We start from the raw sequence: 144,179 nt of genomic DNA, 5'->3' as shown, positions 1-144,179 counted from the left end.
GTGAGTTGGAGAACTGACCAGACCATAAGGTAAGTTGCTGTGTGAGCAGATACTGATATCGCCCACTATTGCAGCCACTACATCCAGTTAACTCAATGTCCTGCACTGCCCAATGTCCACAACAAAGGTATGTAAGGTGAGGGCAGGCAAAGTACTGTCCTGACATTATAGGTAGCGGTCAGGCAAAAAGTATTCAGCCACAGAGAAGCTATATATGTATGACGTTACAGCTATTTAACAAATCTGAAACAAATCAGTGCTCTCCCTTCAGCCCCCCTTTTAGGTGTAGACAGCAATGAGTATATGCTGCTGGGCAGGGCTCTGCTACTGTAGTACAATCCACAATATCACCGAGGTACTATCTCAGCAAACTAATTTCCTATTGCAGATTCAACTCGTTTCTATGCCTAAGATTAAGCCAGGTGTTTCATCAAGAATTACATTAGGAAGCGTGCATATCGTGAGAAACAATTGAGTACCACCGCTGATGTGTGGTCACCTGCCGGTGCTAGGAAGGCCGTGCACAGCTGACCATATGGTGGGGTATATAAAGGTGACCCCCTCCTGCCCCAAATGGTCAGTGCGGTGCACCAATGGGAATTGTGGGTGTGCAAGACCACCCCACCCCCAGAGGACACTGCAGTGCAGTGGTCTAGTGCAGAGACCAGCAACCTTTCACTCTGGCTGCTGTGAAACTACAACTTACAGCATGCACACCTATTCGGTTGTTCTCGTAACTCTCATAAAAGTGAAAGGAGGATCCCGGGAGTTGTAGTTTCAGAAAAGCTAGAGTGCCGGAGGTTGCTGATCCCTGGTCTAGTGGATTGACAGCTGGGGGAGGTGCTTTGGTAATATGGGAACCTGAGGTGGCTACAGGGCCCTAGCGGCATTGAAAAAAAAGAGAAGCCAAAGGATAGAAAGTGCAATAGACCACGGTTTCCATAGGTGGGGTGACTAGTCAGTGTGTGACCTCCTACAGAGCTATATCTAATAAAAGGAGGATGGAATCATTGTCATTGCCAAACCACACATGCCCATGATACAGTCATGCTCAAGAGGACACTGAGTAATGGGCTAGTGATGTATCCATGTCAACAAAACCGCACATTATAGCAAGGAAGAGGAAGCACCGCTTACTGTCCCAGGAAAGGAAAGTACGGTAACACTTGCATAATGTCCTCAATGGAACTGTGTCCACATTAGAGCATAGTTAAGAGGTGAACGGACACTGGCAATACATGAATAATACAAAATCTGCACATTTCTTATGTGTAGTTAAATTGATTTTCCCTTCCACAAGATGGGTATAAAAGTGTAAGCTTTGGGGGTTCCAACCCCCCTCTGTCACCACACACCAATCATGAGAAAGGGGGTTGCAGGGTCTCTTCTGTAAATAGAGTGACTGACCACTGCTTCATTCCCCTTTATACACAGTGGACAGAGCTGTGCGGTTCTGCTGCTGGTTTCTGGCCCAGGAAATACTGCTAAACGGCTCATGGTAAGGGGGTGGGTGCAAGGAGTCTGAATCCCACTAGACCATCAGTCCCTCCGTTCCCAAAGGACCATTTAGTGAATAGTTGCATTCCCCTAAAATACTGTAGGAACATCTTTTCTTGGCAGCCTATGTTGTGCAATTGTTTTGTTATTCCTCCTGGAAATGTATGAATAAACTCACCAGGCAAATGGTAACACCTAGTTGTCAATTCCACCACTGAAAGCACCAACTGGTCAGGGTCCGTGTGTCGGGACATGCCCCATCGACAAGGCAAAGTTCTCATTTCATTCGTACATTTCCAGGAGGAAAGACAAAACGCAGAGTTCTCAGACTAGTCATTACTAAAACTGTTACTGGAAAATGAGACTCCACAATCTAAAAGGAAGACCACTAATATGAAGGCCATTTTTTGTCTACCATCTGATATTGGTGCTCTGTTCCATCAGGTGCAGTGTGAGATGCTCTCCCTTAGAGGTAGAATACCTCCATAATACGGGGCTGCACACAACTCATCTACTCCTGAATATCGCCATCTAAAATGCGCTGATTACTTAACAAAGGGTAGATTTAGGCCTTATGCACACAATCGTTGTTGTGTTTTGTTCCGCAAAATGGGGTTCCGTTTCCGTGTGTCTTCCTTTATTTTTGGAGGACCACGAGACATAAAGGAATGTAAAAAAAAAAGGCTGACAGGTTTGCCATGCAAATGATAGGCATAAAGCGGACGTGGATGACAATCTTGTGTGCCTCCGCGTTTTTTAGCGATCCCATTGACTTGAATGGGTCCGCGGACCAATTTCCATGGAAATAATAGGACAGGTTATATTTTTTTGACGGAACTGGAACCACGGACACGGATGGCAAACGGTGCACTATCCGCATTTTCAACGGCTCCATAGAAATGAATAGGTCCGCACCTGAAACGCTAAAATCGGCGGAACTGACGCGGAAGCAAACAACGGTCGTGTGCATGAGACCTTAAACAAAGATCTGCCCAAATGTAAAAAGCCAGCCAAGATGCCAGGAAATGAATGCCACAGCAGCACTTTTATTTATTTTTGAACTCCCAGTGTGTTCTGCTCTAAGGATGTAGGCCTTCTAGTATTGTGCCATGCAATAATAAAAAAAAAAGGCAGTTGTAAAACAGCTTGGAATTTTGCAGTACTGTGTTTGACCATGTACCACACTACTATTAGGTTTATGAGAACCCTAAAGGATTGGCAATTTGCACAGTTTTTTTTTTTCCTGGTTTACAACAAGCATGGGATGGGAATGCTAGGTCAGCGTATACCGTAGCTGTAGGAACATCCTCTATAATAAGTTTCCTGTTTAATTGTCAGACTTTTTTTTTTTTTCTTTTAAATCCTCTTTCCTTACAGAGCAGAGGCCAAGGCATTGGGTGAGAGTATTGCTTCCTGAATCTGGACAGCCGGTCACATTACAATCAGCAGGTGTCTGTTTTCAGCCCTATTCATAGCAGGGGAGTTAATTTTGGAACCAATATGAATTGATTTGATATGAAGCAGTTTATGTAGGCTCACTCCTTAGGGTGCCGCCACATGGTGCTGTGATGCTGTGTTTTTTGCAACAATGTATCTGCTTTTAGGCTGCATATCCTTCTGCAAGGAAAACCCCACAGCCAACTTGAAGTCCTCATTCACACGACTGTGTGCCGGCCTTGCCCGTGCTGCAGACCCCAAATTGCGGTTCACAATGTACAGGCACGACCATGCACCCGCGATCCGTATCAAACGATCTGGACTGCACTACTTTTTTGCGCTGCGGAGGCACGGACAGAAAACCCACGGGAGCACTCAGTGCTTCCAAGGGCTTTCAATTCGTGCCTCCATTCAGCACGGCACCATATCTTCTGGATTGCGGATACAGTGCGGACCGCAATACGGGCACAGCAGGCACACGGTCGTGTGCATGAGCCCATACATTAATGTAAATCAAGTTTGCTATGCTTGATGTGCTTTTTTCCCCCTTTGCTGGAAGAAAACTCTGCATAAACACATATGTTGCAAAAACCACATGCGCTTTTCTTGGGTTGAGGTCTGATCAGAGACCCCCCCCCACTAATCACGAGAATGGGGGCCCTGCAGCGTGAGCATGCACGCTCACGATTCACTCGTTCTCTATCGGACTGCTGGAGTTAGTCCTTCACTGTCGCCAGCAGTCTCAGAGGAATGAGGCGGCAGCCTGCATGCTCAGTCTGGATCATTGTTTCAAAAGGAAACCCCTACTGCAAGTGGTGGGGGTCCTAGTAATCAGACCCCCTCTGACCACATGCTTTCTTATGGATGGAGGGGGATGTGCCTCAATATTGTATCCTAATTGTTTAGAAATGAATGGTAAATGTTCCCATCTGGCAGTAGTTCAGGAGCCTCTGGTGTCTTGGGGGCTCTGCAGGGGTGCACCAGCCACAAATCCTCATCTTCCTTAAACTAGGCTCCAGGCTGAGGCCTCACACTTGCATCTGTATTTTTTATCCAAAACCAGGAGGAACAGATAATTTGTAATGGAAAGCTTTGCAGGACTTCTGTGTTTTTGACCTACTCCAGGTTTTGGCTTTGAAAATGGCAAATTTGCATAAATGAGACCAAAGATCATTTGTATTCAGTGGTTAATTTTTTTTTTTAATAATTGACTGTGAATGAAGATTTTATCATTTAAGTAACTTGCATAAAATCGGTGGCATTTGGAACAGCAAAGGGCCTGTCGGATCCCAAAACCAATTTTAGTTTTGGCCTTGAAAGTGTGATGTACCATCCGTTGTCATGTATACTACCGTAACCATTCACTGGCCTCAGCGGTGATGTGTCTCCAGGCAGCATATGACCACAGAGGCTCATCAGTCATGTGCCTCTTGGGAACTCTGAGGCCAGTGAATGGTTGCAGCAGTACGTGTGACCACGGATGGGGAGTCAACACTTACACTGATGAAAGGAGCTGGAAGTGTGAAGCCCCACCCATGGTCACGTACTGCTGCAGCCATTCAGTTGCTTTAGAGGGGACATGTCCACAAAAGGCACATAAACAATGAGCCTCTGTTGTCACATGCTGCTTGGGGGACGTTACCACCAATCAGTGGGACACATGACCATGGATGAAAAGTCACACTTCCAGTCAGCCAGGGACTGGAAGGAGAAGGGATGATTGCCTCAGAGCTGGAATGGAGCAGTGGTGAATAGATAAATTATTATTATTTTTTCTTTCATTTACACACTTCCATGGCATAACAAAAATTGTTTTGGGGGCTTGACAACCCTTTTCTAATAGTACTTCAACATGAAATCTCATTTTGCGTAAAAATATGGTAGGGTGAAATGCACCATCCATGTTCTGTGAGGTGACGCAAGGGAAGCCGGATTGGACTTTACATTGTGTAACCATCGAGTTTGCCCATCTTTAGCATACATAATGAGAACCATGTGTTCTTACTGAAATGTAGGGTAAAGGTTGTTAGATGGGGCCAAGGGAGGGGGCTACTCGAATTGTTAGCATATTTCCTTTTAATAACCTGAGGTAATTCTACATATTAAATTGGAGGCAATGACTTGTAGGAAGGGACTGGAGCTATTTTACATGTAAGGCTTTGTTTTCGCGTATCAGATCTTGCGTGGTTTTAGTCATTATGCAATGGCCAGATGTTAAAATATAAGTAATGATGTTTATTCTGTTTTCAGGATCTAGGTTTCCTGAAATGTCATTTTATACAAAAAAAAAAAATGCTCCATCTGGAGAGTGCTGTGGTAGAAAAATGCCAGAATGTGATGTAAATTGATAGGCCCTAATATTAAAACCATCTGCCTAAGGCCTCATGCACACGACCGTTGTGTGCACCCGTGGCCATTGTTCCGTTTTCTGTGATTTTCTGCGGACCCATTGACTTTCAATGGATACGTTGAAAACTCGGAAAATGCACCGTTTGTCATCCGCCTCCGTGATCCGTGTATCCTGTCCATCAAAAAAATATGACCTGTCCTATTTTTTTGACGGACAACGGTTCACGGTCCCATTCAAGTCAATGGGTCCGTGAAAAAACACGAATGCACACAAGATTGGCATCCGTGTCCGTAGGCTACTTTCAAACAGACGGATCCGAACATCCGTCTGCATAAAAGCTTTTTCAGAGCTCAGTTTTCACTTTGTGAAAACTCAGATCCGACAGTATATTCTAACACAGAGGCGTTCCCATAGTGATGGGGACGCTTCAAGTTAGAATATACTACGAACTGTGTACATGACTGCCCCGTGCTGCCAGGCAGCACCCGATCTCTTACAGGGGCCTGTGATCCGCACAATTAACCCCTCAGGTGCCGCACCTGAAGGGGTTAATTGTGCTTATCATAGCCCCCTGTCAGACCCCCCTCCCTCCCCAGTTTTAATTTCATTGGTGGACAGTGCGGCCCCCCTCCCTCTATTGTATTAATATAATTGGTGGCCAGTGCGGGCCCCCCCTCCCTCTATTGTATTAATATCATTGGTGGCCAGTGCGGGCCCCCCCCCCTTTATTGTATTATCATTGGTGGCCAGTGTGCGGCCTCCCCTCTCCCTCCCCCCCCCCCCCCCCCCGATCATTGCGGCACCTGAGGGGTTAATTCTGCAGATCACAGCCCCCTGAAAGAGATCGGGTGCTGCCAGGGGGGCAGTCATGTACACAGTTCGTAGTATATTCTAACTTGAAGCGTCCCCATCACCATGGGAACGCTTCTGTGTTAGAATATACTGTCGGATATGAGTTTTCACGATGTAACTCAAATCCGATGGTATATTCTAACATAGAGGCGTTCCCATGGTGATGGGGACGCTTCAAGTTAAAATATACCATCGGATTGGAGAAAACTCTGATCCGATGGTATAATAGGGACTCCTGACTTTACATTGAAAGTCAATGGGGGACGGATCCGTTTGCAATTGCACCATATTGTGTCAACGTCAAACGGATCCGTTCCTATTGACTTGCACTGTAGGTCAGGACGGATCCGTTTGGCTCCGCACGGCCAGGCGGACACCAAAACGACTTTTTCCTTCATGTCCGTGGATCCTCTAAAAATCAAGGAAGACCCACGGAAGGAAAAACGCTGTAAAACGCCCAACGCCCCAAGAAGTACATGAGCTTCTTTGAGGCGTCTTGTCGCGCGTTCCCGTACATAGACTTTTGGGAACGCGCGACAATGGGCGTTCGCTTGTCTCTGTATGCGCGATTGCAAACGCCGGTACAATCACGCATACAGAGCGCTCCATCGCGAACGCTCAGGTGTGAACCCAGTGTAAAGGTGTTTTGTGGCTTTCAGCACCAAGATGTTTGCATCACATAGCTGCTCCAGCAGATTAGGATCTGGGGAATTTGTAGACCAGGTCAGAGTAACTTACCGTATTTTCCTCAAACCATTCCTGCTGCCATCAAGAAGCGCATATGCTTTGCAACAATATTTAGGTAGGAGGTAGATGTTAAAAGGACTGCGCCAGGCCTTTTTTTTTTTTTATCTTATCCATGCTTTTCTCTAACCAGTGGAAGAAAGGTAGTTTAGTTAGTACTTACCTGTCCATCGTTCTGCCAATCATGCCATATTAATTGCGGGCTTTTCCGCCAACCTGATGTCTTTCCTTCTCTTCTTGATTAACTGTACAATAGTAAATGCAGCTGAGAAGGAAGATATCTGGTCTGAACCCAAATGTAAGAGCCTGCAGCCTTTGAGAGTGCAGCAGAAAAGCAGATGGATAAGTACTAACTAAATTCTTTCCTCCACTGGTTAGATAAAAAAAAAAAAAAAAAAACACCCAGAAGTTAGTGTAACAGCACATGAATACTAGGACCTGAGGTTCCCACTAGAATACTGCAGCATCATAAGGTCGCCTCTGGCCTATCTTAAAGTGCAATCTTTCCCAGGTAAGCAAGGCACCTAGCTGTCCACATGAAGTAAAAGAAACATGATAATTACACTTACCGGTAAATTGGATTTTTCATTTAGCCTCCACAATGGCACTAGCAGGAGGTTACCCCACCTCCCAGGGACAGGAAACAACATGGAGACCAACAGTTTAAACCCCCCCTCCCATTTACCTGCTCAAGTTACTATCCTAGGACACAAGTTGATGCAGAACAAGATTTTATCTATATATAGTATATATGAACAAAACATTTCCTCAAAAATAACATTTCCAAATAAATCCATAAAAAAAAACAGGGTGGGAATCGCCCTTTGCTGTTGTGGAGGCTAAATGGAAAGTCCAATTAACGGTAAGTGTAATCTTTTCCATACGCCTACCCAACAGCACTAGCAGGAGGACTAACAGAGGAAACTTAAATTAGGGGGGTACAGCAACAGACAAGACTTTCCGTTCAAAAGAGAAGTCCTTGTTTGATGAGACATTCAATTTTTTGTGTTTGAAGAAGGTAGAAAGACTAGACCAAGTGTCAGCACAAGATATCTGGTCCAGGGATGCCAAAGCTCCTTTAGCCCAAGAAGCTGATACTGCCCTGGTTGAATGGGCTTTGAAATCTGATGGAGGAACCACACCCCTTATATTATATTCATATATAGTCATTTTTATCCAATGGGATATGGTTTAGACACTATATGTCCCTTATTCAGCCCCAAGTATTGGACCAGCAGACAATCTGATCTTCTCATTTCTTTGGTGGCCTTCAGGTAAGACAGCAGATATATGGATGTCCAAGTTGTGGTATTTAGCTTCCCTGTCCGAAGTGGCCTGTGTGCAGAAGGTAGGTAACGATATCTCCTGTTGACAATTAAATTTAGAATAAACTTTTGGAAGAAAGGAAAGGTTCATGTTTTAAGACTATTGTCCTCAAAAATGGTTAGATAAGGAGGTTTGCAGGAGAAGGCTAGGATCTCTCCCACTCTCTTAGCCGTAGTGATTGCTAGAAAGATGTCCGTTTTTAGAAAAAGCAGGCTTTTAGAGATATATTTCTCTGATTTGTTCAAATGAATATTCTATGAGTACAGATAAAACAAGATTTAGTTCCCATGGTGGCATAGTGGAGTGTAAGGATGGATGTATCCTAGTTGCTCAAGTCTAAATTTGCCACTCTAACACCCATAAAGGCACTGAGGGCCGCAATTTGGACTTTGTGTACTAACCCTTAGACCTTTATCCAGACCTTCCTGGAGAAAATCCAGAATTATCTTAACATCTGGAGCCAAGGAGGGATCCCATGAGTCAGCCGAGAATTTAAGAAAAGCCTTCCAAGATCTGTCGTAAATTTTTGACATAATAGGCTTTCTACTTTTTATTATTAAAGTGGGTATAACCGCACCCGATAGACCTTTACCTTTCAGAATGGCCCATTCAGCATCCATACCGTCAGTTTTAGCCGAGGCACGTTCAGCTGCCAGTAGGGATCAACAAAATGACTTCTGATGAAACATCTGAAGTCAATTAGCATAAAAGTTAGTTTGAATACTGTATGGAGCTCTCGCAAACCATTTGGAACCAGATCCGAGTTCGGGAAAAGGTTTTTAACAGTAGAAATTAATTTTTAAAGTTAATACCCAAAGTCTCGCGACACTTCGTGAAGTAATAACTTCGGCTCATCTGAGCCAATACATTCTAATACTGTACGGAGCACTGACTCCGTACAGTATTCAAATGTTTTATGCAAATCGACTTCGGATGTTTTGTCCGAAGTCGATTCGCTCTTCCCTAACTGCCAGTCCGGTCCGTGATGTAGAAGGTCCAGAATCTGAGGAAGGATCCAAAATCTTCCTCCTGATAGTGATGGAAGAAGAGGGAACCATGTCCTCCTTGGCCAGTAATGGGGCTATCAATATTGGATGGCTCTTTTCCTCGGCCACCTTTGTCAGAACTTTTGATAAAGAAAAATGAAGGGAAGGCTTATAACAGACCATGGACTTGAAAAAAGTATCCACTAGGACTGGATTGTCCTGGTAAGCGAGGGAACAAAATTGAGCCACTACTACAGGTCTAGAATAGGGATTCCCCATTTTTTGCAAATCAGAGAGAAGACTGATTTGTTTAAACTCCATTCACCCCTCCCTTAGGCTTTGTCTGCTAGGAGGTTGTCTTCCCCTTTTAAATGAACTGCTGATAATAGAGTTTAGGTGTTTTTCTGCCCAACACAACGCCAAAGCCGCAGTCTGAGCCAGTCTTCTGCTCCTTGTTCCCCCATTTGTTGATATACCGTAGGCCACCATGGCTCTGTTGTCCGAGAGGATTTTCACATTCTGAAAATGGATTTTTGGAAGGAAAGCTTTGAGGGTCAATAGTACTGCTGTGAGCTCTTTTATATTTGAGCATTCTTACTGCAGATCTGGTCCCCAGGTTCTCTGTATCATTTGTTGATCGTAATCGGCTCGCCATCCTACACCGCTTGTGTCTGTTGTAATAACTTGGTTCAATTGTCGCCACTGTACTCCCTGATTTAGATTCTTCTGATTCTGCCACCAAATTAGTAAATTTTTCACGAGGAAAGGCAACTTCACTTTTTTGTCCAGGGAGAACTGATTTTTGTCCCAAGCCTGTAAAAGAAAATTTTGTAGGGTCATTACATGTGCCTGTGGCCATTTTACTTCTGGTATCGCGTAGGTCATTAAACCTAGGATTGTCATTATTTCTCTGATTGATACTTTCTGCTGTTGACAAAATGTAGATATCTTTTTGATCAGGTTTTGTTTTTTCTGTTCTGGACAAAGATCTGACTTCTCTAAGTTTATCATTCAGCCCAAAGATTGGAGCGTTTCTCTGACTATTTGAAGATTGTTCTTGAGGCAATCTTTTGTCTGGGCTGCAATCAAGAAGTCGTCCAGATACGGAATGAAAACGACTCCTTTCTGATATAGAAAACTTGAGACTTCTGCGATTACCTTCATAAAAATTCTTGGTGCTGAGAGGCGTAACGGCAATACTTGAAACTGTAGGTAAAAGAGGCAATAGTCTGTGAACAGAGCTATTCTCAAATATTTTTTCCTATCTGAAGCCTTGTCAAGAATGTTATCTAGAACAGAACTAAACAATTTATCACCTACACAGGGAATCCCACACAACCTGTTTTTAAATGTGGTGTCCCCTAACCAGGACCACAGTCTGGCCAAGAGCTTTACTTTACAAGAGCCAAAGCATCCGCAATAGAATTTGGTGCCTGTTTTAATACTGGAATGGAGGACAAAATATCCTTCCTTGGTGTGCCTGAGAGCAGATGTTCTTCTAGCTTAGACCACTACAGTGACAATGTCCTAACTGTGTATGTTTCCGCGATGCGAGGCCTCAACATGGATATACAGGACTCCCATGAGCTTTTTTTGGATGGATTCACATTTTTTTATCCATAGGATCGCGTAACAGTCCCATATCTTCAAACGGCAGAGATGGTTTTTTTTCGATATTCTGGCCACAGGAGCATCCAGTGGGTCGAATCCCCTTCGTTAAAGGGATACTTTGACCTTTGACACCCCCAGATCTTTTTTTCCACATCTCTCTATGTGCGGAGGTCGGCCAGAATAGCAGCACGTGTTTAGTGTTTGTTTTGGAGTCGTGCTGGATCCGCCTCCCATCAGGTGCGCTGGGTGGGGTCATTAGTTTAAATGGCTCTCAATTCCAGTGCTCTGAGCGGGTTATAGAAATCAGTCTGGCCTAGGAAGCAAGCAAGGAAGGAAGGTTTTCTGTCCCAGCTCTGATAAGTGTGGTTTCTGTTTTTGTTGTTTGCCGTTTTAGTTGTGTTTGTGTCATCTCTCCCTTCCAGGTTCTGTGTGAGCAGGCTGCTCCTATTTCCCCTTTTCACTATCTCAGGGAATTTAGGGTGTATTAGCCCAGGCACGAGGACACAGCATTCCTACCACCAAGGTCTGCCTATGGGCTGAGCAGTGCAGGGAGAGAGGTCAGGGATTAGCTAGGAGGTGACCCTTCCCCTGCTTCTCGCTCAGAGCCTGGTTGTTGGTTTTTCTGTGTGTCTGAGTGCTTGTCCGCCGTGACACTCAGTCTCTTCTATGGAACAAAACAGATGTCCTGAATCATCCCCGAGTCAGATGAAAACTTCCTCATCTAGGTCAAACTATCAGCCCTGGACGTAGATGGTTTCTGGGGTATAGCTTGGCATCAATAGCGGAGCGGACTTCCTCTTTTATAAGAGATCTTAAATTGTCAACTAATGACGGGGATTCCTCTGTCAAAAGTGTATGGATAAAAGTGATGTTTCTTATGAGATGCTGCTAGTTGCTTCTTGCATATGGCACATTTCTTATTCCTTAGTGAAGGTTCCCCACTCTTACTGGCATCTCTGCCCTACAATATAAAAAATATAAAAATCCTCCTTCGAGTACTAAGAACTAAATAGGGAACCTCCACTATGGAAAGCAGTAAGTACACAAACCTCACACATGAATCGGTGCCTCTTTCTGTGTATACATCATGATCACGAAGGAGGCTTACTGGGCTGAGGGCCTTAGGAGAATCTGCAGGGTTGCAAGTTACATCACCATCGGCAGAGAGCGACATTGCTAGGAAAAGCACTGAGGACTGGAGTTTTAAGGACAAAATCCAAGTGGAGCAAACTCCATAGTGCTCCCTATCTCCCTCTGTTTTATGGCAACTTCCGGGTCCACGTGACCAATGGACGCCTGTTGTATCACCCAATCTTGTGCGAATGCTGGCCCTAGGGATTCCTGCTGAAGCCATGATGCCATTCTCCTAGGAACAACTCCCCGGAGTTGTAATGAAGCCCAGGGTCGCCTACATCTGCAGGACTTATGCCTAAGTGCTCAGAAGGACTGCACGTCGTCCCGGGCCTGGATGCGCTGCAGCAGTCCTCCTGACCATCGGCAGGGAGAACAAACTTAAAGACTGCGTGGAAAATTGTGCAGGACTTACTCCTGCAGTGTGTATGTCCACTTCATCCCAAGAGACAGGAAACAACTGGAGCAGGTAAATGGGAGGGGGCTTTTAAACTGTAGTTCTCCACGTTTTTTTTAATGTCCCTTAGAGGTGGAATAACCTCCTTCTAGTGCTGTTGTGGAGGTGTATGGAAAAATGTGATTAATTAGGCCACCTGGCAACCTTCTTTTATTGCTGATCAATCCAGTTATGATACATTTGGTGGTGAACAGTCCAGTCAACAATTTTTGCAACATTAACTCCTTGTGTGAAGTTAGTCAAGATAATTTTCTAAATCTAAGTTTATATGGGCCATTAAGTTTTTTGATGATGCAGGCATCCACTTCTTCATTTTTAAAAAAAGTGACACGGGTTCCATTTTTGCCAAGGTTTTTCAAATTTTTCTTTTTTTGTACAACAGAAAATAATCACCAACAGTACGTACAGTATGGATATTTATTGAGCTGCTCATTTATAAAACATGTTAAAGAACATCCGGCTATAAAACATAAATACAGCATGTACTTCGATTTATTTCCAGTAGATAGTCCATAATAACAAAAGAATTATACAGTTTTAGATTTACCCTTCAATATCATCAAAATTTTCCCACAAAATACAATCCTTCACATGTGCCACTTACAGTGCCAGCTTCCAGACTGCCCATCTGATGGGTACAATGCAGAAAAAAACTGCACGTGGTGAGAGTAATATTTCATTCAGGCTATAAACCAGTTATGTCACAATGGACCTGCTTGATATTTGTGTTATCAGATGGAGATATGGCACCTGTGTTTAAAAAGGGGCTGTCCAGAAAACTTTTTATTTTTTGCAGAAACAGTGCCAGGCTTGCCCATGGGCTGCGTGTGGTATTGCATCTCATTGCCATTTGAGAGAATGGGCTGGGCAGCAATACCTGACACAACTCATGGACATGAACAGTGCCGTTTCTAGGGGCAAATCCCTTTTAACCGTCCATATTCTACATTTAAAGAGGAGATTCACGTGATTCGACTTTTCAAAATCAGTACCTGATGTGATAGGGCATGTTTTTTTTTTTTCTCCGATCTGCGGTCTGCTGTGATTGGACAGCTCACAGCAAGGGAGGAGACGCCCACTGAGAAACGCTGGCGTCTCTTCCTCCCTGTACGATGCTATTGATTAGCATACATGGCGCAGGGCACAGCGGCGAAACGGTGCAGCGGATCTGGAAAAAAAATGTGCCCTATCTCCCCTAGTAAACATCAGCTACAGTGCCAAGTACAGATTTTGAAAAGTCAAATCATGTGAAAGGTCCTCTAACACTTGGACTCGACCACGGGAGGCCCAGGTGATACATACAGAATATGGACAGTGGACGTGGGTTCAATACAGCCAACGTAATGTCGCCAATTCCTTTAAAATCCTGAAAATTCAGTTGGGCCTACCATGCGCCATCTCCCCTGTTATATGCAGAAGAGTCTGACTCTAAAATATACTGTGCACTCTAGATCATTGACCTATGTGTGTGTTTTCTAGTAAATATACAATACTTTAAACCATAAAAATCATTGTTTATAATTGTTCACATTTTGGTCTACTCCTTTTCCTCCTAAAAAGCGTCCAAAATACAAAAAAAAGATCGCCTGCTAGATCAAGGTAGAACCTATATGCCTGCAGAGCCGTTAGCTATAGGGAAGGAAGGCTAAAGAAGACCACATATATCAGCCAAAATGCAGACTCTCCCAACAGGAAATGGTAGGTAAAGAAGGATATGACATGTTGGTTTTCAATCATTAGGATAGGTGATCACTATATAGTCAGGGGTCTGACACCTGGCACCCCAAACTATACAGTGTACAGACTGGAAGCAGAAGGGGACACTCTGTAGTTTCCACAGTACTGCAGTTCAGCTCATATTCACTTTAAAGGGGGTTATCCAGGTCAGGATAATGATGACCTATCTGAATACCCTTGCTGATCATTTGTTTTAGGGAGCCATTGTGCTCACCGGAGCTCTGGCAAATACAGCTGGCTCCCGGCAGCTTTCAAGCATAGTACCGTACATAGTAGAGTGACTGTACTTGTCATTGCTGCTCAGCCCCATACACTTGAATGGGGCTGAGCTGCAACTGGGCCAAGTGATCAAATGTATGGTGATGTCACACAGCCTAGCTAGAGGCCGCGGCACTCACAGAGTGCCAGCCCCTTCTAACAGGTGATAGTTGGGGGTCCCGGGTGTCAGACCCCATGCCTATCTGATAATGATGACCTATCGTGAGGATAGGTCATCAATATAAATGACCTGATAACCCCTTTAACAGCAGCTGAGCTGCAATACCCCAGCATGGCCACTACACAGTGTGTGGAGCTGTCTGCTTCCAGCTCCATATATTCTATAGTTTCTGGTGTTGGCAGCCGCCTGAAACAGCGGATCGTGGGGGTGCAGGACCTCCACTGGCGTGATAGCGATGATCTATCCTGAGGATTAGGCTGGGTTCACATCACAGTTTCGTTTTCCGTTATTTTAGACAGAAAAAAAAGTCCTGCATGATCAGAAGAACTGAAAACTAAACGGTGATGTGAACCCGGCCTAAGTCGCCAATATCTATGTCCTGTAAGACACCTTTAACTGCAGTGAAACCTGAACAACATGACAAGCACGATAAATATCAACTATTTCTGACCGAAAGCCTGAAAATAGTCATCTATGAATCACTGAAGGGAGGGATAAGCACCGTTTAAGCAGGACTACTCCCAAAACCACAGAGTCACCACCTTAAGACTCTGAGTTTCACCACAAGTTCAGGGCTCACAGTTGTCCATCCCTGAACATTGCTACAATAGCTGCTACTGGCATAAAATGGGGAATAAGACCAAATGAAAAACTAAAATACTCAACATTCATGTTTTCCTCTTGCTCAATTCTGTCCTAGAAGGTGGCATCTTAAATACATTAAATTCACTGTGCAAGACTGTGATGTCAAAGATTACGATTACAGCTCTGACTCACTAAAAAGAAGAGAACTGGTGGTTGACGTGTAATTGACTAATGTCTGGCGTTACTCAATGTGCCCGGATCTCCGAAATTACATGGAATTACTATGAAAACATTGAAATGTTAAATTTAAAAAAATACTTAAAGTTCCTATAAATCACTAGGTTTGTTACTCAGGAGAACATATATATAAAAAACAAAACAAATGTATGCTTGCACCCCTCCCACTTCAAAAGAAAATACTGTACTTCTAAATAAAAGTCCTTTACAACGAGGCCTCCATTCTTGGAACTGGTAGGGGTCTGAGCGCCCCCCCCCCCAAACACCCTGTAAAGGGCTTGCTCACCTTCCACTTAGCAATCTGTTGCTTCATTTTGGAGAAAAAGAACTTGTATTCCGTATGCAAATGAGCAGTTACGTGCACTGAGGGCGGGTCTAAGCCGCTTGGTGCACCCTTGCACCTCCTGCTTCCTCTGCCAGCCCCTCCCGCTTCCTCTGCCAGCCCCTCCCTCACTCTTTTGACAGGGCCCAAAATGATGACTATCCAGGAACCTGATGCTGTCAATCAAGAAGGGTGATTGCAAGGGTGCACAGAGTGGCTTGTGCCAGCCCTAGGTGCATTTAAAGGGATTCTCCAGGAATTATATAAAATGGCCGCAAGCAACCTGTCCTAGAATGTGAGCAGGACTGGTTGCCTTCACTTGCAGAGCTGCATAGGAGGGAGAAGGGACTGGGCCATACTACACCCTGGCACTTGGTGAGCGTTCCTGTCAGGCAGTTTAGCCTTGATGGCATATCACAGGCAGTATCACATCATTACCATTTATTGTAAAGCTGCGTGGTGTGTAGTGAGCCCCCTACACCAAGGCAGCTCTGCAAATGGAGGCAACCCATCTTACATTCTAGGACAGGTGGTTTGCGGCCATTTTAGAATATTCTGAGAACCACTTTACATGCTCATTTGCATATGGATTAAAAGTGCCTTTTCTCCAGAATGAAGCAGCGGATCGCCAAGTAAAAGGTGTCATTACATTCAGCTGAGCTAGCCCTACGAGGTATTGTGCCTGGTGTAACAGTGAATTTCCTAGTGACAGACTCCCTTTATGTGCCAAATGTCTAAAAATTGTTTCCAACTTTATCCGTTGCTGGTACAACTTTGTGAGAACCCAAACCTGCTGTGGAAACAAAGGCGATGTCCGATTTCTACATTCCAATCCTATTTCCATCTCGACATCCGCCGTTGGGGGACAGTCGATACACCCCCATACACTTTATTCGGCTGATCCTGCTGAAATCGGCAGGTTTGGCTAACTTTCCCTAATTCTCTAAGACTGCAAGCAAATGGCCATGCCCGATGGGATCAAATCCTGTCCTCGGCTCTACAGTTCCCACATGACGCCATGTTGCACATGTCTAATTCAAGGCTACTAGGACATAGACAGAGAGCTAGACAAAACTGATTAAAAACATCTGTTCTACCTAAATCTAATCAGGTATCCAAAAAATAGCGTATATAGCCACAGGCTATGACAATTCCAACCTGACATTTGTATTGCTGTTCATGGTAACTTAGTAAAATATCTATTTAAGAGGCATAGCAAGTTGGTCAGTCATTGTTCTATATTGTATTAAAAATATATTTGCTCAATGTATGTCACATTATTCTGAACAAAACTAATACAAATCAATAGCTGAAAGTAAGCTCACCATTGTGGTGAATGGGCATCTCATAAAAGTGAAAGGTTTAATCTAGTTATTAAATAAACTATGATTATACTTGGTTCTTTATAAGGGCCCCAGATCCAAATCCCATACAGAGCCATAGAGTAAAAGAATAACATTCTGTCTGCCTGAAGCCACCACAAGGGGGAGCTAACTGCAATCTCTTATGATTGGCTTCAATGTGTAAACAGTAATCTCCCTCTAGTGGTGAATGTAGGATCCCAGTGCATTTTCCACCCTGTCTATGCAGGAGACTTGGAGTTTTGGCCACTCTAGAGACATAGTAATACATGTATTAGCACATAATGTTGGACCTATTAATATAAAATACCAAAATGGCGTTCAAAAGTGAACGTTTAACTAAGTTTTTACGTACTGCACTAGAGTGATTTCAAGGAGCCATCTACTGACACCATCTAAAATACATCTACAATGACTAATGTGGAGTAACCAAGACACTAAACTGTATTACCAAAAACATAAAACTACCAACTAAGTTCACCTTTGAACACCACTTCATTCTATACATATAGAGTAAAATGCATAAAAAGTTAGTAACTCGGCAAATAAATGGATTATATTCATCTTGTACTGATCACGAGTGAGTCCATTGATCCTCTACAGCTGCATTCAAAATTCACATCAGCCGGAATATACTGCTTGATCAGTGTCTGCACAGAGCAAGTTGTAATAATTTGTATTCTGGGAGATATTGGGGGAGATTTACCAGAGCACTGTTACTCTCTGTAAGGGCCCATTCAGACGGCTGCATGAACGGGTCCGCATCCTTTCCGCAATTCCGAATGAGACCCTAGGCAGATTTATGCACACAACTGTATTCCACTTGTTGTCTGCAAATCATAGATCCGCAAAATACGGATGCGTTCTGCATTTTTTCTGCGGACCCACTGATGTGGTTCGCATTTTTCAGACATTCTTTTTGCGGAACAGACATATAGATGCAGAAAGCAGAAGTACGATCCATGTATTTTCCGGATCTGTATGTCTATTCTGCAAAAAAGATAGAACGTGTCCTATACTTGGCCGCAAAATGAGGAGGACCACTGAGCCATTAAAGTCAATGCCCGCCCCCCCCCCCCCCAAAAAAAAAATAATTATATAGAAAGTAAAGTACATACGTTCGTGTGCATGAGGCCTTAAAGTTTTTCCCTCTGTATACCAGGTTCGAAAAGGTTGTGTCTAACCTTGAAGCCAACAAAACCTGCGATCCTCCCCTGTCCCCTGAACATAAAAAAAACAAAAAGAAAAAAAAAAAAAAAAAAAAAAAAAAAACACACCTCACCTGTGCGTGGTCCAGCTGCTTCTCCATTCCTGGCCACTTCCGGTCCCCCTAGGACAGTGATGGCTAACCTCCAGCACTCCCAACATGCTCCATTCATTTCTGTGAAGTTCTAAGAACAGCCAAGCAATTGTGTATGTTAGGAGTTGTAGTTTTACCACATCTGGACTGCCGGAGGTTAGCCATCACAGCCCTAGGACCAGGAAGCTGCTTAGTCCTATGACTTCTGCAGCCAACCACAGGCCTCAGTGATCACAGTTGCTTTAACAGTACATCACAACTGTGACATAGTTTTTAAAGGATAACTGTCAAATTTTCATAAAAAAATCAATTTTAGCATATGTTACTGCTGCAGCAGCATTATGCATAAAGCAATCTTTAGTTTCTTCACTTAGCACTATTTTCCTTGAGTTTTCCCTATAGTTACGGCTGTTTTGAATCCTACATTATGATGGCTCCTCTGCCAGTTCTCTGAGGCTAAAACTGCATTCCCTCAGGTCACATACAAACTTGCTGTAGCCAGCAGCTTCCTGACAGCCAATCAGATTGGATTACTGAGTGACACGCCTCCTCACTCTGAAGCCGAATGCAGGCATGAAGTGTGAGGGACCACCCCCCTGTCTTCCTAGTCGGAGACAGATGAGCCACAGCAACGGTCTTTTAAGGGAGCAGTGGAAAGGGACAGGAGACATTAATGAAAGCTGTTATTATAAGGTAATTACAGATCTTTTGGCAATCATTGACAGACTTACTCAGGTATACATGCCTAGCTCTAATAAACTAGCAAATAAAACCAAAATATGACAGTTACCCTTTAAGCCCCTGTGACTGTCCACAGCGGTCCCGGAAATAAGCCACTTCCTTGTAATGCAGGGTCATTATATGTTCGGGGGACAGGGGAGGATCCCAATGTCGGCTCCAAGGCCAGATGACTCCTTTAATAAATGCCCCCACAGTGCTTATACTAGGCTTGTACAGTGGTCTCCCTTACAAAAATCTAGACAAGCTGGTAATGAGGTGTCTACAATTCTGACGTACTGAAGCAGCAACCAGCAGAATTGTGAATACAGCTCTGGCCTATAATACAAACTCCAACTCTTCAAGATCAGTTCAAGAGAAGTAACAAAAATTACTAAACTTTTTGTACAGATCATAATATATTTTCAGGTTTGGCACACATATACATTTGGGGTGCTTCAGATGATTGCTCCCTCTGGAACTGTAAAACCTTTGCAGTAGAAGCAGGTAAGAGACATTCATTTTATCCAGTGCAGCGTTAAGTAAAATAACATGATACAACTGCTTACAATACGGTTCACATCACGATACATCATCAGCTACATTCAGGTCTCTTGAGAGATCCTCGCCACACATAAGGCTACTTTCACACTGGCGTTTCTGGGTCCGCCTGTGAGATCCATTTCAGGGCTCCCACAAGCGGCCCAAAACGGATCAGTTCAGCCCCAATGCATTCGGAATGGTTAAGGATCCGTTGAGAATGCATCAGTTTTTGCTCCGTTGCGTCTCCATTCCGCTCTAGAGACGGACACCAAAAAGCTGGTGTCCGCCTGGCGATGCGGAGACAAACGGATCTGTCCTGACTTACAATGTAAGTCAGTGGGGACGGATCTGTCTGTTTCCGCCTCCAGAGCGGAATGGAGGTGCAACGGAGTCAAACTGATGCAATGTAAGTCAGGACGGATCCGTTTTGACTTAGACTTTTTTTTTAAAGAATAATGCAAACGGATCCGTTCTGAACGGATACAAGCGTTTGCATTATCAGTGCGGATCCGTCTGTGCAGATACAAGACGGATCCGCACCGAACGCAGTTGTGAAAGTAGCCTAAAATCCAAGGCAGTACAGTATGAAAGGCACATTAGTATATTGAGGCACGTAAACATAAGGCAAGGTTTACAGCTACAGCACCGAACATTGTGCGCGTTTAACTGAAATCCGGTTTGGCGGTAATAGAGGGGTCTTCCCTTGTAGTGCTGCCTGTACAATACATGGATATGTTCTTCCTTCATTAACTCATTGGGTAGAGGAGCAATAAAATTATAAAGTGAGGCTCCGCTAAGATTGGCTGAAATGCTGGAGACGGGAATAAGGGCTCATGCACAAGAAGTATTTTTTCCATGTCCGTTCATTTTTTTTTTTGTGGCCCGTATGCGGAACCATTCACTTCAATGGGGGCCGCAAAAAACCCCAGAAATGTCCGCGTGGCCGTTTCGCAAAGAAAAAAAACTAGAACATCTCCTATTTTTGTCCGCATTCTGGACACGGATATGACTGTTTTATTAAGGCAGTTCTGTTCCGCAAAAGCAGCATGCGCACGGCTGGTATCCATGTTTTGTGCGTCTGCAATATGCGGACCGCAAAACATCCAATGGCCGTGTGCATGAGCTCTAAAGGATATTCACTTTTCTTTTTTTTCTTTTTTTATCTCCAGCCTGAAGTGCTGCCCCACCCTTGGGTCATTACAATATGGAGGGACACTGAGTCAGGAGTCCTCAGAGGATTTGCATTTTTCCGTTAGCACGGATGCCTTTTTTTTATTAAAGGTGTATTTTGGTTATAACAAGAGGTGGGACCTACACCTGACATTAGATATAAGGGACAACCCTGCTATCTGCGGAGCTCCCATTGAAATGAATGACGAGGCGGTGTGCGTTTCCAACCAGCTGCTCTGTCCATTTCAGGGGGGATCCACAGGATACGGGGTTCCCAGTGATCGTTATACCCTATCCTGTGGATGGGGATAACTTGTTATAACTGGAATACCCTATTAAAGAGGTTGTCCCATATATCTAGGATATGCCTCAAATGTCAGATAGGTGCGAGTCTCACCTCTGGGACCCTCTCCTATCTCGAGAACAGATCCCCCAAAGTGAAGGGAGAGGAGCCACACATGCACAGCCGCCCTCCATTCATCGCTATGGGAGTTCTGAAAATGGTCGAGCCATCAGCTATTTTCTGAAGTCTCTTGCGGTGAATGGAGTACATGCCATGTGCGCGCTCTGTGTGCTCTCCTTCACTTCACAGGCCCCACTCTCAAGATAGGACCAGATATGCCACAAATGTTTAGATGGAAACCCCCTTTAAGAAGTTAAAAACGACAGCTCATCAGTTCATAAAATCTCATTCTCATTTACATAGGACCTATAACAGTGATGGCGAACCTATGGCACGGGTGCCAGAGGCGGCACTCAGAGCCCTCTCTGTGGGCACCTGCACTGTGAAAAAAGTCTATGGTGTACCAATGTGCCTTAGACTTTTCCTGCCATTCATCAGCGCAGGGCGCACTATGAACAGCACAGACAGGGCACTGAATGTAGGCAGGCTTTAATAGCTAAATGATAAAGTACATGGAAGATATACTATATTGAACTATAGTATTCAGGTTAAATTGCCGTGTTGGCACTTAACGATAAATAAGTGGGTTTTGGGTTGCAGTTTGGGCACTCGGCCTCTAAAAGGTTCGACATCACTGACCTATAACCTCTCCTGACATGTCCGTTTTAGTAAACATTTCTCTTCCCCATGTAATACCCAAGCCTGGAACATCTCTTCTCATAACTCTACGCTGTTCTGTTCCTCTGTTATCCCTCCAAGAAATGTATGAATAAATTGAAAACTTGAGGTTCCTTGTCCCCACAATTTCCATACTACTAGCAGTGATTGGAAAGTGTTAGGCCTCTTTCACACAACCGTTTTTTTTTCCCATTTACAGGCCGTTTTTGTGCGTTCCGTATATTCATTTCAATGGTTCCAGAAAAAAAATGGAATGTACTCTGTATGCATTCAGTTTCTGTATTTCCGTTGAAAGATAGAACATGTCCTATTATTGCCAGCAAATCACGTTCCGTGGCTCCATTCAAGTCAACGGGTCCGCAAAAAAAAAAAACGGAATACATATGGAAATACGTCCGTATGTCTTCCATTTTTGGGGAACCATCTATTGAAAATGTTATGCCCAGCCCAATTTTTTCTTTGTAATTACTGTATACTGTATATGCCATACGGAAAAACGGAACGGAAAACACAAACAAAAAACGGAACAACGGATCTGTGAAAAACGGACCGCAAAATACTGAAAAAGCCATACGGTCATGTGAAAGAGGCCTTAGGCTTAGTTCACACAAACGTGTGTGATCTGTAGCCGTATTGGGGCCCGCAAATCGCGGGCCGCAATACACGGCCACAGTTCTGTGTGCATTGCGCATCACGGATGCGGACCCATTCACTTCAATGGGTCCGCAAATCCAGAATCGCGGAACGGGACCCCTCGGAAGCACTACGGAGTGCTTCCGTGGGGTTACGTCCCGTACCTCCGTTCCGCAAAAAGATAGGACATGTTCTATCTTTTAGCGGAACGGGCGGATCGCGGAACCATTAAAGTGAATGGGTCCGCGATCCGATGCGGCTGACCTACGGCCGGCGATCGTGCATTGCGGCCCGCTATTTGCGGGCCGCACACGTTCGTGTGAACTCGGCCTTAGACTGTGTAGAGACACACCCCAAACTGGTAACACCCAGTTGTAAATGTATTCATGCATTTATAGGAGTAATAAAAGAGGAACACCACAATGCAGAATTCTAAGAAGATGCTCTAGAAATGCTATTTCATGGAGAATACAACTATTTGCTAAAGTTGACATCTCAGGAGAGCGGAGAGAGGTCAGCCCGCTCTCCTGACATATTACATATGCGAGTATGATGAAAAGCAGCATAAAAACAATAACTATCGCCCAGTGTGAGACTCACTGTTCTGTAGTAGTAATAGTGCTGTGGAGACTGATGTACCCATGGTTAGTCTTAAAGGGGTTTTCCAGAATATTTTAACTGATGATCTACCCTCTGGATCAGTCATCAGTATCTGATCGGTGAGGGTCACGGGGCCCCCGCCAAATCAGCTGTTTGAAAAGGCACCAGAGCTAGCAAGAGCGCCGCTGCCTTCTTGCAGCTTTGTCATGTGACTTCACGTTCATCGGTCACATGGCCTAGGCGCAGCTCAGCCCCACTGAAGTGAATGAGCTGCAATACCAAGCACGGCCGCTATACAATGTACGGAGGGTGAGCTCGGCGAGCAACTGCGATTGACGGTGACTTCCAAACAGCTGATTGGCTAGGGTCCCGGGTGTTGGACCCTCAGCAATCAAATGACTGATGACTGATCCTGAGAATAGGTAATCAGTTAAAATATCTTAGAAGACCCCTTTAAAAGGCATATTCCAGTTTTATCAAATAGATATTATTTTAATAACTTTTTCAGTATACTATCTGCACCAACTGCTCATGATTTTCCGGATCATCTGCTTTATGTTAAAATTCACTGTTATCTTCTAATGGGCGGGGCCTGCGTGTCAGTCACATGACCAGGACAGATCTTTAACTACTGATAGTTTAAGAAGGAAGATTCCTTATGAATGGCAGCAAGCAGAGATGGCACAGAAAGTATACTGGAAAATTGTATAATTTTTCAATATATAATAAAATGACATTTCTTTGCTGAACCAGAATACCCCTTTAAGCCTTGTTTATGCAAGCATCATACAGGTCCACTTTCCATCATCTGACTGTCAAACCTTCCCTCGCTTTAATCTGTTCCCATTCTGGATATAAGATACACAATGAAAAATGAGCCCATATTATGTGCATTTAAACACGGCCTTATCCAGAAACCATTCTGAATTTACATGGCCAGAGCTCCCCCATCTACACAGCCATCACTCACATACCAGAGCTGTAGGATATACGGTAAAGCTTTAGATGTTGGCAGAACCTGTCTATTTCAGTGGGACCGGATCACCATCTAATGTGTATGGGGGCCAGCCGACTCTCCACTGACGGCAGAGTTCAGGGAAGAGGAGGCTCAGGCTGTTGGATTTCAACATGCTTGATCCTTTTGTTTTCAGATAATCTGGCACTGGCTTTCTCTCCTTTCCCTGTTCAGGACACATGCATGCAGTGCCAATCCGAGATTAAACATTTAAGGGGGCATTCACACGACCATATGAGTTTTGCGGTCCGCCAAAAATATGGATGAACTTCGTGTTGCATCTGTTTTTTTTTGGGGGGGGGGGGGGGGGGGGGTTTGCAGATCCATTGCAACAATGCCTATTCTTGTCTGGAAAACAGACAGGAATATGACATCTTCTATCTTTTTTGCTGGACTACACATTTTTGCGGAGCCAAATAAATGCAAAAAATGCGGATCAGGCTTGCATTACTGTGAAATATACAAGTACGTGTTTGTAACATGATTGGATGCAACTTTATCTTTAAAAAGTATAAAAATATTCTTACTAGTGTTGAAAGAAGCGAGCTTCAGATGCTTCATCCGAAGTCGCTTTGTTCAAAACTTCGGAATAATACTGTACGTAGATTCGTCTCCATATAGTATTAGAATGTATGGGCTCTGATGAGCCAAAGTTATTGAATAACTTTAGTAGTTGATTTTTAAAGTGGAAAACCACTTTAAAACTTGAAACCGAATTCAGCTTCGGTTCCGACTAGTACCTGGGAACCGAAGCAGAGTTTGGTTTCAAGTTTTAAAGTGGTTTTCCACTTGAAAAAAAAACAACTACTGAAGTTATTTAACTAAGTCACGCGCAACTTTGAGAATAACTTTCTTCGGCTCATCGGAGCCCATACATTCTAATACTGTACGGAGACGAATCTCCGCACAGTATTATTCCGAAGTTTTGAACGAAGCATCTGAAGTTCGCTTCGTTCAACACTAATTCTTACCATATGACCAGAGATGAATGTAGGGAGCTGCATAGATGAAACGGGCAGTGTAAACTACATAGTCATGTTAGCAGTGTGACAAGGGTTAATAGTGGGATTTAATCCCTTTATACTGGCCCGTGGCTTCTATAATATAACAAATGAGATGTTCTACACGTCGGTTTCATAAATGAGCGCAGATCTTACATGCCACTATTACAGTAGATACACAGCGGTGGTTTAAAAATAGGATTTTCTTGTCACGTAGCTGAAAGCTGCAGAAATACTATATTTATAGCTCTATTATATAGACTCCCATATGAAGTCACCGATTGTAGAAATATTCTACCTTCCATGTCACCTAACAGTGAATATATCTGACGACTGGTGTTAAACAATGCCTTCTCCGGACAAAAAAAAACAAATCCATTTTCAATTATGGCATTCTCAGTCAAGATTCCAAAGGGCCTCTGGAAAATGAGACCCGGATTCTAATTGGCAGCTATGGACAACGGAGTCGCTCTTGAGATTTGCGAGGCCGGGTTAAGAACATAAGTTTGACACCTTCCACATCAATGCCCTCAGAGGTCTACTTACCCTATTCTATTGCCATGTGCAATTAATGATGAACTCATCATGGAAACACATTGTGGATAAAGGTATGGATGGCGTTCTCTCTTAAGGCGTCCATACACCATCAATAGCTGGTGGTCAAACACTCTTTTAGCCTACAGCTATTTTACCAGGCTGAACCTAGTATGCAGGTATTGTCGGTGGTGAGAAGGGAATAAGCCACTGCCAGCCGCCTCTGGTTGTGGCTTATCTCCCTTGTGAACAATAGAATCAGGTGTTAAAATTCAACATGCCTGATTCTTCTTTCCCCAAAATCATCCTTCATGGAAAGTCATCTCACCTCTATAGACGTAAGATGTATGGACACCTTTATTTCCACCAATAGTTAGCCTGTTGAGATGGTTAATAGTATAACGGTCATAGGCATACCTATAGACCAGTAACGTGCAGAAGTTCCTTCTCACGAATGTCGTTTTACAACAGAATCACAATATCCTTGTCCATAAGAGCCTTATATATACAGCTATGACCTAGGCCAAGAAGACCACATAGACCAGCTTTTATGTCTAGTGTCCAGTGATGAGACTATTAAAAAGTTTTACAATGAAAACAGTCTACTCAAATGACAGAAGATCTGGATGAGGACCCTCGTTATCTAAAGTTGGTTTCCTTGGCCAAGAATGGTTGCCTTGGCCTTCTATAAGGTCCTCGTGGCTGGAGCAGGATTTCACCCCTATTTTGTCAGAGTTGTGAGAGGATTCCTTAAGATTTGTGTCAGAGGACTCCTTGTGAATAAGGTCAGGGACAGACAGTGCTTTCTCCGGAAAGACTTCATTTTGGCTCTCTGTAGATTCTGAAACAACAGCTTCAGCTTTTCCATTAGGTAATGTATTTGGAAGGCATGTGGGCATTTGAGGATCGCTGATTTCAGTGACATTTTCAGAAGTGACATCAATGGCTAAATCCAAGCTAACTGCAGGAGAAATAACTTGCTTTTCTGGACTGCTCAATACAGGGTTTGGAGAGATCATCATATCTTGAGTTGTCTTCAAAGCTCGGGAGACTCTCTTTTTTATTACTGGTGGAGGTGGTTCAAGTCTGGGGAAAGTCTCAATAAACTTGGATCTGAAACAGTTGACACAACAATATTCAGTGTGGAAATTCAGCAATGTAAATAAATCTGATTTTAAAACACACACATAAATTACACCATGAATACAACGGTCATTATGCAAACTTAAGTGGGTGTAAGGCATACAAGGGAATCCAGGTGTGAAAAACCACGCTGTCTGATTGGATAATTATTTTATGTAACTCATATCAGACCTCACATACATAATTATATTCAGGTATATACAGTGGAGGAAATAATTATTTGACCCCTCACTGATTTTGTAAGTTTGTCCAATGACAAAGAAATGAAAAGTCTCAGAACAGTATCATTTCAATGGTAGGTTTATTGTAACAGTGGCAGATAGCACATCAAAAGGAAAATCGGAAAAATAACTTTAAATAAAAGATAGCAACTGATTTGCATTTCATTGAGTGAAATAAGTATTTGAACCCCTACCAACCATTAAGAGTTCTGGCTCCCACAGAGTGGTTAGACACTTCTACTCAATTAGTCACCCTCATTAAGGACACCTGTCTTAACTAGTCGCCTGTATAAAAGACACCTGTCCACAGAATCAATCAATCAAGCAGACTCCAAACTCTCCAACATGGGAAAGACCAAAGAGCTGTCCAAGGATGTCAGAGACAAAATTGTAGACCTGCACAAGGCTGGAATGGGCTACAAAACCATTAGCAAGAAGCTGGGAGAGAAGGTGACAACTGTTGGTGCGATTGTTCGAAAATGGAAGGAGCACAAAATGACCATCAATCGACCTCGCTCTGGGGCTCCACGCAAGATCTCATCCTCGTGGGGTGTCAATGGTTCTGAGAAAGGTGAAAAAGCATCCTAGAACTACACGGGAGGAGTTAGTTAATGACCTCAAATTAGCAGGGACCACAGTCACCAAGAAAACCATTGGAAACACATTACACCGCAATGGATTAAAATCCTGCAGGGCTCGCAAGGTCCCCCTGCTCAGGAAGGCACATGTGCAGGCCCGTCTGAAGTTTGCCAATGAACACCTGAATGATTCAGAGAGTGACTGGGAGAAGGTGCTGTGGTCTGATGAGACCAAAATAGAGCTCTTTGGCATTAACTCAACTCGCTGTGTTTGGAGGAAGAAAAATGCTGCCTATGACCCCCAAAACACCGTCCCCACCGTCAAGCATGGGGGTGGAAACATTTTGCTTTGGGGGTGTTTTTCTGCTAAGGGCACAGGACAACTTATTCGCATAAACGGGAAAATGGACGGAGCCATGTATCGTGAAATCCTGAGCGACAACCTCCTTCCCTCTGCCAGGAAACTGAAAATGGGTCGTGGATGGGTGTTCCAGCACGACAATGACCCAAAACATACAGCAAAGGCAACAAAGGAGTGGCTCAAGAAGAAGCACATTAAGGTCATGGAGTGGCCTAGTCAGTCTCCGGACCTTAATCCAATCGAAAACCTATGGAGGGAGCTCAAGCTCAGAGTTGCACAGAGACAGCCTCGAAACCTTAGGGATTTAGAGATGATCTGCAAAGAGGAGTGGACCAACATTCCTCCTAAAATGTGCGCAAACTTGGTCATCAATTACAAGAAACGTTTGACCTCTGTGCTTGCAAACAAGGGTTTTTCCACCAAGTATTAAGTCTTTTTTTGTTAGAGGGTTCAAATACTTATTTCACTCAATGAAATGCAAATCAGTTGCTATCTTTTATTTAAAGTTATTTTTTCGATTTTCCTTTTGATGTGCTATCTGCCACTGTTACAATAAACCTACCATTGAAATGATACTGTTCTGAGACTTTTCATTTCTTTGTCATTGGACAAACTTACAAAATCAGTGAGGGGTCAAATAATTATTTCCTCCACTGTAGTTGGACTCCCAATAATGGTGTAATAGTAAATGCATACTGACTTTGGGACAGTAAGAATGTCAAACACACAGTACAGGTATTCAGAGCACACTTGTAGTGTGGCCTATGGATCTCCATGTGCATCTGTACCCAGGGTGCGTGAGGAAAACCACAGTTCTAGCAGAAGACAATATCAGTACATCAAACATATTTGTAGACTATTTCACTTCACCCCTAAGTTCTCTGCCTAGAGACGAACATAAATTTAAGATTTTGGCTGCCTGCAGCCACCAATAACGGGAGGACTGCTATGAAGCCTTAGATATAGAGATATTTTTTTTTTAGATATGTCAGTGGTTAGCTTAAGAAGTGCCAAGTTTCAGTCTGCAAACTTTTTCCCTTCATTTCCAGCCCCTGATATGCATTTTGCAGCCTATTCCTAGTTTCAGACTTTTCTTATGTGGATATGTTCCTAACAGTAAGGCATCTTGCACACGTGGCCCGGAGATGCAGAATGGAAGCACAGATCGGAGAATTTTTTGCGGTGCGGACGGATCACGGACCCATTCAAGTTGAATGGGTCTCGATCTGTCCTGGCCACCGCACGGACGTTGCCCGTGCATTAGGAACCGCATATTGCGGTCCCCAATGCACAGAACGGATGCACAACGTTCGTGTGCAAGAGGCCTAATACATGCTGAATTTGAGGTCTGTGTGCCCAGACTGCTGCTGTCTTCGCTAGCTCTCATCTATCAGCACAGCTTGATTCTGTACTGCATTCCCCTTCTGCAGCTCATAATGGATCTCATCTCCCCTATGCTGATACTCACGGTGTGTGATTCCTGCCTTCAAAAGTTTGAAGAGGTTGTCCTTTTTTCACTGATACACATTGCGATTCACCCCCTCCCCGTGCAAATTGCCCTTTTTACACTCCTCCCTATGCGCATCTCATACAGTACAGCTTGTATGACCTGCCCTCCCTGAAGCCTTGGATGCTTCCCTTCCTATCCACATTCTTATCTCCTGGGTACAATCTCCTCCGATCCCTTGCACTAGCTCTGACACTGAGAAAAGGAAAGGGGAGTGCCGAGAGAGCTGGCACAGCCAGAAACTGTGTAATGTGGCATTTATTTCAGAAGCAACAGCTCAGTCGGCTATCTGAAGGCGTTGTACAGCATCTACAGCAGCAAAATAGTAGAACTTTTTTTTAAATGAAGACTATTTAGAAAGATGCTGAATTTTGAATTTAGGAAGCATTGTGCCCATAGCCTTTAATAATAAAAGCATGCTCCTAAGCTGCCTCTAGTGGTGAATACCAGGAGACAGCATATATTATTTAATTATGTCTATGCAGGGAATGTGACCTCAGTATCTGAAAAATGGCATTCTGACATCTACAATAATCAGCTAAGAAGGTTGGACTTAAAAAATGGCATGTTGTTAAAAAGTGGAGATTCAGTATAAAGGATAAATGGGGTTCACCGCAATTATTAAAGTGCAATTCCATCCATATACAAATCAATGCAATAATGGACCAGGACTCACATTTCCTCATCTCCAAGACTGAGGGTCCGCTCCTTGTTGGCTAGCACAGATGCTACGTTCTTGTTGACTTCTGTGATACCAATATCCCCTCGGTCAGCTTCTTTTCTTCGTAGAAAATCATTCACTTTGGCTCCAACTGCCTTTCCCAGGTTCTTTAAGTGCTGGGTACTGCCTGCTAAAATGCTGACTCCTGGCAGATCAGAGTTACTCTGAGTAGATTTTGTCAGCTGACTTAATGAAGAGCTTGGCTGTAGCTTTGGCATGGGTGAGGCATTTGAGTTCTGGAACATGCTTTGGTCAACTGTGAACGAAACATAAATGGTAATGGTTACTAAATGTAAGGGAACATAAGTTATCTTAGAACATCAGTGTACAATGCAGAAGACATCAAGTTGACACTGAACACTAGCAGACAGTGCATACAGTGCCTCCTTTGACTGTATCTTAAAGGTGTTATATCACAAATTAAGAATAGAATAATGGCTTCAGTTACTCCAGATATTTTAAGTATAGCGATGCAAAACTCATTGTAATTTTCACTCTTTTTCTCTTTTGTTGCTCACATATATGCAGCACTTGTCCCTTCCCTTTCTGTGGGTGGGCCACAGCTTATCCCATGTGACAATCAAGCACCTACATCTCCCAGGAGTGCATTGCAGTCAGCTCATGTTAACCCCTTCCTAGAAAATATTATCTGACACACGGCTCAGGCAATTTATCTAATAAATAGCATTATGGATTATGGTATCTAATGCCCCCCATTATTTCCTTCTTCACTGTCTACAGATAGGAATGAATGAATGGTGTCTGGTCTGCTTGACCTACTTCAATACAAGATCACTACGCCACTGGGAGAAGGAAGGGAGCAGGGAAGCCACTGAGCACATTAGATCACTAAATGCAAGAGAAGGTGGACCAGAATATTGACCGCAGGAGAATTAGTAAGGGGCGCCATCAGAGAGCAAAATGTTATGTAAAAAACATCTCAGAATGTTATTTTTGCATGTTTATTGCAATAATACTTCATTTGAAATGCCAAATTCACTGCATAATTAGTGGGACAACCCCTTAGATGGGTGGTGTCACGAAACATATCCTACATTTTTCTAACTACCACCTGGATCTGAATACTTTTGTAATTGCTTGTAATTAAAAGATCTAGTATAGCCAGTGAGCTATTCAATGAAATGTATGTGTACAGCACCACCTGCTGTTTGTTCTTTTCCGTTTTTTTGTCCATCTCACTGAGCTGGAGGAACGTGCTGAAATACCAAGTACAGCTGCTATACAATTTACAGTGCTGTGCCTGGTGAGCAGGGGGAAGGCCGCGGTGATCACAAGAGCGCCATTGCCTTCTCAAACAGCTGATCAGCGGAGATCCCGCATGTCGGACCTCCACGATCAGATACCGACGACCTATCCAGAGGATACGTAGGTCATAAGGTCTGAAGTCTTGGAAAACCATTTTAAATTACTATTATTGTCACTAATGGTCATGTCCAAAAGGCACTTTTATATGGGCTGATCATCCTGACCATTGCCAAACATGCCCAGCAATTACCCAACAAATGAGCAAATACGTGCATAAAAAAAATCATGTTTCTGTGCAGCACATCTCCCTGTGTATACGAGTGATAAGCTACCAACATATTCTAACTGCACGGTGAGGAATGATCGTAGTAACGGTCGTTCGTCCCCATACTTTGCTGCTTGTAGCTAATCTACATGCTAGATTATTGATCAGAGCTCGTTACAGCCAGAAAATCAGCCTGTGTAAAAGGACCCTACGTCTATGACCCGTTTTAGGCAAGCTGCGTCTGCCGATCCATTTTTTTTTTCAGCTTCAATTTGCATATCACTTGCACTTATGGGACTATCAAACTACTGGGTCCATAGGAAAAAATAGATTGGGCCGCGGTGCCACCATGAGCACCAGTAGCAGCAAAGGACTTCAGATGCAAAAAGCTGATTATTATTATGGTCTCCACACTGTCCTTTCCTCTTCCCATTGGTCTGTGGTCAATCAAGGCTCCATTTCTATTATCCGATGCTATAACTAGCTGCGTCTCAGCTCTGGACCCTATAGCAGCTACCTTGCCAGTTATACTCCTGTTTCTATGTATGTTATACCAAGTCCTCTCCACATATCCAACACTGGCTGAACGGTCTTTCTCTGGCCAAAACCCCCACATAGCATGATCATGCACTTTAGGCTCATTGTGCGCTGTGTTTGGGGTATACATTAAAAGGTATCCTTTCAGGTCTCTGAGGGCCGTATAAAGTAGCGACAGACATGCAGTTACCGTGCACCAGGGGGCATAGTGAGAAGCTCAGGGGCCCTGGTGCAAGAGGTCAGCTTGGGCCCCCTTCTCTCAGTGCTTTGTGGCCAGGGGCAAGGTAGCACATAGCCTTCGTGCTGCCTGAGGCACAAATTGAAACCCGAATCCCCCCCAAACCCATGCCAAATTCTTTCTTGACCTAACCTTCCCTCCTGCCAGAGGTCATGTAACTTGACCAGCATGCACTTTCTCACAGCCCCATCTACGTCATGTGACATCATCAATCACATGAAGTAGGCGCAGCTCGCTGTGCTCAATGAGCTGAGAGAAGGCCACGGCACTACTGTGAGCACCGGTGCCCTCTCAAACAGCTGATCGGTGGGGGTCCTGGGTGTCAAACCCCCCTAATCAGATTTAAAAAAAATCTCGTAAACCCCCTTTAATGTATACGTTCTTAGAAATGGGTGCACATTACCATGTAGGTGAGAGGTTTCCTTTAAATCTACGGCAATATAGTATACAAAGTTATACTGGGGAGGGGGAATTACCTCTTGACATAGCCTGCCATGATCCATACCTAGCATACAGTGTAATATAATCATACCTTAACGCCTCTAAAGGAGGTTGGAAAAGCATCTGCCAGGCACCTCTAGAGCCATTCCTATCATGGAACTTCCTCCAAGGGTCAATTGACCCAGGGGGCTGGACGTCCTACAAACATATCAGATCAACAAAACCTAAAGGATCGGCCAACATTAATGATTACAGATAGATTAGACAACCACAACAGCAAGGTCACCACACAGTTACAGCCAAGGACAACACAGCGATACTGCAAAAAGTAGAAAATCACAGAAAGCACAGAGTGCCAAGTCACAGAGGGGGTAGCCTTCAGGTTCCACAAATACAACTGGCCATCAAAGGGCAACATGAAAGTCTTACCTTACTCAGAATACCCGGACAGCAAGTTAAGGAGGAAATACAAAAACATTTGAATCCAAAAATATATTTATGAAGCACTACACATGCATGGGGTCTATTGCTATGGCACTGGGCAGATGTGCCACCTCAAAGTATGGGCAAGCAGGGTGCCAGGCATTCCCACAAACAGATAAGAAAAGGATGAACAGATTTGTAACAACGTCTCGTTAGAGGATAACCGGTCACCTGGTCTAGTTACTGGACATTTATTTACTGGATGACAGAAGGAAGTATTCAGTGAATTAAAGGGTGTCTGTCATCAGTTCTGACCCCTCAAAGCTGCTGAAAGCACTATATATGTGATGGGGTTGGGGAAGTATTAGCATACCTTGTGTGAATGTTATACAACGCTGCAAGAAACCAATCACAAGTGCCCAGGAGGTGGACCCTTCATGTTCAGTGACTTGAGCTGAGTGCACGGAACACTTCCCAGCCCTTCCGAGTGATGTCTCTAGCAGTCTAGTGATTGGACACTACAGCTGTCTCTCAGTGCGGGGGGGGGGGGGGGGGGGGGGCACTGCACATGAAGGGATTGCCTCGTAGACACCTGTGATGGTGGGTCCTCAGCTATGGCCATCACACGAGGTATGTCTACACTGCTCTCCCTGACACCTATATAGTGCTATCAGCAGTTTAGAGGGGTCAAAACTGCTGACAGAATCTCTTTAAAAGTCGCTGGAAAATCATACATTTTAGGGCTCATGCACACGAACGTGTGCGCCCCATACTCGTGCTGCGGACCACAAATAGTACTCACTTGAATAGGTCTGCGATCCACAAGATCTAGTCTGTTTTTTGTGGTGCAGAGGCGCGGACCAAAATCCCACAGAAGTGCTCCGTAATGCTTCCACGGGCTTCCACTCTGCACCAATCCGTGTCTTGAGGGCCGCAATACGGGCACGGGCCACAGACGATTGTGTGCATGAGCCCTCATACAAGTTCAAGTGAAAGAGACGTAGACTCTCTTTGGTTAAGGCCTCGTGCACATTTTCCATGGACATATGCTATTCACATTTTCCACAGACAGAACACGTACCTATTGATTGTAATATGCTTGTTTACACATCAGTGGTTTTCCACTGACCAAAAAATCATGTAGACATGCACTACTTTGGTCCGTGATGCTGACCAAACACTCCCATTGAAGCCTATGGGTCTGTGAAAATCCACTGACATAACACGGATGGCATCACATCATTATTTTCAAGGCAGGGATTAGCACTTTTCAAACCCATCGGATAATTCATGGGGGGAGTCTTTAGGCTGCGTATTGTCGGGTAGATTTTTCAGCCAGCGTGAATGCGCTCTCACACGTGTGCCTTAGCGCTAGCTGCACCTGGTTATTATGTCACGTTGCAAGTCTGGCCACAGCCTGGCAATTAGCGGTAAACCACAAGCACTACCTGCGGCTGCTAATGGCCATGTAATAGTACCTTTCAAAAGCAAACTCTGGTAAAATATGGAGTTGCCTACTATAATAATTATCATGTCAGGATCAGATTATTAAGATCTTTTAATGAATAATAACCCGTACTTGACAATGCTTCTTAACGGAAAACGTGGCCAGTGGGAGGAATCCCTGGAACTTCAGAACGATGATCACATCCAGAGAAAGCAGTCGCTGAGTGAAAACAGTTATACTGTACTGCAAGAGCAACACACTTGGGTGGGTACGGGTTTTCACCAAAATGACTCCGCGGGTGTATGGAGACTTATTTTTTAGGCAATGCTCCATTAGAAAAATTTATGTAATTTAGCTCCTGTCAGCCAAAGCAAAGACTCCTCCGAAAGGAACAACCCATCTGCAGACAGCGGCTTCAGAGCTCTTCCTCCTCCACACTACAGCGAGGGTTCTGACTGGATGAGAAGCCTTACATGCAGCCGGCCAGTTCCTATCTCATATAGTGATTGGATATCACTAGGGTATGCCATCCCTTTCCAACCTCTTGACTGTCACCGATCTTGAGAATGCTGCTGATCCTCTTCAGTCTTTCCCTGCACACTGGCACCTCAGCCACACAGCAGTGCAAAAAACGGAAACAGCCCCATTCACTTAAAGGGGTTGTCCGACTTCAGAAAAAGGCATTTATCATGTAGACTACAACTGACTTACTAATGTATTGTTATTATCTGTGTTGCTTCCTTTGCTGGGTTGATTCATTTTTACATCAAATTATACACAGCTCGTTTCCATGGTTACGGCCACCCTGCAGTCCATCAGCGGTGGTCGTGCTTGCACACTAAGAAAAAGCGCCTCTCTAGTGGCCAGGACCATGGGAGCACACATAGGAAAAAGCACCATCCTATAGTGTGCAAGCATGGCCACCACTGGTGGATTGCAAGGTGGTCATAACCATAGAAACATGCAGTGTTTAATGTGATGGAAAAATGAATCCACCCAGCAAAGGAAGCAATAGGGACAAGCACAATACATTAGTAAGTGTCTTTCTCTATATCATAAATGCCATCTGCTGAAGTGACGCAACCCCTTTAAATGTGAGGTTCCCAAGTGCCCTACACAGTGGGGGGTGGGGTCAGTAAGCCAATGTCCTGACCCTGCATTTATCACACTCAGACTCCTTCATAAATGGCCAATAAAGTAATTTAGTAATAAAAAATGTACTGTAGTAAAATGTTAACATCAGCCTTTTTCTCACCATCATGTAAGTAAGTAAGTAACTCAAAAACACTTTCATACACTTAATAATTGTAAGAAATCTATGAAAAAGTTAAAAAAGCTCTATAATGTATTTCCTGGAAATGCAAAGTGTAAACGGACAGTAGGTGTGGACCCATTATTCCAACTAACCAGCTTGCCTTTGGGCTAAACCTAAGGGCACTGTCCTGGTGGTTTCCTGGAATTCACTTGTTAACCCATGTACAGGGATCTGGACTTCGCTGCAGAGAACGAACCAGACTGCTACCTCCTGTCTGCCTGGGAAAGCAGGACAGTGGTGAACATGGGTTGCCAGCCTAACACAGAGAATCATGGAAGTTTGAATGGAAATAGAAGAAACATGTAAAAAAAAAGTGCTCGCCATAAAAGGGTTGTCCGGGAAAAAATTACATTTCATAGATCCCCGCAGCCTGCCTCTGCTATGGATAGATTCATACTTACCTGTTATCCACAGCTCCGTTCCTGTGCACTGGCTCCTGTGTGTCTGTCTTCTGGTCCTCGGTTTGTTTACTTACTCTCTGATCATGACTGGACTCAGCAGTGACGTGTTTACAAGAGACACATCACCACTGAAGCCAGTTATTGGCTGCAGCGGAGCAGATTATCATTCCTGTGCCAGAGACGAATTAAACAAACCGTAGACCAGAAGACCGACACACAGGAGCCAGCGTGCAGGAACAGAGCGGCAGGGAGAAGGTAAGTAAATTCTATCCATGGCAGAGCCAGGCAGCGGGTACCTGTGAAAAGTTATTTATTCCTGATAAACCCCTTTAGTGCAGTCTTTCTGTTCTGCCTAGCAGTTCGGAGATGACTGCAGCAAGCATAACCAATAGTTAACTTCCTGCTCTGGTCTTAAGAGGACTAACTTACTACTGAACATGTGCAGCACAGATTCAGGCATTGTAACTAAGAACCTTGGAACAGCATGAAGCTATCAAGCATAAGGGACAGGGGAGAACGAAGGAGAGGTGAGAACTGATCATCTATCACCACTAGAACACCCTGCTTATAGTATAAGGACAGGAGAGAACACAGGAGCGGTGAGAACTGATCATCTATCACCACTAGGACACCATGCTTATCACTGCTTATAGTATAAGGACAGGAGAGAACACAGGAGTGGTGAGAACTAATTCTCTATTACCACTAGAGCATCCTGCTTATCACTGTTTATAGTATAAGGGACAAGAGAGAACACAGGAGATGTGAGAACTGATTATCTATCACCACTAGAGCTCCCTGCTTATCACCTTTTTTTATAAATAAGAGCCTAAGGCTTCTTTCACAATTGCGGTATAGTTTCAGCAGGCTGTTTGGGCAGAGAACAGCCTGCCAGAGCTCTCTGGATGTTACTGCAATGCCCTCTGGCCCCATTGACTATAATGGGGTGCGGCGGAGATCCGGCCCTTATCTGGCAAATATGCCAGGGTTTGGCCAGACAAAAACAACCGCTATGTGACGGCTGGACAAAAATCACTTACGTCACGACAACTGGTCATGTGACAGAAATGAAGCAGGTCACCTCTGTAATTGGCTGCAGCAGTCGCGTGTCGCCCGTTGACAGATGTTGATCTCAGCAAAGCAGGGGAGGAGGAGCCGGTATGGGAGTGTTAAGACACCGAACCCAGCGGTGGGGACCAGTAAGTATGATCTCCACTGCGAGTTGGCCACTCTGGCAGGACTGTCCGAATACGCCTATATGCCTTTTTCACACAGTCAGTGTTTGGGCCGTGATTTTCATCAGTGATTGTGAGCCAAAACCAGGTGTAGGTCCAAACCAAGAACAGGTGAAGATCTCTCCCTTATACCTAATTTCTGTATAAGTCAAACGGTAAATAGCTGATGAAGTCTCAGCCTCTTGAGTTTCTTAGGACGAAAGATGAGCACAATCGCAGGAAAGAAAACTTACTACAAGGAAGAAATATGACCCAATGCTTGCTCTGCTCCGTTTCTGGTGGGCAGGTACAAGTGTCATAAGGGCTGTTCATCAGGAGACAGAACTGGTCATTGACGATTACCTTTATGAAGATAGTGAAAAATGTATTTCTCATATATCCTAACAGTTCTGTTGTTCATGAGACTGTGGAACGGACAGAGAAAGGGGCTGAATTTAATGTCTACCAATTAGATCCCCTCCAAAAGATATCTCTCTAGTACCATATATGGGTAGCTACCCAGTAAGATCAATGTTCAACCCTTTATAGCCCTTCTGTAGAAATGACTGTTTCAGAGTTTTTGCTTCTCATCAGTACAGAGTAGGGTGAGGTTATTGCATGTAATGGGGCTGTCCCATGATTTGGGATTCACATGTTGAGTATGATTTCATCACATACAATAATATAGGTCGAGTAAGTAAAAGCCATAATTTGATCAGTTGTGGGTAGTAATAACTACGGTACTTTCCACTTGCTCACTGGTAGTGCGTGTTGTGCTTGCAGCTTCCTGTAGGAAGATCATCCGAGAGACCGAAGGAGAAACCTGGGTTAAGATGTGTAAGGGGCTCAGCATTTCTCTCAAAGTTTTACCATGATGAATCATCCATGGATCATTCAACAAGGGAGCGATGGAAACCCGTCATTTATTAGCTCATGGGTGGTAAATAATATTCTTTGTGCATGGACTAACACAGCAGTGTGTGATAGTCAGGCTGAAATCTTGATCTTCAGAAGAAAAGAATGTGCCAATGACCAACAATGGCAGGAAAGGAATTGTTGGCAGTATTACTCGTCTATACAGATCAATTTGTTTTCCCATTTGTCCCACCTAAAAACATTAAAGAATTTCTCCAGGAATGATAATAATTTCAAAGGGCTGCTAGCCACCTGGCCTAGTATGTGTGGAGGACTGATTGTCACCACTTGCAGGGCACTAGACACTGCATTATTCTAGTAATGATGCAACCCTGCCTACGATATGCCATTATGGCTGAGCAGCCTGACAGGAACACTCACCACTATGTAGTAGATGTAAGTGCCACCGCGTAGTATGAAGTGAGGCCCCTCACCCCTCTTAGGCAGCTCTGCAAGTGGTGGCAACCAGTCCTGCTCACATTCTAGGAAAGTCTGCTAGCGGCCATTTGAAATCTATAAATAATATTTTGTTAAACCAATGCATTTTTATTGTTCTCAGAATCTCGTCCATCTAAAAAAACAAAGTTGAGCTCCATGACAAAACATGGACAAGAGCCCACTAAATTCTCCCGCTCTCCAAAAACCCTACAGCCACCTTGTCATTCCAAGCCCCAGCATTAACAACAAGAACACCCAATACCCAGGACACCCTGAGGGTATGCAAGTCACTGGTACCAAATGAGACTGGATACGGCTGCGCTGCTTGCTGACACTGCTTCCTGACTGTCCCATCGTGGTCGACATGTCAGAAAAGGTCGCAGGGAAGGATTCAGCTGTGCCGTCTTTTATCAGAAATTAGAATTATTTTGGGAGATAGACAACAAAGTCAGTGCTCCAGAACCCTGTACCAAGAAGGGAGAGGACAGAGTCCAAGAGACTGGAGGCAAGCGCAAGAGAACAATCACTGCATAGTGACTGTAAATGCATGTGCAGAAAATAGTGAAAGTTTATAGTAAACTTCATACCGCTATACTGTGTCAAGGGCTTTTTCTTTTGCACGTATGTTATGTATACCATACAGCGGTTTTCATGGAGAATCCGCTATTTCTGGAGGGAACTGTGTTACATTTGGTGAATTCTTTCCAAAAGATGCCAATTGGCTACTGTGCCCAACCTGCCCCAAACAGATTAGTGTGAAGCCTTCTATGTTACTCCCTGTTAATGTTTTAGGGAGTAGCATAGAAGGCTTTCTAAGTTAGTTCTTTGGCGTCTCTTACCTTTCCTGTCCGATACCCCTGATGAAGCCAGTTAAACTGGCGAAACATATTGGGGGGCAGTGGTTAGATTTTAGGTGTCAAGCTGATGTTAGTCACTCGATAATCCAGTTAGTGAAGTGAACTGATCCGTTCAAATAGACCCTTACTAAAAGCAGCAGTATAGGGATTATACAGGTTGTGCACACCTCTTATGCCTAGCTGCACCATCAAAGAATACGCATCTAGGCTTGCTATTTTTAATCTTTCACGCACTTTTATCATTACTACTTTTTAATGAATTATATAATAAAAGGATACATTTTATTTCACTCTAATATGTTTAGGGCAAGTTGGGCACAGTAGCCAATTGGCATCTTTTGAAAAGTATCTCTTGTGAGCGGCGCTCTCCCCAAGCAGGGCCTTTTCTTTTACATTTGGTAAATTCGGCACGACATGTACTCCAATTTGCGAAGGAAGTTTGGCACACGTTACTCAGTAAATCATCTCTACAACATTTCTGCAATTCTATTCTAGTGATCGGGAGGATGCTCATCATTTTGTGCCTGTGACTCACTAAAAGGAGGGGAGACAATTTGTAAGAGAAGAAGAAAAAAAATTATGAAAAAGGGATGTAGCGTCATGTTAAAAACACGAAACGAGAAAGGATTACAAGAAGCTGCAGATAAACGTGTTAATGCACAGAGTCAAAATAAAGTACGCTAAAATTATTTTTATTATTAAATTAATTGCCGAAGGCTCTCTGCTGCACGCACGTCATCAGTGGCGTTCAGCATACCTCATGTGAAAACATAAAATGCTCCTGAGTTCTTTGTCAACCGTTATCCCCAGTGTAAGGGGATAATATCTAAACGGTGACAGTGAGCTTGGTGTTTAAAACAGGGCTACATGCATGATACCAACTGCATGTAGTTTATATTTAGTCAGATAATTTCTAAAGCTTTCTGTTGCTCTGTGATGCACCCGGTGTGAGGGGGTGACATACGATGACAACAGTGGCTTTAGTAACTTGCTCCTGATGAACCAACGAACAAGTTGGACAAGAGAAACGCGTCGAGCAAATTATTTCTGTGGAAACAGCTACAGACTGACTTGCTGACTGGAGGAGCCTAGTGGCTTGTTCCTATTTTATCACCGGCTGGGGATTGGACTATCCTAGTAGTGTTGCCTGACATTGTGTGGTGTGCAGTGTCTCTCTCATAGGAGACCTGTCACATCACTCACTGTTTCAATCAGGTACCTATATATGGATGTTACCAGTTTGCCCCAGGCAGGTAGAGGAACACGCTACATACTATTGACTCCTTATATTTTGGAGTTCTAGTGGTAGGGAGGATTGTAGGGATCAGCATCATCAGTCTGAGATATCCCCTCTCACCCTACCAAGCCTAACTTGTTGCAGACAATTTTAATAATTAATTTAATAAAAATAATTTTAGCGTACTTTATTTAGGCAGTAAAAAGATACACATTGAGTTAGTACGTAAACGCTATTGTGAATAATTAGTTAATTCGAATGCACAGAGTCAGAAAAAGATACAGCGAGGGCAAAGAATACAAAAGACAGAGAGAAATGATAGAAATATAAGGTTTATTGTCATTAAACAAAGAGGTAAGTGCACTTAATACAGACACGGAAAGGTCAGCATTTCTCTAAAGAATTACCAACACGAGGATTTACATGTAGATCAGGTCTTTCACACCAGAGGGCAGCAAAGAGTCAAGTACTAAGACCAGGGACGGGAGGGAGGCATCACTGCTTTATCATTACTATCTACATCTGTACAGTATTATATTATACATATAGGAAACAGAAAATCAATGCGACAGGCTTCTCCAAGTGTAAGACTTAGCTGCCAAAATAAACAAATATGTAATAAAATTATAGTAAAAAAATCTTGGTTACTGAGAAAAAATAATAATATTGAATCAGAATTTAAAAAACGGATGGAACCCAAAAAATACTAGGATCTACCGTCCAGAGGGAACCGAACTAGAGCACCAACTTTGGCTCTGCGTTCCGCTCTAGATAAAAAATCTCCAGATCTTTTCCATACATGAGCTACCGTATATGCCAGCAGATGGTTGTGACTGGACAACCACTAATCTAACGTCTCAGGAGTAAACCAAGGTCAAAGTGGTTGGATTTTAACCAGTCTGATCCCTCGTCCCCTTATGTTATATACAACACCAGGTGTCTGGCAGATGCTTTCATCCATACAACGTGAAGGCCTAAGCCGTAAGTCACTGGGTAAGCTGCGCTGGTGAGGAGCGTTACACCTACGACGAGGTTGGACCATAATAAAACATCTAAAGATTTTAGTTTTCAGGACAAACACAGCAAAAGGAAGCGAGAAGATCTGAATAAGCTCCTCTGCTTGGAAAGCTCATATCATGGCATATTGATGTACCTATAGAAGTGCTTCTGGCACCGCACATGTGGTCACCACCATTCTCCACATTATGTTGGGATTGCAATATCACTTGTGCAATTTACTGGACTAAAAGCAGCTCCAAGCAATAGATACAGAGTAAAGGGGTGGTGGTCCCATCAGGTCAACGCTGTGTCCTCAAGTCCTTCTTCAGATAATGAATATATCTCCAGATGCGCTGCTGGAACACTGCCAGGTAAAGCTGCAGGCACACAAAGATTTCTATGTTCCGGCGACGCCGCACCAATGCAGGAATTGAGGGGAAGGGGGGGCCTATAATGAGTGCAGGGGAACATCTTCGGTTACTTTCACATATGCATTTTGCATTCCGGTTTTGAGATCCAGCAGAGGATCTCAAAACCAGAACAAGACGCTTTAGTTCGATTTAATGCATCCGTTCCATTTGGATGCAGTTGTATTAAATAAAAAAAAAAGGAACAAACCGGATTCGGCACTAAAAACATTGTAAGTCAATGGCTGCATGTGCGCTTGGCAGCTGAAGGAATCTGTGTTGGTCCCATGTTCATATGTGCCCGCATTGCTTAGAAAGATGAAGTTTGAATATATGCAAATGAGCTTTGAGGAGCAACGGGGGTGTTGCCATTACTCCTAGAGGCTCAGCTCTCTCTGCAACTGCCGCGCCCTCTGCACTTTGACAGGTACAGGCGTGATGATGTTTTCCCTGTCTGGCCCTGTCAACCAAAGTGCAGAGGGAGCAGAGTCCCTAGGAGTAACAGTAACGCCCCTGTTGCTCCTAGAGGCTCATTTGCATATATTAAAACACAGATGTCTTCAGGTCAGCCTGTGTCATAGGTGCAAAACTGCTGACAGATGTCCTTTAAAAGGGGACATCCAACGATAAAACTACTTAGGGGGGAAACTGGTGTAAAGGAAAACAGGTTTATTTTTATTAGAGTTTCAAAAAAGGTACATCATAACACCAGAAAGTACAACAAGGAAAACTGGCTTAGTTGCCCATAGCAACCAATTAGATTCCACCTTTCATTTTTCACAGCTCCTTTGGAAGATGAAAGCTGGAATCCGATTGGTTGCTATGGGCAACTAAACCAATTCTAATTTACACCAGTTTTGATTAATTTCCCCCTTAGTGTTTTCTTTATTTTACTGTTCTTTATAATAGTTTTTCTAAGGGATTAGAGTTGTAAGGCTTATACATGCCTTTTAGTGGCCCATGGGTGCCAGCAGGACTGGAGCATCTTCCGTCCCAATAGACATCAATAGGGGGACAAACGAGCCTTCTCTTGAGGGCTATAGGAACTGAAGTGAAAGGGAACGAGCTCTCCAAGACCACAGGAGAAGTCTGACCTGTTATAGACTGTATGACAAAGAGCAGCAGCAGTAAAGACTACACAGGTGTATGGAAGAAGCGGATACGCTTTAGGCGCCACTTTGGTAATGAAGAGTCGTTTTAGTACAGGAATACTACATGGTATAGCATCACACGTAAGTTCAGATCCTGCCTGATCATCCTAAACTGTAAACAGCTGGCAGCAAGCGCCTCCTGCTGGGGATGTGAAGAAGTGCACCAGAAACACTACTCCGGAGTACAAAACATGATGTCGTTAACAAAACCAAAAGGAACACCTGAGTTACTACAAGGATCCAGCTAATTTAAAAATAAATGTTACACATAAAACCATTCAAGAAGAAAACATCTAAGGAATTATTGATTTTTCACCGCCAGGAAGAGTCTGCCTTCGGAGGATTCTGCTATTTCTGTCGGACCCTTAGAAATAAATGAGAGCGGTGGCCGGTCATGGGCAGTCCGCTCCCATTCACTTCTATGGGGTGGCCAGAGTGCTCCAGCCACCACTTTCCCTGCTCCGTTCTCGATATAGGTGCGGGTCCCTGCAGTGGGACCTGCACCAATTAGACTATGGGGACATATTCTAGCGATATGCCCCCATTGTGTCAGATGGGAATACCACTTTAAAGAGGACTTCTCATCTCTCCCGACATGTGGTTTAGTAGCTACTTGCATTCTCCATGTAATAACAATTCTGGAGCATCTTCATCTAATTCTATGTTGTTACATTCCTCTAGTACTCCTACTTGCATGAATTGCTAGCCATCTGCGGTAAAGGTCCAAATGCGTGTTACCAGGGGTGAGTCTTTGTAGAGTCTGACACAAGCTAGTCAGTGATGCCAGTGTCAGAATATGCAGGGACACACGCCCAATTGGTAGCCTTCATTGCAACCTGCTAGCAATTCATTAGTTAAATTTTAGCAGGAAGAATTGAGCAGCGGCACAACAAAGTCATAAGAATAGTTATTAGAGTTAAATGGTGAAAAGTAGTTACTAAACCAGAGGTCAGGAGAGGTGAGAGGCCCTCTTTAAAGAGGCTCTCCTAAATTTATTTTTACACCATTACTATGGCATTAAGTATAACCAAGCCTCATCTTCTCCTTCATCTTCATTCCAACCGAGACATTCCTATCAACCAGAACATCTCAAATGACTCTGCTGGTCAGCAGACGAGACAACTTTGTATATCTGACCAGCCCTAAAAGTTACAATCAGATGCCGTATACTGCCTTCTACAGTATCTACTGCTGCACCCATAATGCCATATAAGTGGCCAGAAGATCCTGTCTAGGCAAATGGCCCTGATAACTAGCACATAATGTGGCCACCTGAATGGGAACAAGAACTGGTTTCTAATAGCCATGACTGATCTACCTAACAAATCACACCGATCATACAGGAGGGGAGCAGTCCAAATAAGAGGCAATGTGTGGAAGGCAGGAGCATGAGAAAGAAGGGACTCTAATGCCGGAGAGTAAAAAATGCCTTAAGATACACAGTACAAAAATGCAATTCTTGGTGGCTTTTTGCACTTGCGATGCATTTTTTTTATTTTTTTTTAACAAATCGCAGCAGGTTCTGAATATTGCATTTTTTTGCTCGTTGTCTGACGTTTTCATGCTACACTATTTTTTTTTGCCCTTGCTTGGAAACATGTCAATGTGTGATATTTTTTTTTTTACATTTTTAGTTTTTTTTTCTACATTGCAACCAATCGATGCCAATCGACTCTAAACAAATCAGATTAGACCCAAATCAGATTTTTTGGAGATTCGATTCAGCTGAATTTTAAGAGAGGCAGACAGAGAGAAAAAAATAAAAAATGTAAGAGTCCTGGGAGACCTCACACAGTCCCACACAATTTTTCAGGACAATTTGAGCACTTCTGATTCGGGTAGAATTGAGCCGATTCAGCCAAATCAAACCCAAATCAAATATTGAGCAATTTTTCTTGCTTTTTTTTTTTTTTTTTTACTAAATAATTACGTATAAAGGAGGCCTAAGTGCTACAGGAGGATCTTAAAGGCTCAGGTCCCTCACTTTACATACAGGTGGGTGGGTGGATCTAAGACTTTTCTACATTCATCAAAGAGCCCTTCCCAGGAAATGTCAGCTATGACTTAGTCTTACTATTATAACCTGCTTGTAGAACTTTGTGACTATACAACGCCCTTTGTCTTTACCATCTTGTAACCCACCCACCAAGCTACTGTGCAATCTGACTCCCATTCATCAGAGAGAGGGCCTATACCAAGTCTAAGGGAATCCTGATAGCCCTTATGATGCCTCTGCGTGATCAAGGAGCTGCTGTGAAACATGGCGTCTACCACCTGATATTTTCATAAAAGCCTGGTGTGACTGTTCAGAAGGTTGAGATGAACCCACTAAATTCTCTAATAGGGTCTTACGTTGAACAAGTCTACCCTTTACGGATACCAAAGATTAGTCTAAAGACCCAATAGCCTACAGTACAAACTAGAATATCATTGGAGGGTACAAATAAACCCAACTTTTTGTCTTTTTAGGAGACACACAGTACATAAATGTAGAGAACAGTGCAAATATCACAGGAAACAAATACAGCAGACTGCCCCGATTTCACAAAACACAAAACTGAACCAGTCTACGGACTTGCCCCCATCTTCACACAGCAATCTCGTCATCCAGGCTGTCCCCCAGCATGTCTCTGTGCAAAACATGAGCCAACCTCCCACCCTCATCCTGCCAGGACTCCCTCTCTTCGCTCTCATCAGTGTTGGATTCATATTCAGATGCTATTCCAGATTCTCTGAACCTATAGAGCTCGAGGCTGCCAAGAAGTTCGCCGGCTCCTTCCCCCTGGCCTGGAACAAAGCGGTAACACTGCACCTTCATCAAGCAGTCTGTCCTACCTAACGGGCTGCCCAGCTGGAAGGAAGGGTCGGGTTCAGTCAGAGGGGGTAGATCTTCCGGTTTCGGTGTTGAAGGATCGCAAAGCACTGGAAGGACATTGGAACGGAAGGTGATTTCAAGGAGGCTGTCCTGAGATCCCACTGCAAAGATGAATGAATTAGATTTTTAGATTTCAGCAAGAAATTCATCAATCTCCCATGACATTTATGCAACCCACACAAAGAGCAACAAAAATATAGGATAGTTAAGGAAGAACTGCCATGAGGTCCTCTCAGTTAACCCTTTTAAAAGGGTTGTCTCACTTTAGCAAATGGCATTCATTTACCATGTAGAGAAAGTTAATACAAGGCCCTTACTAATGTATTGTCCATATTGCCTCCTTTGCTGGCTGGATTAATTTTTCCATCACATTATACACCGCTTGTTTCCGGGGGTTATGGCCTCTGCTGCAGCGCAAATATGAGGTGGTCAAGTAGAGAGCTGCTGGGCATGTGTGCTTATGCGCGTTCCCACGGTCCCAGCCACCAGAGAGGCCAGCGTTTTTTCCTATAATGTGCAAACATAGCCACCGCTGCTGGATTGTAGGGTGGTCGTAACCCCGACAAATGCGCAGTGTATGCGATGGAAAACATTTTCAGCATAAATAACACAATAACGTTATTCTCTGGGTCAGTACGATTACAGCGATACCAAAATACATATAGTTTTCTTTTACGTTTTACTACTTTTGCGCAATAAAAACCCATTTTTTGGTGGCGACTAAGCAAAAAGCAGCAATTCTGGCATTTTTTGTTTGTTTTTATGGCGGTCATTGTACTGGATAACTGACGTGATATTTTAATAATGTGGGTTTATTATGGATGCTGTGATACCAAACGTGGGGGAGATGTTTCCCATTGAAAAACATTTTTTTCAATGGAAAAAACTTTCATTGGACTTCATTGTTGAATGGCTTTTATTTTTAACTAAACTATTTAATAGGGGACTATAATAGGCGATCTTTTGATCATTGAATACAATACACTTTTCCTATAGTGCATCGTATTTTAAGGTCAGCGCTATACTGAGATTGACCAGCAGCCTACTGGGGAACACTCCTAGCAGGCTTGTGGCCTACACTAGGCCCAGGCCTAGAAATACGCACCCCGCAATCTCACTTGCAGGGTGCTGATAGGAGAAAGAGGGAGTGCGCTCCCTTTGTAACCGCTTACATGCGGTGGGCGACATTGCCCGCAGAATATAAGGGGTTAAACAGCCCGGATCGGCGCTCCTGCCCGTCTGGGCTGTTAGAGCAGAAGCACGGCTCTCATGTGAGAGCCGAGCTCATGCTCTCCGCTGCACGGGAGATCCAGCCTAAGGCTCCTTAGTGACCACCGTAAAAAGGCGTTTTGGTGGTCACTAAGGAGTAAAAGGGAACCTGTCATCAGATTTGGCTGACCTGTAAGGCCGCCTTTCACACGAGCGAGTATTCTGCTCAGGTGCTATGTGTGATGCGAACGCATTGCGCCCGCACGGAATCTGGACCCATTCATTTCAAATGGGGTTATGTACATGTGCACTGGTTTTCACGCATAACTTGTGCATTGCGTTAAAAATCGCAGCATGTTCAATATACTGCGATTTTCACGCAATGCTGGCCCCATAGAAGTGAATGGTTGCTGAGAGATATTGTTTGCAAACATTCAGTTTTTTTATCATGCGCGTGCAAAACGCATTAAAATCGCATTGCACCCGTGCAATAAAAAAAACAAACAACTGAACGCGATCGCAAACAAAACTGAATGGACTTGCTTGCTAAATTGCGCAGTTTTCACTGAACACATCCGCAATGCATCCGGTCCTAATCCGGACAACCTCGTCGGCAAGCAAGGGGCCTTACATGTGTGCTTGGCAGATGAAGGCACCTGTGTTGGTCCCATGTTCATATGTGTCCGCATTGTTTAGAGAAATGAGGCTTTAATATATGCAAATGAGCCTCTAGGAGCAACGGGGGCGTTGCCGTTACACCTAGAGGCTTTGCTCTTTGCAACTGATGCATCCTCTGCATTTTGATTGACAGGACCAGGCATTGTGATGTTTTCACTGCCTGGCCCTGTCAATCAAAGTGGAGAGGAAGCTCCTTGCATATATTAAAACTTTATTTTTTCTCAGCAACGTGTGCACATATGAACATGGGACCAACACAGATGCCGTCAGCTGCCAAGTGCACATGTAACAGGTCAGTCAGTGTCATAGGTATAAAGCCGCTGACAGATGTGCTTTAACTTTCTCTACATGATGAATTCCGTTTGCAGAAGTGAGACCACACCTTTAAGAACTAAAGGCTATGGACTGGACATTGAACATAAACAAAAGTCAACGGGCCAGATTTATCACGACTCTGACAGCTCACTCCACTTTCACATATGGCTAAAGTCAGTTTTAGCCAAGTCAGATTTATGATCGGCCCTTTAAGACTGTAATAAATGTGGTTTGACGGTAGCAGTTTATCCGTCAGTAAGCAGCTTTACAAAAGTCGCACATCTTTACGAAAAAGTTGCACGTTTTTATGAAAAAGTCGCATGTTCTATTAAAAAGTCTCATAAGATAAGCATGGTCCTTACTGGAGTAAAATTGCAACTTTTTTGCGACTTTTTAAATAGTCCCAATAGTAAATCTGTCTAGAGATTCATTTACAAAAGAAAAAACGCCCACTTTCAGAAAACTGGCGAGCATAGTGCAGAGCAGAAAAAAAGTCGCAAATTTGTGCGCAGTTTTAGCGTTTGTGCATTTTTTGGGGACTTTTTCACTCCATTATTCTGACCTGAGCTAATGATAAATCTGGCCCAATGTGTCTAAGATCGCCCTGAGCCATTTCTAAAAATTCTCATTGGCCTTAGGGACTATTCCTTCCCCGATAGTATCCTGCTCGTCAGAGGAGGGTAGAGCTGTATTTTCATTAGGAGAAGTCACATAAGAGGTGGCAAAGCCCCAGGGAGATTTCCAATCTTTGTGCTGCCCTTGCAATCCTAATGGCAAAATGCAAGCTGTTGTTTATGCGGTCTGAGCGAACACAGTCTGCAGCAAACAGCAGATAACTAATCACTAGTATCTGGATAGCAATCATAATGCATTGTGGATTGGAAGATTACCATATCCCCCTCTCCGGCAGCTTCAAGGAACCATTCTGACAATTACATGATGGAACATTTCATTATGTAATTACTGATCTGTTACAACAGGACGACTGCAGGCTATATGCCCTTGTAGGAGCCACCTTTGGGACCATCCTTCGATATGCCCGATAAAGGAGCTGCTAATAAACAATCGTCCTTGCTATGGAGGACTAGTATTAAATGGTTGGCCATTGAGCTATACATACAGTACAGACCAAAAGTTTGGACACACCTTCTCCTTCAAAGAGTTTTCTTTATTTTCATGACTATGAAAATTGTAGATTCACACTGAAGGCATCAAAACTATGAATTAACACATGTGGAATTATATACATAACAAAAAAGTGTGAAACAACTGAAAATATGTCATATTCTAGGTTCTTCAAAGTAGCCACCTTTTGCTTTGATTACTGCTTTGCACACTCTTGGCATTCTCTTGATGAGCTTCAAGAGGTAGTCACCTGAAATGGTCTTCCAACAGTCTTGAAGGAGTTCCCAGAGATGCTTAGCACTTGTTGGCCCTTTTGCCTTCACTCTGCGGTCCAGCTCACCCCAAACCATCTCGATTGGGTTCAGGTCCGGTGACTGTGGAGGCCAGGTCATCTGGTGCAACACCCCATCACTCTCCTTCATGGTCAAATAGCCCTTACACAGCCTGGAGGTGTGTTTGGGGTCATTGTCCTGTTGAAAAATAAATGATGGTCCAACTAAACGCAAACCGGATGGAATAGCATGCCGCTGCAAGATGCTGTGGTAGCCATGCTGGTTCAGTATGCCTTCAATTTTGAATAAATCCCCAACAGTGTCACCAGCAAAGCACCCCCACATCATCACACCTCCTCCTCCATGTTTCACGGTGGGAACCAGGCATGTAGAGTCCATCCGTTCACCTTTTCTGCATCCCACAAAGACACGGTGGTTGGAACCAAAGATCTAAAATTTGGACTCATCAGACCAAAGCACAGATTTCCACTGGTCCAATTCCTTGTGTTCTTTAGCCCAAACAAGTCTATTCTGCTTGTTGCCTGTCCTTAGCAGTGGTTTCCTAGCAGATATTCTACCATTAAGGCCTGATTCACACAGTCTCCTCTTAACAGTTGTTCTAGAGATGTGTCTGCTGCTAGAACTCTGTGTGGCATTGACCTGGTCTCTAATCTGAGCTGCTGTTAACCTGCGGTTTCTGAGGCTGGTGACTCGGATGAACTTATCCTCCGCAGCAGAGGTGACTCTTGGTCTGCCTTTCCTGGGGCGGTCCGCATGTGAGCCAGTTTCTTTGTAGTGCTTGATGGTTTTTGTGACTGCACTTGGGGACACTTTCAAAGTTTTCCCAATTTTTTTGGACTGACTGACCTTCATTTCTTAAAGTAATGATGGCCACTAGTTTTTCTTTACTTAGCTGCTTTTTTCTTGCCATAATACAAATTCTAACAGTCTATTCAGTAGGACTATCAGCTGTGTATCCACCTGACTTCTCCACAACGCAACTGATGGTCCCAACCCCATTTATAGGGCAAGAAATCCCACTTATTAAACCTGACAGGGCACACCTGTGAAGTGAAATCCATTTCAGGTGACTACCTCTTGAAGCTCATCAAGAGAATGCCAAGAGTGTGCAAAGCAGTAATCAAAGCAAAAGGTGGCTACTTTGAAGAACCTAGAATATGACATATTTTCAGTTGTTACACACTTTTTTATTATGTATATAATTCCACATGTGTTAATTCATAGTTTTGATGCCTTCAGTGTGAATCTACAATTTTCATAGTCATGAAAATAAAGAAAACTCTTTGAATGAGAAGGTGTCTTTTGGTCAGTACTGTTTGTCTATGTGTAATATCATTTCTCCTACAGAAACATATAGTAAAAGAGCAACTTCACACGACAAAATCCTTGTGGGGCCATTCAATATACTGGCTGAAGATGATACTATTTAAATGCATAAATCTGACCCTATTAACTACATGAATAAATTCCTAGTACTGCTGCTGCTGACACCAGATCTGAGAATTATATCCCCGTCCCCCGCTGAGCACCCACCCTGGAACACACTGAAAGGATTCCTTCTGGAGTCCTCTCCATTATGTGCCCGCACTCAGCCGTCCTTTCACTGCGTTCCATGACCGGCTAGCAGGCACAGAGAAGTAGACGTAAATCGTAATTCCAAAAATGCAGCAAAAGCACAGCAGTGTTTCATAATTACGGAAAACCACGTCATTAGCCACATCATTGCCACAATGGATGATCCAAGTCTAAAAGTTCAAATACTGAGTCAGTTTGACAAGCATCAGCTCTGATCGTCTTGAGCAGTCCATATATCACATTATTCTGAATGGCCGCCAAGTAATGAATAGTGGCCACTGCAGAGGAAATGTGTTGTTGATGTCGGGAGCTGGTCAGCTGATAACCCAAGCAGATTAACCCCTTCAAATAAGGACTTCACTTTAGTAACCCTTCTGTAGACCACACACATTTAAAGGTTATGTACACCTTCAGGGGCATTTTTTATGGTTGCATTTTGCTAATTTTGGACTAAAGAATCAGTTTGTCAATTGGTCTTTATTAAAAATGTTCAGCAGTTTCTGAGTTACAGGTGTTAAAAATCAGTCTGTCTGCAAGTGCTCACTTTCTGTTTTCTTTGAATCTTATCAGATACAACCCATTGTGTAGCTCTTATGTCCTGACCTCATCAACCCTTATTTAATTAAGCTATAATGAGTGTTTATGAGGTCAGGAGATCAGAGATAAGAGCTACTCATGGGCCATCAGATGATGAGATTAACAGAAAACAGAAGGGAACAGAAGGGAACAGCTTGCAGACAGACTGATTTTTAACCCTTGTAGCTCAGAAACGGCGCAACATTTTTAATAATATTTTTTTTTTGTCCAAAATATTATTGTAAAATACAATCCTAAAAAAATAAAATTGTCCTGAAGGTGTCCATATCATTTAAAGTCTCTGCCATTATAAACTGAAATAACCACACCTGCCCATCTTCAGATGAACTTACTGGAATTTTTTCCGGACAACTTGTACTCCAGTTCTTGCACTTGTTTCACGAGCAGAGAGATGTGCTGCAGCAGGTCCTTGTTCTGCAACAACAGCTGGTGGACTCTGGCCTGGGACTCCAGCCTGGCAGCAGCTTCTGCAGACAACTGGTCTTTCAACAAATGAACCTGTAACATACAGAACATTCTCCAGTAGGTAAAGCACGTAAAACAGTGGAAGAACTACGGATGTATTTCTTTTCTCGTACCTGAGCCACAGCAACTTGCGTCTGCTGCTGTTGTTGCTGCAGTTGGTGCTGGAGCATCTGGATTTGGTGGTGAACAGAGAGCGGCGTTCCAGGAGGCAGCCGACTGTCTGATGGGAGTAACATCTTGGGAGAGGCCATAACTTTATCCTAATCAAGAATGAGAGACAATATTAATAAAAATTACTAACCACAAAGACAAGAAAACAGAGAAGGAAGTAGTCAATGAACTACCCCTCTGTATCTTCTAAGCATCCGAGCCCTAGGTTTTAACTTCTTTCTTATTGCAGCGGTTTGTGTCCAGACCATCCTCCGTTTGTCGAGCTGGGGTTTCACACCAAAGGTGTGAAACTAGTGATACTTCACTTTTACAGTACATGTAATGTATAATCCCAATATGGGAGGCCAAAGAAATATAATTATGGCCACGTTGGGATGATTGAAAAGGTGACAGTTAAAGTTTTTGTCCATCATGAGATAACTTTTTATTCTTCAAAAAATGAATCATATCTGCTATGTTAAAAAGAAAAACTTCTAGAGTTATGACATTTCCTTACATAGTATGGCACCACCTGGTGTTCAAAGTGTGTAGCAATGTGCACGCCCATCTACTGAGCAGAGTCCTGGTGGTCGCAAATGCTCAGTCACTCGCCCCATAAGCAGGTCTCTTCGTGGGGATAGTCTGTTCATTGCAGGGCAGTGAATAGGAACGGCTTTCTGCCCTGTGTTCACTGCATAGGAGCTAATAAAATGCCTCTTACCTGCAGAAAACATATTAGCTGCTGTACAGTGAACAGAGGATCATTATGCACATACCTGGCTGTGGGGAGAGTAGCTGAGCATGCGAGACCACCAGCATTCAGATACCTGGCTGTGGGCAGAGAAGCTGAGCATGTGAGACCCCCAGCATTCAGATACCTGGCTGTGGGCAGAGAAGCTGAGCATGTGAGACCTCCAGCATTTAGATACCTGGCTGTGGGGAGAGTAGCTGAGCATGTGAGACCCCTAGCATTCAGATACCTGGCTGTGGGGAGAGTATCTGAGCATGTGAGACCCCCAGCATTCAGATACCTGGCTGTGGGGAGAGTAGCTGAGCATATGAGACCCCCAGCATTCAGATACCTGGCTGTGGGGAGAGTAGCTGAGCATGTGAGACCCCCAGCATTCAGATACCTGGCTGTGGGCAGAGAAGCTGAGCATGTGAGACCCCCAGCATTCAGATACCTGGCTGTGGGGAGAGCAGTTGAGCATGTGAGACCCCCAGCATTCAGATACCTGGCTGTGGGGAGAGTAGCTGAGCATGTGAGACCCCCAGCATTCAGATACCTGGCTGTGGGGAGAGTAGCTGAGCATGTGAGACCCCCAGCATTCAGATAACTGGCTGTGGGGAGAGTAGCTGAGCATGTGAGACCCCCAGCATTCAGATACCTGGCTGTGGGCAGAGAAGCTGAGCATGTGAGACCTCCAGCATTAAGATACCTGGCTGTGGGGAGAGTAGCTGAGCATTTGAGACCCCCAGCATTCAGATACCTGGCTGTGGGGAGAGTAGCTGAGCATTTGAGACCCCCAGCATTCAGATACCTGGCTGTGGGGAGAGTAGCTGAGCATGTGAGACCCCCAGCATTCAGATACCTGGCTGTGGGGAGAGTAGCTCAGCATATGAGACCACCAGCATTCAGATAACTGGCTGTGGGGAGGGTAGCTGAGCATGTGAGACCACCAGCATTCAAATACCTGGCTGTGGGGAGAGTAGCTGAGCATGTGAGACCACCAACATTCAGATACCTGGCTGTGGGGAGAGTAGCTGAGCATGTGAGACCACCAGCATTCAGCTCAGTAGATGGATGTGCACTTAACACTTTTTAAAGCCAGATGGCGCCATATTATGTCATAACTTCACAGGACTTTTTTTTTTTTTGCAGCATGAAAATGGCAAATGTACTTAATTTTTTATGATATTTAAAATGAATATGACATTCAATGGTGAAATAAACTCTTTAATATGACATTGAAGTGATGCAAGAACTACCACAGTGGAAGGATTACGGAGAAAACGGTATCCTTTATTGAAGTCTTGTGAAAACAACGCATTTGGAGCACTGGTTACTATATGCACATGTTTCTATGTCTAAGAAAGAGTGATATAGATTGGCCTTCGGGTAAAGCAACCCAACTCCAGATCTGAAGATCTAGAATGTATAATTTAGTATAACAATTCCAACAGGCTTAAAAGGGTCTTCTGACATTTTAATACTGATGACCTATCCTCAGAATAGGTCATCAGTATCTGATTGGTGGGGGTCGGACACCTGAGACCCCCACCGATCAGCTGTATTGAGAAGGCACTATTGCTCCAGTGAGCACCACTGCCTTCTCGCTGCTTACCAAGCACAGCGCTGTACCATGTATAGCGGATGTGCTTGGTATTGCACTCAGCCCCTAGGCCACGTGACCGATGAATCTGTCGTCACTAGCCTAGGAAAAACAACGAGAAGGATGCGGCTCTCACAGGAACGCTGCTGCCTTCTCAAACAGCTGATCGGGGGTGTCGGCCCCCCACTGATGATCTGTCCTGAGGATAGGTCATCAGTATAAAAATGTCGGAAAACCCCTTTAATGTGCACGTACAATGCTTTACGACCCTTAATGGGAAGGCTTTTTATTATATGAAAGTTTTTCTATTACACTCTATGTCTTTTAGATATTTTTCTTTGTTTACCCCTCGTTTTTTTTTTCTAATTTGTTTTGCATATGTTAGGTAACAGAAATTGTTTTTCACAGTTGTGTTTGTGTGTACTGTATACTTTATGTAGATTGAATATATTGGTATACGTGACTGGGTGTACTGAGCATGTCTGACAGCCGGTGTCAGAAATTGCAGAAAGGGCTAGAAAGAAGGGGACGGAGCATGGACCCGGTGGCCAAATGTTACCCATGATGTAATTCTGTGCATTCTCTACTCTAAGCCTGGCACCTTTATGAGGAACACTGTATAGTTGTGTTTGATCCATCTTACAGGGGTTATCAATGAAATAATTTTATGACCTATCCTAGGATAGGTCATCATTATAACATGAAAAAGGGGGTCAGTCAGCACATCCCAATGCGCAGGTGCAAGCTGCCATGGCTAGAAACACAAAGAAAAAAAACACACAATGCAACAGCACTCTGCACACCAAATAAAGTACAATAATGCCATAGTAATAGAAAATATTCTGGTGCTAATACTACACTTATTTTGTAAATTTGAGATTCTTGGCAAATACATTTTGTACAAAATTATTTGGGCCCATCTGCCACACGTCACGGCGATCTCTGTAAGACGGGAACCTAACACTAAATGCTACCTGTTATGTGCCATAACGACCACCATAAAATTCAGGGAGTGCAGGTTCCACATGCATGCTGGGTCCACTCTGCTTTTTATCATTTTTGGTGCCAAAACGGCCTCCATTAAATTAATTTCATTAAGGAAAAAGTAGAAGTATTAGCACCAGAATGTTTTCTATAATTATGGCATTATTGTACTTTATTTTGTTTGCAGAGTGCTGTTGCATTGTGTTTTTTTTTTTTCTTAGGCCCCTTTCACACGGGCGAGTTTTCCGCACGGGTGCAATGCGTGAGGTGAACGCATTGCGCTCGCACTGAATCCGAACCCATTCATTTCTATGGGGCTGTGCACATGAGCGGTGACTTTCATGCATCACTTGTGCGTTGAGTGAAAATCGCAGCATGCTCTATATTGTGTGTTTTTCACATAACGCAGGCTCCATAGAAGTGAATGGGGCTGCGTAAAAATCGCAAGCATCCGCAAGCAAGTGCGGATGAGGTGCGATTTTCACGCATGGTTGCTAGGATGAAAGTCTATTCACTGTAATATTTTCCCTTATAACATGCTTATAAGGGAAAATAATAGCATTCTTTAATACAGAATGCTTAGTAAAAGGTCAATTGAGGGTTAAAAAATAAAAAAATAATTAACTCACCTCCTCTAATTGATCGCGTAGCTACCGATCTCCTGTTCTTTCTTTAGGACCTGTGGTGACGTCACTGTGCTCATCACATGGTCAATCACCATGGTGATGAGCACAGTGACGTCACCACAGGTCCTTTGACGGGTCCTGAAGAAAGAACAGGAGTCCGGCAGCTACGCGATCAATTGGAGGAGGGGAGTTCATTTTTATTTTATTTTTAACCCTCAATTGACCTTTTACTAATCATTCTGTATTAAGAATGCTATTATTTTCCCTTATAACCATGTTATAAGGGAAAATAATAAAATTTACAGAAAGCTGAACCCAAACCCGAACTTCTGTGAAGAAGTCCGGGTTCGGGTACCAAACATGCCGATTTTTCTCATGCGCGTGCAAAACGCATTAAAACGCTTTGCACTCGTGGGGAAAAATTGTGCATGTTCCCGCAACACACACGCATCTTTTCCCGCAACACCAGTGTGAAACCAGCCTTAGTGTTTCTAGCCATGGCAGCACGCACCTGCGCATTGGGATGTGCTGATTGACCCCCTTTTTCTTGCAGTTTGTACTGGAGCTATGGCTGACTCCATTTAGTCTTGCACCCCCAACCGGCCTGTCTGCTCTATAGGCTGATTTTAATTAGTGTAAGTATAAAGCTGTAGCCTGCTCTCCCTGCACTCACTGGAAGCCTTTTGGCAGCAGAAGTATAGAGCGGACCCTCATTGCATTCATTTGAAACCGTCTGGCACTAGGAGAGGTATAGAGTGGGCTCAGCATGCACATTTGTACCTGCACTCCCTGAATTTTATGGTGGCTGTTATGGCACATAACAGGTAGCATTTAGTGTTAGGTTCCATTCTTATATAGAGATCGCCTTGACGTGTGGCAGATGGGCCCAAATAATTTTGTACAAAATGTATTTGCCAAGAATCTCAAATTTACAAAATAAGTGTAGTATTAGCACCAGAATATTTTCTATTACTATGGCATTATTGTACTTTGGTTAGTTTGCAGAGTGCTGTTGCATTGTGATTTTTATCATTATCACATGGGCAGGGGTCCGAGTCTTGACACCACCGTCGATCAGTTGTATTACGGTTCCCCCAGCCAGCGCTGCCTCAGTGTGGTGGCAGCATCCGGCTGCTGGGGAAACCATATCAGCTGCACAGCCCTTTCAGAGATCAGAGTCCCGGGCCAATGACGACGCGCATTGGGGCTCCAGAGCGTCAAGCTCACTCAGATGACAGCTCCACTTGGCATGCAGAGATGCTGGCATGAAGCTGTTGCAGGCGCTCTATCTTAGGCCGTCTCCTGTAGGTACAGGTGCCGATGAATTTCTTGTTCTCTAGCTCCCCCTGCTTGTGAATTTCTAGATTAGTTTGACTACGCTTTGACTTCTGGCGATTTGGTATTGTATTGATCTCCTGGTTCTTGACTTTTTGGTGTGTTGGTTTCTGGTTTCTGACCCTTTTTTCTGTACGACTAATCTCTGCCTGTTTTTTGTTTCCTGTTTGTGTGTTGTCCACGCACATATTTCAGTGTTGGGACTGCCGCCCAATTGTGGTGTCACTGCCTACAGTCTCCGTGCACGCAAGTAAAGATAGTGGGTCTGGGAAGTTTAGGGCTGCACTATACCGGTTTATACATGATGGTAATTGCCATATCCTGACAAGCTGTTTCAGGAAGCTGCTGAGCTCACCGAAGCTCTGGTGAGCACGGTGGCCTTCCAGACGCTTACCAAGCACAGCTCCAAACATTGTATAAGCGGCAGTGCTTGGTATTGTAACTCAGCCCCATTCAAGCTGCAACCAAGGTCATGTGACTGATGTACAGTCAAATGGCGTAGGAAGAGGCAGGGGCACACGTGAAGTGCCCAGCCTCTTCTAACAGCTGATCAGCGGGAGACCTGAGGATAGGTCATCAATATTATTTCCCGGACAATACCTTAATGCATTTTACAGGAACAATCCAGATAAGGCCGAATGCACACGGCCGTGTTCCGTGGCCGAGAGCGATCCGTGGTATGCCGGGCTGGATTCCTGTTCAGAGCAGGAGCGCACTGCGTCATTGGTTGCTATGACGCCGTGCGCTTCATGCCGCCGCTGCACTACAGTAATACACTCGTATAGTGTATTACTGTAGTGCAGCGGCGAAATGAAGCGCACGGCGTCATAGCAACCATTGACGCCGTGTGCTCCTGCTCTGAACAGGAATCCAGCCCGGCATACCACGGATCGCTCTTAGCCGCGGAACACGGCCGTGTGCATTCGGCCTAAACCTGTACAACTCTAATTCTCTCTTTGGTGCTCTCTGAACCCCTGAGATTTGCACTGCTCCCATCAGGCCCATCACTAGGCATAACACAAAGCATCAGTTTTATTCAGATTTCTTCTTTAAAGCAGTATTCCTACATGAGACACTTATGACATATCTACAGCTCCTCCATCACAGCTAATGTGAGTAGCACAATCTGACAAAAAAGTTGTGCACCCATGCTATAGAGCAACATGAGACACTGTGTGGGCGCCCTAATAAGCGAGGGACTGAGCGATGATAAGCTCTGTACAGTGCTACAGTATACAAGCATCAGCGAATACTGATAAATCTGCAAGAGATGAGAGGTAAGTAAAGTAAAGACCTTATAAACCCCAATATTAACTATCAGGGATCTCACACTTACCTTCTTTTCATCAGGATAGTCATTCTCCTTTTTAACAGCATCCAAATCTGTAACTCCACGGTTGAACTTAGGACGCTGGTCTCCAGGCAGAGGACTGTCCAAAGCATCAATATCGGTCTCATCGGCATTATGGTCCACACTGGCGACAACATGCGTTACTGGGGAACACATAAGGAAAAGCACCAGTCAACATGAGCATGGATAACATACATGGAGATAAGTGATGGCCACCATCTCCTGAGCTACAATGACATGACCTATCACAGTAAGCAGGTCACCAGTATCAGCGGGATCTCAAATGTACCTGGCACACCAGAGTCATCTGTGCTCTTCTCACTCTCATCATCCTCTCGTCCATCCCCTCCTTGTTCTGTGTGCTGCAAACTCAGCTTGTGGCAAACTTCAAATGCTTGGCCTACAGTCCGCACGACTTGCATGGCTTGGCTCTAGAAAAGTGTGAAAATTCATTATAACAAAGTCAATCGATATGCAGTGAAAGCATGGAGCCACCTTAAAGGGTTATTACTGTAATTTCAAGTTATTCCCTATCCACACGATAGTTATCCCCTATCAGATCAGGGAGGGTCCTACTGCTGGGACTTCCAACTTAAAATCACCAGAATATCCCTTTAAGCATCAAACCTCTGGAGGAATCTATACCTTGTGAGGACAGTTTCTGTCAACTCGAAGGAGCAGGTGGTGGATTTATTCATGGGCTTTGCCACATAAGAAAACATGAGCATCAAATACTCGTTTATTAGATATATACCTAGATGGAACCAGGGCAGCTGCCATTCAGTAAGGACTACTGTGGAAAGTAGAGGCACCCATTAACCAGACCCAGGAGGGCAGACGAATTCTGAAATCAAGTGACCCTATCAATGGAAGGGCCGGGTTATAGAGGAAAGTCACAATATATGTATTGTAGGATATGTGGCAAAAATGTCCGTCCTTGTGTCAGGTTCCCTTTAAATGTATTCTGCATCCCAAATTATGATTCAGTTTTATTAAATAACAGTTATAGTTAACATATTTCTGCTAAATAATGCATAGAGAATGAATAATCCACCACCGCCATTTAGTTAGTAGCACATAATGGTTCTATTCACAGTAGTAACATAATGGCTTTTGAAGGGGTTCTCCGGGAATTAAGAAAATGAAAATACTTAAATATTACTTTATTATAAATATATTCTCAACTTACCTTTCATTATTTAGAATGGCTCGTTTTGTCTGGGGAGCAATCATCAGGGGAAACAAAATGGCCGCCGTCCTATTAGTTCACCCAAAACTTGTCCTGATCACACATGAGGACAAGTTACTTTACAACACTGAGGTAAAGAGTTGCCTCATCCTCCTCTCTGCTCTACCTGTCAGGGGTTATGATCCTGAATACAGATGATAAGAACTTTAGCTGAATCCCAGGGGAATTGAGTTCATGAGGCTGTGGTAATGGAGACTGTAAACAAGTGCTGCTGCTCATTAGCCACATCCCCACCTCCTCTCATGTCTCCTCATCATCTCCATTCCCACAGAGACTCACCTGTATTCAGGATCATGATTCCTGACAAGCAGAGCAGAGAGGAGGATGAGGCAACACTATGGCTCATTGTGGTGAAGTAACTTGTCCTCCTGTGTGATTAGGACAGGTTCTGTGTGTACTAATAGGACGGCAGCCATTTTATTTCTCCTAATGATTGCTCCCCTGACAAAACAAGCCATTCTAAGTAATAAAAGGTATTTGTGAATATATTTATTATGAAATAATATTTAAGTATTTTCATTTTTTTAAATCCTGGACAACCCCTTTAACTTCAGACCACAAAATGTTATAAAATGATTCAAATATGGTAAAACACATAAAGGAATTCTCCTGGATTAAGAAATATCAGTGATTTGATGTAGCGCTAAAAGTTTACATACACTAGCATATCCACAGTATGTCCACCATTTAGTTTTTTTCCCTTCAGAAACCATTGGTGGCCAGCAAGGCCCTCCTCGGGAGTGGACTGGGAACTTAAAGTGGCCCTGGCCAAGTCCTAAAACTGGCTCCATGTTGTAGGCAGATGCAAATTAACAAAAGGTTAGCAGTACAAGTAGGCGGGGACAACAGATGTAGGCAGGGCAAGTAATTCCATAGTGCAGCATAAAATACCACACCAGCAGAACCAAATACAAAGACTTGTGAGCTGGTGCATTGTGGTGAAGCAGCACCACACCTGCTAGCAACTTCCCAACGCGTTTTTCTTTGATTGCCTCATGTCATGCCTTAATTGTTGAAGCATAGGTGTACCCAGGAATTGTTGTCTTGTGTGGAATGAATTCCAGTAATGAAATGCCTTCTGTATCCCCAAAAAAACATTGCCATGATCTTTCCAGCTGACTGCTGCACACAAAATTTATTTAGAGTTGATGACCCCTTTTGCTTCCATTACATGGACTCTTGCTTGGTCTCAGGATCATGGTGGTGGACCTATGTTTCATCACCCCTAATAAGTCGAGAATAAAAGTCTCCTGCATTTTCTCTAAGCATGTCTAAAATCACTAAATTGCTGGAGACAAGATTTTTGTTCAGGTGTCAACATTTGTGGAACCCACCAAGAACTGACCTTTGAAATTATCAAAACATCAATAATGACACTAGAAACCGTGCCAACTGAAATGACTAATTCGTAAGCTATAACACTGAATTGGACCCGACAATCTTCCTAAATCATGGCCTCCACTTTACGGCAAGTTTCCTTTGAAAATGCTTTGACAGGTCGCCCTGAAATGGGGTCATCTTCAACTGATTTCCTACCCCATTTTAACTACTTGGCCCAAAACTTTACTTGGTAGTAGGAAGGTGCATAATCACGATATATGGCAATCATCCTTTCATGGATTTCTTTAGGCTTCTTTCTTCCTTTGTAAAGAATTTAATCACAGAACGAAGCTCCAAATCCCTCACTTTCTTTGTAGACCCGCACTGTACTGCACTTGCCATCCTGTCACTTCCAGTGCTTTCATCAGACTAAACTGCTACGTGTACGTTGCCTGTCCAGACATGTCTCAACCAGAGAAGCTCAGCTCTCTAACACTGAGAACATGCTGGGGCAGATAACTTATTGAACACCCCTCGTGTGTGTATATATAATATATTATATTATTTTTTTTTTAACTAGGATGAACTAGCAGTGACTGCAAATATGTGACCCATGCACAGAACAATGTGAAAAACAAACTTAAGTGAACACTGAGATTTATTTCAGCTGCGACCCAGGAGACTTTAGATATTAAATTCTCCATGGAAACAGGCAGTCATAAAACTGGGGACCTCAATGTTCTCCTTTTAATAACGGAGGATCTCCTGGATACTGAACTGTAAACATCAGGAAGCGGGAGCGGAAAGGCCATGAGTGAGCAGTTGGCATCTTTAAAGAAAGAAAGAGGTGAGGAGAACAGCTGGAGACCACTGATTTGTATTCCAGTCGCCAGGGGAAGCAGAAAGTATTGCAGGTCATTAAAGGCATGAAAGACTTTGTAGCTGATGGACAGCTGAGGGTTGTAGTAGCAGTACGGGACCCACAGACAGGAGATGTAATGTACACATTTACCTGCATTTTATATGAAGTAGGAGTAAGGTTTCCTTGGAGGGAGGAATTCATCAAGCTCTTGACTCCAGATTTCTGGCTTGAAATTAGGGCTTTGTGACTTTTTAAGCTTGTCGGTGCCAAACTTGGGCAAAAATTTTGCATTTTTACACCACTCACAACAAAAAAGTGGGTGGGCAAGTGAGTGGTTAGTTGAGAAGATTTAAACAAAACAGTTCAATATTGATAGCCTATCTACAAGTGAATGGGCCTGGGCTGCAATACCAAGAACAGCTAGAATCCAATATACAGCGCTGTGTTTGATAAGATATAAGGAGACCACAGCACTAACTGGAGCGCCACAGCTGATTGTCCGGCGTGATGGGAGTCGGACCCCCACCAATCAGATATTGATCTATCCTGAGGACAGGTCATCAGTACTGTAACTCCCAGAAAAATCCTTTAAACCAGATTTATCACCTGAATAAAATCATGTCAATCTTACTCTAAGTAAAGGGGATGTGTAGAAAGTGGAATAACATCTCAAGGCAGAAGTTGCACCACATTTATCAGACATCTGATATGACGCAGACTCGTGAAAAACCAACTTTAGGAATTCCGCTCATGATAAATCTCCTGTGTATATAATTGGAAATGCCTAGAAATAATGGCGCATTTACAACCTAAAAGCATTACTGCCACAACTAAGTAATGCTACAAAAACTGCATATGGGAACAGGGAGGAATTGCAAGTGCGTGGCAATTTAGCTCAATAAAAACCAGTGACCCCTTAAAAAAACAATGCTGATGTAAATTAATGTAAAACCCATCTCCCACATAACCTCCCACCTGCCAATATACATGGCCGAATAGCACACACAGCAGTTACATCAGCATTATCCCAAGCACAAAACCTGGAGCCAGACACGCGGAAGGGAGACACATAATACAACAGATGACAAAAAAATATATAGTAACATGGTATTTGCCTCTCAAGGTTTTATATGAATATATCATCATTACGTGTTTGCTTTGGTGGATTTTATAAGTTGCATTGTAAACTTAAGCAGAACAACTAATGTGTACCAGACAGTCCAGGAATCTCTTGAGACCGGTATTCCAAGAATCAACCGATAGGACCGCTGAACAGAAGATCCCTGAACTTGAACCCAAGATTTATCAAGGATCTTATGCATTTTCTAAATCTCTGTATGCGGATGCATACATGGCACAAGAAAAAGGTAATACCACAGCGCTCAACATAATGTGTCTTAAAGGTAGAGAATAACTTTATTGATGCATTCAATATGAATGGGGTCCAGCTGAAGTAATCGGGCAATATCAAGTGATGTGTATATAATACAGAACGTCTCGGACAGAAGAGATCTTCCTCAGCCATAGAGTCTGAGCAATGAAGAGCAAGGAGACTAGGCATCTGGACTGCAGACACAAGTCCAGGGTAATGTCTATACACATTTCCAACCAACGAGACATGCCATTGTGTAGCCTGTATACACCAAAATGCCTCAAACACAACCACGGAACCAACAGGACAACATGGTCCGATAGGCACTTCTTCCAGGCACTGTATAAGAGGCCAATAGGGTAGGTCACTTGCGCAATATGACATTTTTTGTCTACAGAAAATATTAGGCTCGAGGCAAGAATTCTGCAGAAAGCAAGGATAATACCTGCAGGCTGCAGATGAAATATTTCTCAAATCTTTGGATATAACTTGAAATATGCATCATGCTACAAAGTTTCTACTCTCATCTGATCCTGGCTATAAAACCATTTAAAAATAAAAAAAAAACAACTAAAAGCTATATTCTCTGCATGTACATTTCCAAATAGATGGAAACATGAGCGTAAAGGTGGGGGTCCAGGTGCTGAGACCCTGACCGATCACTAAAATGAAGGGGCAGAGGTGTCCTAAGCAATGCGCTTCTTCAGGTTTAATATTGTAAGCTCTGCTCGACTGTCCTCTTAGGGATGAGGGTGGGGTGGACGGACGGATCCATAGAAAGTACATGGGGTTCTGTACCCCACTCGCTCAGTTCCCAGAGGGCAGCCAAGCAGAAAGGTGAAGGGGCAGATCACTCCATAGACCACTTCTGCCCCCTTAGTTTTAGCAATCGGTTGGAATCTCAGCAACTGAACCTTCACCAATGAAACCTTCTGACATCTCACTATGACAAGTCAAAAGTTTTATAAAAGTTGTTACCCTATAAAGAATATATTAAAACTAAGAACAAAACCACACCCTCTTCTCCAACCATTTTATACAGAAAAGGTCTCATGCACACGAACGTTGTTTTGGTCCGCATCCGAGCTGCCGTTTTTGCGGCTTGGATGCGGACCTATTCACTTCAATGGGGCCGCAAAAGATGCGGACAGCACTCCGTGTGCTGTCCGCATCCATTGCTCCATTCCATGGTCCGCAGAAATAATATAACCTGTCCTATTCTTGTCAGTTTTGCGGACAATAGGCAGTTATATTAATGGCTGACCGTGCTGTTCCACAAATTGCGGAATGCACACGGACGCCATCCGTGTTTTGCGGATACGTAATTTGCGGACCACAAAAGACACAACGGTCGTATGCACGAGGCCAAAGTCAAATTTAAAAAAAGCAAATACAACAAAACACCACTAAATCAATTGATCAGCTGTTAAAGGGAACCTTTCACTAACTTGTAGTGGGGGCCAAACTGACAGAAGGTAGGGTCAACACAAGTAGGCGGTGACAGCAATACTATATTGTGGCACCTTATACCACCCCAGCAGAGCCTAATACCACAGTGCATCACAATATACTGCCCCAGCAGCACAAAGCACCTCCCCAAAAACTGCCCCTTTTTGGTGGCCAGCTGCCACGTTCTGTCCTCCTACTCCAGTTGCCTTAGGAAGGCAATTCAGGAGTCAGATTATTATTTACAACGGCTGGTGGCCATGAGGAGGGCTAAGGCAGTCCCCTCGTCATTGGACCACTGGGACGTTTCCATGTAGGGTCTATGGCCAGTCTGCCTCTGCTTTTACTAGGTTTGGAGCCACTAAACCAATGTGCAGATGGTTTAGAGGTTTGCCTATAGACAGGTTTGCAGTGCTGGACAATAACAGGCTGGAGGTTTTTGTGGTAAGTTCCCTTTAAAAATTCTATTCAGCCTTTCTTTTCATATTTTGTATTTGTTTGCAGCGTCTGGGTAAGTGATGTGACAACCACTATACAGGAGCTGTCATTACAGTTTTCACACCCAGTTTTCATGGTGTCCTAACAGCAGATTTGCTATGCTACGATAAATCCTCTATTTCACTGCATACCTAGTTAGATAACCAGTGTGAGAGATGAAATGTTGGCCATGTAGATCGTCACCTAGTTTTCCCTGTGATGGATATCAGCAAAAAAATGGCTAAACAGAAGTCTAGCAGCACCAGCAGCGTATGGCCAAGCTAAAGGGGCTTTCTGGGACCTAACATAAAATGCCAGCTGATGGATACCTGCAAAACAATCCACTTTGTGATTTACTTACTTTCAGAAAATGTACCAATTGCCCAATTGTAGCAGGTCATGTGATGCTGCCCGCAGACGATTTTTAGCTTCCAGTGACAACCTGCTCATTCCCTCCAGCCTGATCAATGCACGGCGCGCCATTACCAATATCACGTACATGGGGAAGCCGATCAGCTCAGACACACACCGAGCATGTGCGGGTCAAACACACTGGGGCAGATTTACGAATACTGTCTAAAAATAAGACTGTAAAATTGACAGTCTAAGTTTACACCGCGTGCACTACAGAAAAAAAATTAAAAAAACTGGAAAACTTACTGTGATTGAGCCGAGATTGGAAAGCATAAACTGCTAGTGGTGCCTGGTCAATGATCACACAACTAAGGAGGTGCACCCTTTATTCTGGGTTCTGCAGCAGGGTATATGTTGAAGAGAACGTTGTGTAGCGTGGGCATTCTTAACTCATTTAAAAAAAGAAACCGAACTGATTCCACAATGTCATGGACATATTGAAGGCTGGTCAATGTTCCCTCCATGAATACCAGATGTGAATGGCCATGGAAGCTAATGTTGCCCCATATTAGGACACCAGGTGTTGGTCCTGTGTGTCTCCGCACTACACATGATGGCAGTAGGCGCTCTCCAGCCCTCCTGTGAACTATGATGAAGTCATCAATGGCAAATAATAATGTTCAGTGATAAAAGCAAGTTCTGCTTTTGTACTAATGATGGTCTCATCATAGTTTGCAGGAGGGCAGGAGAGCGCCTACTGCTATCATGCATGGTGCAGAGACACACAGAACCAACACCAGGTGTCCTGATGTGGGGTGCCACTAGCTACTATGGACGTTCCCGTCTGGTATTCATGGAAGGAACATTGACCAGCCTTCAGTATGTCCAGGATATTGTAGAACCGGTACTTCTGCTTTTTACTCCATTACGAGACATGATGCTCAATTAGATAACACCTGGCCACACATTCTGTTACAGAATGTCCTCCTCAGGATATCCAGCAGTTTCCCTACCAGCTCCATTCACCAACGAGAATGTCTGAGACTGGATGTATGACAACATGTGTGGCTGTACACCAGACTACCATGGCATTATATACAGTTCTTCCAGTAAAATTTCAAATAAAACAAGGGATGACCGTCTTCCTTTAGACTTACCTTTTTCTTGGACTTGAATACGTTGCAACGAAAGATATTACTAGACCCATCTCTAGCAATGTAACTGAAGATCTTGAGGTCTTGGGAGTCATGAGAAACATAGAATATTCTGCACAGGAGAAAGAAATGGATAAAGGGGGTCAGAGAGGCAATGCATTTCTGACCTTCCTGACCAGGCCTAATTTTGCAAATCTGACATGTGTCACTTTATGTGGTAATAACTTTAGAACACTTTTACTTATCCAAGTCATTCTGAGATTGTTTTCTTGTGACACATTGTCCTTCATGTTAATGGTAGATTTGAGTCAATATGATAAACTTTTGGATTTTTATATAAATAAAGGTAAATGATTATTATTTTTTTAAATCACTGTTTTCTAAATTTGAATTTCTCTGCTTTTAAGACAGATAGTGACGCCTCAAACTATTTATTAATTAACATTCCCCATATTAACAATCCGTCCAGTCGTGTTGACCTTATCGCCATCTCCCCATCCCCTAAGGTGTTGTAGTTGGGCCGCCCAAAAATATATCCATGGATCCAGTACTGCGAGTCTCCCCTGCGTTTTCAGCCTATGCAGCGTTGTGAGTTTTATTCGCGGGATTCCCCTCTTCCAGATGAGATCCCTGAAGATCGCATTTATTTTATAGAAAAATTGGAGTGGTTTCCAAATCGGGGCATTATGCAATACATAGAGAAGCGGGCGCTTGAGAATCATTTTTAATAGATTTTTTTGCGGTCGACTAAAGTGAGGGGCAATCGGGTCCAGGCCTGTACCTTGCGTCTGAATTTACCGTATTTTTCGCCGTATAAGACGCACCGGCGTATAAGACGCACCTAGGTTTTTGGGGAGGAAAATAAGAAAAAAAATATTTTTAACCAAAAGGTGTGCTGTGGGTTTGGAACTAGGTGGTCTGTGGATGGCACTATTACTGGGGATCTGTGGATGACGGACACTGTTATGGGGGGATCTGTGGATGACGGACACTGTTACGGGGGGATCTGTGGATGACGGACACTGTTATGGGGGGGATCTGTGGATGACTGACACTGTTATGGGGGATCTGTAGATGACGGACACTTATGAGGGGGGATCTGTGGATGACGGACACTGTTATGGGGGGAACTGTGGATGACGGACACTGTTATGAGGGAACTGTGGATGACGGACACTGTTAGGGGGGAACTGTGGATGACAGACACTGTTATGAGGGAACTGTGGATGACAGACACTGTTATGGGGGGATCTGTGGCTGGCACTGTTACAGGGGGGGGATCTGTGGATGGCACTGTTATACATGTGTCATCCACAGACCCTCCCAGCCCATAACTGTGCCATCCACAGATCCCCCGCCGCTCCAGTATACTAATATAATATGTCTTATTCAGTTAATAGTTATTAAATATGCCTCTTTATTCCTAAAAGTACCTTAAATCCTAAGCGCTTAAGTACAATGCCGGCAGGCCGGGCGGCCGGCGCGGCGCGTCACTCACTGACGTCACTTGCCTGCGCCGCCTGCTTCATTCATAAAGTAGGCGGCGCAGGCACGTGACATCAGGGAGTTACGCTGCCGCCCGCCCGGCCTGCATTGTACGGATGCGCTTAGGATTTAAGGTACCATTAGGCATAAAGGGGCATATTTAGTAACCATTAATTGAATATGACATTTTATTAGTACACCGGAGCGGCGGGGCGGGCCTTTAGTACAGTGACTGCACCGCCCCGCCGCTATTGCCGGCCCCAGCTCCTCCTCCCAGTCCCTCCCCGAGTCCCCGCTCGCTTTGCATCGCATCCAGCGATGTAAAACTGACTGCATTCGCCGTATAAGACGCAGGGGCATTTCTCCCCCATTTTGGGGGAAGAAAAAGTGCGTCTTATACGGCGAAAAATACGGTATCCAGCAAAGGGACAAGATTCAATTCAGCAAAGTCCTGGGTCTTGGCAGACACCTGAATTTGCAGGTATTTAAAAGATGTGACTACCTGCAGCCCTGCAGTGGGGTTAACGTCACTGTTTGTACTATTAGACAATGGCATCAATACCGACTTTGTCCAGTTAATGACCAAGCCAGGCGGCTCACCAAAGTGGTTTATTAATCGACATGGCCTCTGGAAGAGAAGAAGCCCATTCATCCAAAAACAGTTGTAGATCATCTGCGTATAAGGCAACCTTTTCAGATAAGGACCCATATTGGAAGCCTCTTACTGCTACTGCTGTTCTAAGCGCTGCCACCAGAGGTTCCACCGCAAATGGTAGCAGCGACAGAAGGCAGGCCCTGTCTAGTCCCCCTGTGCAAGGGAAAGGAGTCTGAGAGTCTTCCATTCACCCGTATTCAGGCCGTGGGACAGGCATAGAATAGTCGGATCCATTTAAAAAAAAAACAGGTCCAAAACCCATCTTTCCCATCACTGTCCACAGGTATCGCCATTCCACGCTATTGAATGCTTTGGCTGCATCAAGGGATGCAACTGCCCCCATATGTCTACTTTATGTTGGCATCATTTTGGTAATGTAATTTTATTTTTTTAGGAAGTTAGAATGTTAAGAATTTTAGCAGCAATTTTGGGAATTTTTAGGAACATTTCCAAAGTCAACTTTTTTAAGGACCAGTTCAGTTCTGAAGTCACTTTGTGGGGCTTACATAATAGAACCAACCCATAAATAACCCCATTTTACAAACAAAACCCCTCAAACTATTCAAAACTGGTTTTAGAAATAGTTAACCCTTTAGGTATTCCATAGGAATGAAAGCAAAATAGAGGTGACATTTTAAAATGTAACTTTTTTTTGCAGATTTTCCATTTTAATAAAAATTTGCCTGGAACACAGCAAGGGTCAACAACAAAACAAACCTTAATATTTGTTACACCGATTCTGCAGTTTGCAGACACACCCCAAATGTGGTCGTATACTGCTGTTTGGGCACAGAAGTCAAGGAGCGCCACATGGTTTTTGGAGGGCAGATTTTGCTGGAATGGTCTTTGGGCACCATGTTGCATTTGAAGAGACCCTGAGGTTCGCCCACAGTCAAACCCCCCCCCCAAAAAATGACCACATTTTGTAAACTACACCACCCAAGGAATTTTTAAGGGGCGTAGCAAGTACTTCACTCAACAGGTGTTCCATATAATTTTTAATACTTGGGTGTGAAAATGAAAAATTAAATTTTTTTATTTTACAAGAAAATGGTGCTTTAGGCCCAAACTTTCTTTTTCACAAATCCCCCACAATTTGCTACCCACTTTCTCCTGAATACAGTAACACCCCAGCTGTGGTCGTAAACTATTATTTGGGGATATGCCAGGGCTCAGAAGGGAGGGAGCAGCACCCGGAGGGCTTATTTTGTGTAGGACAAGCTGTAGTTTTTATTGGCACCATTCTGGGGTACATTTGGTTCTCTGGTTGCTTTTTATCTGATTTTGGGGAGGTAAAGTCACAAAAAAAAAAAAAAACTGTGTAATTTTTCTATTCTTTTTCTAGACCGTTTACTTGATGTGGTAGATCATGTGATATTTGTATATGTCATTACGGACACAACAATACCAAATATGTCTAGTGTTTATTTTTACATTTTACACAATAAAAACATTTTTAGAAAAAAAAAATCATGTTTTTGTGTTGGCATTTTCTTAGAGCCATATTTTTTTCATTTTTAGTGGCTATAGTCTCGTGTGAGGGCTTGTTTTTTGTGGGACGAGGTGACATTATTATTGCTACCATTTTGGGGTACATGCGAATTTTTGATTGATTGATATTATGTTTTTTGTGAGGTGAAGTGACAAAAAAAAAAAGCTGCTGTTTTGGCATAATTGTTATTTGGGTTTTTTACACCGTTCACTTGATGGCGTAGATCAAGTGATATTTTTGTAGAGCCAATTGTTACGGATGTGGCTATACCAAATTTTTTTTTTTTTTTTTACATTTTACACAATAAGAGCATTTTTAGAAAAAAATATGTTTTTGTGTTGCAATTTTCTTAGAGCCGTATTTTTTTTAATTTTTCTGGCTATGGCGTTGTGTGGGGGCTCCTTTTTTGCACGATGAGGTGATGTTTTTATTGCTACCATTTTGGGGTACACACGACTTTTTGATTGATTAACATTATGTTTTTTGGGAGGTGAGCTAACTAAAAAATCTGTTTTGGAGTAATGTTTATTTTTATTTACAGTGTTCACCTGATGGGGTAGATCATATAATATTATTATAGAGCTGGTCGCAACAACAACGCGGATGCCGCGATTCCAAATATGTCTCTTATTTTTTTCTTCTATTCGTAAAAATTTTTAAATAACGGATTTGGGGGGACATTTTTTTTTTCCAATGTGAAACTTATTTTTTATTTTTCTAAACACAATTTTTTTTATTTTTCACTTTGTGTCTCCCATAAGGTCATACAAGACCTTTGGGGCACATTTAACTTCATTTTAAATTTTTTTTTACTATTGATTTCTCCTGTAACTGGGGCTGACATAGTAGCCCTAGTTACAGTGGAAATACAACCCCGAGAGAGGCTGCATAGCAGAATACAGCGCTGTACAGCCTCAGTGCAGGGCTGATCAAGGTCTGTGGAAGACCCGACAGCTACTGCACTCCCGCACTGCCCCGGCGGTCACATGACCACCGGGCTGGGACATAAAGTGGAATAGCGCTTCCTGATCTGTATACACAGTGCTCGGCAGCTGAAAGATTAGCGTGCAGCTGCCATCTCTGAAAGGACGTTCCAGAACATCCATTCAGAGATAAACTGACCACCCAAGGACGTTTATAGTCTATGGGCGGTCGGGAAGCGGTTAAACAAGGTTAGGGGTAGAGATCAGAGGAAGCCATTACAAACATAATATATTTATACTGGATGGTGTGTTGCCTTAGAGGTTTTTTGAGACTTTCCTATTGGTGATTATTTATTCTCAGGATAGGTCATCAATATCATATAAGTGGGGATTCAGCTTGAGGGGGCTGTGGAACTTAGGTGAGCCCTTCTGGGTCTTCTACGGGCCTGTGATGTCACGTTCATGGGTCACTTACGGGGGAATTTATCATCATTTGGAGAATATTTGAAGTCAGTTTTGCTTCAGTCTGGGTTGGAGTACTTTGGGCCACATTTATCAAATGGTGCAGGTTGTTCGATAAATTTGGCTTGTCCTTAAACCTAACACTTCTGTCTAGAGAAGCTACTCCAATTTTCCTACTCCACCCTCCTCCTGGAGTGAGATTGCGACTTATTTGTGACTTGTAAAAAAAAGTCTCAATGATAAATCTGGCGATAAACTCATTAACATAGCTCACCACGCCCACTTTTCCACCCATATTAAAGCCTCGTGCACACGTCCGTGAAACACGGACCGTGTGATACCAGTGTATTACTGTACTGCGGCGGCAGTAGGAAGCGCACGGCGTCATAGCAAACAATAACGCCGTGCGCTCCTGGACTCAGAAGAAATCCAGGCCCGGTATCACACGGTCCGTGTTCCACGGACGTGTGCATGAGGCTTTACAAAACTGGAGTGAGTGAGTACACATGCAAAAAGTTGCAAAATTTTGTGCGAGTGTAAAAATTCGCAAATTTTTGTGCAATCATATATATTATGCGCAAGCGAGTGAAAAAAAGTCGCAAAAGCCCTATTTTGCAACTTTTTGATGCCAGGTATGAAGGTATGATAAGTCAGGGCCAGATTTATCATTAGCTCAAGTCAAAATAATGGAGTGAAAAAGTCGCTAAAACTGTGTAAATATTTGCGACTTTTATTGGCTCTGCGCTATGCTTGCCAGTTTTCTGAAAGTGGGCGTGTTTTCTTATGTAAATTAATCTCTGGACAGATTTACTATTGCGACAATTTAAAAAGTTGCTAAAAATTGCGCAATTTCACTCCAGTGAGGACCATACTTATCTTATGCGACTTTTTAATAAGACGTGCGACTTTTTGGTAAAGATGTGCAACTTTTTAAAGCCGCTTACTGAAGGATAAACTTCTATCGTCAAACCACATTTATCACAGTATTAAAGGACCATTAATAAAAGTGGAGTAAGATGTAAGTGTAATGATAAATCTGTCCCATAGTCTTTCTGTGGTGAATGGAACTGAGCTGCAATATCAAGCACAGCCTCTATGCAATGTACGGCACTGTGCTTGGTATAATATGAAGTGCCCATCCAAGCACCACAGCCTTTTCAGCTGATTGGCAGGGGTGCTGGAAGTCAGACCTCCACCAATCTGATATTGATGAACAATTATGAGGATAAGTCCTGGAAGACCCTCTAATGTGCACCTGTTGATTCAGCGTAATTTTCTGAATAAGGCTACTTTCACACTTGCGTTTGGAGCGGATCCGTCTGGTGTCTGCACAGACGGATCCGCACCTATAATGCAAACGCTTAGATCCGTTCAGAACTGATCCGTTTGCATTACCATAACCAAAAATGTATTTATTTTTTTGTTCATGATAGTGCAAACGGATCCGTTTTGAATTTACATTGCAAGTCAATGGGGGACGGATCCGTTTGAAAATTGAGCCATACTGTGTCAACTTCAAACGGATCCGTCCCCATTGACTTACATTGTAAGTCTGGACGGATCCGTTTGCCTCTGCACGGCCAGGTGGACACCCGAACGCTGCAAGCAGCGTTTGGGTGTCCGCCTGCTGAGCGGAACGGAGGTCAAACGGTGCCAGACTGAGGCATTCTGAGCGGATCCGCATCCACTCAGAATGCATTAGGGCTGGACGGATCCGTTCGGGGCCGCTTGCGAGAGCCTTCAAACGGAACTCACAAGCGGAGCCCCGAACGCAAGTGTGAAAGTAGCCTAAGCTGGCATGCGTTTCGTGAACAAGGAGGATACAAGTCGTATAATAGCTATATACTGTATAGTGTTATTCCTCATGTACTATTTTTAGGCTCCATCTCCAATTGCCTGTTCTCTGAAACTGCTCCCTCCTACTCTCTGGGCTGCAACTATAACCTGATCTCTCAGTGTAGGACTCTTGTGTATGGATTTTATCAGTGACTTCAGTGTGAGTGATCAGTGCAGGAGGAAAAAGAAAGGAGTCTGATGAGTGGATGCATAAGGATTCCTCTGTTATAATATATATTACAAAGTTTCTCATGTTCATTTGTACTACTGATTTATGGAAAAAAGCAAACTATACTTTTTAAGACTTGCACATTCAAGCTGTATGATGTGCACAAAGAACATGTGCACAGTCTGCAGATCTACAGCGGCCTGTACGGCATTGTCCCCATGGGCTAAAACAAGTCCACAGCAATGGCTAGCCATTTTAGGAGCCTGCCGTGCCTCTGCTTCCATAAGTAAAAAGGAAAGCAAAAGTCAATAACACCCCCTCCTGGATAAAAGACGGCTAGGTACAACTCCTCCCTGAAATGCAATAAAGCAGTATGCTAACACAAATCACTTCCACGATACAGTAGTAATCCCTTTTTTTTTTTTTATCAGAGGACCATTCCCCTTCCCATGAAGAAAGCAGAACAGAATTCCTCAGCTGGACGACCTAGGATCTCTTGTAGTTAATGGATGCACCTAATGGAGTCCTGGTACAAGTCACATAAATTACTCTCATTGGCTAAACCCATCTGGCACCAATTACTAATCACATGTTTTTTCCTGAGCCAAAGCAGGATTCAATTCACGTATGTGTTGCAGGCACCAACCTGTAGATAGGATCTTGCATGACCAACATCTTGCTTTGATCCCAGTCCCACTCCTTCTTCTGTAAGAAGACATGGTTAGTCAGTAATGCTGATACACAACACATGGCCACCTAGTTCAGCCTCGGGTCACTTACACCCACAACCTCCGTACACTGTTTTTTATGGGTAAACTCACCACATACATCTGATTAAGGCAGTGATGCTCAACCTGCGGCCCTCCAGCTGTTGCAAAACTACAACTCCCAGCATGCCTAGACAGCCTACAGCTATTAGGGCATTCTGGGAGTTGTACTTTTGCAACAGCTGGAGGGCCACAGGTTGAGCCTCCCTGAATTAAGGCCTCATGCACACGACCATGTGTTCTGCAGTCCACATACCGAAGCTACACAAAACATGGATGTGCATGCCGCCATTTTCTTTTTTCCCCTTCTATAGTAATGTCCTATCCTTGTCCGCAAAACGGAAAAGTATAAGACTGCAGCGTGGACATATGGATGCGGACATCACACGGTGTGCTTATATTGCATGAATGTATGCACGCAAGTCACTAGCAAACCCCTAATAAGACAGGCTCATTAAAGAGGCTTTATACCATTTTCTTACTGATGCTCTCATCCTCTGGATATATCATCAGCATCTGATCAGTCGGGGTCTGACACCGGGCCCACGCCGATTAGAGAAGGCAGTAGCGCTGCAGCTTTCTCGCTGCGGGCACACCCGATCAGATGATCTATCCAAAGGACAGATCATCAGTAACAAAAAGGTATAGAACCGCTTTAAACATCACATCTACGGTCTCTGTTAAACGATGCATCTGATACAGGCCATAAAGTGCCATCCATCACCCATAGGGTTCTATTGTAGAAAATGTGTGCATTTAACACATATTATTCTACTGCTAATGCATATCTTTGTATTGTATGGGGCCTTTCAGAACGGATCCGTTTGTATTATCTTTAACATAGCCAAAACTGATCCGTCATGAACACCACTGAAAGTCAATGGAGGACGGATCAGTTTTCTATTGTGCCAGATCCGTCCCTGTTGACTTACATTGTGTGTCGGAACAGATCCGTTTGGCTCAGTTTTGTCAAGCGGACAGCAAAACCCGTTTAATAGCGGTTCCCTCACTTCAGCATTTTGCTGCAGCCATTATGGTAGCGAGACTGTTCTGATAATGAGCCGGGCTGCAGGGAACGTCTAAGGCCGCGTTCACATCTGTGTTTTGAACTCCGGCAGTATGTTCTGGCGGTGGAACAGGCTACCAAAATTCACTGTATCAGGCATTACTGGATACCATTGAGCATCGCTGGATCCCTATTTACTATAATGGGATCCGCCTGCTTTCGGCCGGACAAAAAATGCTGCGTGGAGTATTTTTTGTCCATTCGAAAGCCAGCATGTATGCCGAATACAGGGCCCAGAATGGAGTGCCAGCGTCAACAATGCAGATGTGAACCCGGCCTAAGTAATGCCATCTGGCAACTGTCTGCGATTGTAATCCACACTATAAATAATAGGTCCATGTGTCAGAATATTACATTGGTCTAATATTAAGACTGTGATCCGTATTCTTACACAGTGTAAAGTGCGACACTATTAGTAAATCTGCCCCATTATGCTCAGCCACCGGTCCATGTTCTAGCTGTGTAATTTGTTTTATCTCAGCTCGGTTACATCCGTCATGTTGCACCCTTTCATTATGGGCAGCTATGTCATGAGATCCCCGGTCTGACTACCAGTCAGGATGTCAGTCTCCCCTGCGTGGCCCACTTCCTGTGTACTACAGGATTAGATCAGCATCTATCAAATTCTTCCTGACAGACCACTGCTCTCTCCACCCATTTCCACCTTCCTTGATCCTCTGTATGTCTCCCTGTGTACAGAATGCTGCTTACTGAATGAAGCAGGGGTGCAGTGATAGCTGTATGTACCACAAAATGGCACCACTGAAAACCACAACTTGGTGCGCTAAAAACAAGCCCTCACTTGGATCCGTTGGTCTGCGCTTCCAGGTCTGTCCCTCCGCACAGCCAAAGATAGCACATGTCCTATCTTCAACCACATTTTGCGGATCGCTGATCCCTTAAAGTCAATGGGTCTGTACTGTGGTTTGCAAAACGGACACAGCCCTTTGAATACATCCTTATACTGCAAGGTGAATGCCCTGTTTTATTTTATTTTTTTAACGGTCACCCCCCACCCCCCAAACAAAAATATCAATAAAAGTTATACAATGCATTAGAGGCACCCTAAAATGTTACTATTTAGTCCCACAAAATATGCCTGTCAACAGAAAAGTAAAAAAAAAAAGTTATGACCTTGAAATGCACAGCTGAGAAAGGAGAACATAAAAAGCATAAAGGCAAAAAGGCAAAGAACCTCCTTGCTTCCATAACTCAAGAAGACTGTAATGAACATACAGAAAACATGTCTGTCACCTTCTTTTTCTTCTTTAGAACCACTTTCACCCCATCTACAGACACCAATAGGTTGACTTTCTTCTTCTTGATGTTCTTTGCTTTGAATTCATACTGCAGAAGAAAGATATAGATATAAAATTTAACTACCAGGGACGGAAGGCATCAGGAAGAGACACAAGATTTCTCTTTCACATTCATGGAGCTGGTGGAGGCTAGAGACACAATATAAATGCAGTCAAGAGCCCGAAACTCAAGTAAAAGTACAGTAGTCCTATGATGGAGGTCATACAGCAGCATCTGCCACCCACAGTGTACCATTGTAATGTACCGGCCATACAATTTTTACTGAATGCAGTTGAACGGAATAGCGTAGTCTACTGAGTACCGGTCAGATAGATGCCACAAGGACGTTCTTCAGACCTCTGTCAACCTAATTTAAAGGGGTTCTGCAGTTCTTTTAAACTGATCATCTATCCTCTGGGTAGATAATCAGCATCTGATTGGCGGGTTTCTGACCCGGGACCCCCACTGATTACTTTGAGAAAGCAGCGGCGCTGGCAGTAGCGCCACAGCCTTCTCACGGTTTACCGCAGGCCCAGTGACATCACGACTAGCATCAATTGCCTGGGCGGGGCTAAGCTCCATTCAAGTGAACAGAGCTTAGCCCCGCCCAGGCCAGTGATACTAGTCGTGACGTCACTGGGCCTGCGGTAAACAGCGAAAAGGCTGCGGCACTACTGCCAGCACCGCTGCCTTCTCAAACAGCTGATCGGTGAGGGTCCCTTGTGTCAGACCCCCGCCGATCAGATGCTGATGATCTATCCAGAGGTTAGATCATCAGTTTAAAAGAACTGCAGAACCCCTTTAATCCTATAGGCACGTTTAGTCTGTATGTCGGCTTTCCCGGCGAACAGACTAAACATACATAGCAAATGTGATGCAAACCTAGCCTTAGGTATGCAAATGAGCTCTATTTCCAAAATGAAAATAAAGGTGAGCCTCCAATGTCACTAGATTTAAGGCAGTTATCCTATAAATCCATTTTCAACAGGCCTTGAGACAGTTTAGTATTATAGCTAAACCAGTACCTAATCTGCAGAGAGTTGTTTTGGGGTAATTGCTCCTCATCAGTGCACAGCAGAGAGAACTGGCTTAACTAACACCTATTAGATTCTATTTGTAAGGAGAAATAGTACACCCTGGATCCTGACAAAAGTCTCCCATCCAGCTACGCCAGTTGTCTCTGTTCTGCACTGATGAGGGACAATCATTCCAAAACAACTGTCTGCAGATGAGATACTGGTTTAGCTATAATCTTAATTTATGTCTTAAAGGGATTCTGTCACCAGGTTTCACCCCTGTCAGCTAAACATATGCTGATGTTCAGGGCCTCATCAGGATTCCTAATGTGGGCTTCTAAATGTGACCCGTAGCCTTATTTTGCTAAAAAAACTGGTTTTACTAACCTGTCACTCAAAGAAATAAGGTGCCCAAGGGGATGTCAAGGGATGCAAGGTGCCGGCTGCACCCACCACAGTTTGTGCCCAGCGCCGCCTTTCCAGACATCTGCACCGCCTCCCGCTCTCCCTCCCTCCCCCTGCTGTAAGATCTTGCGCGTGCGCACAGGGCTCTGCCTGATGCGCCCGTGCAGACTTCTCGATTTGGCTTCTTAAAGCGAAGTGCGCATGCGTCGGCACTTCGCTCAACCCAGGTATGACCTGCACTCTGGCGACAGGCTCTCAGAGCCCTGTGCGCACATGCGAGATCTTACAGCAGGAGGAGGGGGGAGGGAGGGAGAGCGAGAGGCGGCACAGAGGATTATGAGGGCGGTGCAGAAGTCTGGAAAGGCGGCGCTGGGCACGAACGGAGGTGGGTGCAGCCGGCACCTTGCATCTCTTGACATCCCCTTGGGCACCTTATTTCTTTGAGTGACAGGTTAGTAAAAGCAGTTTTTTTTAGCAAAATAAGGCTACGGATCACATTTAGAAGCCCACATTAGGAATCCTGATGAGGCCCTGAACATCAGCATATGTTTAGCTGACAGGGGTGAAACCTGGTGACAGAATCCCTTTAAGGCTTGTTTAAATGGTTGAACATTGACTTACAGGAGAGCTACCTTACATCCGGTGGCATTAGAGGACCAGCTTTCTTTTCTTTCTGGAAAGAGAGACAATTTGCATACCTTTTTCCCAGAGGAGTTTTGCATGACCTGTAAGACAACATCTACTAGGTGCATAGTTCTCCTGCCAGATCCTAACCTTAGAGACACAGAGTACTGTGCACGTGAGCCATCTTTATTTGCAACAGTGGGGGTCCTAGAGGTTTGATCCCCACCACTCCTTTTATCATTTTTATGCATGACAGGTTATAAAAGTAAAAAACAAAAAGGGCTCCCATGGATAAACCCTGTAACAACTACATAAAATATATATATTTTTTATTCAGCGTTCATTCTTTTAGGGAAATTGAATTTTTCTTCACCTCCTACGGCAAGTGCCATCATTATTACAGATGTAACTCTTGGGCCCCTGCGGTTCTACTAAACCAAACTCAGATCTACTACAGAACATGGAATCAAATTTTAAAGAGTATAATGCAATAAGGAAAGGAACAAGGAAGGAAATCAAACTCGGCACTGATTACCCTGAGCTTCCACTAGAGGAAGCGTGATATCGGACGGAGCTTGCCATGACTCATTATTCAGAACCGCAGCATCTCCTTTAGGATACAGATCGGGAACAAGTCCAGCTTCCTATATCGTAATTAATGGCTGTATAATTCAGATATTTATAAACCCAGGACAATTCCCTCTATTAATATCCAGCTACAGAAAAAAAAAAAAAGAGAATCATTTTCTCTAAAATCAGGTTCGTTTACTGGAATCTTAGTGGGACATTTATCAAATCTGATAGGTCAGTTTTGTGGCTTGAAAGACGCAAGTGATGTCGATTGCAACGCTTTCTGCGACGTTTGGTTTTCCTTGTCACTTTTCACAGAGGTCTATGTAAGGCTAGGTCTACACGACGACATTTGTTGCGCGACATTTTGTTGCACCAATGTCGCGCGACAATTTTTATAATGGCAGTCTATGGTGTCGCACTGCAACATGCGACATGCTGCGACTGCGACGCGACAGTCGCAGAAAATCCATTCGAGATGGATTTTTCTGCGACTGTCGCGTCGCAGTCGCAACATGTCGCATGTTGCAGTGCGACACTGCAGACTGCCATTATAAAAATTGTTGCGCGACATTAGTGCAACTTTTTGTCGCGCGACAACTGTTGCACCCTATCTGTCGCGCAACTTTTTGTCGCGCGACAAATGTCGTCGTGTAGACCTAGCCTAAAAGGGCTAAAAGTGAAATTAGATTACGGCTCATTTATTATGTGCGACTTTTGCAAATGTTGCCACCTATGCCAGGTCCACTTTTGCATATATACATGTAAACCACAATACAAGCACACCAAATATATTATTTGTGCCATTTCATAAATTTGGTGCAGGCACACAAAAGCAAAGACAGACTAAAAACTGACACAAAAACTATCGCAAATGATAAATGACCCCCTTAGTGTGCAGGGATACACCCCTAACTGGTAACACCCCTCTGGACCTTTACTGCAAACTGATATTAATTTATTCATAACTTCTAGTAGGCATAACAAAGGAATGGTACATCAGGGATTCATGATGCTCCAGAACTGTTATACCATGGGGATGCAAATAAGCCAGACAAGTCAGGACAGACCCTTTAAAAAAAGTACTTCTCATTATACATGTTAGCAATGTGTGACCATAAGTCCTGGAAGCCCCTTTTAAACATCCAAACCTAACACAGAATTCCTTACCCTAAGAGGACCTGTCTCCTCTCCAGACCTAGCTATTTAGAAACTATTGAAACCAGATTTCTGAATCACCTCTGCATTGTACCATTCACCTGTTATTCCTCCTAGAAGTTTATAAATTAACTGACAACTGGGTTTCAACATTCTCCTTTTCACCGGGGTGTACCCATACACAGTCTGATAGCGCCACCACTGACTGAATACTATCAGACTGTGTAAGAACCCGCAAATAGGCTCAGGATTTGATAGATTATGGAGAATACAATAATTTATTAAAACTGACATGTCTGGAGACGTGATAGGTCCACTCAAATTCTAATAGTGCAATTCGACAAGTTCTGTGCCAAAAAAATCTCCAAAAAGAGTTCGAACATGTAGAAGTCCTAACTGGACCTTCACGTCTAACAGGAGGATGCCCCTTTAAAGAACATCTGTACCGACCCGTTACATGTGCACTTGGCAGCTGAAGGCGTCTATGTCAGTCCCATGATCATATGTGACCGCATTGCTGAGAAAAATAATGTTTTAATACATGAAAACGAGCCTCTAGGAGCAATGGGGGCGTATCCATTACTCCCAGAAGCTCTGCTCTCTCTGCAGCTGCTCCGCCCTCTGCACTTTGTTTGACAGGGCCAGGCAATGAAAACGCCATCACGCCTGTACCTGTCAATCAAAGTGGAGAGGGAGCGGGAGTCGCAGAGAGAGCAAAGCCAGTAGGTGTAACGGCAACGCCCCCGTTGCTCCTCATTTGCATATATGAATACAGGGCCAAGTGCACATGTAACAGGTCAGCCAGTGTCATAGGTACAGATGCCCTCTAAATCCTCAGAAGATTAGTAGAAGAAATAGCTGTATCCATTATAATATGGTGAGAAGTGTGAAATTCAGCAACCATAAAATCCTATCTGTCCGTGTCAACCGGCCCTTCCGCAGAGGATAAGTTGCTGACAAACTTGGAGATTGAACAGGGGCTCTTATCACACAGTTTCCGTAAAACCGAGGACCCCGGCTCCATCTCCCGTACATCAGATAATAAATCCGTGCTGTGAAGAGGTCCTTGTGAGCGAATACAGATCAGACTCTTCTCATGCGTGATGCAGCGGCCTGCGTGGAGTAATTACCGATAATAACTAGGTTGGCGGAGGCAGCTGGAGCCATACAGTATGGTAACGGTAATAGGATGTCTGGCTGTCAGGGGACGGTAGAAAATGAAATGGCGTTTTATTGTGGCAGCTGGGAGGCTATTTCCAGCTCAGCATATAATAATGCGTCTGAAAGAGCGATAGAGATTCACACGTCAGATCTGATGTGCATCAAGATGAAGTGCAACAGACCCCGGCACATATAGAAGCTTGCAGTGCTGTGAAAAAGTATCCACCACCTGCCCAATTTCTTCTATTGCTGTACATTTGTCACACTTCAATATTCCGGATCCTGCCCGCGCTCCAATCTGCCCGCTAAGAGCTTCCAGCGGAGCGGGCACAGACAGGAACTCTGCATATTCTATTGCTGTTCCTGCCAGTGCCCGCTCCTCTAAAACCTGACCCAGTAAATGGGATGTGGTATGCCAGGCTCCATCAGAGCAGTGCTGGCATAGGCAGGAGCAGCAATGTGTTATGCCAGGCTGTATCAGAGCGGAGCTGGCACAGGCAGGAGCAGCAATATGTTATGCCAGGCTCTATCAGAGCAGAGCTGGCACAGGCAGGAGCAGCAATGTGTTATGCCAGGCTGTATCAGAGCAGAGCAGCAATGTGTTATGCCAGGCTCTATCAGAGCAGAGCTGGCACAGGCAGGAGCAGCAATGTGTTATGCCAGGCTCTATCAGAGCAGAGCTGGCAATGGCAGGAGCAGCGATATGTTATGCCAGGCTGTATCAGAGTGGAGCTGGCACAGGCAGGAGCAGCAATGTGTGCTCCTGCCTGAATGCCATGCAAACACAAAAGGGGGGGCTCCTGTGCGTAATAATATCATATCCGTCACAGGATCTCAATATCGGAAAAAAAAATGTTTCCGTTTAGTCCTTATGCATTCTCAATGGAAAGAGTTCAGGATGTCTTCCGTTCCGGCAGCGTTCCGTTTCGTGACTGGACACAAAACCGCTGCAATCTGCGGTTTTGTGTCCAGTCATTGCAACTTAAAAAAAAAACGGATCCAGCACTGAAAATAATCATGTAAGTCAATGGTGACAGATTTATTTTTTTAGGAGCCTAAAAAACCTGGATCCGTCACCCATTGACTTTCAATGTATTTAGTGAAGGATACGTTTTTTCCCATTTTGATTTCACACAACCACATCCTAAAGGAACAGATGCATCCGGATGTGCAAAATCGAAATTGGTCCGTTTAATTCTGGTATTGAGATCCTCTGCCGGATCTCAATACCAGAATTAACAACGCAATTGTGAAAGTAGCCTAAGAGCGGGCAGTCAGCGCTCGCCATTGAGAAGGCAGGGTATTAGGGCTTGCTGGGAGTGGTAGTTCTGCAACAGCTGCAGGGCCGCAGGTTGTGATATGCAGTATATGTATATGGTCAGTTTTAGGCCTATATAGGAGGGAGGCAGTGAGGGCAGCAGAAGAGAGCCAACTGCATATACTGAGAAGACGGACATTCCTTAAAGAGGTTGTCCACTTTCTTTATATTGATAACCTATCACCTGGATAGGTCATCAATATCAGATCGGCGGGGGTCAGACTCCCAGCACCCCCACCAATCAGCTGTTTGAAGAGACCGCAGCGCTTATACGAGCGCTGCCTTCTCTTCACGGTTTTCCTGCTCGCTGTCCAAATTACTTTAATGGGACGGCTCTTTCGTATACACTTGCATAGGAAGAAGCCATCCCATAGACGTGAATGGGAAGGCTTCTTGTAGTTACACCTGCTCACCAATGCAGTTGTGATGGTGATCAGGTAAGCAATGAAGAGAAGGCAGCGCTGGCATGGAACGCAGCCTTCTCTTCAAACAGCTGATTGGCGGGGGTCCTGGGAGTCGGATAATGCTCATTTACAGAGCGCTGCTTCCAAACTATTTTTCTCACAGAAATATACAAATTCACTAAAAGTATATTACAAAAACATTCCCTATCACTGTCCCTACACATTAGAAAAAAGAAAAATAAGGGCTCATTCAGACGGTCGCAAGTGTTTTGCAGTCTTCAAACAATCACCAGGGGGGTGAACGGAACTACGGATGCAGACACAGTGTGCTGTCCACATCTTTGCGGCCCATTTGAAATGAAAGGGTCCGCACCCGTTCTGCAAAATTGCAAAACGGATGCTGACCTGTCTGAATGAGCCCTAATTCTATGAAAAAGAAAAAGGATGTATGAGCAGTGAAGAACATAAAGTGAAGAACACGAAGATTAAAAATGACACAAAAGCAAAGGAAGCCTTTCACTCTGCTGCTATAGAGGGCACTCTGCTTGTTTCTATGGAAACCGCCATATATATCATACGTATTGAAGCTGATCTGTATACCCCTCCCTGTAGATAATGAGGACAGGCCTGTTAAGACTGTACACCAGAAACCTCATAATACGTGCAGGCGCTCCGTGCGGCACCCTGTAATATCGTATAGAGGGATTTAGAATGGATTAGAGCAATAAAATGGCACTGAAGCGGCGTAAATATCTGCATCGTAGGCAGTGCATATGGCGGATTAAACACCGCTGTACAGCAAGGCAACAATAGGCAGTCTGATTCCAGGCCCTGCCATGTGGCATTACAGGTCTATTGCCATTTATTAGTCCTTCGAGAATACGGCAATTTTCCATTTTGGCGTTTTCCACTCCCTGCCTTCCTGGAGCAATTTTTGTTTTTTTTCTTCGCATACCCGTAGAGCTTTTTTATTTTTTAGGACAAATTGCACTTTCTAATGCGCACAGTTCCGGAGTTCTGCACTCTCCGATGCTGTGGTCAGATTTGCAACAGCAGGCACCTGGCAGCTACGGCGCATGTACTCCTCCGGAGTGGGCGCCATGTTTAAAGTGACTACTTTGACACGGCCAGGCAGTGTAAACATGATCACGCCAACGAGGCCCTGTCACCCTGTCAATCACAGTGCAGAGGGCGCGGCAGTTGCAGAGAGAGCTGAGCCTCTAGGTGTAATGGTAACGCCCCTGTTGCTCCTACAGGCTCATTTGCATATATTAAAACATAATTTTTCTCAGCAACTTGAACACATATGAACATGGGACCAACACAGATGCCTTCAGCTGCCAAGCGCACATGTAATAGGTACAAATCTGCTGACAGAGGTGCTTTAAACTAGCTTGCCACCATCTCCTTTCCATGAGCCTCAGATTACCGTAATCCCCTAATCTCTAAACTTGTAGGGTTTGTGAAGAAGGGATCCTTAGAACAGGTTCTCCACACCCACTGAAATACATTTTGAAGGTCAAGGTGGGCTCTGTCCCAACAATCCAGTGGTCTCACAGCAGACACACGGGCTGCCTCTATGATATGCGCACTTTTGTACTGCGGACACATGCGTACAGTACAAAGCCTTCTATTTGTGCATGAAGTACCTCCCCCATAGGCACACTGCGCAGGCCACGTAGCAATAGTCCTAAAGTACTGCACTAAGTCTACTAATGCACAATACGTATGACCACTGCTTGTGCCCAACAGTCTCCGATATTACGTCTGAATATTATTTATATGAAGTGTCTCTATGGAAATTCACAATCACAGTTTTGTCCCCACCAAAAACAGAGATAAGTCAGTGTCTGTAACTTAGCCCAAACACATTAGGCAAATCCAACACACCTGAAGACAGATGTTGGATTTCGTCAGGCTTACTCCTTTTTTTTGTGGCAGAAAATAAGACTAGTCTCACACTAGCGGTAAGGAGATCCGGCAGGCTGTTACAGCAGGGAACACTCTGCCAGAGCGGTCTGTATCTGGCATTGCCGGAAGAGCCTGCCGGATCTCTTTACCACTAGTGTGAGACTAGCCTCATCTCCCGGCAAGTGTAAAACAAACAAGTGTAAGGATCTGTGCATCCTTGACAAATGGCGTATTATAATGGCTGGACAATGGAAGGAGGGGGCCTTCAGGTAGCATCCGGCAATGCCAGATCGGGAGAGCTCCGGCAGAATGTTCCCTGTCGGAACAGCCTGCCAGGTCCCTTTACCCCTAGTATGAAACTAGTCTTATTTTCTGCCACAAAAAAAAGGAGTAAGCCTGACGAAATCCAACATCTGTCTTCAGGTGTGTTGGATTGGGGACGCTAATACTATTGGATGAAATATTTGCTATGGAAGCTGTTGTAGGGTCCTGCCAGTATCTGGGGTGTATTGAGTGTATTACATACTCCCCTGTGGATGTTAAGAGATATATATAATCTTACTTTTACAGTGGACCAATACGCTATAGTGGAGAAGCTCACACCAAAATGAAGCAGGCGAACCCTACTGAGCATTGGGCTCAGAAGCAACTAAAAGCACATGGCCTGCTACAAGATGGCTATAGAGTGGCAACCAGACGGTCTCCCACTCTGGCATCTTCATTGTCTCCTTCATTGTTTGCTTCCACTTCACAGAGAACCCGAAGCCAGTGCCTGGCTAAAGTATACTGGGTTCTCACGGTGCGGCCGCCATCCCTGCAGGACCAGCGGTTATGTTCTGCCCACCAAAATGTTCCAGGATTCTGAACATACTCTACATTTCCCCATTAGGTCTTATATCAATTGCAATACTACTGGGGTCATTTATGTCATCAGATGTACACAGTGCGATTTACTTTATGTGGGGAGTACCATAAGAAAATTGAAAAACAGAATCCTGGAACATTTGAACTATGTTAGGGCTCTTTCACATTTGCGTTGTCCGGATCCGTCGTGTACTCCATTTGCCGGATCTGTAACACCGCAAGTGAACTGAAAGCATTTGAAGACGGATCCGGCCTAAAAATGCGTTCAGTGTTACTATGGCAGCCAGGACGCTATTAAAGTCCTGGTTGCCATAGTAGTAGTGGGGAGCAGTATACTTACCGCCCGTGCGGCTCCTGGGGCGCTCCAGAATGACGTCAGAGCGCCCCATGCGCATGGATCACGTCATCCATGCGCGTGGGGCACCCTGACGTCACTCTAAAGCGCCCCGGGAGCCGCACGGACGGTAAGTATACTGCTCCCCCGCTCCCCACTACACTTTACCATGGCAAACAGGACTTTAGCGTCCTGGCAGCTATGGTAACCATTCAGAAAAAGCTAAACGTCGGATCCGGTAATGCGCCGAAACGACGTTTAGCTTAAGGCCGGATCCGGATTAATGCCTTTCAATGGGCTATTATTCTGGATCCGTCGATGCGGCAAGTGTTCAGGATTTTTGACTGGAGCAAAAAGCGCAGCATGCTGCGGTAGTTTCTCCGGCCAAAAAACGTTCCGGTCCTGAACTGAAGACATCCTGAACGGATTTCTCTCCATTCAGAATGCATGGGGATAATCCTGATCAGGATTTTTCCGGCATAGAGCCCCGACGACGGAACTCTATGCCGGAAAAGAACAACGCAAGTGTGAAAGAGCCCTTACCAATGCTTCGTATGTCAATATTTAGAATGCAGCCAGGCACTACATTTCAGTACATGATAGGAGCTTGCAAACTTTTTCTGCTTTTGGAATAGAGCGAGTTTTGCCCTCCATTCGAGGGGGCAATTTCCAAAAGCGTCTGGGAAGCCTTCTGGATTCTTCGATTAAAAACGAGGCATCCGGATGGCCTGAATCTGAAGAAAGAACTTATGTATTTATATTAGGATGGAGTCCATTCCTGAAGTCTTTAGATGTTTATTCTACTCAGAGGAGCAATCATTAAGACAGATCCGCCATATTTGGCTGTATTTTTTGTTTTGCTTTTAACATTGGAAATCACTGTTCAGACCATGCGGTTTTCCAGGAACATATTCTTTCCGTTTTTATTGGGGGAAGTTGGTTTTTGTGCTATTGTCATTCCTGATTTAGACTTAAGACCTTGAACAGTATGTATTTTAAGTGCACGAATTTGGTTTTATTCACATTTTATTGTTCATTAATATACACCAATGTTTGGTTCAGCTTTTCTTTTCCCATTGGCTTTTTTTGATTGGGGTTTGCCACAATTTACTACCTTCGATCACCACCTGGAGATGATTGAAGGTACTCTACAAGTACTGCCATTTGGAATCTCTGACCAGTCATGATTAAGAACACGTTTGTTTGAAATGTGTAGACGATCATTTGGAACACTGAGGTGATGCTGTCACTGTATGGATCTGTGCTATTTTGAATAAAGGAACCCACAACGTTGTTAACTTCGATGCTGGATTCATCTTTTTATTTCTCAGGAGCAACTACCCTGGACCCCTTATTCCCCAGATTTGAACCTAACTGAAGCATCTGTGGGACCACCTCGATCGTCGTATTCACTCTAGGGATTATTTTTTTGCCTTTGCCGTTTGGTTTTCAAGTCGGCTCAGTAGCGTTTTTATCTTTATTGGACACTACGGCAACAGCGATTTATTTGGTGTCTGATGCTATACCGACGCTGAGTACTAGCCGATATTGTGTGTCTGTAGCTACTTGTTATGTTGGGAGCACCTGTGCTGATATCTTGTTTCTAGAATGATCTTTCTAGATAAATAGATGCAATTAACCATCTTCCACTTTATAGATGTTTCCATGCGGTTGCGGCGACGGCGAGTTATTTGTCTGAATGCCGTTGCCCCAATTTGTGCTGTTCCTGCTTTCTAAATTTATTTCACTGTCATCAATCTCTTTCTGCCAATATTATCCCTGTTTACCTATTGTTCTTTAGTAGGTGGGCTTTATCTGTGCGTTCCTGTGAGACTACGGGTTACTGAGTAAACTCCTCCCCGCCTTGGTCCTGATTAGACGCATGTTCCTTCCCCCCGCCTTCAGGGGTGTGTCCGATTCCCCTGTTTAAAGAGAACCTGTCACCGGGATTTTGTGTATAGAGCTGAGGACATGGACTGCTAGATGGCCGCTAGCACATCCGCAATACCCAGTCCCCATAGCTCTGTGTGCTTTTATTAGGTAAAAAAAACCGATTTGATACATATGCAAATTACCCTGAGATGAGTCCTGTACGTGAGATGAGTCAGGGACAGGACTCATCTCAGGTTAATTTGCATATGTATCAAATCGGGTTTTATACACAATAAAAGCACACAGAGCTATGGGGACTGGGTATAGCGGATGTGCTAGCGGTCATCTAGCAACCCATGTCCTCAGCTCTATACACAAAATCCTGGTGACAGGTTCCCTTTAAATCGGCGGTGAGCGCGGTCGCCACAGTGCTGGATAGCCTGTCACACTACACCAGTGTGGCAGCGTCTGTTTACCATAATCCCATCACTAGCTCTTTACTTTAGCTCCTGATTTATTTCTTGATGAAACGAGTCAAGTCTTTCCAGACGTGTTATATGGGAGTTTGGGGAGGATAGGTGGAGTTGTGTGCAGTTTTGAGAGTTGTTCTGGGGAGGGTCTTTAGTACTCAGTGACCATTTGCCTGGACAATTGGATATATGGTCAGTTCCTGATAGCTGGTTATATTCCATGAAATGTGAAATACTGGCCACCAATTCTCTCATACTTATACAGCTTTTCATACCACCTACCCAGTTCTTTTTTGGATAGCCGCACTAATATCCTGATCGGAGTTGACAAATTGTCAGTCCTATAAGATCATTAGACAACATATATGTCTGTTTAGTGGTGCGGCTTTCCTTTTTACCGTTAGTAATGAATTGCATGACCCCTTCCCCGGTTTTAATTAAATATGAATAAAGTATATTTATTTTAGTGCCTCACCCTTATCTGAGATACCAATGCCAGTAGAAATACTTGGAGAATGCTGACTGCTAAAAAATTTTGAAGCTTTGTCAATAGCAAATCAATTCACCCAATGCATTCCTACGGACTCGTGAATTGGTTTGTGAAGGGACAAGAAAATGAAAAGCTCCATAAGGTGTCCACAGTGAGTCTTAACAACCCACATCTTCAGACAGAAGCCTGAAGGAAACATCTTGGGAAAAAATGGAGACTACACAAGTAGAATGCTCCCGCTACACAAGGAATGATAACTGTCCAGTATCTCCTGAAGAATGAGAGAGACAATAACATAACACAAGATGCATCTCTAGGACAAGTACCACCCATCTACAGGACAAAACAGTCAACATTTTAGCTATTGTTCCAACATAAGCTAGTATCATGTACCACAAAAGAAAGAAAAAGTCCCATCTGCACAAGCCGTTATTATCTGCCCTACATACAGAGTAATCGGCCATAACCAGTTATGAGGAGGGACATATTAAGGCAGCAAGTGAACAGTCAGTTCCTGAGGCTGATGTGTTAGAAACAGGAAAAACAAGACAGTGCAAGGATCTTTGACAAGGGCCGTATTATAACGGCTGGACAATGGAACGAGGTGGCCTGCTCTGACAAAGTTTGGTGCATGTGCATTATTTATATGAGGAAGAGATGGCACCAGGGTGCAATATGAAGAGAATGGAAGCCAGCAGAGAAGTGTGGGGTTCTCAGTAATGTTCTGCTGAGAAATCTTCTGGCATTCATGTCAATCACATATCAACAGTAACAGGTCAAAGACTTCAAGGTGTTGACTTGGTAAGACCCCCACCAATCTCACAGTTAGGGGATAACTGATAAGATAGGTGATAACTTTTACCTACCGGAGTCCCCCTTTAACATGTAGAACAGTATAATTATAGCTTTAGGGATACTTTGATACAGGGGTGTGCGATATATTCTATATTTCGGGGGGAAGGGGGGTTAAACTTTTTATTTAATAACTATTAGCTTCTTAGGGGCTAGAACCCTTGTCCTATTCACCCTAATAGAGCTCTACACAGCAGCAGGGAGCTGACTATGGCAGCCGGGGCTTGAATAGCATCCTGGCTGCCATAGTAACCGATCGGACCCCCGCAATTACACTGCTGGGGCTCCGATCAGAAGCTGCCACCCTGGGGCCACTGCCACCAATGATTTAATCGTGTGGAGGGGCCGCAATTAATATAATACTTAGAAGAGGGGGGAGTAGAAGGGAGGGGCTGTGGCCACTGCGCCACCAATGAATATAGTTAATATGCCTGACTACAAACGTAGCCTGTATGTGCCGGCCATATCCCATACCTGGCCTTTATTACTGTGCACTGTGATCCGCCGCAATTAACCCCTCAGGACTCGAGGGGTGAATTGCGGCGGATCGCGGCGCGCAGTAATAGAGGCCAGGTATGGGATATGGTGGCACATGCAGGCTACGTTTGTATTCAGGCATATTAACTATATTCATTGGTGGCGCAGTGGCCACAGTCCCTCCCCTCCTCTCTGTTCTCATTAGTTGCGGAGTGGCCACAGTCCCTCCTCCTCCTACTCTGTTCTCATTGGTGGTCAGCGACAGCCGCACACAGTAGGGAGAGAGGGACTCCCTCCTTCTCCACTGTGTCGGCTCAGGAGAACATGGTGCGTGCCGAGAGCGGTGCATGCCATGTTCTACGCGATATGGCGTTGGCCAAATTTATATCGTTTAGATCACACACCCCTACTTTGATGTCATTTTTGAGTAGGGGGTACTTTGCTGAAGAACGTTGACAAACAGCACCCTGGACCACCAGGGATACTTATAATAATCCCCTTCTATGCCCTAGCCCCCCAGGGTGCCTGGTATACATTAAAGGGTTATCCCACTTTGCATTTTCATACCTGCTGCCAGCATGCCGTTCACTTCCTGGATTCTGGCTGGGGGTGGGCTTCATCTTGATTGAAGTCTTCTCCCGGCCGGGCCATGCGCTGGACTGAACGCGCACGCTGCTGCGCATGCGCCATGGTGACTTATTCCTGGCCAGTATAGTACAGAGCCAGCATGCGCGTTCGCGGCTCTGTACTATTCTGGCCAGGAAGAAGTCACCATCGCGCATGCGCAGCGGCTTGCGCGCTCAGGACAGCGAGTGGCCCGGCCGGGAGAAAAGAAGGAGTCTTCTGCGCAAGTGTGGCCACTGGGATTCCGGAGAAGAGCGGTGGCCGTAACCAGGGGAGACCGAATGACAACAATGAGGTAAGTGGGGATAAATTCTCTCTTAAACTGTGGGAATGGGTTAATCAAATATATTTACAAAAATTATCACTGTCAAATCATTAACAGATTTAACAGTGATGATTATGATGGGATAACCCCTTTAATAGACAGTAACCTCATTTACTGCTCTAAAACACAAGGGCTGTAGCCTTAAACCCCTCGTCTTCCCTGGACTTCAGGGGTGGAAAGATAAAAATACAGCCCCCCGCCCCCCAAAAGAAAAAAGGTCAAATTCTAATCTTTAGAAATTGGGCTGGGAGTAAACCTTGGGCTGAAACCTGCTTTAGACTCAATTTCTAAAAGTTCTATATCCCGATGTAGATGAGCTAATGCTACGATCCTGGTCTTGTTTTAAAGCTTAAAGTCTTCCGGCAGTGCAAGGGGAAACAAAAGACCGTTCTTTGTAAATGTGCCCCATTATGTCCTTTTCTCAAAGGCTACCTGTACATGTTGCGGATTAGGCACGGTTTATCCATGTGCATTTTCATGCATAAAAAACTCAGCATAATACATTACCAGCAAAGAGACAGATTTGACGAATCTCATGTACACTTTGCTTTTAAATTTAATGTGGAAATTGATTTGCCATGTGGATTTTCAAATCCACAACATGTCAATTGTTTGTGCTATTCTGCACCTTATGTAGAGTGGTTTTCCCCATAGACTTAAAGGAAACCTGTCACCATGATTTTGCGCATAGAGCTGGGGACATGGGCTGCTAGATGGCCGCTAGCACATCTGCAAGTACCCAGGTCCCATAACTCTCTGCGCTTTTATTGTGTTAAAAAACAGTTTTGATTGATATGCAAATGACCTGATACTGAGTCCTGTATCCGGAGATGAGTCAAGCGGAAAGGAGCCCTGCACCGCCCCGCGTCCTCCGAATCTCCTCCTTGCTGGCTGACGTCACAGAGCTGGAGCGCCGAAATCTCGCGATGCGCGAGCTAGCGCATGCGCAGTGTCGGCATCATGTTCATTCCCTGTACTGGCATCAGCACAGGGAACGAACTACGCATGCGCTAGCTCGCGCATCGCGAGATTTCGGCGCTCCAGCTCTGTGACATCAGCCAGCAAGGAGGAGATTCGGCTGAATCATTCATTCCGGATCCGGCCTTGCGGCAAGTCTTCAGTTTTTTTGGCCGGAGCAAAAAGCGCAGCATGCTGCGGTATTTTCTCCGGCCAAAAAACGTTCCGTTCTGAAGACATCCTGAACGGATTTCACTCCATTCAGAATGCATTAGGATAATCCTGATCAGGATTCTTCCGGCATAGAGCCCTGACGACGGAACTCTATGCCGGATCCGGACAACGCAAGTGTGAAAGAGCCCTAAGAAAAATAATCAAAACGTGCACAAGATTTGTCTCATCTCATACACTTTACAGGGACTGTATTACGCTGTGGTTTTTTTCGCGTTAAATCCACGAGGGAAAAAAAAAAAACGCAAGTAATCGGCACTATGTGCAGGCACCCTGAGGGTGTCTCCACACTAAGCAAATTTTGTTGAAGAAAATTTCTGCGACTAAAAATCTGTTCCATTCACCTGAACGGGGCTTGAAGAAATTTGTGTGCTTCCCGCCAAAAGAACTCCAACAAAATCTGCTGTGTGTGAAGGCAGCTTTAGAGGGTTAAAGGGGTTTTCCATGTGGGTGTCTAATATTGATGACCTATTCTCAGGATAAACACCTAGAAACGCCCTATAAATATCCTAGCTACCGTAATTATGACTAGTTGGTGCCATGCAGTTCTTTACAGCTATTCTGTACTTCCGATATTAGAGGGAGCAGCACCCACGTCCCATCAGCCCCTCTCACTGGTTACAAAGGCTCGTAGAGAAGATTGACTGTAGCAAAGTCCTTACATACCAATTATTTCATTTAGACAAGTACAGTGGCTTCAGCTCTTACATTAACAAAATGAGCGCCTGATCTTGTAGGGCTTGAGAACAAAAAAAAAATGAAATGAAAATGAAATGAAATGACATTTATAAGATGCCAAGGACTTTCATTCATTCCCTGGGTTCTGATACTGGATCAATCAGCATCATTTTCTATTCTCCTGGCAAGTAGCCGTCCGCCAACCCTGTAACACAAGACGTCTCTAACAAGCAGGCGCATTATCTGGAGGAGCTCTATCTATCCAGCTTTAATAAAAAGTTCCTCTCCCAGTGACCTGCTCCCCCTTCGTGGACCCTGGTCAGTGAATTCCATGTCTTGCCCTCCCACACTAAGAAATTCCTTAGATTCCTTTATAATGCTGAAGACTGGCACAAGTCTTTAACCTCCCACCTCGCCTTCTAACCTCCCTTTTCTGTCCTCTTCCTCGCCTTCCTACAACAACTTCAGTTTCCAGATACAAAGCCTCACCAAGTTCTTGAAAATGCCAACAAACTAAGCAAAGGACAATTAATTAGAATGAGCACAGAGACCACACGCTGGAAGCAGACGCACACAGCTCTATTTATTGTGAATACAAAGCCAGTTTTACAAGTTTGACTTGGAAACATCTATTTATTTCGTCCAATTCCTTTTTTTTATTTTTTAAAGGGTACACACTCGCTTCGGCACCTTGAGCTCCCAAAAGTTCCCACACACATTAGATGTGCGTGCGCCAGAATTTCAGACAGAATTCTTGCACATTGATTATTAAATCTACCCCAATGTGTCTTGTGATAGGTCAGGGGCTATCTAAGGTCTATTGGCAACTTAAAGGGGTTTTCCAGGTGTTTTATACTGAAAATCCATCCTCAGGATATGTGAAAAAAAATAGCAGGGCCGCAGTGTGGCGCAACAACACCTCGCCAGGGCACTCATGTGAAGAATAAACAAATCTTACTCTTTATTGAGTATTCTTTTTTTGCCCCCAAAAAAATACGCGTTTCGGGGGTCTGGGGCACCCTTTATCAGGTTGAAATAGCTCAATAAACAATCAGTGTTGTACAGCAAGTATTTAAATCCTAAAAAAAAAAACACCAAAAAGAGCAGACCTGGACCGGCCTGTGGGAGTGGGGCTGTCTCCTAATTAGCATATAATTAAAAACACATTTACATTTGTAAAACCATTACCATGAGTCCGAGTGAATAGTGGCTGTAGGGACAAGTGGAATTTTTATTTGTTTGTTTTGTAGACATTAAATGGATGCATTCAGCATTGTATTCACGCGTGGTCACAGAACATGCGATCAGGTGTGCTAGTTTTTTGGTGCCCGGCAGTGATTAGTGAATGGCCGGGCACCAGTGGCCCGGCTGAGCAGATCTTCCGGTCACGTGGTCGCAAGGAGTGTGGCCAAGTGACCGGGTTACCGGGAAACAGTGTATGCTAGAAAATTTCTATGGTGAGTGGCTACACGTCCCGAGTCATGTGTCGGCAGGAGGCGTGGTCATCACGTGACCCGGTTGCTGAGGAGCAGAGGACGCTGAAGGGTCCTTTAGTACTTAGCTGCACGTCCGGGTCACGCGCCGGCCGGAGGCGCGGCTGTGCTGCCATGACGATAGGACGCTAACTGGAGAGGTGATGCTGATGTATATATGTGCTAGATTATAAGGACATATCATTACGAAAAGGCATATTGGCGACAAAAAAATACTCAATAAAGAGGAAGATGTGTTTATTCTTCACATGAGTGCCCTGGCGAGGTGTAGTTGCGCCACACTGAAGTCCCCCTATTTTTCACATAGCAAATTTCTTTGGAGAAGACTGGGCCTCATCTCCTGAAGCTTCTGGACGCGACGGCTGCATACCTGACTGCTGGACACGTAATTTCGACAAACGTACAGTAGAGTTGTGCCAATTTATAGCACAACTTTAGAAGGTGAGCCTCCAACTTTTACTCTCTCTAATTGTTCCACCAATTTGGAACATACTACTCTATGGTGTGCGCTCTCTTTTTGCTTTCCTAGCAAAATATATGCCCATCCTCAGGATAGGCCATCAGTATGTGATCAGTAGTGGTCCCAATCCCAGCACCCCCTCTTGCACACAAACGTATTTTTTTTTCCGTGTACATTACGTTTTCTTTTTGCGGACCGTATGTGGAACCATTCACTTCAATGGGTCCGCAAAACTCTGTGTGCATTCCGTTTCCGTATGTCCGTTCCGCCAAAAAAAATAGAACATGCCCTATTATTGTCCGCATTACACACACGGATAGTACTGTTCGATTAGGGGCCAGCAGTTCCGTTCCGCAAAATACGGAACGCACACGGATGTCATCCATATTTTTTGGGGATCCGTTTTCTGCGGACCGCAAAATACATATGGTTGTGTGCAAGAGGCTTGAGGCTCTATGGTAAGTGACGCAGCATTCTCACAGCGTACCAAGCACAGCGCTGTCCATTGTATAGTGGCTGTGCTTGGTATTGCAGTTCAGCCCCTTTCACTTGAATGGGAATGATCTGTGCCTAGGCCATGTGACTGTGTGCTCCAGCACAGGTCACCATTCAAGTCACTGATTGGCCAAAAGTAGAGGCATGCACATGGACAAGACATCAAACTACCGATCCAGCGGGGACTGAAGCTTCAGCTCTGGAAACAGGAGGCCCCAACTAGTTGAGCAGAGTTTTCACACTCGCGTTTGGTGCGGATCCGTCATGTATCTGCTCAGACGGATCCATTCAGATAATACAACCGCATGTTGTTCAGAACAGATCAGTTTGTATTATCTTTAACATAGCCAAAACGGATCAGTTTTCTATTGTGCCAGATTGCGTCATAGAAAACGGATCCGTCCCCATTGACTTACATTGTGTGTCAGAACTGATCCGTTTGGCTCAGTTTCGTCAGACGGACACCGCCTACAAAGCGGAATAGAGACTGAACTGATGCATTCTGAGCGGATCCTTTTCCATTCAGAATGCATTAGGGCAAAACTGATCAGTTTTGGACCGCTTGTAAGAGCCCTGAACGGATCTCACAAACGGAAAGCCAAAACACCAGTGTGAAAGTAGCCTTAGTCCATGCCAGGCCACCCCTAAATTATTTTACGTACTGCTCACTCAGACACACCGGGCCAATTTCACAGGAAGCCAAATAAAGAACTGTATGTATGTAATAGAGGCCTGCTGCACCGCTCCAACATCCAGATTAGTTCATACTCCGTACGGCCATAGCAATAAATACAGCAGCAAAGCTTTCAGTGCACACAGACTGGTTCTCCACCACCTCTGGATAGATCATCAGCTTCTGATCGGCGGGGGTCTGACACCCGGGACCCCCGCCGATCAGCTGTTTCAGAAGGCAGTGGCACTCCAGTAGTGCCGCAGCCTTCTCACTGTTTACCGCCGGCCCACTGACGTCACGACTAGTATCAACTAGCGTGGGCGGGGCTAATCTCTGTTCACTTGAACGGAGCTTAGCCGAACCCACGCTAGTTGATACTAGTCGTGACGTCAGTGGGCCGGCGGTAAACAGTGAGAAGGCTGCGGTGCTGCTGGAGCGCCGCTGCCTTCTCAAACAGTGTTTGCGTGGGTTTCCTCCGGAGTACTCTGGTTTCCTCCCACACTCCAAGACATACTGATAGGGACCTTAGATTGTGAGCCCCATTGGGGACAGTGTGATGCTAAGGTCTGTAAAGGGCTGCGGAATATAGTAGTGCTATACAAGCGAGTATAACAAATAAATACCAGGTAAGGTAACCATATTACAATATTAGCATTTTATCTAGTTTTATGTTATTACAGATTTGTCTTAATTTTATATTCTGGACCACCCCTTTAAGATACAACACAGGGCGCACATACAGGACATCTATGATGGACTTTTCTGGCAGTAAATGGTCGCCATTCGTATACATAAAATTCTCTGTATAATTGTATCATAGCTACTAGATAACACTCATAGACCTTTTATATGTATTTGCTTATCACACCAAACGCATAAATATAAAATTTAAAAAAAAGAAGGAAAATGCCAAAGCAAACACAGCATCTGTGAACGTCCGCCACAAAGCCCCAAGTCTACACGAGGATTAATAAATAAATGGAACACCTAAATGACAGTAAAGCCATGCTGAAAAACCAGTTACCCAGCATTCCCTGAGCTTTGAATAGTAAACGTAGTCAGGTATACTGTGATATAGCAGCAAAGCGACAATCTGCCACGTTCACATTGGGGGTTGTTCTAGCCGTAGTTTTGGGACAAAAAAAAAAAAAACAAATAAAGAAATCAAAGAGCAGGATTCGCTGTATGATAACCTACAGCACCAGACAAACCCAATTCACTGTAATGGGGTCTGTCTGGTTTCCGTTTGGGAACCAAACATTTTAGTAGACAAGCCAGTTAACCAGGCTGCCCTATGTTGTCCCGCTCTTATAACAAAATTAGCGATGGAGGAGGACCTTAAAGGATAACTGTCACATTTAGACCCTTATTTCAATTCTCATATATGTAGTTACTAATAACATGATATTCCAGAATCAGTTACTATTAGACTGACTTACCCCATATTTAATAAGATTCAGCCCTTAGCAACCAGTCTGCATAAAACTGCAATTTCACTATTCAGTTAAGATGGCCGCCACTGCCCTCACCCTGAGGCTAATCCCGCCAACCCTTACTACCCACAATGCATTGCGCTCCTCACATGCACTAGCCAGTAACAATAGCCCCCCAAAAGTGTCAGTAACCACAGCCCTCCCCATAAAGGGTTAATCTCCTGCAGCACAAAGGGGTCCTCTTACCACATGTTGCTTTCATTTATACACTGAGCAGATGGCAGATCTCCCTTCCCTGCTCTGCGCTGCACTGCTTCAACTCTGCATTCTCCAGCTCTGCTGAGTGAGGGAGCGTCTGCCAAGCGCAGGGACAGGGAGAAGTGCACACAGCCCAGGCACCGTTATCAGCTGCTGGGGAGGACCTGGCTTTAATCATTTACCTACAGTCCCTGGCTCTCAGTAATGTGACCCTGCACACTGCGTGCTCAGTCCTTCAACAGATAGACGGACCCTGCCTAGCAACCTCATTTTAAGCAGAGGTAAAAGTAGGCAGTACAGGGAACAAAACTGTGGAATTAAGGGGTAATTGAATACACAGTGAAAAGTTGAAATAAGGCCACCAAGGAGATATTAATCACCACAATCCAATACTCCCAAAATAAAAATACGAGTTATCTTTTAACAATCTCCAACACAGATGTGAGCAAAAGCTAAAGCTCACACGTTAATATTCTCAAATTGGCACATATCAGCCAAAGTAAAAGTCCTCCAAATGGAAGAGCAACCCACCTGTAGACAATGAGAAACCCCCCCCCCCCGAGCTGCAAGTCATCCAGCCACCCAGGACCCTGTCCTGTACTAGCAAGAGGCAAGAACCTCGAAACCTCTCTACACATGGGTGGCTCCTCAGAGGAGGCTCCGATTTGACACAAGCTAATTTAAATATGATGGAGCTCTGCATGTAAATAGGTCTACATATACGCTGTGTCTCTTCAGTGAGAACCTGTACCATCTGGTGTATGTCAAAGGCATCTCATACAGCCAACCAGTACCCTGCTCTATACCAACAAACCCAAAACAGCTGTCTACAGAAGGTTCTCTCTGCTCTTTTGGAGGAATCTCTGGTTTGACTGACATAAGCTGATTGTAGTACCCCTGGGTTAAGTAAATATACTGTAAGTCAACAGTCCACATCTATTCAAGGGGTTGTCCGGCCGGCCCTTCTCATTCATCATGGTCTGAATGTAAGCCAGCAAGGAAGCTGTCTGGCACTTCCAGCACTGCTTCTAAATGTAAAAGTTATGGAGAGGCCCGCGCCTCTTCATAACGTCAGAGGAACCACCGCCAGCTATGGGGCTTTATTAAGACAGGCGTCTAAAAGGTCGATCTTAATAAATGAACCTGTTACTTTTCAAAAACGCTCCAGCGCTACAAATTCCAGATTCAAGTGATAGGGACCAGTTCTTGGTCATGAGACCGCTGGCCCAATGGAGACTGCCTGGAGCCGACAGAGGGCACTTTAAAAAGTACCTTTTTTTAAAAAATTTTGGAAGGGGGGGGGGGGTTCCATTATTTTTTGAACACGGTTGCCTATTTTTTTTACGTTTTTTTTATTAAGCCAGATAACTCCTCTAGGTTGTTAAAACATTTAACCCAGATTGCCTACAGGTCTGGATGACTGCCCTAAATACAGGAGGCAGAGCATACAGGTTACACTATGCATAGGCATATGGAAGAATTCACTGTAACCAGGAGGACCACTTATCTCCGTCCCATCGGGATGTATCTATTTGATGTGCAATGAAAAGCATGCAGATGAGACAAGTAGAGCGAGACCCCCCCCCCCAGCAAAAGTAAAGCTCCATTGCAGAATGATGGAGGATTAGCATCCAGTACGATCTGTAATCTCCTTGCTCCTCACACATTTCCATTCCATTCATCCTCTATTGTCTGGTTTAAAATGTAGAACATCTAGGAGATTTGAAGCTGCACCGCCATACAAAAAGCTCTCCGGATTATTAAAAAACCCAGAGATGGGATAAGAAGCTTGCAAAGTCTGCAACATATCGCCAGGAGCAGGGTATCTCCTGTTACGGTACTTACTGCCCCCAGATTGTAGTGGAAACTGCTAGGGAATATTTTTCCCTACGATGAGCCTGCAGTGGACTTTCTCAAAGACGTAGAGTAGCATATTAATTCCCAAAAGCATGCAATGCAACATTTGAAAATGGGAAAGAGAGGTGCACCCCCCCCCCCCCCTCCACACCCTGACCAATGCCACAGATGCCCCCTGCTCCACGCTGTGGTTACTTTCTACACTAGGCAGGTCTTCTCTCCCTCGTAAGTAAAGGTCAGGAGGAGCCATCACAGATTTGCTTCCCTGATTTTTATTTATTTCAATTCAGCCTATTAGGCCTTATGCCCACACAACTGTATCGGCAAATCACGGATCCGCAAAATACAAATATTGTCCGTGTGCTGTCTGCATTTTTTTTGGCAGACCCATTTACTTCAAAGGGTCTGTGGTCCATGTTTTACAGACTAGAATGGGACGTGTTCTAGAATTAGCGGTACGGATACACACATGTGGACGGCACCTGGATGTCATCCGTTGGTGCTGTCCTCATCTATACGTCCATTCCACAAATGATAGAACATGTCCTGTTCTATTCTGCAAAATACAGTGCACTGACTCATCAAAGTCAATAGGTCTACAAAAAAGAGGAAGGCACACAGACGGTATTCGTATTTTGCGTATTTTTGTCTGGTAAAAAGACAGGATTCTGAACGGAAACTGAACGGATCCCATCATAGTCGGCAGAGTCTGTTCAGCTTCTTCCCTGTGGGGTGACAGGAGGAGGGGGGAGCAGGTTCACTAGTGGGGTGACAGGAGGAGAGGGAAGCAGGGTCGCTAGTGGGGTGACAGGAGGAGAGGGGGGAGCAGGGTCGCTAGTGGGGTGACAGGAGGAGGGGGGGAGCAGGGTCACTAGTGGGGTGACAGGAGGAGGGGGGGAGCAGGGTCACTAGTGGGGTGACAGAAGGGGGGGCAGGGTCACTAGTGGGGTGACAGGAGAAGGGGGAGCAGAGAACTGGGAGACTGGATGGAACCGTGATTGGGGCAGGAGGGAATCACTTACTTGAAGACTGACAGGCCGGGCTTTTCAATGCCACAACATTGCAGGGGGGCATGGGGGAAGGGTTCAGCCAAAATCAGGCCGCAATGGGGACAAGCCTCCCTGGAGACTCGTCCCCGCCGCAGCCTGCTATTGGCTAACACCCTAATTTAACTTAATTTTGCTAACTTTGTGATGGAAGACCATAAGAATTAAAGGAGTTATCCGGCCTTGGAGCCAACAACCCATATGGTCCTGACGTGGGCCACTAAACAAAAAAACACCACTAACATGTCAGCAGCCCCAAATTTGCTTTGTTCCTGGCCACTTCCAGTCCCTGCAGGACCAGGAAGCAGCTTTGTCCAGTCACTGCTGTGGCCAATCCCAGATGTGATGTATTGTCGAAGCCGATATGACAGCTGAGGCCTGTGACTGGCTGCAGCAGCCACAGGACCAAGTCGGTTCCTGGTTTTGCAGGGATCGGAAAGCTGCTGGGAATGGAGCATCAGTGGGACCGCACGCAAATGAGTAGTGTTTTTTTTTTAACCAGGATTTTTATACTGATGACCTATCCTTAGGACAGGTCACCAATATCTGATCAGTGAGGGTCTGACATTCGGGACCCCCGCCTATCAGCTGTTTGAGAAGGCACCAGCGCCTCCTGTGAGCGCTGCAGGCTTCTCCATGCTTACAAAGCACAGCCTTATTCACTTCTGTGGGGCAGAGCGCAATACCAAGGATAGCCGCTATACAGCGTATGGTGATGTGCTTGGCAAGCATGGAGAAGGCCGCAGCTCTCACAAAAGCGCTGGTGCCTTCTCAAACAGCTGATTGATGGGGGTCCTAGATGTCGGACCCCCATCGATCAGACACTGATATCCTGAGGTCATAAAAAATAAATAAATAAAAAAAAACAGTTTTACTGCCCTCACATAGGGCGGCATTAACCCAGAGACAGATTGCTTAATTTTTTATATACTGAGGACAACCAGTCAACATACCCGTATTCGCCTCATGGCCGCCACAATCTCCACTCTGCTGTTAGGACGCGGCACATCCAAACTCCCGATGTACTGCAAAACAAAGACACAACTTCAGTTTCTATGTGTACGTGGTAAAATAGACTGCATGTAATGTGAACATGCGTGTTTGACCGATGGACATAGACACACTCATTCCCATTGTTCCTCGCAGTGGCGTGTTTACAGAGGACTTGGCTCATACAGCAGAAGTACAAGAAATATTAGTCACAAAGAAAGAAAAATGAACAAAGAGCCTGGCTACGCTATATTAGAAGAAGGTAAGAAAAGCCATCACGAGGTCATTAAAGGGGTGATGCTATGACTAATGTGAAAAATGAAAATCAAACATCATAAAGTACATGACAACCTCTTCTAACACTAGAACCGGCCCTGTGCCTCACATGGATTCAGAGATCTCTCCATTCATTGCTCCAATTGTTCTGCTAGATTTATTACAGGCTGGCAGCTTAGGGGTGTGCCCTTTCTCAGGGGGGGGGGGGGTGTCCTTTCTGCCGTAGCTCTTTCCCTACAACTGCCACAGCTTCTAACAGAACATTGAAGATTTAAACTGAGCATGTGTCTCTGCATGACCTTACTTCTACAGAATCATACTGACCGCATTATGTCATGCAGAGACACACAGCATTATAAATCAGTATAATGCCGTGTGCTCCTGAGAAATGAGCAGTGTCCGTGTCCATAAAGGGGAAATCGTGCTCACACATGGAGTGTAACTTTCACACAGGACACGCTCGCCTTAAGCATATTACATCATGGGCGTTCAATAACACAGAATGACTAGCTACCTTTATGTACTGACCCATCATTTGTATCGAAGTAAAGATATACTGGTCAATTCCTTTAACTTTAAAGGGGTTTTTCAGAAGTCTCATATTAAAGAGGACCTGTCACCACTCATGCCCGTTTTAATATTTTCTTGCACTTCCCATGTAAAAACTATTCTGGAACATCTATTCTTATGTCTGTATGTTGTGCCATTCCTTTATTATTTCTACTAGAAGTTATGAATGAATTGCTAGCAGAGCCCCCTCAGATCCCCCCCCCCTTCCCCCGAAATAAAGGGAACAGAAGGTCAGGCATGCACGCTGCTGCTCCATTCCCCTTTACGTGAGTTACAGAGACAGGCGAGTACAGCACCCAACCTGCCTCTCTGTTCATGTCCAGGGGCTCCGAGGGGTGTAGGGTACCCATTCTCTTCATCGGTTAGGGTCCCAGCGGTAGGAACCCTACCGATCAAATAGTTACCCCTTATCCTGTGAATAGGAGATCACTTTTGACAACCAGTACACCCCATTAATTCCATTCAGATAAGCGGGTATGAGTTGCAGGTGAGACATGTGACCTATAGATGTGATGTCACAGGCCGAGGAAGAGGCCAAGCGGCTGCCCAAGCGCCATGGCACTTTTTACAATGGGTCGTCAGGGGAGCCGACAGTTGGACCACAACTAATCAAATATTGATCTAATATTTAAAGGTGTTGTGCATCTTTGGGGGGTTTAGGAAACCCCCTTCTTGGTCTGACCTGCAGAGAGAAGCATACTTACCTGCTTCCCGACTCCTCCTTTCCCGGGACTCAGCTGCTACAATGTGCTACCAGGATGTAAACTTCTGTTTTGACGCCGCTGCAGCCAATCGCTAGCTGCAGCAGTGACTTGATCCCCTTGCTTCATGTCCAATGGTCACATAGCGCAAAGGGGAGTAGGTCACTGCAGAGCAACCGAGAAGGAGTGGCGAGCCAGAGCTGGGAAACCTTCAGTCTGCCCATGGAGGAGGGGGGGGGGGGTGAACCCCCTTCCTCCAGCAAAGGGTGCACAACCCCTTTAATTCCCAGAAATAATAGAGTTGAGCAATAATACAAAACACAAGGTAAATTGTGGGCGCAGCCACAGTTGTAGAATCCTGAACAATCCCTTTAAGAGCCAAATTAAAGCACAAACTTTCACATAAACAATATTCTAACATGCCAAGAAAGTGCCAGTAGCAGATTTCCAGGCCACTAGGCTGCCCAAAAAGATGTATGGCCTGCCTGACAGATGAGATAAGAAAGGAGACAAGGAGCAGTTAAATGGAGGTCACACGACACAGGTTACTGGGCAGTGTAGGATTCCCAAAACTCCACCTTGATCACAAGATCTGTAATTGTTCTAAAGATATTTTATCCAGATGAAGAAACCCATCATTCACGTATGAACCAGACCATGAAAAGTTCAGAAGTAAAGTCTCCTGCTGCCACGATAAAATGAGGGGGGGAAAAAAGACGCCTTCGGAGCCAGCAACATCTTATAAGAAATAGCACAGCCTCGGGCCCCGCTGTGTACTAAACACCAGATACAGATGGCACCAACCAAAGCCGGATATTACCAGCAAGGCCACGATATTACCTCAACCAAAGGTATGCGGCCAGGAGAAAACACGTCTGCCCTGAAAGTTTGAGGAACGCTCAAAATTAACTCTAACCGACTGAAATACTTCACTACTTAAGTGTTGTCAGGTTTAGGGCCTGTTCACATCTGCATTGTTCATCTCCATTGTCTGCTCTGTCAGATGAGCAGAATAATGGACATGACGGCATTGTCAGATCCATTACATAACGGCCACCAATGGGGCCTGTCGAGATATAGCAACATGCTGCACGGTGCATTCATGATCTTGTGGATGGGGCTGAGATTAAATCATCGACAAAACCTGTGTAGGAAATTTCAAACCCACCTTGACGGTCAAATATTACAGAAGGACCTAGATAAGCTGGCCGCATGGGCAAGAATATGACGGAGGAAGGTTTATGTTGATAAATGTAAAGTAATGCACCTGGGCCACCGAAATATAATGGCTGAATACACATTAAATGGAATAAAACTGGGGACAAAGGACCAAGAAAAGGACTTTGATAGTCTGGTTACAAGTAAGCTAGGCAGCAGCTGCAAAAGCAAATACCGTACAATTTTAGGGTGTATGAAAAGAGATACCAATGTCATATTATCCTTTTACAAATATCTAGTAAGCATGCTATACAGGACATAAAAGAGCTAGAGGGGGTTCAGGGAAGACTAGGTTTTTAGAAGGTCTATCAGTATGTCTTTTGTATTTGGGAGAAAACCCCAGTACCTGGAGGAACCCCTCACAAACATGGGGAGAACATACAAGCTCCATGCAGACGGTGGCCTTAGCGGGATTTGAACCTAGGACCCCAGCGCTTTAAGGCACCCAGCACTGCATCACATATGTGGTCAGTACAAAGAACCGGCATATGATTTATTAATTCCAAGGACTTTACAGAGGACCTGAAGACATTCATGAGGAGAAAAGGTGATCTTCTCCAGATACCAGCTTAGGCTCCTTTCACACTAGCGTTCGCTGGTCCGCTCGTGAGCTCCGTTTGAAGGAGCTCACGAGCGGACCCGAACGCCTCCGTCCAGCCCTGATGCAGTCTGAATGGAGCGGATCCGCTCAGACTGCATCAGTCTGGCGGTGTTCAGCCTCCGCTCCGCTCGCCTCCGCACGGCCAGGCGGACAGCTGAACGCTGCTTGCAGCGTTCGGGTGTCCGCCTGGCCGTGCGGAGGCGAGCGGATCCGTTCAGACTTACAATGTAAGTCAATGGGAACGGATCCGCTTGAAGATGTCACCCTGTGGCTCAATCTTCAGGCGGATTCGTCCCCCATTGACTTTACATTGAAAGTCTGAACGGATCCGCTCAGGCTGCTTTCACACTTAGATTTTTTTCTAAGTTATTAATGCAGACGGATCCGTACTGAAAGGAGCCTCCGTCTGCATTAATATGATCGGATCCGTTCAGAACGGATCCGATCAAACGCTAGTGTGAAAGTAGCCTTAGCCTGTAGTATTTATTTGAAGAAAAGTTCTGCCACCTTGGAGCAACCTTGAAACCTTAGAACAATTTAAGGAATTTGAATTTCCAGACACCCTGAATGTTATTACTCAAATCGTCCCAGGGCTTTAGGAGATTTCCAATAATGTGGTATTAGGGAATTGCTATTTATGCAGTTCACAAGTATAACCAGAGGTCGCAGTAACGCCTGCACAGCGTCATAGATGCTTGTTCAGGCTATTTTACTCCCTGGAAAAAGTCTAAGGCGTACTAATACGCCGTAGACTTTTCACCCACATTCATCGGCGCAGTGAGCGCTGTGAACGGCACGGGCAGTGCGGCGATGCTGTCTGTTCCTGAAATTACCAATAGCAAAGCTCCTTACAGCGAGGAGCTTTGTTATTGGTTGGTATAGGCGCACACCGGAGCGATACAGGCCCTGCAGCAGGGGAAGCCGGCGGGAACTGGAAGGAGGAGGGGCCGGCTCCCGGGGTGGCTGTTGTAAGGAGAGCGGGGCGCGCTGCTGGAGGACCTTGGGAAACATGACAGGGCCACTGGAAAGGTAAGGAGCTGCGGACTCATGTGACTGGTCTCCGGTGACCCTGCTCCCCCCTCCTCCTGTCACCCCACTAGTGACCCTGCTCCCTCCTCCTCCTGTCACCCCACTAGTGACCCTGCTCCCCCCCTCTCTCTATCACCCCACTAGTAACCCTGCTCCCCCCCTCCTGTCACCCCACTAGTGACCCTGCTCCCACCCCTCCTCCTATCACCCCACTAGTGACCCTGCTCCCACCCCTCCTCCTATCACCCCACTAGTGACCCTGCTCCCACCCCTCCTCCTATCACCCCACTAGTAACCCTGCTCCCCCCCCTCCTGTCACCCCACTAGTGACCCTGCTCCCCCCTCTCTCTATCACCCCACTAGTAACCCTGCTCCCCCCCTCCTGTCACCCCACTAGTGACCCTGCTCCCCCCCTCCTCCTATCACCCAACTAGTGACCCTGCTCCCACCCCTCCTCCTATCACCCCACTAGTGACCCTGCTCCCACCCCTCCTCCTATCACCCCACTAGTGACCCTGCTCCCACCCCTCCTCCTATCACCCCACTAGCGACCCTGCTCCCACCCCTCCTCCTATCACCCCACTAGCGACCCTGCTCCCACCCCTCCTCCTATCACCCCACTAGCGACCCTGCTCCCACCCCTCCTCCTATCACCCCACTAGCGACCCTGCTCCCACCCCTCCTCCTATCACCCCACTAGTGACCCTGCTCCCACCCCTCCTCCTATCACCCCACTAGTGACCCTGCTCCCACCCCTCCTCCTATCACCCCACTAGTGACCCTGCTCCCACCCCTCCTCCTATCACCCCACTAGTGACCCTGCTCCCACCCCTCCTCCTATCACCCCACTAGTGACCCTGCTCCCACCCCTCCTCCTATCACCCCACTAGTGACCCTGCTCCCACCCCTCCTCCTATCACCCCACTAGTGACCCTGCTCCCCACTCCTCCTATTACCCCACTAGTGACCCTGCTCCCACCCTCCTCCTATCACCCCACTAGTGACCCTGCTCCCACCCTCCTCCTATCACCCCACTAGTGACCCTGCTCCCACCCCTCCTCCTATCACCCCACAGGGAAGAAGCTGAACAGACTCCACCAACTATGATGGGATCCGTTCAGTTTTCATTCAGGATCCTGTCTTTTTACCGGACACAAAAGTGCTGTATATAAGGCTTTTTTGTCTGCTCTTTCGACAGAATCTGCAACAGAGGCAAGTGTAGGCCTACGTATTATGTATTTGAATTACCGCAACTTTCGTACTCCTCCTCGGGTAAAAATACTCCTCAAAAATGGTCAGAGGAGCATTTTTACTCTTCTGCAAAAAACGTAGTGCGAGCTCTGAGTATAACTCAAAGGGGTGATCTCATGAGTAATGTAAAAAATTAAACTCAGACATACAGTAGATGTCAATCTCTTTCTAACAAACGTAAAACCAGTCCTGTACGTCACATGGATCCAGAGACATCTCCATTTATTTCTGCAACTGCTCTGCTAGATTGATTTCAAGCTGGCAGCTGAGGGGGCATGCACTTTGCCAAGGGGAGTGTCCTTTCTGCTGCAGTTGAAGGATGGAACTGAGTGTATATGTCAACCTCAGTAAGCTGGACAGAGAATGTAGAAAAAAAAAAAATATAACTGCAGGTGGCGCTATACAGATACATTTCAGTGATTAACAGCTATACTAAATTTCAGTGATTAAAGGGGTTGTCCGGGTTCAGAGCTGAACCCGGACATACCCTTATTTTCACCCCGGCAGCCCTCCTGAGCCTGGCATCGGAGCATCTCATGCTCCGATGCGCTCCTGTGCCCTGCGCTAGATCGCGCAGGGCACAGGCTCTTGTGTTTACAATAACACACTGCCGGGCGGTAACTTCCGCCCAGCAGTGTGTTCGGTGACGTCACCGGCTCTGAGGGGAGGGCTTTAGCTCTGCCCTAGCCGTTTTACTGGCTAGGGCAGAGCCAAATCCCGCCCATCAGTGCCGGTGACGTCACCGGGGTTCCTGTCAGCCCCATAGAGAGCCCCGGTACGTCACCGGAACTCAGAAAAATGCCTTTGCCCTGCGCGATTTAGCGCAGGGCAAAGGAGAGCATCGGAGCATGAACTGCTCCGATGCTCATGTCAGGGGGGCTGCCGGGGGGGAAATGGAGGGCTGTCCAGGTTCAGCTCTGAACCTGGACAACCCCTTTAACGGCTATACTAAATGCTTAATTACGTGCAATTACAAAAAGTATTCAGATCCAGGTTCTGGTTTGAAAGGTGTAGAATATTTTCTTTTGTAAGACAACCCTCTTTAAAGCGACCCTCGGGTTCCACTAATTCTCAGGCCCCTCTTCTGCCATCCATGATGGTTGCACCGCTTCTGAGACTTCCTGGTGCTTCCTGCTGCCCTTGGATTGGCTAGCACATAAACAGTCCCCTATAGCCCCAGAACCATTTAGGTACACTGAGGGTGTCTGGAAATTAAAGGGGTTGTCCCACGAAAAATATTCTACGTTTTCAAACCAGCACCTGGCTGGATCTTAATACTTTTGTAATTGGATGTAATTAAAAATGTATTATAGCTACTGAGCTATTCACTGAAATCTATCCGTATAGCGCCACCTGCTGTTTGCTCTTCATCTAATTTCTCTGTCCTGCCCACTGAGATGGAAGCACATGCTGGGTGCCAGCCTTAAACTGCCACTAACTGCAGCAAACAGGAAACGCCCTCTGAGAAAGGGCACACCCCCCAGTTTGAAATAAATTCAACAGGACAATTAGAGCAATCATTCTTTACATTCATTATGGGATAACCCCTTTAAAATTCCCTGTGCTCACGCTCCAGAGCTCAGACACCCATAGCAGCAGGCTATCCAACCAGCGAGCCTTCCTGAAACATTGCCCATTATTAACATCCATGAAAAGGCTGGGAAATATTAATCCCACCGGCGTGACTCCACACTGACCCGGCCGTTTACGTCTGTGTTTAGACCCAAAATGGTCATACTGCTTTTGAAATGCACCAGGTGGCGGGCGTAATAACTGTTATTTACCAGATGAATGGACTTTTCTTACCCAGGGCTCGTTACACAAGTACAAAAATGTCTTATTACCGTCATCGGACAAATGCTATTCACGTTCAACTGGGTCCAAGGTCCGAACTAATACGACAAGATAAGACGCTATTCATAGGACAGACATAATAGAGTATGACACATAGGAACTCCGTTCTGGAGCCAGATGACGTGTTCACTATCACTACAGCGAGGACTTCTCATCTTCAAAGCCTCGTGTAAAAGGCTAGAAGAAAGGTGAAAGAACCATGGGAACGACAGCAAACCAAGCGCAACGCGTCAGGCAGGAAATTAACCCCACAAACAACTGCCCTGCAAAATCTGCATGATCGCCTCCAGCATCTACCCTTCTACCGGTTTAAAGAGACAGGCACCTTCAACTTGAAAGAGATGAAATAGTGAGGCCTGCGCCCACTGAAGACTAGATTCGCCCATGTAAAAGGTGACCCACATCAGCCAATGAACGACACCTCAATCATCGTTTCTGGGCAGCAGATACAGTGTGAACAGTGATCTGCTACCCAGGAACAATGAATTTGTATAATGAGCGACAGCAGCCATTTACTGTCCTCGCACAGAGGAGGCGATCGCTGCATGGAAACGCAGTTCTTCACCTCCACTTACGAGCAGGAAAAGGTCAGCTTCCTTCCCGATAATTGTCTGCTCATCATAAGTGCGCCTTAAAGAGGACCTGTCACCTCTCCTGACAGTTTTAGTGAATACTTGCATTTCCCATGTAATAAGGATTCTGGAGCATCTATTCTTATGTGTTATGCTGTTCCTTTATTATTCTTGCTAGAATGAATGGTCAGCAGCCTGCAGTAAAGGTACAGATGGGTGCTACCAGTCAGCGGTGTGTCCCTGTACAGTCTAGCACAAGCAGCGCTGATTGGATAGTGTCAGACACACCCGCTACTGGTAACACCCAGCAGTACCTTTACTGCGGACTGCTGGCAATATATTTGTAAACTTCTAGCAGGAATAATACAGGAATGGCACAACATAGTCATAAGAATAGATGCTCCAGAATTGTAATTACACGGTGGATGCAAGTATTTACTAAAACCGACACGCTGGGAGAGGTGACAGGTCCTCTTTAAGGCCACATTAATACAACAGCGTGATGGCTGTGTCTGCTTTGCGGACCACAAACCACGGATCCGCAAAACACAGGCACCAGCTGTGTGCACCCCACATCACAGTCCTTTCACACGTCCGTGTGTGTTTTGCGGATCCACGGATCCTTCATTCAGCAGGACCTGCGCTGACGTCACCGCGCTCACCACGTGGTGAGCGCGATTACGTCACCAAAGGTTTTTTTTGCAGGTCCTGAAGGAAGAAGCAAGAAGACGATGACAGCTGCGCAAACTATTGGAACAGGTAAGTAATTTATTTATTTTTTTACACCTCAATCTACATTTTAGTAAGCATTCTGTAGTAAGAATGCTATTATTTTCTTTTATAACCATGTTATAAAGGGAAAATAATAAAGATCCGGTCCCCATCCAGATAGTCTCCCAGCAACCAGGTGTGAAAATCGCACCGCATCCGCACTTGCTTGCGATTTTCACGCAGCCCTATTGCGCTGCGTGAAAAACGTACAATATAGAGCTTGCTGTGATTTTCACGCAATGCACAAGTGATGCGTGAAAATCACTGTTCATGTGCACAGCCCCATTGGAGTGAATGGGTCCGGATTCAGTGCGGGTGCAATGCGTTCACCCCACGCATTGCACCCGCACAGAATTCTCGCCCGTATGAAAGGGGCCTTAGGCTACCTGTACACCTTGTGGATTTGTATGCAGAAAATCCACAACAAAAAACTGTATAAAAAACGCACATAAATCCTACTACTTATCATGGTTTGGCCTCTTGTACACAAATGTTTCGTTGTGCGGATTCCGTTTGCGGTCCGTATGCAGAAACATTCATTTCAATGGGTCTGCAAAAACAACGGAAGGTACTCCGTATGCATTCCGTTTAAAGATAGAACATGTCCTATTATTGCCCGCAAATCACGTTCCGTAACCCCATTCAAGTCAATGGTTCCACAAAAAAATGGAATGCATCCGTATCAGTTCCGTTTTTGCGGAACCATCTATTGAAAATTTCATGCCCAGCCCAATTTTATTTTTTTTATGTACTTACAATTTAAACATTATTGTATGCTTCCGTTTCCGATCCGCAAAAAATGGATCACAAACGGAAACCAAACGGAAACACTACTGAAACAAAAAAGGAAAAACTGATCCGTTTAAAACGAACCGCAAAACCATACGGTCGTGTGCAAGAGGCTTTTTGGTGTAGCTTCTACGCGTTTTTTTTGTTACAGATTTTCCGTTTATGTTAATAACTCCATTGAAATCTATGGGAAAACCACTCTACGTAACGTGCAGAATCGCACAAACTTTTGAAATGCTGCAGATTTTACAATCCACGCAGCGGGTGAATTTCTATATGTAAAAAGAAAACAAAACAGTGTACATGAGATTTGGTAAATCTCATTCACTTCGCTGGTACAGCATTATGCTGCCGTTTTTCCACACCGTATGCAGTTGTCCTTATGGTAGTGCACACAGCAGTGCAGTTTATGCAGATTTTCGGAGCGGCTTTTACTGCACTTTCGCAACAAAATCTGAATGTATTACTTGCAGATTTTGACAAGAATTTGACATAAAAATCCTTGCCAAAAATCTGCATGTCATATGCACCACGGGCATGGTACCTTAGGTCACTTTTATGTGGTCAGTATTTAGCATCAGTATTTGTAAGCCAAAACCAGGCTTGGATCCAACATAGGCTACTTTCACACTAGCGGCAGGACGTCCTGTCGCTATTTCGCCGTGCTGCCGCTCCGGCGCAGCATGGCAGTGCACAGCGAGAGGCTGCCGGACTAAAAGTACTGTATGTACGACTTTTTAGTCCGGCGGCCTCTCGCCGCGCACTGCCGTGCTGCGCTGGAGCTCCGCCCCCGTCCCCATTATAGTCAATGGTAACAGAGCGGCAGTCCAACGGCACTGCGAAATAGCGGCAGGACGGATCCGACAGGGTGAACAGCCTGTCAGATCCGTCCTGCCACTAGTGTGAAAGTACCAATACTCTCTATAGTCGTCACTCCTGGCTTTGGCTTACAAATACTGCTGAAAAATCCTGACCGTTTGAAAATGGCCTTAGGCCTCTTGCACACGACCATATGCCCTCCGAGATATATGGTCCGTGAGCGGGCCATATGTCCCGGAGCGGCATTGATGCGTGCACGGGAGCACACAGCATCATATATTACAATGATGCTGTGAACATCAGGCCGCCCGTGGGGCTATTGTCCCGCACTCATATTACATCCACAGCATCATTGTAATATATGATGCTGTGCGCTCCCGTGCACACAATCAATGCCGCTCCACGACATATGGCCCGCTCACGGACCGTATATCTCGGAGGGCATACGGTCGTGTGCAAGAGGTCTAAGGCTGGGTTCACACTTGAGCGTTGCGCAAACGCGCGTTTTACGCGCGTTTTTGACGCGCATTTTTATGCGCGTTTTTGTAATAGTAAACGCGCGTTTGACGCGCGTTTGTGTGATTCACTACAGTGTCCTATGGCCACAAACGCCCCAAAAGTCGCTCATGTACTTTTTGGAGCGTCGGGCGTTTTACAGCGCGATCTTACGCGCTGTAAAACACCCAAGTGTGAACCATTCCCATAGGGAATCATTGGTTTCTCCTTGTTGAGCGTTTTACAGCGCGTAGGAACGCGCTGTAAAACGCTCAGGTGTGAACCCAGCCTTAGGGCAAGTTCAGATGGGTCATATTTGCTGTTTGTTGCCTCTGGATTAAAAAATTAATTAAAAATAAAAAAATAATTTCTTCCAGATTTTACTATGGTTCCAAAATCTGCGATGATTTTCCCTACTTAAAGGGGTTCTCAGAGACCAGGAACCCTTTTAATACCGCCAGGCAGGGTGCACCGATTTAGGAAAAAAAAATTAAAAAAGACAGCTGTCATCAGCACTCTGGCTCCAGGGCCAAGCTCCCTCTGCTTCTGGTCCTCACTGGACCGGAAATGTGATGGACAACCAATGGCCTCAGAGGTGGCATTGGTCACGTGCTTTGCCTGCACACTTCTGAGACCACCGACTGGCCGGCAGCAGTGACATGCATGTAGGAGAAGGGAGCTCAGAGGTGGAAACGGGCTGCTGATGGCGAGTATTTATTTTTTGTCTTTAAATCCCGACATTAGGGCTGGGCAATTAATCAAATTAAGTTGATTAATTTGCTCTTTTAGGGTACTTTCACACTAGCGGTTTTCTTTTCCGGTGTTGAGTTCCGTTACAGGAGCTTAATACGGGGAAAAAAAAAACTGAGCAGTTTTAGGCCTCATGCACACGACCGTTGTTCTGGTCCACATCCGAGCCGCAGTTTTTGCGGCTCGGGTGCGGACCCATTCACTTCCATGGGACCACAAAAGATGCAGACAGCACTCCGTGTGCTGTCCGCATCCGTTGCTCCGTTCCGTGGCCCCACAAAAAAAAAAAGATAACATGTCCTATTCTTGCGGACAAAAATAGGCATTTCTACAATGTTTTGCGGATCCACAATTTGCAAAAAACGGAACGGTCGTGTGCATGAGGCCTTATCCTAATGCATTCTGAATGGAGAGCATTCCGTTCAGTATGCATCAGTTTTCTCTCCGGACAAAATTCCTGAACACTTGCCGGAATGCTGGATCCGGCATTAATTTCTATTGAAATGTATTAGTGCCGAGTCCGGTATTAAGTGTACCGGCAAAACGGATCTGGTTTCCCGGTCTGCGCATGCGCAGACCTTTAAAAATGCAAAAAAATAAATACTGAATCCGTTTTTCCGGATGACACTGGAGAGATGGATCCGGTATTTCAATGCATTTGTCAGACGGATTTGCATCCAGACCCGTCTGACAAATGCCACCCGTTTGCGTCCTGATTGCCGGATCCGGCAGGCAGTTCCGGCGACGGAACTGCCTGCCAGAATCCAGTCTGCCTCAAGTGTGAAAGTACCCTTAGTGCCTGGTGATGTTCAAATAATGGACCATAATTGCTGGTTCCAGATGGATTGGACTTTTCCCTAATGTGGGGTATGTAGTGCTGCTTACTTTAATGTTTACATGTTCAAATAATGAAATATTAAAAAGCATTTGGTAAATTATTTCAACTTCTGGAGCGCTGTATCAGCACAGCCTGCATGCTCTCTTCTATCCTGTACCCTCAGGACAGCTCAATATCTGATTAGTGGAGGTCTGACTCCTAGCACCCCTGCCGATCGGCTGTTTGAAGCGGCTACAGCCTCCTCACAGCATACCAAGCCCAGCGCCTCACACTGAATAGTGGCTGTGCTTGGTATTGCTGGCCAGGTCCAATCACTAGGCCACGTGACCAATAAACATGACGTTACCAGCCTAGGAAAAGGTTGCAATGTTCACCGGGGCACCATGGGCTCTTCAAACAGCTGTTCATCGGGGGTCCTAGGAGTCCAGACTATCTAATATTAAACTGCTGGAAACCCCCTTTAAGTTGATGGTGTATGTTCTCCTGACCGAAGGCTTCTGACTGGTCAATTCCTAAAATATCCTTGTGCTAATAAGACAACTTAAATACTGAGGGGGTCATTTATCAAACTGGCGTGAAGTAGAACTGGCTTAGTTGCCCATAGCAACCAATCAGATTCCACCTTTCATTTTTGACAGCCCCTTTGGAAAATGAAAGGTGGAATCTGATTGGTTGCTATGGGCAACTAAGCCAGTTCTACTTTACACCAGATTGATATAAATGATCCCCAGAGATTTCAGCCATTTAGCGAGTTTCTGATTATTCAGCTCATCACCGCTCGGGCTTCTTCATGAATTGTAAATGCAGAGTGGATACGAATGCACATAAATCTGTGAGGAATTACATGAGACCTCAGCTCGGCCTGTGACAGACGCCCAGCCATTTTATCCAAACATTCTTGTCCGCAAAACGGACAATAGGACACGTTCAATTTTTTATTTTTTTTGCGGGGCCACGGAACGGAGCAATAGTGAAGTGAATGGGTTCGCATCCGAGTGCAGACCCAAACAACGTTTGTGTGTATGAGCCCTAAGAAAAAGAAAATAACGTAAGCATCAATCTGTCAAATGAAGGACAAGAAGGGCGCGTAACTGAGCACATCGACCATAACTCTCTGATGCCCTGGTCTGTCCCTTATTGTGAGCTGTCAGCTTTCTGTCTTGATGCCCAGCATCCCATATTTTTGAGGGAATCTGCGATGGAAGCCCTTAACACAGCTCTGACGGAGGTGTGAACATGGACTAACAGAAAAAATACAGATAAGTGGCTCCAAACTGGAGCTTTACTCAAAGAGTTATTGAAGAATCTGCTGCTGCTCGTAGAGAAGTCCTGTGTATCTACGATGCCGCTTATCTCCATTCCCACATCAAACATCATAAAGAAGTAAAACACTTCTGTCAGAGCTGCCAGTGAAATGGTTAATGCTGCGCAGACCCTGCCCATGCTCTCACCTTACATGTGTAAGTGCCTTCCTTGTTTACATAGGTATGCCTGCAGCATTTCCACAGGGGCTGATGGACTGGTGAAGGTGGCATGACAGATCTCAGATGCCAGTTCTCCTACATGGCTTCACAGTTATACAAGTAATCGCCCATATACAGAAGAGTGCGGCTCCCCGGTAGTCCTCACATCCAGGTCTGCACACTGTAATAAGCCCCAATATAATGAGGTCACCAGCACTGGCGAGGTGCCAGGAGAACTTGGCATCAGCGTCCAGTATTGATCAGGGCACAGCCGGACTGTAATAGCCACCAGGATCATTTGCAGACATTTCTTCCATCGCAACAGACCGGCCCAGATTCAATAATGTGTCTGCAGCTAAAATACAGCCAAAAAGTGACACAAAATGGGGCTATTTTGGCACAACTTGGGTATCTACAGTTTCCTGACTTGCCCAAAGAAGAGGTGTGGGTCAGTGGGAGCGGTATTGCTGGAAAGGGGTGCGGTCTAAGATGCGCCATAAAGGTGCCACAAATCTGAGGTAAAATTTTGTCTCAAACTAAGCGAGCCAATAGTTGGTATAGAGTCAGAGTCCCCGCACCACATTTACCATCCACCCTGAGCCCCTGTGATAAACCTGGTGCAGATCCAGACAGCCTATCCAGGGGAGGGCCGGCCATAGGCCCTAAAGGGGGACTTCCCGGTGGGCTGATGCCCAGGGGGCCGCCTGAGCCCTTCTCATGGCTGCCAGCCGTGGTAAATACTGATCTGACGCTCTCGTCCTGAATTCAACTGTATTGCCACCCTGAGGGAACCATAGTGGAAGGACTGAATGTGACAGCTGGCGCTGGTCACCACAGATGTGCAGCTTCTGGGCGGTATTTTGTGATACCCTGTGGTATTAGTACTGCAATATGGTATTGATGGCCCCACCTTCTGTCAATTGGGACTCGACTACAAAATGGGGCCACTTTTAGCTTTAATGAAGTTCCCAGTCCGCCCCAGAGCCTGTCAAAGCTTACGCCATCTAAAAGATTAATAAATCTGCGCCAATGTGACTGACAATATGGAGACACCATGAACACGACCCAAGTACGGTCATTTGTGCAGCTTGTCTGTAACTTGCTGTCGTGCGACTACTTTCGTGTTTGTGATTTGGCGGTGAGGCCGGGGATATGTGGCAACATATGTAATCCTGGTCTACAGTGGCAACTGCCACAGAAACACTGCAAAATATCCAGCATTGTTGCTCCCCGCTGGGATTTGTCTACCTGTCTGCAGAGGTAACATGCCTGTATACTCCATGTGACCGCTGCAGCCAATCACTGCCCTCTAGGATATAAAGGTATGAGACTGGTGAGACAAGTGACTGGAAGCAGTGGTGGTGTGTACCGGCATATCACTAATCCCCGGGGGTGAGGACCGCTGCAGCCAATCACTGCCCTCTAGGATATAAGATATGAGACTGGTGAGACCAGTGACTGGAAGCAGTGGTGGTGTGTACCGGCACATCACCAATCCCAGGGGTGAGGACCGATGCAGCCAATCACTGCCCTCTAGGATATAAGATATGAGACTGGTGAGACCAGTGACTGGAAGCAGTGGTGGTGTGTACCGGCATATCACTAATCCCCGGGGGTGAGGACCGCTGCAGCCAATCACTGCCCTCTAGGATATAAGATATGAGACTGGTGAGACAAGTGACTGGAAGCAGTAGTGGTGTGTACCGGCACATCACCAATCCCCGGGGGTGAGGACCGCTGCAGCCAATCACTGCCCTCTAGGATATAAAGGTATGAGACTGGTGAGACAAGTGACTGGAAGCAGTGGTGGTGTGTACCGGCACATCACCAATCCCCGGGGGTGAGGACCGCTGCAGCCAATCACTGCCCTCTAGGATATAAGATATGAGACTGGTGAGACCAGTGACTGGAAGCAGTGGTGGTGTGTACCGGCACATCACCAATCCCCGGGGTTTAGGACCGATGCAGCCAATCACTGCCCTCTAGGATATAAGATATGAGACTGGTGAGACAAGTGACTGGAAGCAGTGGTGGTGTGTACCGGCATATAACTAATCCCCGGGGGTGAGGACCGCTGCAGCCAATCACTGCCCTCTAGGATATAAGATATGAGACTGGTGAGACCAGTGACTGGAAGCAGTGGTGGTGTGTACCGGCACATCACCAATCCCGGGGGTTTAGGACCGATGCAGCCAATCACTGCCCTCTAGGATATAAGATATGAGACTGGTGAGACAAGTGACTGGAAGCAGTAGTGGTGTGTACCGGCACATCACCAATCCCGGGGGTGAGGACCGATGCAGCCAATCACTGCCCTCTAGGATATAAAATATGAGACTGGTGAGACAAGTGACTGGAAGCAGTAGTGGTGTGTACCGGCACATCACCAATCCCGGGGGTGAGGACCGATGCAGCCAATCACTGCCCTCTAGGATATAAGGTATGAGACTGGTGAGACAAGTGACTGGAAGCAGTGGTGGTGTGTACCGGCACATCACCAATCCCGGGGGTGAGGACCGATGCAGCCAATCACTGCCCTCTAGGATATAAGATATGAGACTGGTGAGACCAGTGACTGGAAGCAGTGGTGGTGTGTACCGGCATATCACTAATCCCCGGGGGTGAGGACCGCTGCAGCCAATCACTGCCCTCTAGGATATAAGATATGAGACTGGTGAGACAAGTGACTGGAAGCAGTGGTGGTGTGTACCGGCACATCACCAATCCCCGGGGGTGAGGACCGCTGCAGCCAATCACTGCCCTCTAGGATATAAAGGTATGAGACTGGTGAGACAAGTGACTGGAAGCAGTGGTGGTGTGTACCGGCACATCACCAATCCCCGGGGGTGAGGACCGCTGCAGCCAATCACTGCCCTCTAGGATATAAGATATGAGACTGGTGAGACCAGTGACTGGAAGCAGTGGTGGTGTGTACCGGCACATCACCAATCCCCGGGGTTTAGGACCGATGCAGCCAATCACTGCCCTCTAGGATATAAGATATTAAACTGGTGAGACAAGTGACTGGAAGCAGTGGTGGTGTGTACCGGCATATCACTAATCCCCGGGGGTGAGGACCGCTGCAGCCAATCACTGCCCTCTAGGATATAAGATATGAGACTGGTGAGACCAGTGACTGGAAGCAGTGGTGGTGTGTACCGGCACATCACCAATCCCCGGGGTTTAGGACCGATGCAGCCAATCACTGCCCTCTAGGATATAAGATATGAGACTGGTGAGACCAGTGACTGGAAGCAGTGGTGGTGTGTACCGGCATATCACTAATCCCCGGGGGTGAGGACCGCTGCAGCCAATCACTGCCCTCTAGGATATAAGATATGAGACTGGTGAGACCAGTGACTGGAAGCAGTGGTGGTGTGTACCGGCACATTACCAATCCCGGGGGTTTAGGACCGATGCAGCCAATCACTGCCCTCTAGGATATAAGATATGAGACTGGTGAGACAAGTGACTGGAAGCAGTAGTGGTGTGTACCGGCACATCACCAATCCCGGGGGTGAGGACCGATGCAGCCAATCACTGCCCTCTAGGATATAAAATATGAGACTGGTGAGACAAGTGACTGGAAGCAGTAGTGGTGTGTACCGGCACATCACCAATCCCGGGGGTGAGGACCGATGCAGCCAATCACTGCCCTCTAGGATATAAGGTATGAGACTGGTGAGACAAGTGACTGGAAGCAGTGGTGGTGTGTACCGGCACATCACCAATCCCGGGGGTGAGGACCGATGCAGCCAATCACTGCCCTCTAGGATATAAGATATGAGACTGGTGAGACCAGTGACTGGAAGCAGTGGTGGTGTGTACCGGCATATCACTAATCCCCGGGGGTGAGGACCGCTGCAGCCAATCACTGCCCTCTAGGATATAAGATATGAGACTGGTGAGACAAGTGACTGGAAGCAGTGGTGGTGTGTACCGGCACATCACCAATCCCCGGGGGTGAGGACCGCTGCAGCCAATCACTGCCCTCTAGGATATAAAGGTATGAGACTGGTGAGACAAGTGACTGGAAGCAGTGGTGGTGTGTACCGGCACATCACCAATCCCCGGGGGTGAGGACCGCTGCAGCCAATCACTGCCCTCTAGGATATAAGATATGAGACTGGTGAGACAAGTGACTGGAAGCAGTGGTGGTGTGTACCGGCACATCACCAATCCCCGGGGTTTAGGACCGATGCAGCCAATCACTGCCCTCTAGGATATAAGATATGAGACTGGTGAGACAAGTGACTGGAAGCAGTGGTGGTGTGTACCGGCATATCACTAATCCCCGGGGGTGAGGACCGCTGCAGCCAATCACTGCCCTCTAGGATATAAGATATGAGACTGGTGAGACCAGTGACTGGAAGCAGTGGTGGTGTGTACCGGCACATCACCAATCCCGGGGGTTTAGGACCGATGCAGCCAATCACTGCCCTCTAGGATATAAGATATGAGACTGGTGAGACAAGTGACTGGAAGCAGTAGTGGTGTGTACCGGCACATCACCAATCCCGGGGGTGAGGACCGATGCAGCCAATCACTGCCCTCTAGGATATAAAATATGAGACTGGTGAGACAAGTGACTGGAAGCAGTAGTGGTGTGTACCGGCACATCACCAATCCCGGGGGTGAGGACCGATGCAGCCAATCACTGCCCTCTAGGATATAAGGTATGAGACTGGTGAGACAAGTGACTGGAAGCAGTAGTGGTGTGTACCGGCACATCACCAATCCCGGGGGTGAGGACCGATGCAGCCAATCACTGCCCTCTAGGATATAAGGTATGAGACTGGTGAGACCAGTGACTGGAAGCAGTACACATCACCAATCTCGGGGGTGAGGACCGATGCAGCCGCAAGATTCGCCAGCTATACAGGCACCCGAAAGTGAGTGTCTAGCCAAAAGAGAAGAAGAAAAGCAGCTCCCAGACACTTAGGACACCAGCTCATCCCCCTGGGAACAAAAAGGAAAAACCCCAACATGTACTATCCATGTAACCCCTGAGAACTGCTATTGGGGGACAGTCAGACAACCCCCAAACATATTAGATTATTGGCAAATTTAATATATTCAGGGGTCACATATCAATACTTCATAGCGAGTATGGACAGTGCATACGTTTTCTGAAAACCCTCAATTACAAGCCGCCCTCTGACAACCGCCCTTCCCATATTATGTAGTCGATACATACAGTATGACCCATGATGCTATAACAGGCCCGTTACTATTAGGCTACTTTCACACTTGCGGCAGAGTGATCCTGCAAGCAGTTCCGTCGCCGGCGATCTGCATGCAAACGGACAGCATTTGTAGACGGATCCGTCTTACAAATGCACTGCAATAATGGATCCGTCTCTGAGGAGGTCATCCGGAGAAACGGATCCGTTATATATTTTTTTCACATTTTTACTGGTCTGCGCAAGGACGGATCCGGCATTGCGGTATTTTTAATGCCGGCACCAATACATTTCATAGTAAATTAATGCCGGATCCGCCAACTGATCCGGAATTTTGGACGGAGATAATACCTTATTTCCTCCGTCCAAAACACTGTTCAGTGACTGAACTGAAGACATCCTGAACGGATTTCTCTCCATTCAGAATGCACGGGGATGAAACCGATCAGTTCTTTTCCGGTATAGAGCCCCTAGGACGGAACTCAGTGCCGGAAAAGAAAAACGCTAGTGTGAAAGATCCCTTAGGGGCTCATTCACACCAGGGTTTCTCAGTAAAGCGTTAACATCAGACTAGGGAGCTGTTCAGACAGCAGACAGTTCATGTCTATGCAGCATTTCCCATGTAATATATGTTATCCATACGACAATGACGGAATAAACAGCAGGGATAGCTTCCGCCTTTTCACGTATTTCCGCAGACTGGTGTGAATACGGCGTTAGAGGGGTCTCAGCTGTCCGTAAGGTGGGCTGGCGGTCTGAGGGTCTCACACTGCAGCCGGATGAGACCTACCTGTTGACTTGCTGCTATTCTACTCTATAGATCCGTGTGACAGATTCTGGCACAGTCAATACGCGCCAAAGGTGCCCAGTACTATGGCGAATGACCCTCACCCATCCACATCCATAGATTTCCCTTTACATGTGGTTGCCAGTGACAACGCCACCATGAACCTGTTAGCAGTGTGTGCCCACCCTAGCAGCAGAGGGGCTCCACACAGTGTGACCTTCATTCACACCCCACCAGCCTGTGCCCACCACCCACAGAATCTGAAGCAGCTCTCACCTTGGCCTCGAAGCAGATGCCATGCTGGAATGCCTCCTCGTTGTGCAGCGGGATCCGCAGGTCGTGCCCATCGTCCACCAGATTGTACCTGCTTTTGGTTGGCATTTTGTCGAGCCCGAGATTTGCTGGCACGATCCCATGCAGGGCACAGGCAGTTAGCAGCAGCGATCCCAGGGCTGGAGACGGGGAGGATCCCAGGGAAGAGGAAGAGCTCCTCTATGGCTAGGAGGACGTTTTCCCACCGGTGGATGGCGGTGCAGGAACTTCCCACCGTGGGCTGGGACGGGAGAGATAACAGGCAAACATTCCGTTTTCCCCGCCCTGACTCCGCCACTAGAGGGCGTGGTGATCCGGGTTCCTGCTCGGATCCTCCACCAGAGGGCGTGGTGAGCCGGTTTCCCCCACTAGAGAGCCCTCCTACTAGTACAATGACATTAGTAAGCCGGTCACAATGAATGAGCATTGACAGGCGGGCTGCCTGCTGGTGTGTAACTGGTTAATGATTACTGGAACTTCCCCCATAGACTGAGAACTTTCCATTCAGCCTCCCTGCTGCTCTTGCATGCTTTGGAATGCTGTACAATGGCTGGTGCATGCCTGTGACTCTGTAAGGATGCACAAGTCTCACAGACTGGGGCTCATTCACACGTCAATAGGCAAATGCATTTAAATGCTTTTATTCGCACGCCCCGAGGGCTTAATATGCGCACGAGCAATATTAAACTCACTCGGATTCTGTCACTGGAAAACTCCGTTTGCTTCAGTGTTTGTTTGAGATTGTTAAGTTCTTGGTGTTTTTTTCCACACGGATGTCATCGGGTTCCATGCCTGTGAGAAAAAACCTGAAGAAATACCTCATGCACACAACCAGTGGCATACACCCAATCCATGGGGCCTCGGTGCGAAACGTATCTATGGGGCCCGCTCCCCTTGCCCCCCTCCTTCAAACCTGCCTGCACCCCCCCCCCCCCCCGAATACCTCCCCTACCAGTCGTGTAACTATAGTGTTATGGGCCACAGTGCAAACATTTTTACAAAGAACCGGCAGATTTTCTTACTAAGGGCTCTTTCCGTGCGGCTAATCCGGTGCGTGACTGAGTGCCAAGCCCCATTCTGGACAGCAGAGACACGGAGCAGTAACATGATTGACTGTGATCTTTTTACTACAAAATCACGGTGACAACTTTATCTGACTGTGATTTTGTAGTAAAAAGATCACAGAGAGGCACAGAGAATTATCAATCGTGTTACTGCTCCGTGTCTCTGCTGTCCGAAACGGGGCTTGGCTGTCTTTCACGCAGTGGATTACCCGCACGGGATCCGCTCGTGTGAAAGAGCCTTAAGCCCAATGCATGGCTACACTCACCTAGTCCTAATAAAATCTGGTCCTACCTCATCCAGGGTGTCACTGGCGTCGGCGTGATGTCCGCTGGATCCAGAACAAGGTCCCTGTGGTGAGAAAAAATAATAATCACATAAGGAAGGGATGGTGACTGCCCCCCCCCCTGTGAAATCACCAGCAGGGGGCGCTGTGCTGGCCTGTAAAACTGAGCCATGCCAATGTATAGCAGTGTAATCTAGGACATTTCCCCTAAGTGCAACCAGACAGTACTAATGCCCAGTTTGTGGCCCCTCACAGTAGTTATGCCCAGATATGTGCCTCCCTCACAGTAGTAATGCCAGATTATGTGTCCCCTCACAGTAGTAATGCCCAGTTATGTGTCCCCTCACAGTAGTAATGCCAAATATGTGCCCTCTCACAGTAGTAATGCCCAGATTATGTGTCCCCTCACAGTAGTAATGCCCAGTTATGTGCCCCCTCGCAGTAGTAATGCCAAATATGTGCACCCTCACAATAGTAATGCCCAGATTATGTGTCCCCTCACAGTAGTAATGCCAGATTATGTGCCCCCTCACAGTAGTAATGCCAGATTATGTGCCCCCTCAAAGTAGATATGCCCAGATATGTGCCCCCTCAGAGTGGTATGTCAGATTGTGTCCCCTCACAGTAGTAATGCCAGATTATGTGCCCCTTCACAGTATTTATGCCCGGTTATGTGCCTCCTCAAAGTAGATATGCCCAGATATGTGCCCCCTCAATTATGTGTCCCCTGACTGTAGTAACGCCATATTATGTGCCCCTCACAGTAGTAATGCCAGATTATGTTTCCCTCACAGTAGTTATGGCAGATTATGTGCCCCTTCACAGTATTTATGCCCAGTTATGTGCCCCCTCAAAGTAGATATGCCCAGATATGTGCCCCCTCAGAGTGGTTATGCCAGATTATGTGCCCCTCACATTAGATATGCCTACATATGTGCCCCTCACAGTGGTTATGCCAGATTATGTGCCCCCTCACAGTAGTTATGCCTTCATATGTACCCCCTCATAGTTATGTCTTCATATGTGCCCCCCTCACAGTAGTTATGGCAGATTAGGTGCCCCCTCAAATTAGTTATGGCAGATTAGGTGCCCCTCAGTAGAGATGCCCACTTTTGTGCCCCCTCACTCTAGTTGTGCCCATCAAACACCCCCCTCCTGCCCCCAGTCTGCAGCGTTAGAAAAAAAAACTAACAACATACTTACCTTCTTCCCTGATGACAGGAGGCAGATTCCCAGGCTTTCAGCTCTCCTTCCACAGCCAGCAGAGAAATGTGGGGCCAGCAGGGGGAGCTCCTGAGCTCTGAAGATCAGTGAAGCAGGGAGCAGAGAGGTTTCTCTGCTTCACTATGGAAACGGAACTGCCTGGCCGTGTGTGTGTGTGAGTGAGGCATGGAGCACTCTGATGGGGCCCGAAATTGCCACTGTACTTCATGCTGGGCCGCATCAGAGCGCTTCATTACATGTGAGTACAGCTGGGCCCCTGCCAGCGGCCTGGGGGGGGGTCCACAGGCGGCCGGGCCCCCTGGAGTGCCGGGCCTGGTCGCAACTGCGACCCCTGTATGTACACCAGTGCCCACAACCATTTATTTGTATGGGACCAAACACACATGCCTATTTTCTGCGGATCTGTATGGTCATTCTGCAAACTAGGGCTCACGTGTGCCGGCCATGTCCGTGCTGCAGACCGCAAATTGTGGTCCGCAATGCATGGGCACCAGCTGTGTGCGGACGCGGACCCATTCACTTGAATGGGGTCCGCAATCCGCATCCGACGGTCCACACCGCAAAAAAGTAGTGCATACACTACTTTTTTGTGGTGTGGAGGCACGGACAGAAAACCCACAGGAGCACTCCGTAGGCTTCCGATCCAAGCTACCATTCTGCACTGTATCTTCCAGATTGCAGACCCATTCAAGTAAATAAGTCCGCATCCGTGATACGGTGCCCACACGGCTGGTGCTGCAATATGGTCACAGGCAGCACACGGTCATGTGCATGATCCATTATAGAACATGTCCTATTCTGGTCTGTATTTCACATGGGAGTAGCTATTTCTGTTGATGGAAGTGAAAAAAATGTGGAGTGCACATGGAAGGTATCTGTATTTTACACTTTCTGCTTCTGTTCAGACTCCTCCTCCGTTCCCACGACCGCCATCAGTAATAGGATGTATGGCCAGGAAACACCTTTACACACCCAGCAATCTGCTAGTGCGCAAGCTTAATTCCCACATTGCAACGTTACTGGCGATGCAGTCGCTGCTGTACCATTTAGTAGAGTATGCTGCCTTTAGATAGCTGGTGGTGCGCGCTCAGCCTTGCTGGAAGATACCTAACTCGCATTATTTTTCCAAAAAGCCACCCCTGCCTTGTACTCTCACGTGGCAAGGAATAAGGTCTCCGCCTTGGAATTCTCACTTTGCGGCAAAGTAGACACCAGGAGCAACTGTTACTGGCAGAGACAGAACATGTCTTTCATGGCCTACTGGGTCAGTGGTCTCCGTGGCAGCAGCAAAGCAGTGCCGCAGCAACAAGGTAAAGTACTATTGACACCTACACATTTGTGTTGGTCTGATTCCCACACCAGCTGCTTATCCTCCTCTTCCACTTCCTCCTCCATGGAAATCCTCTTGTCCTAAACAGCAGCAGGGTAGAGCATCACCCACATTTTCACTCCTATTATATGTGTAAAGTGAAGCATTGCCATGCCATTTTAGAGCTGATCATCAGCCTAGGCAAGAGTACCCACACAGCCGATCATTTGCTAAAGTGCTTCAAGCAACAAATATCCCTCCGGCTGTCTCCCCGCTGACTCCAACTGGACAAGGTGGTCAGCAACAATACAGAAGCACTGTGGCTATGCTACATTTGGGGGAAATAATATATAGTGCACATGATAGATTTAGCCATGCAATGGTTCTAGAAAAACTACACTGGCTTGTGGAAGTTGCCGGTAATGTCCAGGAGACTGTCTCCGTGTTTCATCCATTCTCATCTGGCAAGGAACTCCTTCCTGGACTTGCAGCGACAGAACGGTCTGTCATTGCACTGCTTGACCCGCAGAGTTTCAACTTGCTGGAATTCTGCCTTGCATATGATAGAGTGTCTGTATGACCCGAGTAATGGGATGAATGATTTCATCATGCACCAGAATACCTCAGCGGGGAGCATGTGTTTTTTCAAGGTCAAGCAGTGGAAGCTCATCAGAGACGCCATTTGAAGAGGCCATCAGGTTTGTCAGTATGGACAACTGCAGTTTTAACAATGTCATCCTCTGATATTTAACTTACAACAAACACTCATACTGATGCAACAAAGGACAGTAAAAGAAGAACAGCTTATGCATCTTCCACATGGAGAAAGTCTCATGGAGGAGAAAGTGAAGGAGCTACCACTGGAGGAGGAGCAGCAGCAGCAAGTGGAGTTGCTTGTGCAGAAGCACAAAGCTGATGATGACTCTTGCCATGATGATAAGTCATCTCAATGGGGGGCCAGAGCCAGGAAAGAACTGGGTCCTTGAGCACACCGGGGAGAATGGAAAGCTGCATGTGTATCTTTCACATAAAGCAATCTTATGATTATTGGATAGCTATGGTTTTAGACCCTCACTATCAAAGCAAAATGGGAGAATGTTTTCCTGTTGCCAAAAGGGAGGACAAATTAGTTTATTACCAGATTACACTGTGTATGCAGCTTGGGGCAGCTTTCGCAGAGCAGCCGCCTGCCGCCGGAGTGTCTGAAAGGGAGGCCCCTCTCCGCCCTCACCAAGTCATCTATCTCTGCTACCACAAGCAGCAGAAGCCGCAGCACCCAGTTTATAAACCTGATGAAGCTGTTTTTCCATGTTCCATGCCAGGTTGATGTAAATCAGCAAACTGAGACATACTTCCTAAGGAACCACGTTTGGTCCTACCTGGACTCTGGCTTTTCTCCAGCGTATTACATCTTCTCTGACTCAATGTTTTTTTGGGCAGGCAGATTGGAATGGTGGCCAAAACTGCCCCAGTTTGTTCTCTCTGTACTGTTTTGTGCAGCCTCCAATGTCATTTCAGAGAAGGTTTTCAGCGTGGCACATGGTGTTGCCACACCGAAACGGACAAACTTGTCATCTGCCAGTGTAAAAAACATAATTTCTGTCAAAATGAACGAGGTATGGATCTGTGTGGATTTTCACACACACCTCTGGCTGAGGACGATGAATAGATCTGCCATTGCTGACAGCGCCCCATCATGCCACTGCTGCTGTCTGCCAGCCTACCATCATGTTTCTTACTGTATGGCTGCTGCTGCTTCTGACACCACCATGGCAGCTACTCATGCGTCGCAAAGAGGGGGCCAGAAAGGGCCACGGCCCCCCTACATCATGCTGTGCCCCGCCATGTGTTCCAACTGAGCAGGACACAGGGAGATGAGCGCTTCCATTGTGCTCATCTCCATAGTCATCTGTATCGCCGTCCTTAGCGGTACAGATGCCTGTGCTAGTGCGGCGGGGCAGGGGAAGGGAGAGGCGTGTCCCTTGCCCTTCCTCTGATAGGCTGCAGGCACTAGGGGTACTATGGGGTCATCTACGGGGGGCACTAAGAAGGGGTATTTTATACTTGCAAATTATGGGGGACACTATATATGGGGCATTTTATACTGGTTCATTATGGGGGGCACTAGGAAGAAGGGGGAGAGGAGAACTTTGGGGGCATTTACTGGGGGCACTATATAGGGGTATTTTATACTGGCACATTATGGGGGCACTATGGGGACATTAGCTCAACTGGGGGCATTACAAGGGGGTATTTTTTGCACTGTCACATTATAAGGAGAATTATTTCTACTGGGGGGGCATTATGGTGGGCTTTATTACTCCCCCATGGTATGACCCCCTAGTAGCATCACCAGCCTCTCCTTGCTCTGCTATCCCTCTGGCCCTTCTCCAAATCCTAATTATGAAATCTTTTTCATTAGGATAAAACACATAAGCTCCACCGAGCCCCCCAGCCAAATGTTAAAGTGGCGTCCGAGATCCCCAAGGGCCAAGCCAAGTAACTGTAAGTTTTCAGGTGAAATATGTTATATATTATACACATATAGGATACACTGTGCCACACAATATACAGTATATGTCTACACTGTGTAGTCTGTTCTATATAAGCACCATTGTTTTGTGGAGGCAGACAGAAAATAATCTGGAAGTGCCCCTCCCAAGACCAGGCTCTGGATCCGCCACTGGTCTGGACCGCTCACAGGAGTGTACATTTCTTCTAAACTGTAATCCTTATCTTCTGACCTGCAGAAATCAGCTCTCGCTCGGTAACAACTAACTAGCAGTGCCTGTATGCTGTAGCCTGGCCCTGTTACCAAAGTTAGCCGAGTGGTGTAAGGTTAAGGTACTAGTAGAGATGAGCCACTGAATCCTGATTTAAAGTTAAAGTTACTGCAGGATATGGATTACAGTTTAGAAATGTCAAATGTACACTCCTGTGAGCGGCAGGGAGGGGGATCTATGGATGACACTGTTATAGGGAGGGGGATCTGTAGATGACACTGTTATGGAAGGGGATCTGTGGATGACACTGTTATAGGGAGGGGGATCTGTGGATGACACTGTTATAGGGAGGGGGATCTGTGGATGACACTGTTATGGAGGGGGATCTGTGGATGGCACTGTTATGGAGGGGGATCTGTGGATGACACTGTCATGGGGTGGATCTGTGGATGACACATATAGCATAAGATGCTATATACGGTATGTGTCATCCACAGATCTCCCTCCATAACAGTGTAATCCACAGATCTCCCTCCCTATAACAGTGTCATCCACAGGCAACTAGGACATGTTGAAATTTGAGTGATTTTATTTTTTTTTTAAACCACAGACAGCAGGACATCCTTGTTGCGGTTTTAAGTATTGGGTAAAGTATCGCAGCATTTCTAAGCATACTTGTGTAAATGTATCGTTGTTATAGCTGCCCCCCCCCCCCCTATAAATTTGCATAATATCATGTTGGCTCTTTCATTCTATACACTACTCCCAAAAAGTCAGGGATATTTGGCTTGTGGGTGAAATTTCAGGATGAAACTAAAATGCAGGTGAACTTAATGTGACCTTCTCTAAACTTTTTAATGTTTCAGTACTTTTCGCTGTTCATCAGCCACTGTTGTCACCAGATGAGCCCTTGGTGGTGGTGGTATTACAGTGTGGGCAGGTGTGTCTAGTCAATACAGAACTGCCCTACACTTTGTGAATGGTACAGGGACAAGCCCATACTACTTGAATAAAATCAAGAATCCAGTCATTGTTCCTCTGCATGAACAACACAGGCCTAATTTCATCTTCATGGACGACAATGTGTCAGCTCACCGAGGTCACATGATTAGGGAACAGCTGTAGGAGACTGTGGTATCTAAAAATGGACTGGCCTGCACTTTCTCCAGACCTGAATCCCATTGAAAACGTATAGGATCAGCTGAGTCGCCGTGTAGAGGCTCGTAACTCTGTACCCCAAAACCTCAATGACTTGAGGGCCGCCCTTCAAGAAGAGTGGGATGCCTCAGCAGACAATAAGATGACTTGTGAACGGCATGAGATGTCATTGTCAAGCTGTAATTGATGCTCAAGGCCACATGACAAGTTACTGAGACAGTGACATGTTTATGGGGTATACCCACCACTGTTGTTGGCTTTTGTTTCATTAAATTGTTTGAGATGAGGAAATCACCATTGCATGCTTCTACTTAAATGCCCTACTTTCATGATATAATATCTGTGTAGCATAAACTTTTTGTGGTTTCCATAAATTTCACCCAAAAGCCAACTATCCCTAACTTTTTGTGAGTAGTCTATGTTGATACAGGCGTGGGTACATAGGTAACTAAATGTAATATAATGGGAACAATATTCATTTTTTCTATTGCGCATGTCCCATTTATACAGTGGTTGGTGCTCGCCTTATACTTACCTTAGGATTTCTGCCATAATCTGGACATGCTTCGGCAACGGCGCACGCATGTTGGAGGACGTCATATGCATGTGAGATTGCGACCACGCTTGTGCAACAACACACCTCTGAGGATGTATTACGTGTCACCTTGGTGCATGCACGGTGCACTATTGGGTCGCCGGTTAGACTAAAGCAGAACTATTTAAGTTCAGTAGGGCGGAGGACCTCCTGGCCACAGTCTCTATCACTGGCTGGCACCTATCCTCGTGTGATTGGACACAGCAAGAGTTTTCACCAATCACAGCCAGCCTCGCACACAGCCTGTCTGGGAATTCCCCTAGCAGGAGCTTCTAGAATCATTATTCACCAGAGACATGAGCTAAAGCGACATTCACTCCACTGAGAGCTGTGTTTTTATGGAAGCGGAGAGGCCAAAATAGGTATTTAAAACAGTTATATAATGTTCCTATTGTTAATATAGTGATTAGAACTGTATACTGAACCAGTTATATGTTTGTTTACTTACAGCACCAAATTGCTAGCTACAATTGCAAACAACAAAGTTCACAATCCAAATTCAAATTCCATATTGCAATCTAAATTGCATACAACCATACCAGATCATACTCAACCAATCTGCAAATACAAACCGGATTCCCAAAAAGTTGGGACATTATACAAATCGTGAATAAAAACTGAATGCAATGATGTGGAGGTGCCAACTTCTAATATTTTATTCAGAATAGAACATAAATCACGGAACAAAAGTTTAAACTGAGAAAATGTACCATTTTAAGGGAAAAATATGTTGAATCAGAATTTCATGGTGTCAACAAATCCCCAAAAAGTTGGGACAAGGCCATTTTCACCACTGTGTGGCATCTCCCCTTCTTCTTACAACACTCAACAGATGTCTGGGGACCGAGGAGACCAGTTTCTCAAGTTTAGAAATAGGAATGCTCTCCCATTCTTGTCTAATACAGGCCTCTAACTGTACAATTGTCTTGGGCCTTCTTTGTTGCACCATCCTCTTTATGATGCGCCAAATGTTCTCTATAGGTGAAAGATCTGGACTGCAGACTGGCCATTTCAGTACCCGGATCCTTCACCTACGCAGCCATGATGTTGTGATTGATGCAGAATGTGGTCTGGCATTATCCTGTTGAAAAATGCAGGGTCTTCCCTGAAAGAGATGACGTCTGGATGGGAGCATATGTTGTTCTAGAACCTGAATATATTTTTCTGCATTGATGGTGCCTTTCCAGACATGCAAGCTGCCCATGCTACACGCACTCATGCAACCCCATACCATCAGAGATGCAGGCTTCTGAACTGAGCGTTGATAACAACTTGGGTTGTCCTTGTCCTCTTTGGTCCGGATGACATGGCATCCCAGATTTCCAAAAAGAACTTCGAATCGTGACTCGTCTGACCACAGAACAGTCTTCCATTTTGCCACACCCCTGGCCCAGTGAAAACGCCTGATCTTGTGGATCTTGTATGGTTTTACGGCCTTGACCCTTACGCACAGAGATTGTTCCAGATTCTCAGAATCTTCGGATGATGTTATGCACAGTTGATGATGATAGATGCAAAGTCTTTGCAATTTTTCGCTGGGTAACACCTTTCTGATATTGATCAACTATATTTCTGGGCAACATTGTGGGAATTGGTGATCCTCTACCCATCTTGGCTTCTGAGAGACACTGCCACTCTGAGAAGCTCTTTTTATACCCAATCATGTTGCCAATTGACCTAATTAGTGTTAATTGGTCTTCTAGCTCTTCGTTATGCTCAAATTTACTTTTTCCAGCCTCTTATTGCAACTTTTTGGGGATTTGTTGACACCGTGAAAATTTGAATCAACGTATTTTTCCTTTAAAATGATACATTTACTCGGATTAAACGTTTGATCTGTCATCTACGTTCTATTACAAATAAAATATTGACATTTGCCATCTCCACATCATTGCATTCAGTTTTTATTCACAATTTGTTTAGTGTCCCAACTTTTTTGGAATCCGGTTTGTAGTTACTGCTAACTGCATACTGCAAATTGCGACCAAATTCAGCAAGTGAACAATTAGACTTCAGTTATACCTCTCAGAGGGATCATAAAGTGCTTAAATATCTTAAAGTGAGAGAACAGATACTCAAGAGAGAAATATATTCACCATTTTATATTGAATGAAAAGATTGAACAGTTGAACCACCATCTTATGCATACCACCATTTTGTGATATCTTTTCAACAAGTGTTTTGTACATGGACTATCTGCTGCGGAGGCAGCAGTGTTATATATGAAGAAAAGTTGAAGTTAATAAAGAAGTTATTTTGAAGCATTTGGTGTGCTCTTTAAACCTACTGTTTCCATAGAACGGAGCTAGAGGAATTACAGAGTAATAGACAGTCTGGTTAGACTAAAAGTTAGAGATATCAAAATTCTTATAATGCCACAGCGCAAAAGGCACTTCATAGTGCTGCGCCTGCCACCCCCCATTTTCATTTATAGTTTATCTACAAGCAGATTTGGATCATTGTGTGCTATATTTGGGTTTTCTGGACTATATATAGATTGGGCCATTTCTAAGGACCTACTATCTAGAATCATGGACACCAACCTCAAGGTGACTTAGAAGAATGACCCACTGCGAGAAGCAACAAACCAGGAATGCTGGTGATTCACCTGATCGGGAGTGACTGCTAATGCAGTCTATATATTGCTATGTTGTTAAATTATTCACATGAGGGGCCCACTCCCTTATTCATTTATTCTTTGGCTCTCTACCGATTATCATTTTGCATTTATCAGATTTCATTTATTTCTAGTGGGCATTTTAATTTATACTATGAAAAGGTATATTTTAGAGTAGGGCGGGTCCAATTATTTTTCCATATCCCTACTAACATGCGTCTTTGGACTTCAGTGAATTCATTGTGATAAAGAGCTCAAAATGAAGGGGGGAGAGAAAGATCGAAAATTTGTGAAAAAACAAAAACGAAAATATACGAGTCCTAGGAGACTCCTAGGAGACCTCAGAATGTCATAGACTAATTTTCAGGTCAATTGGAACATCTTTGTTTATGCTGAATTAATTCAGACATGAATCATATTTTTTGAAAGATTTGCCAAATCAGACACAAAATAAGTTTCAAGAAGTTTGCTCTTCTCTCATATAAATTGTACAGTTTCCCATACATCTTTCTCCTTTATGAATTGTGCAAAGGCAGCCTGGAGCAAGGCAGAGGGTATAATTGCCTATAATTCTTAGTCTACTACCAGTGATGTGCTGTTGACCCTGTTGCCATGTTTCAGTAATGCTATGACAGATCCCTAGTGTCATTACAGTTCAATAATATCTGCAGCTGCCAACAACTACGGAGTCACGTGTCTCCTGAGGCTCTAGTAGGGGAATACTGTCTTTCCTAGATGATCACATTGTACTATCAGCTTCTTTGTGCTAAATCTGTAGGTGGTTATACACAGTCAAATAACATTCTTATGACCACCAGCTAATATCCAGTAATCACCATGTGTAGCACAGACAGAAGCTAGACGGACTGGGAGTGACTCAATAAGCTCCCGGTAAGCACATGTATCTGGAGCTATGCTGACTACAGTGCATGCTGGAGTGTGCATGGAGAGCGAATATGACGATCGAGGTGGTCCCACAGGTGCTCAGTTGGGTTCAAGTCTAGGAAATTAGAGGGCCAGAGTAGTATTTGGAAATGTTGGTCATGCTCTTCCAACTAATGTCGGCCAATTCTAGCCGTGTGACGTTGCATTGTCTTGCTGGAATATCCCATCCACCCCACAGAAGACAATCAGCAGAAGGTGGGCCAGTCTTTGGTAGTGTTCACGCCAGTGCTGAGGTATGGAGTTGTACCTATGGTCACAGACAATACATGTCATTCACAGCCCACTGGGTAAATGTTGTTCCAGCCCAGGCACACCAGCTACTTGGCCAGGTGATGACAATGCCGCCTCCTCATTGGAATCATGGGATCTCTGTGCCAGTATCCTCCTCTGCCTCTTCCTTCTCCACATTGTCCTCGCCCTCCCCTCTGGACACATCCATCATATCACCTAGGCATTGTCAAGCAGTTCTGCACCTCATCAGCCTGGGCGAATAGAGCCACACCGGGGATGAACTGCTCTGATTCATCAATAAAGAAATGGAATACTGTTTCCTCGCCAACTGGAGATAGGTTACTATGCATGCAGTAACCATGGTTACTGATAACCGGAAGAAAATTTTGTCTGCGCTGAGTGAGGGAGGGCTGACCCATGTGCCTTGCGTGGCACATGTCTTTAATGTCGCTGTCACCTGGGTCTTCAAGTCTTTTTTATTGGACTGCAAGAGCTGATAAAAATGTCCAGCAAACTGTGCATGCACTTCAGGCACTCTTACTATGCAACACACGCACTTCTTGAGTTGCAAAGGCAAAATGCTGTTTCTCAACAACGTCTGGGTGACGTTTCCACCCATTGGAACTCTACTCTCCATATGTTAGACAGCTTATATGAGCAGAGGAAGGCTGTCAATGATTTCTTAATGCAGCAGATGGACAGGTCTACTCCCCGGTGTAACTTCCATGTTAGCCAGTGGTGGCTCATTAGTGAGACGTGCTGTCTGCTCAGGCTGTTTGAGGAGGCCACTTTATTTGTCTGTCGGCAGAACCACGGGATGAATGATATCATTCCACTCCTTCACATCCTGAAGGGGATGCTGAGAAATCTGATTAGCGAGGGGACAGAATACGTGGCGCCTGCATCTCATGGTCACCATAGCCCTGAGGAGGATGAACTGGCAGAGAAGGGGGACATAAATGCCCAGGAATTTCATACACAACTTGGTGGTTTATCTACCCAAATGACAGGCAGAGCAGGAGGAGCATGAGGAGCTAGAGGGCGACGATGAAGATAACGCAGATGACCCTGCCAGACCATGGCATTATGCAGAGGAGATGGAGGCAGGGAGGCCCTCTGAGTCCCTTGCGCAAATGGCCAGATGCATACTTTCTTGTTTGCATAGTGACACCCGCATTGTCAGGATTCGGCAGAGGGATGACTACTGGCTATTCACAGTGTTAGACCCTCGCTACCGGTCAAAAATTTGGGCATTTTTAGACCTTCTGAAAGGAATGCAAAAATGGACTATACATGCTGTGTAGTCAGGACCGTCTTTAATATTGATTGGACCCTGGGCAAAAATTTACTTGGGCCCCCTGGATCCTGCCTTCCCACACCTTAGCATGCAATCACGCCCTTCACCACAACACACACACAAAAAATCCACACACCTGGTAGAGTACAGTGATATAAATACTTCCAGTTCTGAAGACTCCAGCGGCTCAGGATCAGTGCTCTGGGCAGCTGGGCTCAGGCTGGAAGTGGGCACCGCTCTGCAGGAAGGAGACCAGGGCTCAGCTCACCCTAGTGTTACAGTGCACCCTGGCACCCCACAGTATGCAGTATAGCACCCTATAGTATATAGCAACCCACAGTATACAGTATAGCACCCCACACTATACAGTATCCCACAGTATATATAATATTCAACTGGATTGACACAGCCTTGTGTAGAAACAAGGGTGTACCTCCTTAATATATTAATCAACAGAAGAGAACTGGTACCATAAAATACCCAATAAAATAAATCTTTATTTTGACATAAAAACATAGACAAAAATACATATACATAGAGACCACACAGGGTACCTTCAGAGAACAGTCCACAATAAATGCTATACTCTCAGATGGCAAATTGTTTGGTATTTTACATTTATCGTGTGAGATACTGCATATAATAAATATCTGAGTCAGCATACAATATATAAGCTTTCTCTAATCATAAATGCAGTTATCTCTCACCCTAAATGTATATAGCATCACTATGAGCGGGGTATCGGTAATATCTATATTCAGAGGCTGGTGCCATATATAATTCATAGCATATTGCATAAAATCTATTATCTAAGCACCAAAACTAGTCTAAACTCCTCTCTTACCCCAATATCCAGTGTCTCGGCCTGTCTCTGTCAAGCGATCCTCGACGCACGTTTCGCTATTGCTTCATCAGTATATAGTAGAGCAGTATAGCAGCCCACAGTATACAGCACCCCACAGTATACAACACCTCACAGTATACAGTAGAGCAGTATAGCACCTCACCGTATACAGCACCCCAAACTATACACGATACAGCCCCCCCACACTATACAGCCCCCCACACTATACAGTACAGCAGTATAGCACTCCACACTCTATACCACCCACAGTATACAGGCCCCCCACAGTATACAGTCCCCCCACAGTATACAGTCCCACACAGTATACAGTCCTCCCACAGTATACAGGCCCCCCACAGTATACAGTCCCACACAGTATACAGGCCCCCCACAGTATACAGGCCCCCTACAGTATACAGTATACAGGCCCCACAGTATACAGGCCCCCACAGTATATAGTTCCCCAACAGTATACAGGCCCCCACACAGTATACAGACCCCCACACAGTATACAGCCCCCCACACATTATACAGGCCCCCACATAGTATACAGGCCCCCCACACTATACAGGCCCCCCCCAGTATACAGGCCCCCCCACGTTATACAGGCCCCCCACAGTATACAGGCCCCCCACGGTATACAGTCCCACACAGTATACAGTCCCCCCACAGTATACAGCCCCCACAGTATACAGGCCCCCACACAGTATACAGCACCCCACTATACAGTAGTTTACAGTATATTAGCATACCAGCCCCTGTCACCTTTTTCTGATGTAATCTTCACACAAAGAAGCTCCACAGTTAACTTCTGCAACACTCCTGCTAGGACCTGTGATGACCTCATAGCCATGTGACCAGTAATATTGCTAGGTTACTGGTCACATGGTGATGATGTCATCTAAGGTCCCAGATCACATTCACAGCTCTAACAGTACTGGACTCAGTGCCAGCAGGTATGGCATGGCAGCACCCCCTGTATAGCTGACAGCCTGACACCTGGGGCAGTGGCTAGCAGGGCTCAAGAGGCAGGAGCAACTGGACCCGGGGCAGCTGCCCCTTTTGCCCCTTGGTAAAGACGGCCCTGTGTGTAGTTGGTTCAACGTTGTCTATGAGTGCTATCTGCCATCCTCCAGAAGGTCTGACTAGGGGGACCCTCTGCGCTCACACTCCACTGCCATGATTGGTGGGGGGACAGGTGCAGGAGCAGCACCAGCCCCATAAGCAGCAAGTTAAGTCTGGAGTCTGTGATAAGCAGTTTTTTCCAGCCGCCTTCTGAAGAAACTACTCAGCAGCAGTGGGACATGCAGCAGAACCCCAACCAAAAGGTGGCGGCATACTTGGACTGCACCCTGTCACCCATAATTAGGGATGAGTGAACTGACTTCGGATTAAACATCCGAAGTCGATTCGCATAAAACTTTGTTAAAACACTGTACGGACAAAGCGCTCTGTACAGTATTAGAATGTATTGGCTCCAATGAGCCGAAGTTATTACTTCGTGAAATATCGCTAGACTTTGGGTAATAACTTCAGAAATTAATTTCTACTGTTAAAAACCTTTTACCAAACTAGGTTTTGGTTCATACTGATAGAAAATACTGACCATGTGAAAGAAGCCATTAAAGTCCTGCATGTAGGACTTTTTTCCATCTTAAAAAAAAGGATTTCAGACGGAAATGGTCAAAATGGATGCAAATTGAGCATAAGGCCTCTTTAACGTGGTCGGTATGTGGTTAGTATTTTGCATCAACATTTGTTCAGTATTTTTAAGCCAAAACCAATATTTCCATTATATGTTATTTCTTTAGGTTCCACTCTGGCTTTTGGCATACTTATCAAATACTGATGCAAAATACTGACCAAATACAGACCATGAAAAAGAGGCATTACAGATGCTCAAAATACAGGATCATTTTTTATTTTATTTTTTTCATTTTTCTGTTATTCTGATGTATCAGAAGAACGGAAATATAAACAGTGATGTTTATACAGCCTTACTGCCACTGGTGCTGCTCAACTACTAACTCTGTCATGGGGCCACTATTGTCACTGTCAGTGCTGCTGCCCCCCCATCCCCACTCTATTATGGGGCCCCTTTTGTCACTGTTACTGCCACTGCTGCTGCCCCTCGCATCCCCACTCTGTTATGGGGCCACTATTGTCACTGTCAGTGCTGCTGCCCCCACATCCCCACTCTGTTATGGGGCCCCTTTTGTCACTGTTACTGCCACTGCTGCTGCCCCTCGCATCCCCACTCTGTTATGGGGCCACTATTGTTACTGTTACTGCCACTGCTGCTGCCACCCTCCCAACTCTGTCATGGGGCCACTACTTGAATCTTTGTGCAGAGCGATAAATTACACCTGCCTGTAATACTGATGGCACACTAACTACAGTCTACAGTTCAGCGGTCTCCCCCACTCTCCCTCCACTCCCTACAATAGCCAGTTTTAATGTGTCAGCAGCAGTTGCTGTTTGACGCCTTGCTATTTAGTATAGCTGTAATAGATGATCCGTTACGGCTCTTACTGGGAGTAGCCAAAGTGCTGGGTGGGTGACTACTCCCCACGTTCCAGGCCGGGTTTTAAGAGGCCTATAAAAAACTAGCCAGCAGTGTCAGGTGGTGATGATCTCTCTCTGACATTGGAGCTCTGGCAATCTCTGTGGAATCTGAGCCTTGTGCCAGGCTGAAGGCCTGAATCCGGGAGGACTGCTCTGTCCTGTGCTATGCCGACGAGGTGTGGATTAATACCCAGGATAAAAGGTGACTGTTTTTGCTGTATGAACTATCTAGGAGTGAACGAACACCAAAACTGTAAATGGACTGTCGTACTGTTTTGTTGCCACAAGTGTGACTAAAACACTGACGTTTTTTAGTTACAAACTGGTCTTTGCCTCTATACTGCGTCCACTTGTCCTGTCTACCTGAGCTCTGGGTCTGTGCAGCTCATCCAGAGTTACCATGGACTCTGTTTGCCTGGGCTGTCAGTTTAGGTGGACAGCCATATCTTGGAAAGTTTGCAGTTGTGCCATACTCCTTCCATTTACAGATTATGGATTGAACAGTGCTTTGTGAGATGGTCAGATCTTGGGATAATTTTTATAACCTAACCGTGCATTACACTTCACAACTTTATCCCTGACCTGACTGGTGTATTCCTTGGTTTTCATTATACTGTTTGATCATTCATGTTCTTTAAAAACCTCTGAGGCCTTCACAGAACAGCTGTAGTTATACTGAGAAAAAAATTACCCACATGAGGACTCTATTTACTAATTAGGTGACTTCTGAAGGCAATTGGTCACACTGGATTTTATTAAGGCGTATCAGAGTACGGGCTAAATAAAAATGCTTGCCATATCTTTCAGATTGTTATTGTATTCAAATTTTGAAAATCATTTTCTTTTCACTCAACACATACTTTCTACTTTGTTTGTCTATCACATAAAATCACAATAAAATAAATGTACAGTACAGACCAAAAGTTTGGACACACCTTCTCATTCAAAGAGTTTTCTTTATTTTCATGACTATGAAAATTGTAGATTCACACTGAAGGCATCCAAACTATGAATTAACACATGTGGAATTATATACATAACAATAAAGTGTGAAACAACTGAAAATATGTCATATTCTAGGTTCTTCAAAGTAGCCACCTTTTGCTTTGATTGCTGCTTTGTACACTCTTGGCATTCTCTTGATGAGCTTCAAGAGGTAGTCACCTGAAATGGTCTTCCAACAGTCTTGAAGGAGTTCCCAGAGATGCTTAGCACTTGTTGGCCCTTTTGCCTTCACTCTGCGGTCCAGCTTACCCCAAACTATCTCGATTGGGTTCAGGTCCGGTGACTGTGGAGGCCAGGTTATCTGGCGCAGCACCCCATCACTCTCCTTCATGGTCAAATAGCCCTTACACAGCCTGGAGGTGTGTTTGGGGTCATTGTCCTGTTGAAAAATAAATGATGGTCCAACAAAACGCAAACCGGATGGAATAGCATGCCGCTGAAAGATGCTGTGGTAGCCATGCTGGTTCAGTATGCCCTCAATTTTGAATACATCCCTAACAGTGTCACCAGCAAAGCACCCCCACACCTCCTCCTCCATGCTTCAGGGTGGGAACCAGGCATGTAGAGTCCATCCGTTCACCTTTTCTGTATCGCACAAAGACACGGTGGTTGGACCAAAGATCTCAAATTTGGACTCCTCAGACCAAAGCACAGATTTCTACTGGTCTAATGTCCATTCCTTGTGTTCTTTATCCCAAACAAGTCTCTTCTGCTTGTTGCCTGTCCTTAGCAGTGGTTTCCTAGCAGATATTCTACCATGAAGGCCTGATTCACACAGTCTCCTCTTAACAGTGGTTCTAGAGATGTGTCTGCTGCTAGAACTCTGTGTGGCATTGACCTGGTCTCTAATCTGAGCTGCTGTTAACCTGCGATTTCTGAGGCTGGTGACTCGGATGAACTTATCCTCCACAGCAGAAGTGACTCTTGGTCTTCCTTTCCTGGGGCGGTCCGCATGTGAGCCAGTTTCTTTGTAGCACTTGATGGTTTTTGTGACTGCACTTGGGGAAAATTTCAAAGTTTTCCCAATTTTTCGGACTGACTGACCTTCATTTCTTAAAGTAATGATGGCCACTTGTTTTTCTTTACTTAGCTGTTTTTTTCTTGCCATAATAAAAAATTCTAACAGTCTATTCAGTAGGACTATCAGCTGTGTATCCACCTGAATTCTCCACAACACAACTGATGGTCCCAACCGCATTTATAAGGCAATAAATCCCACTTATTAAACCTGACAGGGCACACCTGTGAAGGGAAAACCATTTCAGGTGACTACCTCTTGAAGCTCATCAAGAGAATGCCAAGAGTGTGCAAAGCAGTAATCAAAGCAAAAGGTGGCTACTTTGAAGAACCTAGAATATGACATATTTTCAGTTGTTTCAAACTTTTTTTATGTATATAATTCCACATGTGTTCATTCATAGTTTTGATGCCTTCAGTGTGAATCTACAATTTTTATAGTCATGAAAATAAAGAAAACTTTTGGTCTGTACTGTATGTTTGTGGGTGTAACATGAAAAAATGTGGAAAAGTTCCAGGGGTATGAGTACTTTTTCAAGGCACTGTAAGTATATATATTATAAAACTCAATGTCTGTCATCTGTCCTCTATAGGCATCCAAACGCCTGAACCGTTGGACACCAAATTTGGCACATAGGTCCATCAGGTGTCTGGGAAGGTTTTTGTAAAGGCCTCAGCTTGCTAGGACTTACCGTTCTTTAGATATTCACAGAAAAATGCAAATATGGCACCATCACATGACCCATATTAGCAAATAGAAGCCCACAGCAACTTCACTCATATCCTAACACACAGTCAAATGACCCTCATTAGCCAATAGCAGCTCGTAGGTCTTTCAGTCTTTGCTTCACCGACATACATTTTTACACCAAGCTTCCATAACAACTCAGTCATTTATCTTTATGTTACAGGTCACTGTTAAGGAGGTGGGGTGCTTTGGAGGTCACTGTTAAGGGGGAGGGGCACTGTAGAGGTCACCATTAAGGGGGCGAGGCGCTGTTGAGGTTATTGTTAAGGAGGTGAGGCACTGTGGAGGTCATGGTTAAGGGGTCGGGGAGCTGTAGAGGTCACTGTTAAGGGGGCAGGGCACTTTGGAGGTCACTGTTAAAGGGTTTGTCACACTTCAGCAAATGACATTTATCATGTAAAGAAAGTTAATGCAAGGCACTTATTAATGTATTGTGATTGTCCATATTGCCTCCTTTGCTGGCTTCAATTTTTCTATTTTTCTGGCTCCCTGAGTCACTCCTGGTCCCTGCACCGCTGCTGCTTCTCCCAGTGTGCGGATGAAAACATCTGGTGTCGGGTGGGGGGGTGGAGGGCAGCCAATGGCAGGTGGCCACGGGGACGAGCCTCCCTATTGTCAACTGCAATGCTAGGGAGGCTTGTCCCCGCCTGCCATTGGCTGCCCCCCCTGACACCAGATGTTTTCATCTGCACACGGAGAGAAGCAGCAGCGGCGGTGCGGGACCAGGAGTGACGAGGAGCAGCGCCAGAGAGGAGCAGGCTGTCAGGGGCAGAGTTAGAGG

The 144,179-nt window shown here is 45.2% G+C and overlaps 1 protein-coding gene across 4 annotated transcripts; it reads right to left on the bottom strand.

Moving 5' to 3' along the window:
- Window positions 1-25,082: 25,082 nt before the first annotated feature.
- LOC122943647 (carboxyl-terminal PDZ ligand of neuronal nitric oxide synthase protein-like) lies at window positions 25,083-123,969 on the bottom strand. Of its 4 annotated transcripts, none has more exons than XM_044301543.1 (12): window positions 123,737-123,969; window positions 103,457-103,528; window positions 77,985-78,095; window positions 75,562-75,620; window positions 67,897-68,005; window positions 59,949-60,090; window positions 59,645-59,802; window positions 52,994-53,140; window positions 52,748-52,913; window positions 46,584-46,724; window positions 30,153-30,453; window positions 25,083-26,779 (listed from the first exon to the last, which is right to left on the bottom strand). In XM_044301543.1, the coding sequence occupies exons 1-12, from the start codon at window positions 123,839-123,841 to the stop codon at window positions 26,269-26,271; spliced, it is 2,022 nt and encodes a 673-aa protein (XP_044157478.1). In that variant the 5' UTR covers window positions 123,842-123,969; the 3' UTR covers window positions 25,083-26,268. The 4 variants fall into 4 exon arrangements, with proteins under 4 accessions (XP_044157478.1, XP_044157479.1, XP_044157480.1 ...); XM_044301544.1 differs by having other exon boundaries at window positions 78,003-78,095; XM_044301545.1 differs by lacking the exons at window positions 25,083-26,779; window positions 30,153-30,453 and having other exon boundaries at window positions 45,854-46,724.
- Between the last annotated feature and the right edge of the window lie 20,210 nt (window positions 123,970-144,179).

The sequence above is a fragment of the Bufo gargarizans genome, chromosome 7, assembly GCF_014858855.1.
Source record: "Bufo gargarizans isolate SCDJY-AF-19 chromosome 7, ASM1485885v1, whole genome shotgun sequence".
Taxonomy (NCBI): Eukaryota; Metazoa; Chordata; class Amphibia; order Anura; family Bufonidae; genus Bufo; species Bufo gargarizans.
Note: the sequence above shows the minus strand (reverse complement) of the source record. Positions and strands in the feature narration are given on the sequence as shown.

Coding starts and splice junctions, on each gene's coding strand:
- LOC122943647 (XM_044301543.1), bottom strand. CDS start 123,841: ATGCCAACCAAAAGCAGGTACAATCTGGTGGACGATGGGCACGACCTG. Junction 60,091..67,896: donor TATTCAAGTCCAAGAAAAAG/GTAAGTCTAAAG, acceptor ACACTTTTCTAG/AGCCAAGCCATGCAAGTCGT. Junction 26,780..30,152: donor AGTCTTGGAGATGAGGAAAT/GTGAGTCCTGGT, acceptor CAACTGTTTCAG/ATCCAAGTTTATTGAGACTT.